Source organism: Perna viridis, chromosome 13, assembly GCF_037379345.1.
Source record: "Perna viridis isolate PV_CMFRI_1.1 ecotype Kerala chromosome 13, ASM3737934v1, whole genome shotgun sequence".
Taxonomy (NCBI): domain Eukaryota; kingdom Metazoa; phylum Mollusca; class Bivalvia; order Mytilida; family Mytilidae; genus Perna; species Perna viridis.
In genome coordinates this window covers 5,045,107-5,148,589 of record NC_142457.1, presented here as the reverse complement: position 1 = coordinate 5,148,589, position 103,483 = coordinate 5,045,107, and the positions used below count along the sequence as shown (strand labels likewise).

The following is a 103,483-nucleotide window of genomic DNA, read 5'->3' as shown; positions in this document are numbered from 1 at the left end:
CTTGGTTCCCTTAATTACTCTTACAGTAATGCATTGATCATTTTCATTCCCAAATCGACTCTCTGACAACATTACACAACTATTCGGGGTACATACTGAATCTCTTGTTAGTTCAATGAATCGTTGGTCTATCCGTCCCCCACAATTTTAATATCCAGATAAAAATAAATAAATAAATAAACAAATAAATAAATATAATAAAATATATATATAATTTCACAATATACCGGAGCAGTATTCTTATGGACCAAAAGATACAGATTAAGAATATTGTGTATTTAGCCTATGTTTTCATAAAGGTTTTGAATGCAAGGATATCTTAAATTACCTCTAGTTTTTATTACAGATAGCGTGTGACCATGTATACTGTATTAGGGGTGATACGCTTGTCACAGCAATCAGGTAGCAGTCTTTATAAAAAAAAGAACATACAGTAGGTGAATTTTGCATGAAAAAGAACCCATAAAACTAAAACAAGTGAATAGCAATATAACAATGCTGTATATGTTCCAATCGCCAATCAAACGCCGTGTTATTGGTGTTGCCATTAGTGGCAAAAGGTCCGGAGTTCGAAGAAAAATGAATTTTTTAATAAGGCCAGTCATTTTGTAATCTCAAAGTTTGATGTATCAAGTTGAAGGTGACCGAGAGTATAGAGAAAAAAAAAGATGATGATATGTTCTGGCAAATGTACATGCTACACAAACAGAAGTATTTGTCGTCCGAATTGGTCAGAGTAGTAGAATTTTTAAAAGTTAAATAATATTAAAACAAGGAAAGAAGTATAAGTTCGAAAGGGCTTCCTTGTATTCAAGCGGATACTCCCTATAACTAAATGTACAATTCATTACATATATAACTTTATTCTTAATGAATAAGTTACACCCAAAACAATATGTACACATATGGAAGACAAATGTAGCAATACAAACTTATCAAAATATACAGGAAAATATAAGCCACCTAATAAGTGGTTATGTTTGTAAGGAACATGACAAAGTAACAAATGGTATACACAGGTCCAAAATTCTAATATTTAACTTACAGTTAACGTGGATTTAGTTCAACGTGAAGTTCACACGAGTCTGACTATCAATTTGTGTGTTTTACCATGATTTGTAAAACTGTAAATTTCATGTAGAAACTTGATATAAACAGTTTATTTGTTGGATGCAGATGTTTTCCTAGGAAACTAAAGAATGTTTTATCTTGATCTCATTCCGAGTCAATTTCCAGCGTTAGAAAAGTTCATTACTGATTAAATGTGTGTTTGTTTAATAAAAATGAAATGTTTTAAAGGAAATTAAGCCCCACTTCGATAGATTTAAATAAGAAAACAATAACACTTTAAAGCAATAGGAAAGTTACTATATTTATTTTGCCAATTGCTAAAATGTTGTAAATTGTCATGAAGTCTCCTTATTTATTTAAACCGAACTGTCTATGTATTCGAGTATTGGAAGTTATACCATATTTTTGAGTCTTTTTCATAGAAATGAACGAAATGCTCCTCAACACGTTTTGCAAAATTAGAAGTTTACGAAGAACGTTCTCTTTTATCATTTTATGGTAATATTATTATAAAATAGCTTATTAAGTATTGTAAGAAATATATTTGAGAACTTAAGAATTGTTAACCATAAGTCCCACTCCCCAAAAGAATGACTATGAACTAAAAAAAATATAGTACATGTATAAACTTAAGGAGGTAAACCTTTTATTGGGACGCTTGTGTTCAGCATTTGACATCAATCTTATGTAAGCTTCAAAGTTACTCCGATTGATTTCATTCTGCTTCAAATAAAAGCTTGACAGGCTTTGGTGAAATTGAATATGATACAAACATACCACTGATTTCAAAAGTTATGTCCCTTACTCTAGGTCTATCCCCTTAAGATGTATAAACAACAGTTGAATGATTATTTAAGAATTGACCTTCAGTTCAAATGATTGCAACAAAATCGAACATAGATGTTAGCTGTAAATTGGTGTAATATATTAGGAGAACTTCTTACAATAGTAAAGGTTTATTTTGTTTAAGTACGAGTCGATGTAAAAATAAGATAAAATTGGGAAAATGATATTCATGTATAACAAAAGATAATGTATCTAATAATGTAAACTCACTCAGGAAAATCTCTTCCATATTTGAGACGACATCTTTTTGATCTCTGCATCACATCACTATATGATAGAAAATTGAGAGTATGATAGTTTTTTCCCCACTTAAGCATGTTACATTGTTAATTGTGAATTGCTAACGAATTATAAATTATTTATAAATTATGGTACGAAAAATCTGGATGTTTCCTTGATTCTAATGATGTAACATTACTCAGTACAAGTAGGATTGTTTCTGATTATGTTTCATCCACTGCCCGATTGTTACAGAGACTTGTATATACGTTCAATTCAGTGATTTTTGGTTTATGTTTCGCAAAGATTTTCAGCAAAGACATACTGCATACACCAACACAATAACAAACATAAATAATTAGTTACACTACACTGACAAAGGCACACTTGGTGCGTTCGTTCTAACGTTTTTTACAAGATTTTGTTCTATAGATTTGTTAAGGTCTGTACATTTATACATTACATTTTGTTCATCTAATAAAGACAGTTTTTTTTTCAAGTTATTAACAAATGTTCAATAAATCTCAAATGTTTATCTGTAAATCACGGTTGTATAATCACTTAAATATTCCAAAATGTTTGAGTTCTTGACAATTGTATCGTCTTTATCACCTAGTGTCATTTTGAACCCATCTGAATCAATAATCGGACGCAAAGACTTAATAACCATAAAGAAAGGTATAACTCTATATAGTAAAATATCACTTGGACATTTCGATGTTTTCGAATGCAAAATATTTGAATAATCTACAAATCTAGTCTAGAACATTAATGCATGAGGTTGACGACCAATTCCTTAATAAATACAGTATTCACTTATAAGGCTTTTTGACATATATATACGTACTGCCCTATATCCATGGCAAAAGCTATTTAGCGTAAGAGTAATCAAGGCAATCAAGATTGTAGCGATAATCAAAAGAATGTAATCCAGGGACAAAGACCAGACATGAACAACAGACATACACAACAAAGAACATAAAGTAACAAAAATCATACATACAAAGTAACAAAAGCAAATGAGCAACTCGGACTCCACTAAAAACTGGGAGCATGGACCAGGTGCATCGGTAGGGAGCAGGAAGTCAGTTGTTTTTAATACAATTAGACCTTTTTGTCCCTATTTAGTCACTACATGTAAGTTGTAAGTAACTGCATTCTACCTTATGTTCAGGCAGTTCGACTTTTCAAATCAACTTTCAGCTTTCGTAATTGTAAAAGTATTTTTAGGGGACGACAGGCCATCTGAACAGAAACTAGAAAGAAGTGTTTTAGATACTACTGGTGGTGAATAAATGGAACAAAAAGAATGTCTAGATTTCATTAGATGACTTTAAATCTGTGTAATAAAGACAAAGAGTGTCGGCAGAAATATCATAATGTTTAAAAAAGTTTAATTGTACACTATTTCGATTAACTGTCAGAATTTTACACTGGTTTGTTAAAATGTCTTAAGACAAATATACCGATTGTATAAATATTGAAAGTATTAGTATGCAGTACACGTGTTTCGTGTAGGAACCTCTCATCCTAAGCTTGATAATTCATAATGAATTGTATACAAGAAGCATTAAAAACGTATCGAAATAGAAAGCCAAATTTATAAACCCTGTGCAATACAAGGAATGAGGCCTCGGCATTGAAGGGGTTTTGATTTTGTGATACTGCGAATTATGGGTAAATAATCTATGATACAGTTAATGTCAGACCACATTGACTACTGTACTGGTGAATAACTTCCAGGCGACAAATTCACAAAAAAAGTCGTAAGTGTTAAATTGATCATAAGTAATGACGTAACAATGTTATTTTCTGTTATGGCGTCATTCATTACGATCAACTTTACACTTACTGACTTTTTGTGAAATTGATGCAAGGACCTTTGAACAACTAAGCATAAATATTATATAAATTAACATCTATATATAATGAATGATATGTGGTAGACACAAATGCTTTTTATAAAAAAAATAAACAACTAAAAGCTTAAAAAATGTCATCACAGAATTTTGTGAAGGCACTTTCTTTCAATCTAACCATTTAAGGCACATTTTGCTATCAATATGAATCGTTTGCAAGTTCCGTACACATATTCCAAGAATCGTTATCTAGAAATATATTTCCAGTCAACACCATATACTTTACTCCTGAAGTTAGTATTTGTTCACGGTATTTAATTACTAGAAATCATTAGCCATTCCATTTCTTTTACTTAGATTCTGCGCACTCAGCTATAAACAACGATATATTGTTTTATTCCGGATACACGTTTCACACTGCACCTCACAACACCAAATAAATTGACATTTACAATTATCCCTTACGGTCATCTTTTCTGTGTAATATCCCCTTTGACAACACAATAAATCACAACCATTAACTCCCATTGAGTCTGGGACGCATTCCCGTCCTTTGGTCCCTAACGAACCTACTTTTCTATTTCTTTTACAGAATCTAGGAGACTTCTCTGAATAAACCAAGTCCTCTTTTGCAGGAGGCTTTAATGAATCAAGGACAGTTTTTAACCTTTTTCCATCATTTGAACTTTGCACTTGTATCGCACCATCGAATTTTTCTTTTAATATTATTCCCACATACCGGAAGGTTGGCATTTTACGCCAACATGTCTTTAAAGCGCAGGATCCAGATAAACCATGACATTTGCATAAAGTTCTCATGTAATTTTTCACTGTCTGGAAAAAAAAGTCAAATAGATTTCAACAAGCAAAAAATTGCGACATGTCAACTACAAAAAAAAAAAAAAAAAAAAAAAGAAACAACCAAAGGGAAATAAAAACATGGTGTTGTGGATCCTATGAAAAAAGGAATATTTTATATGTGAACTGTCATACAATCTTTTCGTCGGTTTCAAACTTTCACGCCAAAATCGCACCTGAAATCTTTTGTGACACAAGTGTCATGTGACACAGCGGATGGTTTCTTCCTTCCGATTTAAAGACCACTCCATAATTTTGTTATCGGTTTTACAAACTATCACTCATACGATGCTTACTCTTTCTTAAATTTTCTATTATTGCGGAATCTTAGTTTTTCAATGTATATATAATTTTTTTCTATATCAAAATATATAAAAATGCTGATTATCGTTATTCTATATTACAAAACTGAAGACAGCATGCACTATAAAAGCAACCAATCGTGCATAAAGGTTGAAATAGTCATATAATTATGAGTCATTTGGTTTTCTGAAATTAGCTTCTTATCATATGTTTGTATTGAATGCCGACGCTTATTTAAGGAGGTAGACCTAGGGTAAGGGACAAAACTCTTAATCAGTGATATGTTTGTATCATATTCAATTTCACAAAACCTCTCAAGCTTTTGTTTGAACCAGAATAAATCAATCCATTAGATACATAAGATTGATGTAAATGGCTGAATACAAAACGTTCCAATGATGTTTAAGAGCTGTGTCCCTTACCCTAGGTATACCTCCTTAAAGAAGAAAACAAAAATTGTAGTTGTGTACAATTATTCATCAGTTATGACTTCATAGTTTAAGCAGCGTCGTGACGTGATGACTAACATTATACATACCATTCTACCGGCGTCATTATTATGAAGTTGTATCCGTGTGGTTAGGTCTCCTCGACGCTTTTTCTTCCGAGCATCCATGAACTCACGACTCTTTTTATAACCATAATCCACATTGTCTCCACATCCACCCCATTCCCACTCGCCGTCTGTAGAAATGTCTTGCACGTTATTTTCGCACGTGCATTGCAGAAGTTGTCCCATGCTGCACGCTTCTGTCACAGAATACACAACTCCCGCTGCAGTTATTGCGTAGACGAAGGACGATTCTCTTGTATCTATAGACAACAAGATTCATTCATAAATTGAAAAACAAGAAAAATAAATAAGTAAAGGATTGGCCCAGAATTTGTAGTAATCAGGAGTTGTAGTAACACATCTACATGAGATAAGCCTAAAGCAAATGGAAGTAGAGTAATTAAGGGAGCCAATGTTCTTGAGGAATTCAAAAGAATGTAATCTAGGGACAAAGTCCAAACATGGAAAACAAACATACCCAACAAATACATAACATTACAAAAATAATACATACAAAGTAACAAAAAGTAAATGAGCAACTCGGACTCCACTAAAAACTGGGAACATTGACAAGGTGCACTGGTATGGTAAGCGTCCTCTGCTTTTCTAGAAACATCCGTCGAGTTGTTCATAAAAAGTCAAGTCCGCTGTAGACGAACGGGGAAAGGAAAACTATGACACGCTGAACAAATCAATTTTCATGGTGCAGATGGATGTACCGTAACGATACCCACGAGTTTATGATGACGACCATAAAACTTCTGTAGTGATGAGTAGGAATTCGCATTACAGACAAGTCCATTTTATAAAGAATCAGAGAGGGCTTTAATGTATGACTCATAATAAATTAAAATGGGATTTGTACATGTACAAGAGTAGCTGTGTATACATGCTTTCTTATTATTAAAAAGGCAATTTCTCTGTCACATAAGAAATATAAAATGTAAGCAGCACGAGGTCTGCAACGTGTAATACTATTGTTACTATAATGTGTTCTTCAATGAAATGCTTTCCGCCTTATCTTATTTCATTTTCCTTGCATATAACTATAACGTTAACTTAAACAGTTAAATTTTATTTAAAATCTATGAATTCAAGCAGTATTTATACTTATTAAACGATATTGTTTTCTTTTAATTGTTTAATGATTTATTAGCATTTAGTTTATTAAATGGCCCGCTACTTTGATCATTATTTGACGTTAACACTTAATTCAAGTTAAAAAAACTTAGTTTGCATAATGTCCAGAGAATACTCCAAACCGATTTCGCAGCATTCTTACTATGAAATGTACACATTATCCATTTCTTTACACATTCCCGGAAATATTCGGGATGTATTCCCATACAGCAAACGTGTTATACTAACGTCGTTCAAAGAAGACTACGTTAGAATGTTCTTATAATCAGTTCTACTTGAGAACTCACTTAGGTTTTTGTAATCAGTAAAGTAAAAGATGCCCTACATCAAAGAATGTTAATTTGTTGATTTTGTGTATTACGATCACAGAATTAAGGAATCCTTGCAGTATCTTGCTTCAAGAGTTAATTTCAAGCATCTGTTACGAGAGATCGTAATAATTGTTAGTGCTCTGATTATATTTAGAAAACTCATATCACAACCCTTTGATGTGCAATTGTATACTCTTTGAAGTGTTTTTGCTCGGTCATCTGCCAAAGTAAAGAGCATCTCAAATCCTTTGATCTTCGAAATAAATTGGCTCATAAGAAAAAAATATCTTTTTCTCAAGTATTCCTCCAGATCCATAAACCTCAAAATCAAAAACAGTTTGTGATGATGCAAAAGTAGTTTGGAATATTTTGTTAGTTTCTTCTGAAAGTTCTTTGAATCAATTCGTATTTTGGATTAAGGAATTTAACTTTAATATGTTTCAGGTAAGGATTCTATTTTGATTTGTTATCATTTTAATGTTAATTTCAAAATAATACCCAAACTCCTTTTGCTCTCATTCAAAACATCTCTGGGCTATTCGTTATCTTAATCTTATCAAAAAGTCTTCAAAGCCATTGTCTTAGAATTAAGTGGAATGTAAACTACTTGATGCCATTTTTCCTGTATCTTATTTTATCTAGATCACTGGTATACTAAAGACTATCGACAAATTTACTAAATGTACCGCTTTATTCAAAATTTGACCCATAGTTTTACTATTGAATATTGTAAGAATCCGTTATGATGATGTTTCCCAGTTTTTAGTGGAGTCCGAGCTGCTCATTTGCCTTTGTTACTTTGTATATATGATTTTAGTTACTTTATGTTCTTTGTTGTGTATGTCTGTTTTCCATGTCTGGTCTTTGTCCCTGGATTACATTCTTTTGACTACCGCTATAACCTTGGTTCCCTTGATTACTCTTTTGCACAATTAATATACATACATGTAAAAGGAACCCTACAAACCTTAATAGTTTCGATTATTTCAGTTTCAATATCAAAACTACTGATAATATAAAATTGAAGTATATATTAAGTTGATTTTTGAGCTCTTAGGAAATGTTATACAAGGCAAAAAACGAGTTTTTAACATTTTGCAAAACACTTACAACTACAGTTTTCTCTTCCTCTCTACTTCTCTTCAGTTAGTTACAAAAAAGGGTTAAAGCCTTACATTGCTGAACCAAGAATAAATCAAGCTATACATTTGTGAGGTTCATTATGAGTATATGAACGGAAACGATAGTATATTATGGCATTACAGTGTTTAGTACTTTTACTAGTACATTGCACTCGTTACGGTAATATTTTGGAAGTGACCCTATTGTTTATACCACGAGTTCGTCCCCGGGTCGGTAATGTTTGTTTTACATTGACCTTGTACTGTTTCCGGTTGTCTGATTTTACAGGTGTCTTCTTGTTATACTTAAGATGCATTGTAGTATTTTTTTTTGTATTTAATAATGCTGGCGTCTCTTATCCTTCGATTTCTTAATAACAATATTTTACGTCATCGAAACATAATAAATTGATTGGCTAGACGACCACAAAAATACAAGTGCTTGATTGTTTGGATAAATTCCAAAAGAATTGTTTTATCATGGAATTACAAGATAAATTTTGTAATGTGACTTTTTACAATTAATAAATTAAAGGTGCACGTGTTGCATTTTATCGATGTACTTCTAGCATGACCGCAGAAAAACGTGTCTGTAAAATAGTTTGGAGATTGTATGACAATTGCTTTTACAATTGTGAAAATCTGACCACGTGCCAATATTCACCCTAAAGTTTTATTTTTAAAAGAATCTGGATTTTCTTTGCATAAGCTCTATATCGGAAGGAGATAGGTTATGTAATGATATGACTTTCACAAAAAGCAATGCCGAGGATGACCTTCTTTGACGAAAAAAAATCATGCTTATCATCATTCAATAGACTTATATGAAAAATTAGATAAGACAATCGTAAGAGGAAGTGAAAGCAACTACATTTACCCCCTCCCCTAATAAATGAAATTCCTAAAAACTTAAATGAATTTCCTTTCGCAAAATTAGTTATTTTGTTGACTAGTTATCGTAAAACTAGAACGAAATGATATCAATAATGATAAAATAGTAATCATAATTGAAAAAAGAAAAATGCAGATAAATGATTTTTTTTCAAAAAGATAAATACTGCATTTAATAAACTAACAAACCATTTAACATGAAATTATTATATCCGTAATTATAGTTAATATAGAAAATAGTCTTACCTCTTCTTATAACTCTATCTAGTGAACGTTTGGTAGTCGTGCAGTTCCACCGTCTATGTCTGAACTGAAATTGACATTCTGCTAATGCTATTTTGGCTCCATTAGCAACCTCCTCTACAATCTCTATCTCCTTCCGGCATATTTCTCGCTGTTTTCCCGCCAATCGTCTACTCTTTCTACAAATGCTATTCGGATCCATGACCAGAGGACTTCCGACTGCCCTAATAACGTGTTGGAACATGCAAGAAGAAACAATGAAAGTATATATGGAAAATCTCATGGAAAAATGTATCATATAATTACAAATGATAAAAACATCAGACAAGTCATAGTTATATTATGAAAAACTAAATAATATGCACAATATAAATATACTATATCTTTATGCCAATCATAATGTCAATCAGAATTATATATTTTGTCTAGAAACGCAAAATAAGTCTGTCTTTGATGTTGTTTCATGTTGAAAATATCAAAATAATTTGCGTGTGTAAACGTGCAAAACATTGCTAGAAAACCATTTGCATATTATAAATTAAGTTTGGTTACTGGGATCAGGAAAACATGTTAATAACTAAAACCGAAAATGGAAACGACTTTATGTCTATCAATTAGTTCTTAAATAGTTAGACATTGATTATATTACAGCGTAGATAGAATATATAGTGTGGAAGTAACGTTTAAAATTTGGCCTGTAGTATATATTTCAAGTCAAGTGTATAAACAACGCATAAAAAAAACGAATATAATTTTTGGAAAATATGGTTGATTTTTTTGTGGCTTAATCTCGGTTGTAACCATTAACACAAAAGTTTTTTGAATTTGTTTTAGACCAGAGAGGGTAGCTTGGCTTTCATCGCCTACACCAGGGGTACGAATAAGCGTTCAGTCTATATCATTATCGATTGAGTTTAATGAAAGCACGTAGCGAATTTGTACATTTTATGATTATCAACACCTGTAGATAATGAACCCTGTCTGTGTTACATTTACATGTGATTAAATATTTTGAACGATTTGTATTATTTTGCTAATGGTTAATAGTTAAAAAAGAACTCAAAAATTCATTCCATTAAATGTTTAATAAATAAGTTGTGGGGAAGAATTGTATTATTTTCATTTTTCAGTCTACTTATTTGTTTTTCGATTCAGTTTAGTTAAATGACTTTAAATGGGGTAATGATTTTGGATGTAGACAAGATAAGGAAGTTCTAAGTCCAATCGTTAATAAATCATCAGATTAAAGAACATATTTACAATAACCTGTACCTTCACTTCATGTCTATAATATATATTTTAATTTTTAATTTATCTATTAATATTTTTTATAAAATAAAGGATATATATTGCTGACATGTATGTATTTTTTAGGTTCCTAATTAATGAAATGTAGCATAATAACTCTTTCGCCATCCGAGTATAAAATGTTTATAAACATTAATGCATCGCTGATCTATAAAACTGAAGATATAAATCACTATTTTGTGTTGTAAATATTAATAAATATACTAACCCAATGAGATGCACAATTACTATTCAACCACCAGTCGCACTAGACATAATCAAGATTATAACAATTTAATAAAACAAAAAGATTATAAGTAAATCGTCCATAGATTCTGTCGCCCCAGCATAGTATTTAATTATAGTATTTTGCAGTATTAGAATTGGTTGCAACATATATTTGTTAATATCTAAATTCTAAGATTAGTTTCACTTGCATTCTGTTTTTACAGGATATTTTTTAACGAGCGAAATAAAACGAACAAATGAATAGCCATGCATTTTGTTCAAAGTTTTATGATTAAAATTTAAAAGTTTACTATTTTGTTGAATTGCTAAACACAGAAGAATTTAAGCTATTGTATTGTAAAACCGATTCAGTCGTAAATTAGGAAAAGGACATTAATTATAGAATCGCCAAAATAGAAAAAAATATTCAAAGAGATTTGTAGTTTCGAAATTCACTTGTAACATATTTAAGATGTGAACGTCTTTCATGATTTGTATATAAGAGTAAACCGAAATATAAACTAGTGATAACACGGCTTCTGTATGTACACTGAGATCAATGTAGATTATTGTTCCCGGGTTATAAGGCAGCATAGCTTATTTCATAGCTGATAAACTCTGCCAGTGTTAATGACCTAAGGATTGATTTACTGTAACGTCAAGTAGTGAAACTGCAGATTACAAAGATGCATGAACAGAAGGATGCATGAATTATTATCAAGTAAATTAAAGTAAAGTGAGGTGGTGATTGCAGAATACAGATATTTTTGTTCACAAATACAGGATTATATATAATTTTCTTTTTGCCAATTTTCAAAACTGAAAGAAAAAATGTGGTAATTAAATTTTATTAAAACCAAATAGCTAGAGGAAACAAAATATGAAGTAGACTAAGAGCTGTTATATGAATTAACTTTAATTTTTTGAAATGTATTGTACACTTTTATATTGGTATGCACGGATATACAGAAAGCTGTCAAATGTATATGCAACTCTTCGAATGATGGATTTGTCATTTTATTTGTAAATTTCTTTAACATCGACATTACAGAATACTAAGGGTGTTTGTTATCTATAATTTAATAAATTTTTACTTAATGTATTAATCAATATATTTACTTTGTAGAAAAATTTCACATTGGTTCATGTAAAAAAAGTTATATGCATCATGTTTACTTATTTTGTAATGATGAAAAATGAGTAACTGTTTTTCAATTAAAAAAAAATAAACAAACAAAGTACGTAAGACATTTCCAGTTTAACAAAATAAACATTCCTCCACAAAGAATAAATTTAAATTTAGCAAAAAAAACCCCAAAAAAACAAAACCAAACCAAGAACCAAAAACCAAAAAAAAAAACCCAAAAAAAAACCAAAAAAAAAAACAAAACAAAACAAACAAAAAAAAACAACAAAAAAAAAAAAAAAAAAAAAAAAAAAAAAAAAAATAAAATAAAATAAAAAAAAAAAGAAAAGAAAATCAAACAACTCGTCCTTCAAAATCTTATTTTTTGCAAATTGCACAGATTAATGTATTCATTATGGGTAAAACATAATAAGATATTGAATTGAAAACTACTCTTTAAAAATAAGCAACTTGTATTATAATATACGTTGTATAAAGGTTAACGAGATGAGAATTCTAGAAAATTGAAAAAAATCAAACTTAAGACTGACCCAAGCATGCGCGGATTGGTCAAGCTGTGAAGTATAAACGTTTTTCTCATTTCGTTTTAATATATAAATTTCATTTCGTACTTTTTTCATCTCAGGGATATTCCCTTCAATTTTATTTCTTTATCACTTCTCAGTTTAATCAACAAAAACAAGCAGACAAGGTAAACACGTTAAACTATACCACTATTGTGATAAAATTTGTAATTCTCGTTGATATGTTGTTTTCTTTAGAAAATAAGAGTTTTCATTGCATATAAAATGAGAAAATATTTTAAATGCAAAATATTTTTCCATATAACTTAATATTGTAGCTAATATAGTGACAATATTCTACATTTTATGGGGTTTAAATCAACTTTTAAAGATCCATTATAGTGGAGATTTCTGTAAAGCGATATTTAATTAGATTCTATCGGGATGGTTTAATACTACTGTTTGAAAGAATCATGCAAGGTTTTCTTTCAAAATCCTGTAGTCAAGCGAACTGATTGGTCGACTTTTTTTGTAGAGAAAAAGACTGGTGGATTAAATGGTACCTTAAGATATTTAAAGAAATAAACCATGCGTTTTTTTTTAACGTTACTAAATAAAAATTGAGAATTCTGAATATTACTAAATTCCACAAATTCTTGATAGCAATTCTCGCGACAGTCACTTGGACAGATTACCATGATTTCTCACTAAGCAATTCAAAAAATAAGATATATATACATAAAAAGCTCTGACAAATGCTGTACTAAATGCATCACAAATGATATTGGGTTCAATACACAATACATAAATTGCATTTCTATTGACAAAGAGCGAACATAATAACATACAATAAGGAGGTTCAACTGAATACACTCTTTCTATTTTTTTTTAACGAATATCCTTTAACAGAACAATATGTTTTCCAAACTATTCCATGCATGAATCTTAAGATAACTTGTTATCGACACATTTTGATTTTTTAAGATTTGTAGCCAGACGATCGTTTAAACTAATAAAATTTCTCTGAATGACGATGCATTTTCAAACCAAGTCTGATATATTTTCGTCTTAGTATTGACTTTATTGAACCTAGGGTCATGCTCTCAGTACTAGTGGACATCTATTAAAGTATAATTTAATGATGGAAAATGTTGTTATTGAAAAGTGAATCACGTTCAAACAAGTTGTAGGTTTATATTGGCGATAGCAATATGTGATATTCGTAAATGTATGTCTATATCATAAATCTGTTGTTTTTTCAATTTTTTATCGTGCATTTTTGATGCTATACGTTTGTCGGTAATGGCGTTTTGACTGACGATAAACTTTACTCTTACGGCTTGTTTTAGTGAAATCGAACACTGGTTGTGACAAGTCATTTCTTTAGCAATGAACTTCGGCTTGACCATGATACTCTTCTCATATGTTTCATGAATGCAATGAGAAAACAATACTGTGTAAACATTATGCTATTTTAACTAAATAGGTCTGAGGAAAACTTTCAAATATAAAACGGTATTACTATAAACAGATTACCGTATTAAACTTGCAACATGTGCAACTCAGCTACGACACATCGCCCTCAAAGAAGGTCGCACAAACTTTGTTAAAAAAATCCTTATTTACATGACGTTAACCATGCGACCTTTTAAAAAAGATATATCATATAATGTTTGTGATGTTATATATATACCACCCTTCATTTTAAGTAAAAAGTCCTTTCAATAAACAAAATCGGATGAGTCTCACTTTTCTCCTCTGATAAGTCGGTACAAATTAATGAGTAAATTGCCTTATTCTCATTAGAATTTTCACAGTTCAGAGATAACCAATTTACAAACACCTGTTTCGCGCGATACAGATTGAATAATGGTGTATTAACCTGTTATATGATACTTATTACAACTCATATCATTAGATAAAATAGTAACGGTAGCAAAAGTTTACATAGAAAATTATGCTTTGAAACTCTGTCAGAATATCAATCATGATTTTGGTCTTGTACATGAATTCTGATCATAGTACTGAAAAGTTATCAATATTTTGAGAAATACGTAATACGCATTTGAAAATGTCAATCATGATTTTCGTCTTGTACATGAATTCTGACCACATCACTGAAAAGTTATATTTTCAGAAAAAAAAACATAATGTGCTGGTTGTTAAATTTAGTTCTACCAAAACACTACCGTTTCATATGCTCTTTCATGGTGTTTTTTATTTTTAAATCTACGTTCGCTTTACAAAATTGGGTACTCAGAAATAAAAGCAAGTACTATCATTAAAAAAGATAGCTGACGCAGTAAAATTTTCTTCTTTTTATTTCTAAGTATCTACATTTCTTCTTAGAAAATAACACATGGCACGCAATTACAAATTTTCGACACATTTTTTTCGGAAGCCATTAAGTTTTCAGTATTTGGCCAATCGGGAAACAGAATTGCGATCAGGTGACTTGCGTTTCCATAGAAGAGCGTCCGTAGGATCAAAGGTTTAAAATCGAAACTAAACTATTTTTTCCTAATGTTGCTGTCAAACTTTCATATTCTGTATTTCAATATGAACTTTCAACCACTGTTCTGTAATATGGAAATTACAGTAAATACGTGGCAGATCTTTTGAACCTTTTGACTCCGAATGAAAAAATGATCTAGCTAGAATCCATCATTCACAAGACTTAAAAGTACAATAAAACGTCCTGTCGTCAGAATTGTGTTCCGAATTAAAATTATAAAAGAGAAATTATGGAACACATTACTCAAATGTAGACTTAAACTGGACTCGGAGAAAATTAATTTGTCAACAATCTGTCAAAAAAATTCAAATGGCAGTCAGAAAAGGAAAGAACTAAACAAAACACGGATATATAAAATTGTGGTAGAAATATACTTAAAAGACTAGGGTCTTTTCTAAAAAAAACAATAAATAAATAAATAAATAATAATAAAAGACAGTTACATTACAAGTTTATCTTTAACCTCTGTAACGACAAATTGTTTACTTTCTCTTTGTTTAGTCGATCTTAATCAATCCTATGGTGAGTTCTATCAAGTATTTCAACGATGTCACTTGAAGATGCACTTCACGAGGAAAGGTGCATTCAAATCAGACAGATATTTTTAGAACTGATAATTATTGAGTAATGTGCCAAGGCAATTTACACTTGTGAAGAATACTAGCCGCAAATAGGTTACAAGTAAATGAAGCTGAATCTTGTACCATCAAGCAAAAACGAAAAAAAAAAGAACAAAAAAAAAAAAAAAAAAAAACAACAACGAAGAACATAAAATATTAACATCAGCAAAGAAAACAGGAAAAAGAGAAAAAAAAAGAGAAAAAAAAAAGTTAAAATACGGCTGCCACTTACACTTGAAACGGAATTGTATATCTAGAAACAAACTATATACTGTCCCACTATTCATTTCTTAAAGATTATATCAGTATTCAACATTCTTTAAGTTTTACCTCCGTGTACAAAGGTGATTGAAAGACATAACTTGTCCGGTACTGGATTTGATTAACTTTCTAATTGCTACTTTTTTCTAGATTGACTACTTCGTGTGTCTGATTCATTATTGAATATAGGTCTTCCAATGTATTAGGTGCTGATGAATGATACTTCTTAAACCATGTGTACAGCATAACGAAATTTGGATATATTTATATGATATTTATCTTTGTTTTGAAACAATTTGAATTGTTAACTTAGATACAAAGACAGTACAGAAACAATTTAAATATCAATTTAAACTAAAGCATAGTGAATTTTACAATTTTGATAAATCATGTTATTCTTTTAACTACTTTTCTGTTTTTCCTAATATTTATACGTTCCTACACATATCGAGGTCTTTATGTGAATGTATTGGGTATGTTATGCGCGGCAGTATTTACTGTCATTCATGCAATATTACTATAATTTGTTAAACTCAGTAATGAATATTAAGGCGCGGTTTTATTAAATTCTTCAAAATGAGATTTCTATTTGATTGATAAAGTCATTTTAAACCACATCTTTGCGATCTATCGTAGAATATGTGATTGATAGAAGTATTCCATCTATAACTTCGTCTTTTTGATCAATTTAAAAAAAAAAACTTTCTTGGTTGCATTTTAGAGAGTCTATCTATTATAAAAATGGAAGGAACAGTTATTGCCATCGTAAAATAAGAAATAAGAAACCAAGTATTCTTTTAGTAATATAAATCATGTGATTGTTAAGGACATTATGTACCAAGTAAACAAGCAGGTCCTGATGTCTTCGACAATTCATTTAATGCATCTTGCGCAATTATTCACCATTTACTAAGTATCGTCAATGATATGGTGCAAGTCGACGGACTTCCACTTTTTTAACAAAGTACAAAGGATACTAATTAGACGAATAACTGTTCAAACACATTCCTTAATTTTCAAAACTTTGAAATCAAGCCCACCCTTTGTGTAACCAAATGTTATTTCATGAATGAGTTGAAAGAGATAGCACTTTGTGTAAGTGGCATTTTGTACCATGGAAGAATGATATAAATACTATAATTAAATATCGAAATTTTTCTCTGTTAGAAATTTCTTATGATGAATTTTGACATGTATGGTATAATGAAGGGTTAGGAAACGTTTTGATCTATTTTACATTGAAGTATGCTAATGTACAAAAATTCACATTTTCATAGTAATTATACATGTGCTATCAACAAAATGATATATGCGACACAATACGATACTTTGGTCTTTATTTTGTTTGTAGGTAGTGCGTGATGAAGTGAAAAATTCCATGCTGTATTCTAACAATATTAACTAGACTTGCAATTATTCATATTAGTTACCTGATCGTTTTAATTTCATTGCTTTACCCAAGAAGATTTCAATCCATGACAGTTTTGGAGTTTGGGCTTAATGTTCTCTAAATCTGATGATATGACAAATAAGATAATACATGTAAGTTGTTCTTATACCATTCAAAGATTCGGAAACGATTGCTTCAATTAAAGTCATTGACTTAACAACGTTAAAGGGAGGTCAACAATAAAAACTAACCCGGTAACTAAAATATGTTTTAAAAGGAGTATTTTTTGTTGTTTTGAAACCAGTGATTGTGAGATATAGTCATAGGCTTTTAAATGATGGCAACATAGTCGGACAAATATACACCCTTTCTCTTGGTTTTTATTACTTACTTAAAATATTTTCAGACAAAATATTGAATATAATTATTTTTTTCCCCAAATTGTCCCCAATGTAATATGCAAGACCCATTTTATGGATGTTCTTTCCATCTAGATCATGATTGTAAAGTGTAAGTACAGTACCTGTATTTGGGAAAACCTCCCTTTATATGGTATATGGGGGGTGAGTAATGTGGATAGAGCGATGGTGATATTGTATGAGAAGATGGGAATTTTGAGTGGGGAGGATTGGGTAATAGGTTTTAAAAGTATTTATTGTTATGACAAATGTATTAAAAATAACAGTTTAAATATTGAAGAATTGAAAAATATAAAACTTAATTTGATAATATAAATATTTGATAAAATATACAATGAGGATTCCAGGGGGAGGGGGCGGAGATTTTTCTAAGGGGGATGGGAAAGCACAATGGGGAATAAGAACTTTGATTCAAAGTGAACTTGTCTTAAAGTGAGACAGCCATTGTATTAATGCTTAACATATCATAAAAATATTGATACCACAACCTGTGTGCCTTTTCGCTTTTTTGTTCTGCCTTGTTTAAGGAGATATAGCTAAGTTAAGGGACACAACTCTTACAGATGATTTGAACGTTTGTATTCGGTATTTCACATTAATCTCATGTACGCATCAAAGTAACTTGGACTGTTTTAATTCTGTTTAAAATAAAAGCTTCATAGGTTTTGATGAAATTGAATATGATACAAGGATATCACTTATTTCAAGAGTTGTGTCACTTACCCTAGGTCTACCTCATTAAGCCAAAAAATTCTATTGTCATGATTATTTCATCCTTGTAGTCTAAGATTGTGTCACAGTAGATAACGCAAATGTTTGAACAGAAAGAATGATGTAAAAAGTCGTTTATGAGGACCTAAAAACAACATATTAATCTACATTTATTTGTTTAAGTTTTCAGAAGGACATGTTAACTTTCCACTGAAATCGTCGCACTTTTGCTTTAATAATGATATAAACACATGATCGTTAAAGTAAAATAAGTGAATTCTGCATTCTACTCTAAATTTGATAGTTAAGTCCAAATGTGACTATTGAAGTATAAAATGAATCTGTCGTCAAATAAGTTGATCACATTTAGTTGATTTATCCTTCCAAATGTCATGTATCGATTCAATCTACATGTTTGTTATGAGTTTGGGGGTGTATCTTTTTAAAAAATATTGTTATTGTCAATTATAATACTTATTATTTCGTGGGGAGGCAGAGTGTAAGTTAATCATTTCACTGATTTTTCGTGTTGTTTATTTGAGAAATGACGTCATTTTTTCGGGAATACCCAAAATGTCCTCACCTCCTCACCTCGAATATCATTTCTAAAAGTATCTGATTTTTTCTCTTTTTCCATTCTTTTAAAGACAAGGTTCTGAATTTAAAACTTTTAAATCTAATTAATTTGAATGCATCGGTGAAACATGGAAAGTGGCCCACCATTATTTATATTTCCATGGCTTTCAGTAAGAAGGATAATGCTATTATCTTAGGGATACTAGTAATTTTAATCTTGTGAAGTCAAGGACCAGCAACGATCTTAATAAAAAGCAACTTCTTTATCAAATGTAACAATTCGGATTGTAACAAGTATTATCTTATTCTTTTGGAAAAAAATGATTAACTCCGGTTATCTATAATGTTACGAATAAAAACATATACCAAAGGTTATAAGATGAAATAATTTATTTGTTATTTTTGCGTCAGAATGATTTCTCCACAAGCATTTAAATAGGAATTATAAATGAGTAAAACATTGACTTCGACTTCTGTTTGTTTTTGTACGTTTTTGGTTTTCTTCCAACAAGTGTTTTGTCTGTCTGTTCTTAAGTCAAATTATGATATTATTTTATGTTTAAAATATATAAAATCGTTTACAATGAAATATATCGCTTCGTTGTTTTTGTAGGTATGGTCTTGCTCTCTTATTTTTAATACTTTACTATTTTAGCTTAAGGGTGCATCTGGTCCATGCTACCATTTTAGTGGTGTATGAGTTGCTCATTTACTTTCGTTTTTTGCGTACTGTGTATTTTACCGGTACACCTGGTCCATGCTCCCAGTTTATAGTGGAGTCCGAGTTGCTCATTTACTTTTGTTACTTTGTATGTATGATTTTAGTTGCTTTATGTTCTTTGTTGTGTATGTCTGTTTTCCATGTCTGGTCTTTGTCCCTGGATTACATTCTTTTGATTACCGCTATAACCTTGGTTCCCTTGATTACTCTTAGTGATTTCATGTTCCTTTTGCGTATGTCAGTTTGCCTTGTATACTTTCTATTCCTTTATTACATTATGTTTATTTCCGTTGGAGTCTTGGTTCCCTTGCTTTTTGTTTCACTGAGGATGATTAGAATATAAAATATATTGTTATATTTGTACTTGTACATGACTATACACTTGCCAATGGTAATTTATATTTTTTAAAACTTGCTTAAACTTAATGTGTTGACGGACATGAAACAGCAAAACTTTTGCATCATTACTTATTGAAAGATAAAACATTGAAACATATGTTTTCTTTAGATTCTACCCCCCCCCCATAAAAATTTGAAGCTCTGTATGTTCTGCCAAAATTTCAAAACAGTGCAAATATAGTACACTATGAAATTACTTCTTATGATTTTTTTTTCCATTTACACAGAGATTTTGAACTTTATTTGATATGATAAAATCGTAGCCTGTAAAGCCATTCTGAGACATACACAAAATAATAAAATTCATTTAATATGAAATATTTCTGATTTTAAATTGATTTTATCGCTTTTTAAAATGCACTTTGATGAATTCTTTCATCTTCGCTGAACCATTGACGGTTAATGGCCACACTTTAAAATACAATTACAATTTTGCGACATCAACTTAGTGGTATATGTCTGGTGCAAAGTTGTTTGATGTTTAGTTAAAATAGAAAAAAAAAGTTTTAATATAAATATTTGGGGTGAATTCTTTGAAACCTTGATTATACTGTCTAGAAAAAAAAATGCGGTACCTTGGTGAAAATTGAAAATATTTATTTTTCCATTCATAATTTATAATACTTTTGTTATTTTCTTTATATATCATAAATGAATAAATCTAAATTCATAAATTTTCATTCTCTCACGTATCCATACCGTTTCCTATGCACTTTCATATATATATCTTTGTAAGTTTTGTGCATGTCCTAATTTTATAGTAGATATATATTGATAACTAGCATTTGTATTAAGTTCATTCAGTTTTAATCCATATTCCAAATCACGACGAATGAAATTTATTTTAAACAGTAATGTACATTTTATGAAACATAAGAAAGTATTTTAGTACACACTTATTATTTCTGAAAAAAAATAGATTTTTGAAAAACGTACATATGCATATTTTGTTTTCAAATATTCTGTTTAATTATCACCCGTTTAAGTTATTTGATTCCAATACAAAATGTGTTTACCTTTTTTCAACTTATATATCAAATAAGCCTTATTTCATTACAAAAGAGAAACCTTGCTGGCTTTTTAATCTTTTTTCTGGCACTATGTCTGACTATGGATAGAATGCAGAAAATTTCAAAGTGATCTTCCCTATTAAAAGTAAAAAAAAACGAAAGCATGCTTATATGGCATGTGGGAATTTATAGGGTATTATCCATAGACGTATGTTTGCACTTCAATTATGTTGTTCGACCCCATATGACATCGTTGTAACACGGGTAAGGATTTTCGTCGTAAAAACTACATAAATCCTCGAATCCCCTGTTGACATTCAGATAGGCATGGAATTTTATTCAACTACATTAAACTTGCCTTTATTTGACCTATTGTTATCAAATCTATATGATACTATAGTTACACTGGAGATGACGTTATGACATTTGCCGACCTTATAAGCATATAGAAACTTTTCCATATATTTTTTGTGAACATGAGATGTCTTTTACTTCTTGTCGATTGTAAAAATTACACTAGACATATCTTGTCTGTTCTCGTGTAAATACGTTTACTTCATACTACATCTAATCTTATATCAAATGAGTCTTGTGATTCGAATACCTTAATAAAATGACCACTAACAAATTATAAACTGAATATGTAAATCTATTAATGAATATTTAAATTAGATGTACTTACCACCATAAACCAATTATATTCTCTGGAAACAATAGAAAAAAGTACAACAGTACCAATATTTCTTGTACTCGCATCATAGGGTACCAGATTCCTTGTGAATCAGTTGTCCGTTGTTCTAAAAAGAGGTTAAAAATGTACCTTTTGTCGCACGTAATTCCGCTGCATTTCCGGCTGAAGATATGAATCAGTTCGATGTGATCTTTGAGTTCAACCCAATAATAACTAATATGCATAAAGGATTCGATCATATAGAAAAGAGAAGAACTTAAAAAAATCCCTTCACTATGCGCCTGACGTTACGATTTTAATTATGCTAGTCAAAACACTTGGATCCGGTGCCAAAATTTGTTCAAGGTACACAGAGATAAAAAATCTAGAAGCAGTTTCACCACTCAACTACATTTTTACATCCTTAAATTTTTTGAACACCTTTTGAATAATTGTGAATTGTTCTCATTCCGCCAGAGGACACCTGATGTACGTCATAATTGTATAATATCAAAAATAGCACCGTAAAATTACTGAATATAATTCCGAATTCATGCCTGAAATGACCACATCCTCAGTTATGTTGTCCTTGATCACACTCCATCCCATTTCACTAACCGTGTCCTAAACACCTAAAAACACAGGTAACTTTCTTTTATTAGTTGATAAAAACGATATTTTTTACTTCAAAAAGGATAAATATGTAAATAATCCAATATGTGAAAATTCAGACAACGATTAGGTACAAATTTAAAGATGTAACCAACCCATATTATGGAGACGTACAATTGTATATTTTCATTCATATGAGGCACAAAAATTTCGGTTAAAGCGATGGACCAAGAGGGACTTATGTGGTTAATCTGATTATCTTGTTACATCCAAAGATTCATAAGTGTGATATACTAAAAGTACAATCTTATATCCTTAAACAATAAATGAAAAGTATTCATACCCCTACGCATGTTTGCCCTGTTTTGATTAGCATATAATTAAATGTTTGTCCATATAAAACATGTATACTGTACTATTTAGATTAGTCACATAGAAAGTCTATCTGTACCAAATCTTCATGGACGTGTGTATATGACCAGCTACGGCACTACTACACACACGCGTTTTATGACCAAATATGGACATACTACTGTGAAGGAGGATGTTTATTGCTGTTCCGATTATTTTGTATTCCGAAGTTCAATCATATCCAAAAATCTGCTCGAATATATATGGTCATGTATTATAGAAAGTTCATTGTAATTAAGTACCATTCTGTGTAAAAACTAGGCAATGCGTGGTACATCATTTTTAAAGTTTGGCCTTTTTTGCCTCAAACATATTCAATACATCTAGGAAAAAAAACTGAAAAGTAATTTAAATTCATCCCAAAACATCTGTGACTTAGATATTTGTTGACTGCTTATGGCGGGAAAATCTCACAATTTTTCAATAGTTATTTCAACTAAATTTGACCTACCAATACCTTAAAAAGGCAAACGCGTTGACAGTAATTCCTGGATGTTATGAGTATATAAATATTTGGTTAATCCAATAAAATCATGGCGTTTTTTTTCATGTGCCACTTCTTATACACATTTTCTTGATTCTTGAACAGAGAAGTACTAAATTATTTGGACCAAATATACGGAAATATATTTCTATTTTTATGCCCTTTATTTGAATCTAATGTGTTAGGACACCAGGATCAAAACAATTATCAAAAAGAACACAAGGGACAAAGACCAAAACAAGAATTTAGACACACAGCAAAGAACATATAAAAGCTAAAATACCTAAAATTACACATACATAGAAACAAAAGTAAACGAACAACCCTGAACGACGTTGAATCAATAAAAAAAGTTGTGAGCATGGATCTGGTGCATCGGCAGAAAAAAGTATATCAAAGTATATCGCTGTAAAAATCATTACCAAATTCAAAACAGCAAAATGAAACACGAACATAACTACCGGTAGGAAGAAAAGGAGAGGAATGCTGTAGTCAAAGAGTAATCAAGGGAACCAAGGTTATAGCGGTAAGCAAAAGAATGTAATCCACGGACAAAGACAAGACATGGAAAACAGACATACACAACAAAGAACATACAGTAACTAAAATCATACATACAAAGTAACAAAAGCAAATGAGCAACTCGGACTCAAATAAAAACTGGGAACATGGACCAGGTGCACCGGTAGGGTAAGCGTCCTCGGCTTTTCTAGAAACACCCGCCGAGTTGCTCATAAAAGTCAAACTATGATTCGTATTGGAGTATTGAACAAGGATTACCGGACATGTTTATGGTCTCTGTTGTTAAAAATTAATTCCATTATTTGTGACTTACATATTTTTTTTTGCAGATTAGAGTTTTCATACATATATGAATATAAATAAAAAAGTACACAAAATATGAAGCTAGGTGCAAACATTATCAGTAATTTGAAAAGAGTTTTGACCACTTGAATATTTTTTGTGTTGTGATATTTGTATTAATGATGGAGAGCGTCATACATGTACTACATGTACTAAGGGTAACCAAGGGAACCAAAACCCTCGCGGAAATCAAAAGAATGTAATCAAGGGACAAAGACTAGACATGGAAAACAATTAAACACTAAATGACGTATTAAATGACACAAAACAGCAATATGTTATAGCATATTAGTACCAAAGCTGCTTTCATAGTAAATTATCATGGTAAATTGTCTGCCTTGAAGCATTGATAATCAGAAGGGTTAACATTACCATTTTGAAGGCAAAATTACCTCCAAGAGGCAGTCAATTTATCGATAATGCTCCCTACATAAGCAACTGTTGTGATAATGACCCAAGCATTGTGATATGATTATGTCCTCCTGGCATTATAATGCATAATAAGGCATAACACATGACCATATTTAACCAATAAGTCTAGCTTATTCTTCTCTGATTTGAAATAAATCATTTTAAATACCTCTTTACATCGTTGCATACTTTATCAATGTTGGTCCCGTTTTATTTATGATTATTGCATTATATTTTCTGCCCCTTCTCGTTGTAGCTTTAGTTAGTTCAACCATGATATGTTAACAGAAATTTCGTTTCTTTTTCTGTTTCTGCCTTGGACGTATTTTTCTGTCATAGGAAACAATGTAGTTTATTGAATACTCAATTTGTCGGTCTACATTTTTAAGAAAATTTTCACTTACGACTTGGAAATATGTTGCTTTGATTAAATTCTTATATTGCTTATCAAACATCTGTGATTGAAATTTATAGGTGTGTCTTATTTATTACATTGTGTTATTTTATCTACTTTCTTCTGATCTATGAAAATATGTGATATAAGCAGTATATTTTTGAATTCCATGATTCACCTTTGAACCTATATTTAATGTTTCAGAATTAAATGCATAATTGAGGGTATTATACACATTCATAATGGGTCAATTCTATCACTGGATTGACAACATGATGAGTTTGATTTTCATCGATTCAATGATTCATTGTCCGACCAAATATTTTCCTCCATAGTGTATCTATTCCGAAGGGAATCAAAAATCATTTTTTTCGACATTTTTTGTACGTCTTTACAGAGGACGAATCCTTATACTGGTAATCAATGCCAATTTAACTTTTGACCACTGAGAGCCAGATTTCTGTCTGACGGGAAGTTAAAATGAACCTGAGCATGTAACATGGTACCCTAAATAGAAAACAATAGTTTGTGTAGTGAAATCCCAGTAGACAACCAGTAAAACGGATTGAGGATCTTACTAGTTTCGTATCTTTAACAAAAACGAAAAGTTTATAGCTCTCACTTTAAAGTTTTATAAAGTTACGACAAAAAAAAACGTATAATGTAAAACGGTAGAAGGCCCAGTTATTCTAAAATGCCAACATATTCAACCACGTCCTCTTACAAGTTATACCTGCATCATATTACATCTTTCGTCGTTATGTACCTTAGGTTATGCATGTCCAAAAATTCAGGATTGTCATAAACTAATTTTCACTTATTCTATAATATGAAGCAGATGTAATCTGTAAGGGGGCAAAGTTTTAAGCCAAAAAAAGTCAATAAAATCAAGATCAGATGGTATCTGCTTCATATATACGTGAACGTAGTCCGATTGTTCTAAAATGTGAACATATTGGGTTGAGAGTCAAATGCGTTGCGAAAAAAGCAGTAAAAGTGCAAAATATATTGTAATAAATAAAATTTTCGTTTTTTTCAAAAGATTTAGATTTATTTATTTCATATTTGTAACTGTTGAAGTTTTCATTACAAGTTTATCAGGTTGCATTCCCCTTCATATTGATATAAAATAGGATATTTGTTTGATTTGTAATATTTCCATATCTATACTCCACTCCCATTTTCCATTGATAAATTCAATTGCATCCCTGCCCTGTTTCCCAAAATTTTTCGGCAGCTTCAATGTTTTGAATCAAATTGTAAGGTATCGGAATTAAGTCACCGAAAATTTGAATGAGGGAGTTACAAAGCGTTTTACTTCTATATCAAATAAAATTCCAGATTAGTATAGACCCATCACCCGATAATCTTGTAAAGTTTTTTTTTTTGAAGCTTACATATCAAACACGTGTGAATGTACGATGCAATATGCATGCCAAATAAATCCTACTGTTATTAAATCATTCTCTTTGGTAGTGCAATAATATAATGTTTTCACATTGCTTGGTTAATACTTGTTAAAGGCGAATAAAATTGGGATAAAACGAATTAAATAAGTATTTTGTCTTTGAACGCCTTTGAAATTAGAAGTTTGATATTTGTATGTTTGAAATTTATGTTTTGCAGTAATGAAAAACGCCAGACATTCAGTCACTCTGTGTTTTTGAAACGTCAAGAGGTTTAACTATTACCATGTAACTTGTTTGACTTCAAACAGATATGTGAGCGACGTTGGTGAGAATAGATAGTTTATGTGAAAGACGAACTAATACAGATAGCTTAACCAAGTAGTCGGAATGAAAATAAAGAGCAGGAATATCAAAGTGTCAAAGGAGCTGACACCAAAGAATAAAAAGGGGGGATAAAAATGATAATTGACAGAGAATTTCATCGCAGAAACAGGCATAATAACTTAACCGAAAGGCGAGGTCAAGGGCCCCGGTATTATACACACTCGATTTTAAGAATTACTGCTCTTGAATTGTATAAACTTCTCATGTTCACAATATATCACCCCCGTTCCAAATTGTCTTCATCCCTAATCCCTTTAGAGAAATCCCATTTCCTGTTGAACTATCTCTCCCACACACATGTCTATGCATTTGTATTTATTTATAGTATAAACTTTCGAGTATACTTTATTATCACTCGCATAGTTCAGTGCTTGTATTGTTAAAGGGTGACTATGTACTTGTTGAACTCAATTCATAAAGCCGCTACTTAAAACAATATAAAAAGTCACAATCATGTTGGTCTCGTTTTCGGTTTTCCGGTATTGCTCATCACAGACGAACGTCATTCATTAAATTCGAAGCACTAGAAATTTGGCTTCGATTATAACTTTGACATGTAAATTTATGTGTTTAATCATTAAGTTATTGCGATTTATAACCGCATGTTCGACAAGTAACAATTATAGTGCTGTATCTAGCATGCCTATTGCCATACCTGTTTCTGATGTTTGCCAAGTTTGAACTGTTTTAGACTATAAGATAAGGTTGTGCCCGTCTAGGATAAATTACAGTTAACATTAGCCGCTGTAGGTCTTCAAATGTACTATGGCAGGTGCTGATTAGCTTAGACGTAGCTTTTTGGGTCTAGAAATTTACTATATTCCGTTCTTTATCAATAGCACCAGCTATCATATTATTTCTATATATAGTTACATTTAAAGAGGCCTTGGCTTAACTTCTATTTGTTCTATAAATATTTTTTGAAGCAGATTTTTGATATTGGCGTTTTGCTTCAAATTAAAATATTTTTATTTAAATGTAAGTGGACTGTATCATTTGTTTGGTTGACAAGTAAAATGTTTCTCTGATGGGCTTCGCTATATAAATTATACATGTGATTTGCTCATTTTAACCGAATTAGCTTCTTGAAATACATGTTTAAAATATAATGAATGTGATGCGACAAAAAAGGAATTCATTCTAACACATTACTTAATTTGGAAAATACCGTTGAAATGCTATAGCAGTTTAACTGAGAATTATGAATTAAATGGGACGTGTTTTGGAATTGAAAATATGTATAATTTACCTACCACTGAGGAGCAGTCATTCCGTACTCAAATTGAAAGCAATGTCAATGTTGGAGTTATTACCTTACAACAAATCCTTATTCTACCATTCTAGGAAAATTATAAATGAATTAGGAATTCACTCACGTATTTATATGAAATATATTAAATACGAAGTTTTACGTGATGACTATTATTTACAACTATTAATTTTGCTGAATAAAGATATATGAAGGTTTGTTTTTAGTGAAGAATTTGATGTACATTTTCTAAAAAAATAAATATTTCTCTTTTGACTCTTTTCAGAATGTGACCATTTAATTGACGAAACTGTTACTAGCGTTGTGGATAAGAAGATACATAGAAAATACTGCATTGATCAAAATGGTTTGTTTAAGATCCAATAAAAGTGATAGAAATATTTCATATTTGTCTTTATCCATCATTTTAACGATTCTTCTTACACGCATATACTTATCTTAAGTATCATTGCCTATCAAACTAGCTATAAAGGTTGTGAAGAGATAAATACATATTGCTGGACAGCTAGTGAATCATTAAACTATCTTTGGATAACCACTGCCATTAAAATCGAATACTTTAACAATACTGGCATGTTTTTGCTGTTTTTGGACGTCAATTCACATTAGCTGTAAATAAAACTGTCAACAAACCTTCTATGTGATTTCCAAAATTGGAAAATTGAAAATTGGCTTTTTTTACTTAAATGGCAATATTGCAATAACTTATGAACGCAATGATTTAGGCATTTATTGTACTTGTCTTATTCGTTTTTTTTTTACAAAGGTCAAGGACAATCTAACAACATCAACAAAATATTTTTTTTTCTAACATTTTAACTTTATGTTTATTTGTCATCTAAATAGCAACATATAAAATACTGTGAAATCTTGAACTTAAAAGTTCCATTCCATTCTCTGTATATAAGTAACTAACAACGTATATGTAACTGAATCAACTTCACAGCCAAATGTTCCACACATGACAATCATATGGTTCTCAGTTCATATGACAATCATATGGTTCTCAGTTCATATGACAAACATATGGTGATCGATTCATATGTGAATCATATGGTAATTATACAAAAGTCATATGATAATTTACACATGATTGTCATATTATTCTCTTATGTAACTTTGCCTTAAAAACACATGCTAATGCTGCTATATTTATATGTAATCTGATTCACTGTAGATTCTAGCGGGAATCAAAAGAATGTAATCCAAGGAAAATTACTAAATTTCTTGGTGATATTCTCGTTAAATGTTGTTTTAAAAATAAAATTAAAAGGAATGGCAGAAATATATTTTCTCTCTACTCGAAATAATTTTGCGTTCTCCTCGTAACTGAGGTAATATACCGAAATCATATACATAGATGGCAAGTAAAAATAAATATTACGTAACCCCAAATACTGTTGTTGAATTATAAATACATGTTTCTCCACAATCCAATGACTTATTTTGTGAACGTAGCAAAGACAAAACAAAAGAGATGAATTAAGTTCCAAAAGTTGGCTTAAACATAGAAGTCTATTATCTGTTTGAGTTATGTTATCGTCTGTAGATAAAAAAATATTTTCGCTGTAGTCAGTGTTATAAAGATCGTTGTCCCCCGAAAGATCACTGTTTTTACTAATACTAAAACAGAACATAGACTTAAAATTCCGTTTAGTTAAAACATATTAACCATCTGTACTATCAGTAAATAACAGAACTGTTTGTTAATAGTCATTTGTTAAGAAGATTATTACAGTGCTCTATTTGTTTTGTTTGTATTTTAACTTAAATAGATAATAAAAAAATACATTAAATATACTGCAGAAAAAAAATGCACTTGTAATATGCACATACATTTGATCGTAATAAGTAATATATCTTATTCACTTCATTCATTTTTTAATTTTAAAACCTAACATGCTAATTTCAAAGTAATTTGAAAGAACGAATATTATGAATGAAACTCTGTCACATATCCGCAAATATATTAAAGTTATCTTTACTGGCGTGACGTGACCTAGTACAGGTCGGCCCGATACTGGTTGACGAATCAAGGATGACCAATTGATTTCCTTACTTTAAAAATGCTTTATCTAATGGACTTTTCAGTAAAGGGCAATTACGAGGAAATAATTCCTTTTTTGTATCGTTCTTAAAAAAGCTTATTTACATATCCGCGACGATGATCATAAAGATCTACAATAAATCTATGCAATCATAAATATCGTAGGATATAGTTATTGTATGTGAAGTACTTTTCATTTCCCCCATTCCACATCGCTCCATTTTCTATATTTCTTTTACTCTTTTCCCAATACCCCAGTACCATATGTTCTGTTTACCTCGTTTATCTCCTTGAATATTATGAATTGGCCTATCCCTATACGTAATTAACACAAATTACATATTTTACGAAATTAATCTCTTGTTTATATTATTTTATAAAATTTTTCATTTTTTTCTAATAAAATAAAATAACACAAGGGCTCTCATTTCAAATCCGATTCAACATTTCCGTCCATGCTGCCCGTTATCCCTTTCTGCTTTGCTTAATGTCCCATTGAACGGGAAGTTTACCACTTTAAGGACTAGATGAATATAATCAAATCAAATAAAAGGTAATGACATTCGGCTGTAATGATTCCAATTATAAATCCATTCGATATTTTCCTGTTCCGTTTGGAAGACGATTTATGTTGATAAAGCAATATTTTATTATTGGTTCGAAATGATTTTGTGCGTTTATTAATAGTTGTTTAAGGATATGTCCTGGTTTTACTTTAATTGTAATTACACCGACTGTATTTACAAACAAATCGAAAAAGAAATATTTAAAAAATAATATTTCGATGAAGAATGACACAAAAACGTATAAAGTGTGATTCTTATATTTATTAACTTTTTAAGAAATAAATTGTCATATGGCAAACCCCTGCCACTACCAGCCTTAACAATTACTATTAAATGTGATCATTTATTGTATCATCAAAACAACCCACCACACGTTTTAGGATTAGATACGAGAACAAGGTATGGACATGAAAACCGACATATAATTACATGCGACATATATACAACCAGCTTCTAACTTAAAGTATGGTTTTGATGCTCTTGTTTTGCTTTTTTAGGCATGTTTATCTGTTTTGAAATAATTAATCTCTTTTAAAGTCGTGTAAATTTAAAACAATTAATGCTTAACAAGCATCAATCAAACGCTGTACGGGCCATAATTCTTTGTTTGGTCACCCTTAACTCGATAGATCAAAGGGGTTCCGAATGACAGCGAGACTTCAAAACGTGGCGTTGCGTTATTTCAATAGTTACACAAATAGAGTCAACAATTCGATGTCAAATATGCGTTTATTTGACCGAGGAGAACAAATTAGGATCGTTGAGAAGACTTTATTTGATAATAAAGACACTTACACCAATTTTATCGCAGTTTGGTCCGTGCCCAAATACGAATTTCTTCAAGTTAACACGGATACAATAAAATATGTACAAACATTAGATATCATCAAGTTGTCGAAACTGAGTTTTCAAAATGATATCAGATTTGTTAATAGTATTTAGGTACTTTGAAATATTTGATAAAAAATTTAAAATCTATTTCACTTTAACAGAACCTCACAAAATTACAATCAATTATAAAACTGGAATACAAAATTAAAAACAAAATCAACATCAATTTAGGAGTTAAAACACTACATCATATACCAAAAATAAAATAATTATTATATTCATTTTCACACCAATATGTTTCACACCTTCATATATACCGTATTTCAAATATACTATATAATACGTTAAACACGGCTCATCAATTATCACCCTTAGTCGCCTCTCGGGCAGTATGTTTTTGGGGTGATATAGGTGCTTTATGTTTAAACGGTGTTTAATACAAATTTTGACATAATAAGTTTTTTTTTTATGAAAGCATAGTTCAACCTCAAAGAGCAATATGAAATCTTTTGCATTTTGCAAATATTGTATGAAATGTTTGTTATCATTATTGTTTATGTCATAAAAAGAGACCATGATTAGAAGAAGGAACATGATATTATTAATCAGAGGACAAAGATTAATCACCGAAAAAAAGGCAAATACCATAAAATTGTTTCGTTTCACGTTTTGCCAGCTAAACTTTAAACGCATCAGAACAAAATATTTTGCCAAAAGACAAACTGTTTCCCTTTACCATCGATATACATGCAATTTACTCGTTGATTGTTATGGTTTGACACTCTCCATCATTAAAACTGACTTTGTTTATAAATGTCATGGTGTACCATTTTAGAGTTTTTTCCTGATTTGAGATGGGGAACTCGGCGTTTGCTTCTTGATAAGCAAGGTATGCTTACCCCATTTGTGTCCCTGGTCCATATAAAGTATGCTGAGTAACATGTACGTTTCGTAAAGAATAAAAATATAAAAGAGGCTAAATCCTTTAATCTTACATACAGATATATTGATTCTATATTGTTCATTAACATACTTTCTTTTAGTAAATGGTTACTTTCAATATATCCACCGCAGCTCGAGATATAGGAGACTACAGAAACAGCCTGTTCTGCATCTTTTTTAGGCCTACATCTCGACCACAGTGGTCATCTAAGCAATAATACTTATGATAAAAGAGATGAATTTTATTTCAATATCATAATTTATTTTAACTTTGCAGCAATATATCTTCATCTCCTGCATATGGTTTTTATATTTCACAATTGTTTTGCTACTCTAGAGCAAGTACTAACTACTCTGATTTCCTTGAACGCCATAAATATCAGCAAAACAGATTTCAGAATCAGGGGTATACGTCCCAAAAGGTCTCTTACCAAATTCTTTTCAGATGCCAATCCTTGATTGAAAAATACTCAGTTTTTTGATAATAATGAGTAATGAAGATTTTTTTTATAATTTTGTAAAATATTCTTTGTGCTGATAGACCGCTGATTTACCGATTATGACATTATTGCATGCAAATGCTAATTCATCACCAGTGGTATATTTACTTTGCAATAGTAGAGGGGGGTTTAGCGCACTGTAAAACGTAAATTTAACCTACCATTTCGTTTGCAATGCCTCTTGCAAGTCAAGACCATTGCGGTATCCGCTGTTCCGGTGGAGTAATATCTGTTTGGCAGAATTATTTTGGACTTTAATTGATTATGGATCGGGTTAGTGTTCGGTAAGTTCGTTGTTACCCTTATTTGTTTGTACATATATTCTTTTAATTGATATTTGTGACGTTTACGCTACCGGTGCGCCTGGTCCATTTTCCCAGTTTATAGTGGAGTCCGAGTTGTTCATTTACTTTGTTACTTTGTATGTATTATTTTATTTACTTTATGTTCTTTGTTGTATTGTCTGTTTTTCATGTCTGGTCTTCGTCCCTGAATTACATTCTTCTGATTTCCGTAGACTATCGGTTCCGTTGATAACTCTTACTAATAGTTTTTGTATGTTGCCGTGGTCTGTACTTGTCAAGAATCATGCAAACTGTGATTCATGAATGGAATCATATTTTCATTGTTTTAATATGTTGTTTAGATTATTATAATAAACAGAAACTAACATCAGGTTTTTCATATAACCTTTGTTCATAGGCGTTAAAAATGTGCTGTATAATTCAAATTTAAGGAAGTTTACTCTGTAAATGGGACTTAAGTACAATAGAAACTGTTGGATTTTCAATGTGGGTTACCTCCTATGAGTAGACAGATTGGAATGAATAATTGTACATTTCATCATTTAGACCTATAAAGCAACTTAATAATAATATACATATTACAGAATTTGCATAATTCTTCCAAAGACTACTACTTAATATATTGTTCCTCGTTCATTTATTTATTCTTAGAGTTGCTTAAAAAGTAAAAACTTCAGGAATTTCTTAATAGGAAACAACAAAAAGTGAAATAAAAATTTAACAATGAATAAAGGCATATTCAATGTGCTTCATAAAGTAATCTGAAGCCAAAGATTTAGATTTCATTAAATTGTTGCCAAATGATGATTGGTACAAACTAAAAAAAATTTTGTATTCTTATCATGCGACAGTTTACGGTATTCGTAAATCAGACTTACGTGTTAGTAACAGCCATAAAAGACAGGCATCGTATTCCATACAAATTACATTAAACAAAAACGTCCCATTGAAGACAAATACGCGGACATCCAGTCACGTAAGATGTATAGATGAAAAGTACATATGGCAATGACTACTCAATTGGGATTGAAATAGAGCAAATGTGTACTAACAGTAGAGGTGCATTCAGTTTACGTAAGCTGTTCATATATGAATGGGAGTCTCCAGCTTGCTTAACCGACAAACGATATAAGTTATAGTTTAGAACCACAGGATACTGATAATAACTATTGCACGACAATCAACTTGCTTTGATGTAACAGCAGTAATTAGGTTAATAACCGGTTTACAACATTACAAATTATCTTCCAAGAATATGTATATATTCATTATCGCATCGAAGAGATGCTACGCCTTTAAGAAACATAAAATCAGTAACCCCCCTCTTTCTACACAGAAATATATTGTCATTTGATGCTGCTCATGGTAATCAAAAGTAAATGCTAGTGTTTGGTTCGATGCGGATGCTTAGATGTAAATTTTTACTTTCATTTTAAATTGTATGTAGATCTTTCTATGTACTAACATATTACAGTTGAATGTACTCAGAATGATTCTTGTCTGACTGTATTGAGAAACGACTGCAAGCAATCATTTTAGCGCATATGGTAAGTTATAACAGAATGAAAGTATTTATTAACAGTGTGAAAAACATTATTTATTGATGTAACCGAAAAGATCAATTTATAAATTGAAAAATATTGAAAATATAACAAGCCCTTTTGGCAAGTAAAAAATGGTTCGACTTTCAAATGAAACAGAATGGGTTTGTTACTACGGAAGAGACTAATGATATGCAGACAGATGCATGTCAACGAAATTGGCCTCACTAAAGAAAATTCTCCGAAACAAAATGTGTTTAACGACACACAGCAAAATGTGCCATTGACGAGAAAGAGTATTCAAGGGAACCAAAATTCCAGCGGAAATCAACAGAATGTAATCCAGGGACAAACACCAGACAGGGAAAACAGATACACACAACAAAGAAGTTTGATGGGAGTCATGATTAGCCTTTAAAGATTTCGAATGATTCCACATGAAATGCGCGAATGGCATATCTTAAATATTAAATTATGCGGATATCACTTTTTGTTCGGAAAGGGAGGGGTTACAAACAATTGCGTTGTGTATACAGCTGAAAACGTAGAAGTTCTGTAAAAAATCAAATGGTTAACACAATGTCTAATACATTATAACCGATTTCCACGTGTCATACGTTTTGAATGCGCTACATTTAGTTTCCACGGTTCGTGTAGTTAAAAAAACTTTTTGTTATGCTTTTCCAAAATTACCGATCTTAAATTTATTTCATTCCCATAAAGAAACTTAATCGGAATTACAAAATGATACATATCACTAAAGTGAACCACACTTTTTCCTTTTCATCATTGAATGCTGCCATAATATTGCTGCCTAAAAACGATTTGCAATGATAACAATAAAATATGCATTGGCAATAATAACTTTTTCATTATGTTATTTATGATAAATATAAAAGTCTGCAATAAAAGTTACAATATATTAGAAGATATTAAAATGGGTATTCCTCTAATTTGCCTTCAATGTTTGAAATGTCAGATAAATGTGTAATAATTCTCAGTTTGAAAATAAACATGTGTCTTGGCGTGAGAAACAATATACATGTATAAGCATTAATTTTTGAGAATTGTTGATCAATTTAGATCCTACAGAATTTTATACTAGCATAAATATGTGAAAATCATTCATAAGTATGTTTTCTTTAAAAGTTTTTTTTGCATGCTTTGTTATAGAATAAAAATATACAATGTATCCTAACGAATAGAAAATCAAAAACAAGGAATATATTTTTGCGGGAACAAAATATAGTTTTTGTGTGGAGGTTGCTCATTTGTTTCTATGTGAGGGTGGCTTTTGTTTTCGTGTTCTTTGTTGTGTGTGCCTATTTTCAAGTCGTTATCCTTAGTTTATGTTTTATTACCGTTCGAATGATTGTTTATCTGTTGTCCCCTTCAAAGGTCGATACTAGGGCCAGGTTAAAAGGGTAAAAACAAATGTCTCTACAACAAGAAATATATTTCTCCATTAAAACCAGAATAACTAAAGTATTCCAAAAATAGAAATTTGTCATTGCAGAAAACTCGATTCACAATGAATGGTTTTATACTGAATGAAAGTCTCCTGCAGAAACGGCAGACTGTATAATTTGGTTGAATAACAACCCAGTGGGATATCAGCAATAACAATTACGCGACATGAAACTATGCTTTGTGAAATTAACTAGAATTTATGCTAATTACTTTAAAGAGTTATTTATTGTATTCCCAGATGTGAGTAAAACTCATTTCTTTGATGAATGAATATACACAAATGAAATGTACCCTGTCGTTCTTTGCTTTTTTGCGTTATATTCTAAGACGCTAGAACTATTTAAATATCATTGTAATATGTAAGACTATATTCGTCGTAAACAAAACATTTCGGTTTCAGGATTCCTCATCATTCAATTCGTTTATATGCTCTTAGTAACCTGAAAGACTTCGTTTTGAAGACTTTATAATGTTTTGAATATCTGATAGTAATTAAATTTGAATTGTAATAGGACTCTCTTTTGGCAAAGCAAGTTATTTTGTAGGAAGTAGTTTGGTACTGCCACGTTATTACCGTCGTTTGGTATACAGTCCCCGATTTAGGTGTTAGTCACTGTAATAATCAGGCAGAGGGTAAAACATGGTATGAAAAAGAAAACCATCCTTTTGATGTGTAATTTGATTATTTGTACAGTCATAATCAAGGAAAATAGACAACATTTTCATATCATACTGGTGCATTGAGTTATAATTTCATTTAAATGCACTGAAAACGAACATTTCAAGGGCAGATAACTCTGTTAAAAAGTCATTTTTTTCGCTTGCAATTACATTATTCCAAACTAAATACAGTGGTGAATAAAGTTCAAGCTTAATTTGGAAATTGTTCTTTTCTCTTTTTTTCCAACTTGAAATTTGGTACAGTGGTAGAGTTACGCATGTTGAACCATATAATGCATTAAAATGGAAACGATGTATTGCCTGTTGCCATGGCGTCCTATTTTCTGACAAAGAATGTAAATATTTTAATCTGTTTTGGATGTTTTCATTGTCAAAATGATATGGCAAATCGAAATTTTGAGGTATCGAGACCATTATACCATTGTTGTTGCAATGGCGACCAATGTTCAAAACAAAACGATAAAAAAGCTCAGATGTTTTTGAATAAGGTTTTAAGGGTGCATATTATATGCTGAATCGGAATTTTGAAGTTTAGGCAAATTTAGCTAACAAACTTTAGAATTTCCGAAAATATGTCTTATATATAATCCCATATATTTGTCAAATTATAATGGTCAGCCGTCCTTCTCACAAAAAATAGTAAGTGTAGAATTTGTCTTCAGTTGTGATGAAATGACGGATCAAAGAATTGTGAGCGCTCAACGTACCACTAATTTTACCCTTACGAATTTTTGTGAAAAGGGCTGCAGATATAGAGTCTTGAACCTATAACTACTGCGGTATCGAGCGTGGTGATTACAACTTATATATCTAAATAAATATATATTTTTTCGAGTTCAATATTTATCAGGTTAATGCAGGTATTCGCGCATACATGGATGCAAAAGAGAGGCTGATTTCGAAATTTTCAGTTATCGATATATCTTACCTCGGTAAAGCCTTATTCCAACAATCTACATCCACTTGTTCATTAAACGTAGTTATTTAACAACTAGACATCAACGTAACATTAATAATTAATACTAGACAATTATCTGGAGCAAATGCAGTAAAAAAAATAATTAGAAACGTATGAATTCAGATATTAATGTATTTTAAATATCATTTGCCGATTTTCTAGAGAATTATTTAGCTTATATTAATAACAAGAAGTGGAACGTTCATTCTGTTAATGATCCTCTGAAATCGAATTGAGAGCCGCATCCTGCTGTTTTTGGCAATTTAATGTTGAAAACATAAATCGACCACCTTAGAAGCCATATGCTAAATCCCGAGAGATTCCGATCTGTCAGCAGGAAAATAAAACGCAGCATTAACTACGAATACTATTCGGAATTAATATTTTTATTTGTCTGTGGTAATCACGGCGTGTAAATGAAGATTCCGTTTGGCACAACCGTATGCGATCTAAAGAAAATTGATTTGTACCAACAATTGCTTTACCGAGTAGAAAAAAAACATAAATCATAAAAAATGTTTGCACCATTAACTGAATTTTGTATCTAGATGTTATTTGACATTGATATAGGTTATTGCAAAATTTGGATAGACAAAGTCGTAATACAATTTTGAAATGTCTTTTTATTGTTCAATATTGGAACCGAGATTTATTAATCAAATAATGAACATTTGACCTTAAAATCCTTTTATTTTGCTACCACGAACTTTATATAAATTACAAAAAAAAATATTTTTTCAAACAAGGTAATCCATGCACATGAAATAACTTGGACACACCAGAGGACAACAGTTAGTTACCATAGATGCTTCGGAACTGTAAAGAGTTTTCCATAATTCACAACCGATACTTATATATTTATATCGTGTTCTACACATTCAACATGCATATTCACATATTGCAACAGTACTGTTGTTCCTGGGGTACCAATTTTGGTAGTTTTCGTGTGTAGGCCAAATCAGAAAGTTATTTATTATTAAAATCACTATTTCCAGTTTTAAAATATGTGTTTCACTTGCCATATCCAACCTTTTATTTATTTCATTTTTCAATAAGCACTGTTAAAGTCAAATGTTTATCAAATATTCATCTTGTAGACTTAAGGAGGTAGACCTAGGGTAAGGGACATAACTCAATGAATCAGTGATATGTTTGTATTATATTCAATTTCACCAAAGGCTCTCAAGCATTCGTTTGAAGCAGAATAAAATGAATCCAAGTTAATTAGATGCTTACATAAGATTGATGTAAAATGCTGCATACAATTGTACGTATGATTTTAAAGAGTTCTGTCTCTTACCCAAGGTCTACCTCCTTAATTAAAACAAAAATAGTTAAATATAGAAAAACAAACGTACCAACCCACATTTCTTTCAACGGTTTCAAAGGAAACACACATGTCTTTTTGTTTGTTTTGTTTTGTACTTCTTTTATTTTGTTTAGGGGGTCTTGACAATGCATTTAATCAATAATGGTCATTTTTATTTGTAGTATTTTTATTGCAATATCTGATTCTTTTACAATTACTCCTATTTTACATGTATGCAATGATATTTAATATTTTAACAACAGTACTGGGAAATGTGTGACCTGGTTGGTTGTATTATTATATCTGTTTAACAATAGCACATGTAATTATTTTTTATTGTCGACTTTAAAAACAATATAGATGTGAAATATAAAATTCCGCTCTCACCCACTAAAATTAAATCTATTTTGAACAGCCTACAGTCTTCCTACGTAATTTCGAAATAGCAACATAACAGGGAAACAACCAACCTCGTGTTTGACATCAACAGTTCATTCATGAACAGAAATCTACACAACGTTTATCAAGAAAGCAATAAAGTATTTCGTACCCATTTGTCTTATGTGGTGATTTCAACAGCCGTATCTCAGTGGAAGCAATACAATAAGTAGACTAAGAGGCTTACATAATCCGCAAACAAATATAAGAAGTTGTGAATCATTTCTTGATTCGAGAAAGTATTGTTAAATAGGCTTCCGTTTTCTATGACAAAATAATTTATAGTCAAATTCCTAGCTGTAAATTCAAACTACGATAATTTGTATGTCAACCTGATAATGCTAAATTAAGTTACTATTAGACCCATTTATGTACCCTTAACAACGGGTAAGATCTAAAATATGTCTGATGATCCCTTAATAATACCGAGATATCGTAGTGTGGGCTATCATTATCGTTTTAATAACTGGCCGTCTGCTATTAGTCATGTTAATATCTTCATTTAACGCTATCTAAAGTGACCTATTGTGACTTATTGGACTATCAATATTGAGTTTAACAGAGGGCAAAAGAGGTCGTTTAAATTCAATTTTAAATAGACGAAAGGGGTATCTAGGACACAGTTAACAGGTGGTTGGTGTGATTATAGTAAAAGAGTTGGGTTAACATTAGATTGATAAAAATACTAGTAAATGAATTATATCAGACTATTTAGTTATAAGACTTTCCATGTAATATTCTGTGCTGAATGTATGTTATGTATTATTAAATATTAAACCATTAAAACGTATTTTTACAGGGAGCAATACAAAAGAAAGTAGAATAAAATTTTGTCGAATTACCAACAATCTAAAGTGGCAGTTAAACGGTTTGAATACGCTTATCCTTATTTTTGTAAACTTTTTAATGTAGGGACTTATTATCAATAATTATTCTAGGAAGACAAACTATAAATTCTTCTTAACTATTTCCCGTCAGTGTGAACCAGATGTTAGATGGAAATTAATCCACTAAATTAAACTGTATTGAAATTAAATTGGTGACACCAAGGCGAAAAAAATATCGCTTCGATGTAAATATCCTCGAAACTAGTTTTACAAATCTACTTTGATTCAAAAACTTTATCGATATCATCTTCGAGATTCAATGTGTATGTATTGATGACATAACATTATATTTTCATGACTTAAAACATTTGTGTTTTCAATTCATGACGGTAGGTCCAAATTCAACAAATTAGTCACAGCTTGGCCTTATATAGGGGCTGTTATCTGTTGAATATTCAACACAAAATATCACGATAACAAAAGCAAAATATATTGTGATTAAGAAAATTTAATCAATTAACTCATTTGTTAACCTTCGATTGGTAGGGAAGTGAATAAAAGAAGTTAAAGTTTATTCACGGAGACACAAATAAATGGATCACAATCATTGAATTGAATTTGACAGTAAATATTAGATATTTTTTTAATAAAATTACAAACTTAAATATAGCATACGTGCCTCTGGTTAAGAGTCGTCGTTTGATTGCTGTATGATGTGAATACCACCTTTGAGGCCAAGTAAACTAAAATGATAGATTCTCATCCAATCTTCACAAAAAAATGGATGGGTGGGAGGATGTTATTTCTTATCTTTTATTACTTACCAAATATTTGCTAGCCCAATTTCAGCTATTTGAGTATAAATTTGTTCATAATTCATAGTAACATCATTTTGAGAGAAGAAACATCGTTTTAGTGAGCAAGAAATGAAAAAGTTGTGTGTTATATTATCCAGGTCTAGAAACTGTCGCCAAAAGAGTCCTGATTTGGAAATTCACGCCCATTTCTTTTGTTATTTGTATACTTTTTTAAGGGACGGAATGAAATGAGAACCTACTAATTAATTCTACTTGGCCTTATCTGCAGATATCTTTCTGAGTTGTTCTTCACTTTACCTAACAAACATGTTCAAAATGTTCTTGTTTATAAACAGCTTAAACTTAACACAGTATGCGGGGTTTCGTCTTGACTGATATATTTGTAATTTTATCAATTTTACAAATCAATTTAGAACATTTTCTTTGATCTAAAATGCAGCAATTTTTCTGTCAAACTGGGTGTGAAGAAATATTAACCTTGTGAGAAAACCATATCGTTTACAAACTTCATTAAAGAAAATGGTAATATTCTGATTTCTGTATGTAACTCTTCACCTTGATGGAGGAAATAAAGTCATTCTTTCATTCATTCATTCATTCATTCATTCATGCATGTTTTTTTTTCATTCACTCATACATCATTGAGAGTATAGTTACCTAATGCAACTTTAGCCACTAATTCCTGATATAAAGAAGCTACAGAGAACATCTATGAAACATTACATAACAACCATCGGCCAAGAGTATATGGGAACTATCATATATATATATATTACGTACATGGGTTTCAGATGAAACTTGTAACAGAACGGAAATTCTTCAAAATACAAAAATATGACAAGTAATACGAAAAACGTAAAGAGGCAGATCTCTATTGTTCTAATACGGTATTGTTTACATCTCAAATAAAACTTGCACGAACGAAAAGTTTACCTTTTTTTTAACTTTAAAAACCAATTAGGATAAGAATATAGTCATTTTAGACCCCCACCCCTTAAAAAATCAGAATGTTACTCTGATTTTTGAAAATGTGTCTTTTTCATAAATATTGGGATTCGAAAATCTTGCAAAAGACATAAAGTCAAAGTCATATTGGTCTTTTTAGTTTGAAATAGTCTAAAATGCTAATTCCGCAATGCATTTTTACTTATTATAATTAAGTTCATAAGAACGTTAACAAAACATTTATCACCGACGTCTGTACAACTCTTATTTATCGTCTAATGCTTTTATGATGAATTTAAATTAGATGCCTGTATTACAAACAGTATGATGTATTGAAAGTTGAAAGAAAATCTTCACAGAAGATTGTGTGTTGTCAAGTACACATAAGATTGTTTAACTCAAATACTTGCAAATACCAGCGTGTTATCTTTTTTTCATTGACTCAATTCTAGCATACTTTCTTTCAGGACAACACTTAAGTACACAAATTGACGCAATAAACATGTTACGTGACCACCCAACTTCTCAGCTCGCCCGCTTACTCACTTACAAGAACGTTGTACCAAAGAGTGGAGTAATTAGGCCATGGATTTAACATCTCGTATTAAAAGCGTTGACCTTATTCATTACGATAGATCACGTAATTGATTTTTTCTAGATGTGTAGTCACCGACAATCTTTGTAGATATTTTATATTGATAGGATTCCCAAACAAATGGTGACGAACCTAAAATGACCGACCTTCTTTTAGCATGCTTTTTAGTACGTCGAGTAATTGTTTTGACGGGTACATCAAAAGTTTTTGCTCTTTTATAGTTTGAGCATAAGCAAATACAATGGTATTTAATACGTTGTAACGAACAACTGAATAAAATAAGATATTTAATTTACACAACAAGAGGTTATCACTTGAAAAAATGTCAGACATTAAAGATATCGATTACCCATGATGCTTTGAAGCGTGTCACATGATATATTTGTCTCATTCTGAAGTAAAGTTTTAAGTTAAGTTATGGTTCTTGACAGTTACTTCTGTACTAAATCAATGTCACGAAGAACTCTGTTTCTGTTCTACTAAGACCAGTATTGAGAACTTATATTCATGATTTTCAATTACGCTTAGCAATCTATGAAACATTCATTACGATCGTGTTTTCGCTCAATTGTCAGTTCGTCCATCCGACCCCATTTCTCATATATAACTCTTCTCAAATCGTTCAATGAAGTTTGATGAAACTTTCTTAAATTCTTTCTTAAATTATAGTATTATAAAAAAAAAAAATTAAAAATGGTTTCGTAGGGGTGTCATAGCCTTCCTTATTAACATTGTCTAGGGATTCATCTACTTGTAAAAAGTACGTGTATAAACTCACTTAAATTGAAAAAAAAAAGATTGTAACGTCTGATAATGGCATCAGGTTGTTATAAATAGTGAGATTCACATATCCTCCGAAAAGCATTTTTATAATTATTAAATTTCAAAGCTTGTACCGACTTAAATAGTTATATGTAAATCTATATCCCAATTGTCACTCGAATGACAATTTACATTAGGTGAAATGGAAACTAATATGAATAATTGTGATGTCAAAATAACCTTTATGATGTCACAATTATCACGTGTTTTGAATATCTCAAAGGAAAATAATAAATAAGTACCCCCTAATATTTAAGTAAGATACCCGATATTTGTAAATGACACACAATTATGTAAAATGCAGACATAAATGATACACTTTAATAACTGGCGCAGGCATATAAAACTTGTCATTATACACACCATGCAAATTACCTCACATATAATCTCAAAATTGGCAATTTAAATATATTCATCTTGCAAAATACTCCGTAGAGAATGTTCAAGATAAAACGCATTAAAAACTTTGCAAAGCTTTGAATGCGTCGGAATATTTTATTTTCACAATGAATTTAATACAAACTATAATCTTGAAGACTAAAATAACTTTTCAGTGTTTACTTTTTTCACTTATTCCATATAATTTAGTGATTTCAAACTAGAAGCATTATCTTCGAAACAGAGTAAAAAAACAAAACAAAAACATTACAAAACAAACAAACAAACAAACAAACAAAAATAACGAAAAAAAAAAAAAAAAAAAGAGAAAGACTTGCACAACAAGATGTACAGCACTATGATACTAAACGCATTTTTGTTTATACCACGGTTAGCAAATTATTATATTGTTGTGTTATTATGTAGAAAATAACATTTGATACTTGATCGACTTCTCTTGCCTTTTAGCATACTTGTCAATATCTTACGTTTTTTTTAAATTCAGAAAATGTATATTGCTTTGTCATATACAGTGTACGTTCTCAAACATATCAAATAAAATTTACATGATATTGCTATGATATATTTTAAAAAAAGCTCCCAGTCCGCTAGGAACACGTGTAATTATCGATTTATGTCAACAAAAAAGATAAGTTCCGAAGTTAAATGATCGACTCAGTGTCAAAGCAGATTAAATAATGTATTAATCTCGTGCCACCGTCCCCCCAAAATATGAAAAAAAAAAACAATGAAATTAAAATTGTACTTCAGATGCATGTAATACATCAAATATCACCTGGTACTTCTGTCAGTTGGTGCATGTTACCAACGCATTGAAAATAAATAAAAAATAATAATAATTCAGAATACCCCAAACCACCATGAATGAATTATATATGATACAATAGCGTATACTCGATAAAACGGGGGAAATTATGTAAATTAGATAAATACACTTATATTTATTTGGTAAAGGTGTTTTCTTAATTTTTGTAATGCTTTAAATGTCAGTTTCGGAGAATACGCATGAACTGATTAGTATTTTTTTTTAAATGTGAAAGGTGGCATATGATTATATTGTAGAGCCATGAAGAATATTTTCGTCAAAAAAAAGGCTTTATTTTTGTTTGTAAACAATTGCTTGCAGTTTAGATGACAATGAATTTTATAATAATAAATATTTTTAACTGAAAAAATATTGTTAAAGTTTGTATAGCTGCTTCTAATGTCCTTGTACTTTACATTACACAGGCTAATATAACTCTCTAGACATCCAGTATATGTAAATGTACAGAAAGAAGTCGTGACCTGTCAGTAATTTCAAAATTCGGAATTTTTAAAGATTTACATGTGATAAAATGAGCATAAGCAAACTTTTTTACAAAATTTTGTAAAATATGCATTTTCGAAAACACGCACACACACATATATTTAAAAGATACTAAATGGGTATTTTAAAATCCAATACAAATACAGTCATCGTACTTAAATCGCAAAATGGGTATAATTGCGTTATCTACAGATACTCAATTACAAGTAGGGAAGCATTTACACTTATCAAGTAATTGAACATATTCTCAAACACCTGGACAAGGATTTTTATCTATTTGGTAATAGCTTTGTTTCAGAAATATTTCGATTATGTCAGTTATGAATAATTTCTTTGTAATGCGTCTTTACTTATGACAAATTATTCAATAGAGTAAAAGGTCATAACCATTTATAATTCTCGGTGGACGCTCTTTACATAAACGTGTATATATACTCAACAAATATCATTGATTATCAAATTTTCAAAGAAGGGAACTATGACAAAAACAGGATTAGTAATGATGACAAACAATAATTAGTATGACCGAATTCATAAAAAAATTTATAGGACAATCATGCATTGTTCTTAGATCAAACAGTTTTAGGTATGAAATAAATGCACTTTTCTCGTACACCTTTTAGATTAATTCTTAAACCTAAATTCTTGTATTTTCTTGAACTCAGATAATAAAAAATTGGAACAAAAAGAGTTTTGGTCACCACTCCTCAAGACTGACAGGATAGAAAACAACCATTATACATAGTTGTCTACATTTGTATTAATTGCTGAATTTGTAATCATACACAATTTTATTCACAATAAAAATTTAATACATTCATTTAGAAAACAAAATATCTATTTAACTCATTCAAATGCAATCATATGAAGACCCATTCATATTTGATGAAAACATATATTTACTTCAGCATAAAATCACAAAAACAATCTTATGATATACTCTGTTCAATGCTTCATATCCACGCCAGAAAATAGAATAAAATAAGTCTAAAGTCACAAGTCATAATTCGTTCAATATTTCATTATTATGAAGGAGGACTGGACTGTTTTATACACGTGCAAGTTTTAGATAGAAAATACTTAAGTCATACATACTTATATTAATACTATTAAATATAACGCAATCATTTATCTGCGTTAGTCAACAAATTTATTCTGAATAATCATATACATTTGTCAAAAATACTATCAATTTAAATTTGAAAGTGTAACAATTGAATATTTGGGTGGATCATTATTATGACACTAAATTATATATTTGGAACAAAAGTTGTTAAAACACAATTTTTATGTGCATATTCAATATAAATAACGGTCGCCGTAAGCTGAAATGTGTGACAAGTGTGTTATCGCTGGATACATCTAGAGTATTTGCTTTCATATTGGCGTGCAACTTTTGTTTCAGTCAATTTCATAGTATATATCATAACGTTTTATCTGAGAGTCATATATAACTTTGATAAAATAGAAACATGTGTTTGGAAATCAGTTTAAAATTGTTGATATTTGATATATAATTGTTTAATTGTTTTCTCGAAATAATTTAAATTTGTATGGGAAAGCCCAAAGTTACTGTCTAGTGAATCGAAAGACAACAATAAATATAGAAGAATATTTACTCAAAAATGTACTCTTTACAACTTAACTTATGCTGTATATATTGATCAGTAAAAAGCATTACAAACGAATTTGAAATAGTGAAAATATTTAATTAACAATGAAGCAATTGGGCTCATTTTAGTTCTACTGTAGTTAATAAGTCGAAGTCAGTAAATTAATTTCCTATCAATTGAAGCTTACATGCATATTACTATAAGAAAAATACATGACTTTAACACGTGGAATTAAAATAAACTAACAATTATTATCATGTCAATATACCTTACCTTAAAGAATGTCTCCCGCTTGATTTTTTTTCCGTCAAAATGTTACATATCCATTAATTGAAGTTTTTGCATAAACGCCCTTCTTAAACTGAGGAATTTAATCCAATTAAATTTTTAAATGAAACAATGTATAGTCACTGTAATGCACCACAGCCTTTTGATGTAAAATGTACGTTGATTTAAAAAGACGATCTTGTTTTTCTTTTGATGTTGGTATTTAGTGGTATCTTGAGATGGCCATGATATCGTTAGATTAGATACCTCATTTGTAACTTTAGGACTTCTTTATCAAAGAAACAGAAACGATTCAAATTTTTAAAGACTTTTACAAACTTCTGTCATTTAATAGAAGTCCTGCGATCAATTATGATGATCTTTGCATAACAGTCAAATAATTGATACACAAAGTATTTGTCGAATGAAATACTCACTTTAAAATACATTGACTTCGTCCTACTCAAATGATTATTCAGGGGGAGGACGCCCTTCATTTCGTTGGTAGGTGATATGGCGTGAGGCTGGGGATAAGTCACATTTCTTTCCTAGGAAATATGTGATAAGCAGGAATCAGATTTTGTATGATAAGATCAATGTTTATTCCAAAATAAATTATTTGGAAGCGTCTGTCGTGTTTCTTGAACTTGTCCAATGTTGACACACTTTCCTTATACAGACTACATAAAGCAAAACAATTAGGTTAAAGATGATTTTTTTTAAATAATGTCCCTGCTTTTACTAATTATAGGACGTATTCGGAATTGTACATGTGTTGGTTATCTAGTTTAGTATCGTAAAAAATGTAAACCCAGAGAAAAAAATGTTTTGAACTCTGCATTGATATATTTCATGTCCTTTTCTCTGTTCGGGCATTAAAAAGCCACGTAACGCAATATCGTGTGCACTCGTATCAAAACAAGGGTATATTTTTACGTCGCAGTCAAGTTCTAATTTGACAAGGTTACGTCATATTGACAGTTGCGGGAAACAGAGGGTGTTATTTCTGACTATTAAATTTTCTATAATTTAATGTAACGTTTGCACAGTAATTAGGTAAGAGTAATCAAGGGAGCCAAGGTTATAGCGGTAATCAAAAGAATGTATTCCAGGGACAAAGACCAGACATGGAAAACAGCCATACACAACAAAGAACATAAAGTAACAAAAGTAAATGAGCAACTCGGACTCATGGGCCAAGTGCACCGGTAGGGTAAGCGTCCTCTGCTTTTCTAGAAAACCTGCCGAGTTGCTCATAAAAAGTCAAGTCTGGGGTAGACAAACGAGGAAAGGAAAACCATGACCCGTTGAATAAATCAGTTTTTTTGGTGCTGATGGATACACCATAACGATCCACGAGTTCATGATGACGACCATTAAATTTCTGTAGTGATGACTTCAATCTTGTAGCAACATAACCCTGTTCCAGAAACCTATTTGTTAGAGTTCTAGCGCGATACAAAAAGTCTGCGTAGTTTCGGCAAGCTCTGGCATAACGTATGAGTTGTGATATGAACACTCCATACGTAGGAGCCGAAGGGATGTTGCCACAGATGAAAGGAAAGTTGACAATTCTGAATGAAAAGTCATCACGTTTGTCGTAAAGTTTGGTCAATAGTTTTCCTTTACCATCTATTTCTAAATGTAGGACAAGATATGAGGCTGACTTCACAGTGTCTGTAGTATCCTTTATCTCTTTTGGGTAGATGCGATGTATCAAATCCCCGAAATTAGGATTGTTTAAAGATAATACGTCATCTATAAAGTCTCATAAGAGTGAAGGAATAGGTCAGCAAGTACACATGTTCCCTCTAAGAATTCTTGTCACTTATAAGACCAAAACAAATGTCGTAATATTCATTCATAAATTCAAAATACCATTTGTTTATGGACAAGGTATCAATATATGAATAAATCCTTTGTACATAAAAGCCAATGAGTTGGTTTGTAAATTTATCTTTCCAATAGCATTATGTCAGCTCTAAAAGAACAGAATTCCCTTATTTCATGCAGCATCTAAGTATGGAATTTTTATATCATAACTGATACGTTCAGAGTTTGCCGTAACTATGACTTTTTGTACCGCGTAACAGACTATTTGAAACGGGCTAGACTTCTTACACGTAGATGTCTTGAACAGGGTTAAATTGCTACACGTCGGAAGTCATCACTACAGAAACTTTATGGTCGTCATCATGAACTGATGGATCGTTGCGGTGTATCTTTCTGCACCATGAGAACCGGTTTGTTCAGCGTGTCAAAGTTTTCCGTTCGTTTTTCGCCTACCCCACATTTGACTTTTCATGAGCAGCTCATTCGGTGCACCTGATCCATGCTATCAGATTTTGGTGGAGTCCTAGTTGCTCATTTACTTTTGTTGCTTTGTACATATTATTTTGGTTAATTTATGTTCTTTGTTTTGTGTTTGTATTTGGTCTTTGTCAATGGATTACATTTGTTTTAATTTCCGCTGGAATCTTGCTTGCCTGGATTACTCTTTACACATTGCAGCTCATGTAAATTTCATTCATTTCACTCATGTTGTCATTCCTTCATGACGTTTTATTACCGTACTTTTGTCATTGTTTTACTCTAAACGGTGCAGCTTCGTATGAGAATCGCGAATAAAAATAAAATACAGACATAAACTAAAAAGAGCAACATTCATAATGAAACCCGAAATTCGAAAACAAAGCAGGCAACTCCCACAAAAAAAGAGTTTGAACCGAATGATGAAAAAAAAATTAACACAAATATCAAAACATAAAGTAGCATCCGAGTACCCCCCCCTCCCCCCCCCCCAAAAAAAAAAAAAATACACAGCAGGAGACATATGGATCAGTCGATCCAGTAAAATGTGTTTTTGTTCTAAAAGTGACCACCAATTTACCATATCGGTGAATTGGAGTATCATTTGCGCTAGATTCGTTTTTTTCACGATGCAAACTCTTAAGTCCTGTTTCAATGGCATGATTTTGTTCAAGAGTTTTTGAAATGTATATGTCATATGCTTATATATGATTATGGTTTTACTTTGGGATCCAAAAAATAGAAGCTGTATTATAGTAAAGATCTTTAATGGAGAATAGCTGTGACGCTCAAACGTCCTTAGGGTTAGCTATAGGAAGTTGTATTACAGACCGTAAGAATGGTAAAACTTCTCACGCATACAAAATTCCATTCCTTATTTACAATAGAACATTGCCACATAGTGACATGATGCCTCACCGTATTTGTAAGACTTGAGGCGACAGAATTAAAAAAAAAAAGTGAAATTCGTTTTTTTACCGGAACTTTACAAACAACGTCAAATAATTGCCTTAAAAATCTTCTATCTTGACGATATGTAAGTACTGATGCTAACTCACCTGATTATGGATCTATCATTTCCATATTTTTTTAAACTTTGATACATATTAAGTACCAGTCCATATAAATTCAAGCACTGCCAATGGTAAAGTGATTCATGTCCTGTTTATATTTTTTTTATTTCAAAAGCGCAACAACCAAATGAAAAACTAAGACTGGTTATGTGATCAGTAATTGTTTCTTAACAAGAAATAAAACTAAATGTGGTGCCCTTTTTATATTTGCTTGATTATTGATACATGTTCAAAAGGGGCAACCTATTGCCGGGGAGTGTTTACCAAACGTCAAAGCTTTAATAATATTTACAACAGTTTTACTGGCATAAGGACAAGGGGTTGATTTGTCAGCAATCTATAGGTTTTGAACAACGTCTCATAGTTTTCCTTTCCTCTTTCGTCTACCCTGGACTTGACGTTTTATCAGAAACTCGACGGTTGTTTCTAGAAAAGCAGAGGACGCTTACCCTATAGCTGCACCTGATTCATGCTCACAGTTTTTATTAAGAGTCCGAGTTGCTCATTCATTTTTGTTACTTTTTATGTATTGTTTTGGTTATTTTACGTTCTTTGTTGTATGTCTGTTTTCCATGCTTGTTCTTTGTCCCTGGGTTACATTCTTTTGATTTCCGCGAGAATCTTCGTTCTTTTGATTACTCTCTGTACAAAAGAATGGTATGACCATATTATTTTTTTTTATGTAAAATCAAGCGCAAATGATATCTAGGTGTCATGCTTATCCATTGTGGAAAACATTTCATTCTAGTTAATTCCATGATGACGTATAGTAATGCTGCTTTCACAGTTTGTAAAGTGGTCACTGCTTTAGAATAATTGTATGGATAATTGTTTTCAAATGTTCAAGTAATGCTGAATATTTACAAAGTTTATTGTTTTACCTTTGTATCATATCTTTTTGTTCTATTGAATCATAAGTTATCTATTAATACATTCTTTAAAAAAAATTACAAACATGTTTATTTTTCGGTAGGACCTGTTTTTGGCTATCTATAAAATTATAATACATGTACAACCTATACATTTTCCCGAACATAGAACCAAAAACTTTTCTAAGCATACCTGGTCTCTTAGACTACATATTTTACCAAATATTTTATATGTATGAACTTGTTTAAAACAGACAGACCGTCAAAATATAACAATATTAGCAAACCCATGCGTTTTGACGTTTTATATCATCACGTAATAGAGTTCATATTCAGCGTTTAACACGTGTTCATATTTGCTAAGTGGTCATATCATGTCCTAGTGTATTGCGTATTGGCAGATCTTGTACATATCGACATGAAATGTCGTTGACTAGGTAGGCTTAGGGAAAGGGACATAACTCTTGAAATCATTGATATGCTTGTATCACATTAAATTTCACCAAAACCTTTCAAGCTTTCCTTTGAAACAGAATGAAATCAGTCCAAGTTTGATGCTTAGATGATATTGATGTAAAATGCTGAATACAAATGTTCCAATGATTTGTACGAGTTGTGTCCCTTACCCCAGGTCTACCTCCTTCAGTACGAGTTTCTAGGAAAGCGAATATTAACCTGAACATAAAGTCATTATTTGAATTTCTGGTTATGGTCTTAACTGCTGTTTTGTTTTGTATTATGTAAGCTTTGTTGTCTGTGTCTGATAATTTATTGTGCACTTGCATTCCTTTGGAACTTTTATTGATTTTACTGGTTAAGAAATCAACTATAAATTCATACAATAATTGCCGGGATTAAATATATGTAAACAGAAATAATATCAAGTATTTAAAGCACGTGAGGACATGTTCATGATACAAAGTCGTGTAAATGTTTATACATAATCATTTTCATATATATGTCAAGTACACAATAACAATGTGTGCAAATTAAGTTTTTGCTCTGTAAAAAGCATGTTTGGAAAGAAGCATATACAAAGAACGACCACTCTTTGTTTGAAAAGTATAACAATACATAATTTAAAGAACAAAACCAAGTTTCTAAAACTTAAGTTTTGAAAGTTACTGTATAAACAAAAAGAAATAGTGAAACATCATGACAAGTTAATACATACAAATGATTATGAATAATAAATTCATGTAAAATTCATTTATTGATTGGCACATTAACAAGACAATAACACTGTTTTTGTTTTTTTTTTCAATTCAGACCCTCCTATGCTAACATTATTTTTTTTCAAATTTTTGGTCGTTTCCTTCGCGGCACTCGAACTCGTACCGCTGTGACACATCTATGGCAACACCGCCTGCACCAAGTCCAGCGCCCTAGACCACTCGCCCAGCTGGGCTATATATTCCATGTAACATGTTAGCTTGCTGTGTGATATGTGGTTTTGCTGTATACATACTTTTTATTCAAAGGAAAATATAGCTCTGTGATATTTTTCCAAGTACATGCGTACTGCATATGTATAAAAACTACTAAAAATTACTGGTGTAACCAATGTCCTTTTGAGTGACAAATAAACCTGTCTTGTCTTGTCTTTACTGAAGACAGATTTCTGGTTTTAAAATGTCTGTCACTGAGTAATTAAGGGAACCAAGATTCTAGCGGAAATCCAAAGAATATAATCCAGGGACATAGAAAACAGATACACACAAAAAGGGCATAAAATAACCAAAATAATACATAAAAGGATCAAAAGTAAATGAACAACTCGGACTACACTAAAACTGAGAAAATGGGCCAGGTGCACCAGTAGGTTCCAGAATAACGAACTGATATATCTAATATCAGGAACTACAATGTATGGTGCGAGTTTTTTTACGGATGCCAACTGGTTTTCTAAGCAGTGTTTGTGTCTTGAAAAACTCTTTTATCCGGAAGTCTCTTCTCTTTGATTTGATAGTGACGCACTATGGATTACAATCCCAACCTAAAAGTAATATCTGTTTCAGAATTGAGGTTTAACCTTGTCACAATTGCGAAGTTTCTTTGATGACTCATCTTCGAACTATGTAATAAATTCGTTTTCAATAAGAAATTTATAAACTGTTGATTGATTTCGAAAATTGACAAAATCAAGTTTGTAACTGATAAAATCTATTAACATGTGAAATTCGCTCACTAAATATGATTTATGTGCTAAATTAAGGTAATAAATTCCTCATCTAAATCACCGTGCTACGCGGTGACTACCCATTTTCTATGGGGGGTTTTCGCGCTTAATTTAACCATTTTAGCATTTTCATTTCATTTTGATGATACCCATTTGGTTATATAAAATAGGCTAACATAAATTATAATATTCCTTCAGATTGGTCCTTTTCATTGGTTTTAAACATTCTTATATTGTTAAAGAATGCAATAAAGAGTTAATAGAAAGCGGAACATTAGAAGAAAATTAAAAAGCCATGTTGTAAAAAAAATAATGTTTTACATTTGTGGAAATACAAAATTAATTTATTTTAATGCGTTTTTAAATATGTGTTTGTGATATTTTCCCAGTAATAATCAGACAACTAATGAATAGTTAACATAAATGGTTAAATAAATACAACATCCCTACATTCCTTATTGTGTTTCCCCGATGACGTCATCACCTAGCTTGGCGAAGAAAGACAACTCTATACACTTTAAGGTACAGTGTAGTTTCAAAAGATGGCGTTTTTGTAATCCAGATATCAGGACAAAGAATGATAATTATAATAATACAATTAAAATTTGAATTATTTTATCAAAATAGATCAAATTCAGGAAATCTTTCATAATCGTGATTATTTGCACATACAAATCGTACGATAGTGCTGTAACAACTGTATGTTATTTTTTTATTCAACATTCATGTGTTAATTATGATATGATTACATATGTGGCACTTCTATCATAGACACAAAACGTACCGTAACATTTTTTTGAGTATTATGTATGATGATGCAAAAACATAAACAATAGGGGGAGTTCATTAAACGTAACCAACCAAATCAAAACAATTTACACATTACATTTAAAATAGGACGTCCATAACAGTTTAGGATTTACTGATGATTTTAAGTGTCAGTCCCTGTAAATATCAGGTAGTAGATGAAACATGATATATAAAAATAAACACTTTTTGATAGTGTTATTTGACTATTTGCAGCAATAGAATCAAAGGAAACAGACAAGATTTTCCATATCATGCTGCACCATTGAGTTATGATTTCATTGAAATGCACTGAAAATGAACATTTCAAGAGCAGATAACTCTGTCAAAAACAAAATTTTACTAAGATTCTATTGAAAATTTTCTGAGCAAAGCCAGTGATGCAGAGATCAAATACTGTTCTTTTCATGTAGAGAAAGCACCCTCGCGTGATATTATGTTGTCAGATCGGTGGGGTTTTGACTTGCATGTTTCTGATTTTTCTTATTTTGCCTGATTCTTACAAATCCTGACAGTTGAATTATATCGTTATCGAAAGTAGTATTGTGTCTCAGACATTCAATTTAGTCGAACATATATAGTTTAATTAGAAACTTTAACAAATTCTGCAAAGATTATTTAATACAGTATTACAAATACTACAGCTACATGTATTTTGTGTTATACTATCGAGTTAAAGATGAATCATGCAGTAAGACTTTAAGCCTCGAAATACATAATTATGTGCATATCTACATGAACGTTCTGTCTTCGTTGTAAAGAAATTGACCGTCACAATTCAAACAGATAGTTCAGCTCCATGTTTTGGTTTTTAAACAATGTTTACATTTAGGCTTTGATTGAAGAGATGTATGGATGTCCCGCCTATATTATCATCCTAACTATGTAATAAACATATTAAGTCTATATTTACTTTGAGTTTATGATCTCGTTGCGTTACTTGTGGACCTTGCAGTAAGTAAAATATTAGGAAGTTTTTAGTTTCGATTAGCTCTTCACGGTTAGATAAGCTGATTTTCATTTAAAGTAAATTCAAATTCAAGCTGTCTTGTTTTTAATTAAAAACGACAAACAAAACAATATCAAACAAGAAAATCTTTGAGCGATATTCACTAACTCCTACTCCCCCATTTGATAAACATGCACCTTTGACCTCCATATTGATGCGGATAGAAATTTACCATAGGCGGGGCGTAATGGGAACTTTGCAAGCATGGGGATAATATATAACCGACTGCATGATTTGTAAACAAATTTCAGACATAAAAAAACAAAAACAAAACAAACAAACTAAAACAACCAAGCCAAAATACCAAACCTTTGACATGATTGCATGTGCTGCCGAACACATGATAATTTCCCAATCCACTTTCATTGTCAGTCTAACGGTTGATCTTTCTTCCCTCTGCAATTTCCAAAACTACCTCATTTTTTTGTTGATAGGGGTTTTGTTGGTTTGAGAAATCTTAAAATATTTCATCTTAAAAAATTTCTTTCGACTTGAATTTTTCGCGTTTTTTCGACGGAAAAGAATAATGTTAACAATAAGCTATACCACTTCTATATGGATACCAAATATATAGATACAAAACTAAATTCCACTCCCTTTTTGTCAAAACACACAAATAAAAGCATACCAACAGAAAAACGAACAAAATTAAACAAAAATAAAGGAAATTAAAAGTAAATAATTACCCGTTACTGCTAAAGTTTACTCCTCAAAAAAACGTTTCTTTAAATAGTTAATTCATGACTTGCAAACAGGCAAAATAATGTTTGGATTCAATACATGTACACCGGACAGACCCAAGTAAAGAAAATTTCATAAATTACATTGTATAAACAATGCAAACTGAATTGTACAAACCCACATAACAATATATTATGGTAAATCCATTACGCAGGATTTTTTAAAATCTAAACAAAATATCTGTAGAAGTGATTTGTGAAAAGAGTATAAAGAAATGAAAACTATAAAAAAAAAATAACAGCGAACTGAAAAAAAAAAGATGTTTTTGGGGTTTAACGTCCGAGCAGCAATATTTCAGCTATATTCAGACAATGAACATGAAATTGATGATAAATTGAAGATGAAATGATGATAAAATGAAGAAGGGATGGGACACAAGGATAATGGGGTCGACAAATTTTGATTGCCACTGGAAATAGGGAGAGGTGGGTATGGTCGGGCAATTAAGCTTCCTGTGGCGGAGCCCTATGGTTCCTACTCCGGGAGAATACCAAAGTAAGGTTCTTTAACGTGCGAGGAACGTGGCATCTTTCCAAACACGGTGCACCACTATGGTTTGCCGTCAGGATTTCCGTATTATAGCCTGACAACCCCAGCATGAAACATGCCAGGGGTACCCCATATTCATTGTTAATGTTAATTTACATGTGTGACATCTGGAATCAAAAAATAGTCTGCATATGAATAGTACACAGATTTATAGTGTAATTGTGTTATATCTAAACTAGCCATAACAAACAGAAGCAACCTATACTAATGTATTATGTAAACTATCTATATGTAAAGACAATACATAACCAACCGCGATAGTGTATGAAGGTAAATAAAAAAAATGGATAACAAATTTCTAAAAAAGACAAAGAAAAAAAAAGAAAAAAACGAAAGAAAAGAAAAGAAAAAACAATGTACCACAGAATTTTGGTGTGCCCAGTACTACCCTATAATCAACAATAAATTTGATACATTTATTTCCAACCAAATTATTGTAATGAAATTAAAAAAAATAGATAAACAAAGTACACGAATCTGGAAAACTGATTGAATTATTCATTTTTGGTTAATTTTTCTTCACGTTTTTCTTTCTTTCAAATCAAAACATAAGCACAAAAAAATGATGATGAATTTGAGGGTAACAGAGAAATTAGAGAAAAAAATTTATGATACCAAATGAAAAATAAACCTGAAATTAAAAAAAAAACAAAAACAAAAACAAAAAAACGCATCTTAATTTGCTGACATGAACAAGGTTTTTTTTGTTTTATTCTCACTTTTCTGCATTCACCTTCAAGTTGCTTTGTCTGACATACATGTGTATCACTTTTATTTACATAAAAATTGGATGAATATCTTCGGTAGCCTATATCATTTCATCAAACTGGTTCCTTCTTTAATTTTTTTTAATCGGTATTTATGTTTTTGAACTCAGTATGGTTTTTTTTCAGATTTCATTAACTTTAGTTGAAGACTGACCTAATCGTAATTGTGTGTTCCCCATTTAGAAGGTTCTTTGGATTTTCGATTTAAAATTACTAACGTGTTTGTCATACGGTTCTTCTTTTGGATTGGAAATGTTACATATTGTTTCGCTTTTCAGATCTTCTTTTTGATCGGAAATGTTTGACATACTTCGGTGATATGATGCTTCTTTTCGATCGGAAATGTTTGACATTTTTTTCGCTATACGGATATTTTTTTAATCGGAAATGTCTGACATATATCGGCCTTGATCGGACATGTCTGATTTTTTTAAGTTTTCGAACGCGCAAATCTAACATATTTCGCTCACTAGACGTACTCTCTGGATTTTATTTTCTGATTTCAGTTTCACATATTTCTGTCAAATCTCTTTCATCTTCCGGTGGGTTCTTAGTTTGATCAGAAATTTCAATATCTACAAAGCAATTTGCATGAGATTCGTCTTTTCTTAAGTCTTGTTTTAAACATATTTTACCGCTGTCACAAATCTCGTCATTATCTGAAAAAAAAAAAATTTAAAATCAGACTCAGGTTCTTGTTGAAAATGTGTTGCATTTTTTTGCCTCTACATTAACTTCATATTTATCATTGCTTTCTAAATATGCACATTCTAACTGCTGTTCGCTAACAACATTAAGCGCCTCTATCTCCACACATTAAGCGCCTCTATCTCCACACATTAAGCGTCTCTATCTCCACTACACAGTTTTATCCAGTACATCAATGACTTTTCTAGCGTCGTCCTTAATATTTAGACTAATAAAGGAAGAACACTGTTTTATATCGGTTGTAACAATTAAATCAATATTGCGCTTCGATCAAAACCTGGACTTCAGAAGCTTCCTAGAAGTTACCTCTAAGAGTCTCATGTCGTTGTGGATGCTTTTCAGTTTATTTGTATATTCTAAAATGGTTGTTTAATGAGTACTGATTTCCGTTTCAATTGCCTTATCAAATTCGACCGACCGAGTTGTTTTAATTTCGTTTATTCTGATTTCACGATTTGCCCAAAAGTCCTCGAGCAACAGGGCGCATTGTGATCGGAGCAAAATAATTCAAGTTCTTTATTCTTATGCTCCGTACAAAAGTTTTTAAATTATTTTAACAATGATTCCTTCTGAGAAAACGTGGCCCGTGCAGGTCCGGGTGTTAAAAGAATAGGCCTGCAGCAGCGCTAAGCTTGTCGTAAAAGGAGACTAAATAGTGCTCAGAACCCTAGCCGGGGCTAGGGCGCTTTGCCCACAGAGCAACTGGGATGTGTGCCCCAGGTGGTTGAATTGGGTACCCAAAGCGTGTTACATGCAGGGGTTGTCAGGCTATAATACGGAAATCCAGACGGCAAACCATAGTGGTGCACCGTGTTGGGAAAGAACCCTACTTTGGTATTTTCCCGGAGTAGGAACCATAGGGCTCCGCCACAGGAGGCGAAATTGCTCGACCATACCCATCTCCCCCTATTTCCAGTGGCAATCAAAATTTGTCGACCCCATTGTCCTTGTGTCCCATCCATTTTTCATTTCATCATCATTTCATCTTCATTTTATCATCAATTTCATGTTCATTGTCTGAATATAGCTGAAATATTGCTGCTCGGACGTTAAACCCCAACAAACAAACAACAAAATGACAAAACGTATGAAGGCAGGGTAAATATTTAGGAACTGTGTATTGTTCGAGACATATAGGACATAATGTAATATCAGACTCACTTTCTGAAGCTGTTGCCATAGTTGAATGGATATAAGACTTAAATAAGAAAACGATTCTATTCCTGCTTTGCTTTTTGTTATCTTGTAAACAATCAATATATTGTATGTGTATACAACAAAGCAAATCCGGATGAAACTCCGTAGGTATAAATAACCTTAATAAATATAACGAGAATGGATATGGTTAATACATCGCATGTACAGCGAAATAGTTTTAGCAGTATCAAAGTAAACTCAAAGTGAAAACGCTAGAATTTACAAGGAATTAAATCTTGAATAATATAATATTGTTTTCTTAACTTCATCTTTTGTACCTCAAGATGAATGTTTGGTATAGCGTACATATAGACAAGTTAACGAGGATCGGTCTAAAGATGAGTAATCATTGATATGTATGTCTATAAAATCACATTTTCACATATTCGTATGTTTTGCATATGTAACCAAATAACCAAACAAGGGGACTAACGATTAAAGCACAACAAGGATTAAAATAAGTACTGAATTGGCTTAATGGTACATTGTGCAATGTTAATTTATCATTGATGTGATCAAAACGCATGAATTAGGATCCCACATTATAAGGGGATGTGCTTAATTACATTTTTGTATCTTATATAGTAAATTTGTTAAGATGATGGGGTCATATATGGATATATATTACACATTTACATGCATAAATATATGCGGTAGCGGATCCAGAGGGCGCACAGGAGGTTGCCACCCCTTTTTATTGGAAATTTGTTCAATTTCTTCTGTAAAATTGACAAAAAAATGGTGAATAATGTCCTAGTACCTCCCTTGCTGGCACCCCCATTTCAAAATGTCTGGATCCTGCCCTCTCTATGGATTTTGTTTGTTTGTTGGGGTTTAACACCCGAGCAGCAATATTTCAGCTATATTCAGGCAATGAACATGAAGTGGATGATAATATGAACATGAAATGAAAAATGGGATGGGACACAAGGATAATGGGGTCGACAAATTTTGATTGCCACTGGAAATAGGGAGAGGTGGGTAGGGTCGGGCAATTTAGCCTCCTGTGGCGGAGTCCTATGGTTCCTACTCCGAGAGAATACCACAGTAGGTTTTTTTAACGTGCGAGGAACGTGGCATCATTCCCAACACGGTGCACCACTATGGTTTTCCGTCAGGTTTTCCGTATTATAGACTGACAACCCCTGCATGTAACACATAAGGTGTACCCCATTCCACCACCTGGGGCACACAAGCCAGTTGCTCTGTGGGCAGAGCGCCCTAGCCCCCAGCTAAGATTCTGAACACTATTTAGTCGCCTTTTACGCCAAGATTAGCCTTTGTATGTGAGTAATGGACATTGAGCCTCTTGTTATAAATCATCATATAATTCATTCTTCGTGTAAGTGATGATATCATGACATTTATCGATACAGTTCTATGTCAGTTTGTAAATCTGATTTTATTTACACTTTAAGTTCATCTTTTATTAAAGGATCAATATTTTAATTACCCAATGTTTGAATACATGAACAGGTAGGATCTGATCGTTTCAGAAAGGATATCTGCATGAAACTGAAATCCCACTCCTCTTTTAAGCCTGACCATTGGTCAAGTACATGTAAAACATGTACCTGACAGAATCGCACAAAACTAAGATTTTAAGCTTCCTGTCTCTTAAAAGATACTGTTTTAAGGAAGTAGACCTCATGTAAGGGACACAACTCTTACAATCATTGGAACGTTTGTATTCAGCATTTTACATCAATGTCATGTAAGCATCAACGTAACTTGGACTGATTTCAATCTGATTCAAATGAAAGCTTGATAGGCTTTCATGGGTTGAAAAGTTTTTTTTGAAGACCGAAGCCCTGGATTTTTTCAACTTTTGTACCCTAAGCCCCAACAATGTTTTGTCAAGTTCCAATCGTAGGATATAATAAATGCAATATTGTTATCTGATATTCCTATGTATATTTCTATGTTTGCAGGGAAAAAGACACAAAACTATGGTTTTATAAGTATTATTCAACCAATTTGAATAATAAAAAATTTACATAACAACTTGTTGAACTTTTTAATGAGTGACTTGGTCATTTCTAGTCTTTTAGCAAATTGACGTCCATTCGAACGGGTTGTTCCACTTGTCTCCTTGGCCCTGATAACCTGTGACCTTCAACATGTTTTGTACCCCCAGTAGTCATCCAATGTTTAACAATATCACCTGGGTTGAACTTTTGAAGTTTATGTCCTTCCTGCATAATCAATAACTGATTGTTGAAAGATGTTTGATTTAGAGTGCTTCTTTACTATGACCTCATGAAATTCATGCGGCTAAACCCCCTTTCACATACACTGGTAGAGGGTGTAATTGTCATCATAAACACAATAAGTTTCACTGAACATGCTGAGTATTGTTGCCCCTGTACAGCTTGTTTCTTTTTCATGTCCATCATTAATTGATAAACATCCATTATAGGATTAGTCCTTAAACTTGCAATTTGAAGTTTCAGCCCAGTCCATTCCCCGAGTATGGACTCCTTTTCATTATCAGTGAAATGTTGTGAAATGGAGGCATGGTTTAGAAGATTAGAAAGATCATCCACTCCAAAAGTTCTTTTCTCGATAAAGGCCACTTTTGAAAGTTGAACACTTGGAAGAGGGATGGATGAGCTTGAGGCAGACGATCAAACCTTTTCTTCATATATTTAATAGCCAGATCTAGAAAGTCATGAATGTCCTTGTCATTAGTGAATTCAATACTTGGACAACTACCTGACAGACTGAGGTATCCAAACTTCTTTTCATTTTTCTGGTATAGTTCAATAAGTTTTTTTCATGAATTTTCCGGGTTTCTGTTTCAAGGCATTTAATTAAGGAAGTATAAGTGTTTTAGGAATTTGATGGATTAGAGCTCCTTCAGGTAACCTTTACCCTTATTGGCATCATCAGCCATTTTTCCATTAACTGCATTATGTTTGAGATGACCTGCAACCGGTTTCAAATTTTATTCCAAGGCACTGACAGCCCTACTTTTAGAGGACATCCACCTTACTTGTTTAATCTGACATGTGTGGAAAATGAACATCAAGTACATCAGCAATGGCTTTGACTTCGTGTTTACGTCTTAGTGATTAGTGGTAGAAAGCAAATATGCCCTTGATTGTTCTTCCCATTTGCTCAAGATACTTGTATGTTTTAGTAGCGTCATGCTACATCTGGAATCACCTGTCTAATTTTAGCTATAACTTCCCCTTTTAGGTCTAAATTCACAGAAGCACCGTCAAAATTGGCACACACTAAGCTTGGGAAGGTCTCATTTTTTGGCTTTAACTTTTCAAAATTCAGACCAATCTTTTCCAGAGCATTTTGAAGGGCATCCAAAATTGCCTGGGCATAAGCTATATAAAGACTTTCAATGGATATCATTTTGGTAACTGGAGTAGAACCTTCAACATATTGAATGTAAACAATTTTCTGTTCGGTAACTGAGATGTCAGTGCTCCCATCTGAAACGATGCTCATAAAATTAACGTTTTTCATGTCATGGACCTGTTTGTCAACTAAAGTTTGAGTCATTGCAGCAGCAAACTTTTACAACCATTAATGTTCAAATAATTTTCACCAAGGTCAGGTCCATTTTCAACTTGAATTTCACATATCAACTCATAGTCTGAGAACGGTTTTCCAGCTTTGACAACACAATAAGCAGTATTAAACAAATTTTCTAGACGTTTCCTCTAATTTTCATCTAATTTTAAGAGAGACTTGGCTATCGGGGTGTCTGGCAACAGGCTGAGAAGGACCAGCAGATAATGTGGGGTCATTTATATGTAGTTCCTTAAACCAATGCTTAACACACAACCTATGCTCAACACGTTTGTCGTGAATCTTGAGTGGATCTATGCATTGGGACCTTACTCCTAGTAAGAGCATCCTTTCTATCAGACAAATTGGGGAATTTTCTACAATATTTGCAGTACATTTCCTCAACATTTTTGTCAAAAACAACCCAGTGAAATTCGTCTACCCATGAGTTTATAAATGTTTTTTTTTTTGTTTGTCCCTCTTGTATTTCAGATCTGTATTCTTTATATGAGCGTATGACTCGGAGACAATCGATTCCGTCTCCCGTTCTGATACCACGTCATCAGCTATCCGTTTTTCCGTTTTGTAATCGTGCAATTGCAGTTGAGCAACGACATTTTGGTGAAAAGTTTGTCAACAAAATTTGATCTTTATCATTCCAGCGCTTGATTAATAATATTTGTAATATGTCAAATTGCGTCTGATCAAGCGCAGGTGTGATTCAGACCTGAGAATACTAATCAATAGATCGATTATTCCAATTCTAAAAATAACTTGATAAGTATTTATAGGTCACGGAAAAGATAGAGAAACATGGTCCAAATAATGACAACAAAATCTTTCAAAAAAAGTTCTTCTTTTTAGATTTGCCATGCCCGACGGACTTTTTTCATTGAAAAACGGCAAGCCCGAGGTTCATTTTTTTTAGTCCCGGGCGTCGGGCTTTAGGTATTTTCAACCCCTGGCTTTGGTGAAATTGAAGATGAAACAAACATATCACTGATTGCAAGAGTTATGTCCTTAACACTAGGTCTACGTCATTAAGCTAGCTTATCATGTACAAAAGTGTGTACCTACATGTAATTGTTTGTTTGTATGTTTTTTCCTTCTCCTTGGTATATATTCTAATGATTAATAATACGGTGGTTACACTTCCTTTTCACGAGTACATTTGTTTATATATACTTGACATAAAAGGCACAAACAGGTAAAAAAAATTCCGAAGGTCTACCATGATAGATTTTCGGAATTATCTAAAAAAACATGATGAATAACTTAGAACAAATTGTAACCCAATCTCCTTTTTCTGGAGAACATATCGTTTTTGTAGAGTTGAGTTGAGGTTAAGAGGCATTGGATGAACAATTAACGTTGTAGAAATCTGGTACTAATAGGGTCCTTGTGGTAGTCTGACGGGTAGAATTAACATCAATTTGTTTGCAAATTATCAAAACCCAATAGATTAGGTATTTTAAATATTTATATAGTAGTTCTTTTTCAGATACGTGTAAACAGAGAAAGACTTTCATCTTTTTTGCTGGATTTAATTATTTTGAATAACTTTTAGAATCTTTTGGTTCTTATCATGTTTACTTTTGCAAATGAAATTGATAATGCGTCGGCTCTCGAAAGATTTTTTTACAACTTCAAGTGACTTCAAGAGTCAAAATGAATGGTGGTTTTTAAAACAACAAGTACACGATCACTCCCATCTTATTTTGGTTCAATGCTCCAAATTGGACCGATGTGTTCGTCGAAGATTTTTATAGAAATAACGACCCTTTAACCGTGTTGCAGTACGCGTTAAACTTAGGCCTGATATAATTGAGCAATTTTACTCTTGGCACTGTCTATGGTATTCTTCTAAGAGTAGCAGTTTACATAATCAAAATATTCGAACATTGTCATTTCAAGTTGACTCTTGTTATGTATAAAGTTCTTGAAAAAAAAAACATATGCAGTAATGTTATATAAAGTACATGTATCCGAACCTAAAATAGTGATACCCAAACCAATATACCTTAATATTCTGCATTTTCATGACTAATACGGCTTTTGAAAGTTATTTTGCCTAGGACAGCGCGTGTTTAAGTCAAATAATACATGCACCAAAGAACTCAAAACATATACCCGTAGCAAGCTACTGACGTGTCAAGTGATTGATTCGGTGATAAAAACAACATGTGTCAATATTACTGACACCATGATGTGAACTCCGAGACTGTATCATCAGAAAGAATACGCTAGTACTATAATTGAGTACTTGTACAAAAGTATAATGCTGATCTCGGAGTTTCGAACTGATGAAATGGGTCCGAATATTCTGGTTCCGTGGAAGAGTGCAAACTGACCATAAATTGCCATTCACCTACTGTCAGTCATCATCATGTATCAGCAAAAAAAAAAGAATAAAAAAGACACCCGGATTCTCGAATATAGTAATATCAACAGCTACATGTAGTGATGTTAACTATTAGAAGATTGTTAGATATACCAGACACAGTTCAATGTGTGTATTTTAGATTCCTAAATATTTAACGAACAAACAAACCGATAAGTGTCCAAATATTGTCCGAGTCAGAATCAAGGTGAATGGGTCTGAAATAGTTCTTTTATTGACAAATAAACCGAGCTACCATATACAGTAAAGTACATTTTGTACATGTATACCTTGTGTACGTGATTCATCTTCATACCGAGAATGGTGCAACATGTATATCTACGTCAAGTATAGAGACACCGGGTTTCCGGGCTATGTGTTATCTCGTCTTGTGTGGGTTGTCTTAACTTGAGAACGCCCATTTACAGAAGAATAAGAATGTTCTGCAATATATGTGACTTGGTACAAATGTACAAAAACAAACAAATATAAAAACAAAAAACAAAACAAAAACAAAACAAAACAAACAAACAAACAAAAACAAAAAAACAAAACAAACAAACAAAAAACAACAAAAAAACAAAAAACAAAAACAAAAAACAAAAAACAAAAACAAAAAAATTAAAACTAAAACTAACGAAACAAAACAGGGTCAGGTTTTCCATAAAGTTTCTAATCTATCGTTGATTTGATTGAACTAAACCTGATCTAAGAATTTTTTAACCGAGATGTTCATTTAAGAAAATGAAAACCGGGAGTGGGCGATCAAAATACATGTACACTTCAGATTGATTTAAAATCTAAGATAAATTTACACTTTAAAGATTGTGAAGCATTACTGCACAAGGAGGAAGTATTCGATTGGTTTTAGGATAGAGTGAAGCTAATATTTGAATATTCGTTTTGTAGATTCAATTTTGTTTCCTACATGTATCTTTATATATGTTTCGTATGAACATCAATTCCTCACCCGTACAATATAGTTATTACATGTATTTATCATGATCCTGAAAATTAATGTTCTAATACCCCACACTCAATGATGTAATCATGTTATAGTTTTCTGCAACACCGAACTCATCCTGGATATTAATTATAGAGTAATTGTTGGGCATTAATTGTTTTATTTTAGAAACAAATATACACGTACATTGTATATGAACACTCATAATAAGATAAGATGTATAAGGAATGGGATTTGTATAACATAAACGGACGTCATGAAAATTTTGTTAAGTGCCAAGGGCGGGTTCAAGGGCGTAATGGCGAACGCCTCCACCCTTTACAAAAAAAGAAAAAACAAAACAAAACAAAACAAAACAAAAAACAGAAAAAAAAACTATCGTACATGTAATATGTTAATATTGTATTGAATATGACAGTTTATCATATTCATTCATTGAACATGTCATAATCTGGTGTCCTTTAATTCGGATTCTCGTAATTCCGCCTCCCTTTTATAAAATCTCGGACTCGCCCATGAGCATTGTACGTTTTTGTCTCTAAAAAGTTCTTTTATTGTTTTCAAAAAGAAGGCGATATATTCCAGAAAGATTAACACTCGCCATCCACTTATGTCTTTCAAGTCTTCTTTTGTTACATTTTATAAGTAACATGTCTAATGCAGACAATTTAAGGTTGACTTTTGGTTCAAAGCATCCGAAAAAAACGTTTAAGCATACATGAAAACAACTTAGTAGAGCATTACACATAGTATCTCCATCAATGCTTTTTGACGTTTCGCAAGTTATTGGTATAAGCTCTAAAAGCGGCTCTTCATCAATTCCGAAAAAAAATCGCGTATTTTCTTTCTCTTTCCTACGATCTAAAATGCTTACGTACATGAACGTATGCATGTACTAAATGAACATCTTATATGTATACATACCAGTTCGTGTTACTTTTATATTTTGATTTGCTTAGCACTACATGTACATGTATGCTTGTATAAACCTTCACACAAGTAATATCAATGACATCAAACGCACCTCATGTTTCGCCCGAATAATGAGTAAAATGCATATTAAATATTGTCAAATCAAATATTGTAGATTAAATGGGCCTTGAAAATTAATTTCAAAAAGTATGAAATCAAATGAAATTTCTACGTAATGAACAAGACTTGTCATATTAATATAATATTTTAGTCGACGCGTCACCATTGTAAAAAGAAAGGCGCCAATTCTTACGTCGTCGGTCGATGTAACTTTGATAACGAAGTTCTGTCGGTGTTAACATGTACTTACTTTATATCGATGACAAGAAATTACTCGGCGGTTTAAACAGAGCACAGTACGTAAAAGATGGGGAAGAAAAAAAATATGTCAAATAAAAGTAAAACACTGCTTGCTCTTATTTCTTACACCATATTATAACTGACAAAAAAAGGGCAGTAATAAAAACAATGGCAACAAAGTTACATCAACAACGGCACAACAAAGAAGGAAAACAAAACAAAAACACAAAATTGTCTAATTCTCCTTACTTTGTACAATGTATCAACACTTCCCAATAGGAAGTGAGGAATTAAAATCATTATTGCCACAGGTCTGATGTAAGTACGCGCAAGAATAAATGAATATACAATTAAATAAAATAAAGTGAACAAGGCAAAATGTATATACTAGACAGTATTCGTGAAATGTGGAAATTATACATGTTGATGTACAAGTACAAAATGTATCATTGGTTTAAATAGGTAAGTTCAACTCTTATTTACGTAAATGAATTTAGTCTAACATCAAATATACAATATTTATAATTCTGTTTTTTACACAGATATGCAAGAAATATCACTCATCCCTTACGACCGATATAATCTCTCAATGACACTTTCTCCCGAATCAGATAATGTATCTGGAAGAATTTTTGGTTAATAGGTGGAATCTGAATAAGCCTGAAGAAATAAAACTCAGATATGTATCATATAATAGGTTTTACTGCAAATATTATCGCTTTATGGCGGGATTTAAATACGAACAAATTATTAACGTATTTTTTTTGTATTTGGATGTTCGTAGAATATTGGAGAATGAATAGACAAACCTTTTCCTCTTTCAATACACTATTACTATTTTTGCAGATATTTACGCTCGAAACTACATGTAATTAATTTGACATGTATACATAACTGTACATTTTGATATTTTACATACTGATTTTATCAGTACATATTTTTTCATATTTTTCATATGCAGCGACTGAGCCTGACTGTATTTACTTGAGTGTTATAAAATGTAATATTGACAACAAAAATCAAAGAAAGCAAACGGCGAGAAGAAGAAGGAAACCCAAAACAAAGCAAGAAACAACAACAAAGATAAAACAAAACAAAACAAAAACAAAGCAAATATAATTAATAAGAAAAGAACAATAAGAAAAAACAAAAACAAGAACAAAAAAAAACCCAACAAAACACAACAAAGAAACCAAATTTAAAACAAATCAAAAACAAAACTAAACAGAAAACAATGAGTTAAACAATAAAAAATACCTGAATATTAATTAATACATCAATCACGTTTCCGTGTTTTTTTTTCAAACACAAATTGATAACAGAAAATCATCAGTTTATCATTGTAATAGGTTTCTAAATGTTGTTAGTGTCAAAATGCCGATTAAATTGACAATTGAGATTTCGGTTCGCACCATTTTTTCTGTATTTTTCAATCAATCTTGAGTATAATTATCCATGACGGATAGTTCCATTTCCCACCCCTTTCTTTCACCTGTCGTGGTACGTTACAATGGAGTGGGAGGTGATTAAATTACTGGACCTTAGTCAGATTATCGGTGGTTTAACTAAATACCATAACACTCGTCAAGTGTCTACATACCCTACAACGTACTGATCTTTCATTAAACACACTATATTAGAACGATAAACTCCGGAGATTTAGTCGGAATATTTGGACAGATTCCGGGTAACAAAATAAATACAATCCGATCAAATGAGGATAAAATCTGTCAATGTTACTGTGATAAGATGAGATAGCGAAATAGTTTCAATGTTTTATGCCAACAAGAGACCAAATTGTATTAACGATTAGTGTGAACTGGACGTCATCGCAGTTTTAAATATGTAAGTATGAAATAAATTTGTTAGTTCAACTAATTCTTTAGGGTACACGTATAATAAGATTGTTTTTGATCTTTTTACATGTATGAAGCAATTAAAGCGGGAACTTCGGAAGAGAAGGAATGTAATTCATTTTAATACCATTTACCACAATTTAGTAAGAGAGAATAATAAAAAAACAAGAAGTTCTAAGTATTTGTTTTTCATGTTTTTTTCTCACTCCTCATTTTTTTTTAAATTAAAAACTTAAATACATACAACTAATAATGTTTATAATTTTTACTTCGGGCTTAAGGCACGATAATTCAATCTTGGATAATTGGAGTTATGGTACATTAAACATTTTTATGAATTTTATTTTTTCGTTTAAAAATATATCCCCAATTTCATTTTATGTATGATAATAAAAAATATTGATAAATCTTTCTTTACATGAACTATTTTGAATATTTCTAATACTGATCTGCCGGATGAAGGTCGGAAATATTACCATTATTTATACGGTCATTGGAATTTAAATGAAATTATCAATAACCTTTTGTGAACACGGAGAAAGCACATTTTGAGCTTTTATACTCAACGTAGGGATAAATTTCAATTTTCTAAAATCATCAGTAATTCAATAGCCTTGCCTCCAAATGTAGTAAATGTTATAAACGTAAGAAGAACACGCAACATTGTAGAAATTTAATATACATAAAAATGATGACAAGATACTATACGCTGAAAGAGAACGACTTTTTTTCATCTTTTACTTGGGATCAGTAGGTACATGTACATGAAATACAAGGTAAAATATACTTTCTGTCCAAAATTGTTAACAGTAACATATTCACGCACCCAAGCCTTTAAAGTTAGCTGAATACGCGCTAAACAAACACTTTTGCCACACTCTGTAATGATTGTCTATCAGCTGAAAATTGGTCGGCAAAATTTGTAAATATATTCGTCAATCTTATTCACATAATTAATTTGAACATCTAAACTTTCCAGTGTCCCGGTGTCTGTTTAGAACAATTAAACCCTGTTTCTTATTCCACTTGCCTTATCATCCCATGAATTCTTCTATCCCATTTCCTCACCCGTGTCTCTTACCAACATATCATTTTTCTATGTACTCCTACCACCTGCCATTCACCTACCCCGTTCCTATAACAAACTCCTACCCCATTCCACTTTCCTTTCCCATTACAATTTCATACTTCTATCCCATCTTATGCTCCTGTCATATTCCACAATTCCCTTATCCATTCCATTCTCTTATCCTTTCCAATCTTATACTGCAACATGTAACTTTTCCATTCTCGCCATCAATTCCATTCCGTTTCCTTTCTTATGATATTCTCTTACATGTATTCCATTCCATTCTCCTTAAAAATTCCTGTCCTACATTCTACCCCCCCCCACGTTTTTTCAATTTATTTTATCCTACATCTACCTTGTTCTCGTGAGACCTTGCTCTACAAACCAATAAAACCTGAAGGTTTACCCCAACAGCCACTCTAGTACCTGAAACATAAAAATCAGTTAATGGGAAAGTCTTATTCCTATCTCTCTGATTCACATTGATGTAGGCAGGTTCAATAAGAATTTAGTTGATCATGAAATATTATTTTAATTAAGCGCGATAATTAGCCGAGCATGTTGTGATTAACATTCATCAGAAAGATACAAGTTGGCATCGTAAATAACATCAAATTGATAATTTTTATCAAGAAGAAAAATTGTTTGAACTCTTCCTACGCTGTAAAAATCCGTCCTGAACTTTAAAAACGTGTAACGAGACTCTCTGAAAAGAAATTTTAGGTCGAACAATTCAAACATTTTAGACTGCATTTTATTCCATACATGTATCATACGTTATATAAATACAATATTCAACCTTTTTCCGTGTTGTAAATAAATTGGTGCATATTCACATAAATTGAGAGGAAATATATTTTTTTCAGATGTACAGACACTAAACATAAAAGGATCTATAAGTATAAAATCATGGAAAGCCACGATATGTACATTGTGACTTCTAGTGAAACGATGTGTCAAAAGTGTTCTGACGAAAGAAACAGATTTCATAGTGAACAGAATGCCAAATATCAAAGAACAATTTTCAGGAAATTTTATTCAAGTTTTTCGCAGACAATCTACGTCATCATGTTCATGGTCCTGTTTTGTTTATCACATGTCAGGTGAGTTTATCTCCTTTCTTTTCAAGAGTAACCTCCCTTACAAGCGGTTTCCGGTTATGTCCAATTATCCTTCAAAAGTTTGATTTCCTTTTAATTAATTAAAAACGGTCATTCTTTTGTTTTCTGATGCTGTTTTATGGATTTACATGAATCATTATGTTCGTAAACTTGTAAATGTAGTACATGCAACTCCCTAAGGGAGCAATAATCTTAGTTTTAGGGGTAGTTGGTTCAAAGAAACGCATATGCAAATTAAAAAAAAGACATTAATCACTTTAATGCATATACAACAACTATGATTTAGCAGAAAGACAGATATTAGTATACAACACGAAACAATCTTTGTCATTGGAGCCCCCCTTTTCAAGAGTATTAAATCCCATTACGGTTAGAAATAACAAGCAAAATTTTATGAGCATTCATACAGATGATCGCCAAGAAGTGTTTAGAAATTATACAAATTTGCTTCTGAATGACTCTTAAATGACCAGAAGAAGACTGCTTCTTAAATGCTTGAATACACATGCAGAGTATTTACATTATTTTCGGAAAGCAAATATGCCCTTAAAACTTTGAAATCGATCGTCTTTTTCGCTGGTCAAGAAACATATTAGATGATTGATCAAATATTTGTACGTGGAAAAAGCTGTTTATATGTATTCATGAAGTCAATAAAAAGGAGTAAAAAATCATACTTATTGTAGGAAGAAAATAAGTAGACAGTGATAACAATGTAGATACATGTATATTTGTACATGTATGTTATATTCCAGTGTCGTAAAGTTTTACAAAATTTGGCTGTCCTTGGAGTTATTTTAGCTAAGAGTTGTCAATGTAGGGGAGGGATAAGTTAACTTGTATGAAGCACCCAGCAAGGACGGGTCCAGAAATTATACGGGAGGCTCAAATTAAGATTTTTTAAAATTCTTTTTTAAAGGAAGGGTCAAGGCTGTCATAAGCCAATTTTACTCACATTTTGCAAAAAATCAGGAAATTTTCCCCAAGAAAAGGTCCAACTCCCAGACTCCAGTACATATTTCACTGTGCTAGGTCTTTGGTAATGGGAAACATTATGTATTAAGAATGGTTCTCGGTTCATTCACTTTCAAATTGACATACTAAAATACATATATACACATATACATGTACTAGAACGTAACTTTCTTTTACTTAAGAAATAAAATAAAAATATCAAATACATATACTACATGTACAGTGTTAGGATCGATTGAGTCAATAAAATTTGAAACGTTCAAATAAACAAAAACTATCCATATGTACGTGTATGTTTCAATGAATATTTATTCAAACCTAACTGTTTTAGTAACACATACTTTTACCAAATGTGATAGACAGCTGAGGTACGTTTGTATAACATCGTGAAATATTCTTGTTTCACGATGACTGTGCAATACATGTCCTTTTTAAGTACAATTATTATATTATTACAATGTAGTCAACTTTAGTACAATGTAAGTTAAGTACAATATTTCGTTTAAATCTAATATGCATAAAAGGAGTCGTTTTGTTGGCATCAATAGCAAACGTTTATTAATTTATTACCGAGCACAATATTTTGTTATTTAATTGGAAATGTCGATCAGAAGTTACATTTAATTCAATCAAAATTTTCTTCATTTCTTTCTATTTTTCTTCTTAGTCAATTTTACTGCATGATTTTTAGTTATAATTCGTGTGCGTACATACCATTGTACGGAAGCAACAAGTCAAATGATCAGAACACGAACTAGTAAATCCGACCAATCACATGTACCGGCAGTACCGTGGGACTACTCGTATCTTGTTATTTCAAATTACTGACATTACTCGTTATGTTGATGTGTTGCAAAATGGTTACTGCTATGTTTCTGACTTTGTTTCATAAATTGTCGATAACTATTTCAAGTTCCGTCCTAATCTTTTATTTGTCAATTTTGTATTAGGACTAATTGTCTTTTCTGATTTTTTTTCACTATGATTTCTGGACTAAATATCCTATTTTTATATGACCGTATTAATTCTTTCCTCACTTGACCCCATGAAAATCCACGTGGAAGATGAGATTTCAATTCTTACACGTTTATATATGAAAGAAACAAAACTGTTCGATCATTGATTAACAAAAATACAGAACCAAAAAAGTAATAATAACAAAAATGAAACCAGATTAAATATATCATAAATAAAAATCTGCCTGATTTTTAATGAGAACAGTAAATATGATTGATGTGATCGCCACCTGCTTCGGTGTATTTACTCTACAGAAGTAGGAGTTAGTTTCATTCCTTTGTTTCGCATTTGCCCTTCTTTCATCTTATTTGTTTTCGGATTATTTTTTCTCTCACGAAACGTTTCTCAGTCTAGTTTTATTTGGTTTCAGTGTTTCTACTTTTGAATGTCAATTAAGTTCTATTTATCAACTTGTTATTAGGTAACATGAAATATTTATTTTTTCAAATTTCTTTTGAGCTGTTCACATAAATAACCCGGATGTCGATATCAATACCATACTCTCCCTTTTCTGTCAATTAAAACGTAGTAGATATAAAACACTGAAGTAGGCACCCAACGCTGGTGAACAATTGAATGAGTTCATAATTAGAAGCATGTTAAAAAATGAAGTATTTTTATACTCGAAGCCTCAGTATTTGGATCCTTTTATATTTGTACATTGAAAGGTTACGTAAATTGTAACAGGGTAACCAAGCTTAAAACACAATACTGTAGGCAGGTTCGAAGAGCAACGTAATGAGACATCTTTACAAATTAAGGTAATCTTAGTTTTTTTATTGCTTTATCAATCTATTGTTTGTTTTATTGATTTAAAAAAGTATTAACAACAACCTGAAACTGTTCTTAATAGAATAACTATTAGTGAAACTAACGGAAGTGACTCTATAACATTTACTACACTTCGTGAACCAGTGTCATTTGTTTTATTTTACGGGGTTGGTGTTGGTGGTAGTTGCGGACATAGACGATTTTGTTCTCAACTCTGTGGGGTACAGATTTGTTAAAAAATAAGGATGACTTTCCATAAATATAACTGAATATATTTTCCAAGATATTAGGTGGTGTTCAGGGTTCGTAAAGTGGGTCCATTCGTATGTGTGCTTGTTAATTTCTCAAGTTGAGACAACAATTAAAAGTAAAATGAGGTATTATGACAATATAGAAAAAACGGATGGAAGTTGTATCTTTCCATCCTATTGCTCAACTAGAAAAAAAATGTTCAGAAAAGAAAGAGTAATTTGATACACATGACTACAATATTACCAATTATCATATATTTTTAACAAACGTTACAAGTGTTAATGAATTATGCCTTGCACTTAAACACCGAGATGACGCCAGCATTTATCTGTCAGAGTGTTGTCTAACAGATTTCTCGGTCCAGTCGCTCCCTAATTGTCCGGATATAATTTTGTCAATGAACATGGACAGTTTTTTCATTGTTTCCACTAAATGCCCTCGAAGGTGATCGTAGCTGTGTGTGGTCATCGATTGAGTATGGAAAGGACAAAAAAAAAATGTTTTGTTTGTATAACAGATCGGTGTCTCATGGACATTTTCTTCATATCCCTGAAGTGCTATTAATTCAATGGTAGGAAAATATATTTGTTTTACTTGAATATACTTTGCTTTTATAACTGAATATGTAACCGAAATTAAACGGTCAATAAGCAAAACAGATAAATGGGGCACAGGTGGGCGTAATGAATATGTGCATACATGTACACGTAAATTAAGCAAGAAACACTAACTTAAAATGTTAACGATTCTAAATTTTGATCATACATGTTCATTAACTGGTAAAACGTTAATATAATACATGTTGTAGATAACAATTAAACACAGCCTACCGCAAGTTTCTTGCCAAATCATTTATTTATCTGATTATATGATGATGATGTTACCAAAATCGTTTAAGGTAATTCATACATTTCACACCTACACTCCCACGGGAACCAAAAACCACAATAAAATTACGCACCGAAAACCACATAACAAGGAAGGCCATAATGCCAAACAGTTTATGTGCTACGGTTGGTAATTGCGTTGTATGGGCACAGGACCTTTATGTCCCAGTATTACACGGTCCAGATAGCACGAAACAATCAAACAACGTTTTGTAAAACTTGTAAATCGCCCGTGTTTAATTTAATCAAAACATTGAATTCAATAGGTGTTTACTATAGATGAAATGGATTCGTGGGTGATCCCACTCCTGAAGAAAGATTCAAGTGATTAGAATAGGTTTGTCTTGTACCCGTACACTGGTATCACAAGGCATCACTCCAATTGTTCACCCTGACAAAACTATATCACCATGGAAACTAACTTTCAGTGTGTCTCTACCAAGATGAAGCATGTGTGATTTATATTAAATTACGAGAAAAGCTAGGTACAAGAACATATATCTTTTCAATGTATTTGACTCCAAGCGAGTTGTAATGGCTTTCTTCTTAAAAAAATACAAAATGTATATCATGGTGCCTCCAAACGACAAAACCCATTACCGAAATTGTTCATTGCATTATGAATAAAAAAATGAATAAATTAAAAAAAATAATAAAAAAAACCATTGGCAATGTATATCTGACAGCATTGTTAAAAGAAAGGTTAAAGAAATGGAGATCTAAGACATGGAGGAGCATATAATCTAAACAAAAGTAATTGTCCAGGATTAAAATAAGGATTTTTGTTCTGTAAATAGATTGGTGTTATATACAATTGTACAAAGGCGTAAAAGTCAGGACTGATTTAGGCAGGGGATGACGATTGCATTAGTTGAAACAATAGAAAAAACAGAGAACCCTATGTTAGTTACACATTTGTTTAGTACATATTTAACTAATCCTTTCAATTTTGTACTCTTACTCTTCCCTTTGAAGTGTATTGTCTGATGGAATAATTGGTCTTCAGTTGACTGATACATTGGAAAAGAGGGTCTTTCAGTGGAAGTGAAGATACAGCAGGGTTTCATATGTTTGAAAAAAGCAAACACAATCTACATTAAATATAACGTTTATGTTCCAATCGTGGCGATGGGTCAATCTTGAGGCGTTGGGTGCCTACTTCAGTGTTTTATATCTATAACCTTGGTTCCCTTGATCACTCTTTGAACCTTCGACTTTTCTTTTTTGGGGGCAGCTCTGAATTCATATAAGGTACATGTAGGTATGGATTACGCTTCTTCTTTAAACACAAACAGCACAGTACCATTCAACCCTAAGTTTTATATCTGTCTTTTCGTGTTGCATGTGTATTTTATGATTTCTTATTTCTTTCCAGGGGTATGAGTAACGACATTTTACGACTAAATTTGCCACCAGAAGAACCGGTGATAGACCCAAATACTGTCTGTAAAAATTATCCGGACTTATCACCACAACAGTATAATTTATGTTCAAAATACCCGGATGTTACTGCGTCCGCAATTCAGGGAATACAAGTAGGAGTGCACGAGTGTCAGTTCCAACTGCGACACCATCGGTGGAACTGCTCCAGTCTGGAAAAAAAGAATAAAAATCCACACGCTAGTCCACTTTTAGGCAGAGGTAATAATATGAAGGAAACTTAGAGCAGGTGATGAACATGCAGTCCTTTTCACAAAAAATCTATGTATAAAATTAATCGTAACTTATGACGTCATAAAAAAATCAAAGAATTGTGACATCATAACTTACGCCAAATTTTACATCTACGATTTTTTGTGAAATCGACCACTAATTTTCACACCATATTTCAGTGCACTGTCTATAATAGCATAACCCAGGACCCCTTGGATGCACATGTAGTTACATTCTAGACACGAGAGCTCATGAATTCCATATGTAACAGTTTCCATATATTGTCGAAAAAAGTAAAAAAGATAAATAAAAAAAATGATAAAAATAAACATAAATAAAATAATAAATTATTCTTTCCACACGACCTGGAAGATCATACAATTCTATTGTCTATACATGTACATGTGCAGCGCCCTGAGAGAGTTGCGAATGTTGTAAAGATTTGCATATTATTTGTATTTTATAGTGTCAAATTCTAACATGACTGTCGCCCTGAACTTTGTGTACTGATTTAACTTCATGCAAACATGATAATATTTTTCCATTAGAGAGTCATAAAAATGTGTTCGCTCAAATAATTACATAAAGACGTATTTTCAGAAAGTTGTTAAAATTATTTCCCATGTAAATGGTGTAATATACCACAACTATCAATTTCTAAAATTTATTAATAATTCTCTCGTCATGCCGAAAGTAATTGAACTCTATGATGTGTAGAACTATTGCACTGCTTTAAAAAAAGAAGCCTCAGAATTTAAATTTTACCATGTTGCCCGTCCATTACCTGTGAGAGCGTTAAAGTAAAATCGTAAAATATTTGTTGTTGTTTTTTTTTTTTTTTTGTTTTCTTTTTGATTCTTCATCAAAATAACACATTGCAAATGAGAAAAATCCATTGATGGAAATATTTGAATTTACAATATGAAAATGACCATAATAGGATGGTCACATGGGAGCTTATAACTTATAATAAGCTGCCATGGGGGTTAATTGAATTTTTGAACTTGCACATGTTTATGTACATGTAGAAAGATATTTCATATGTAGTTTCAGCATAAATGTAAATTGTAAATACTGTACGATTATCTTTGTAGTTTTGATGGAAACTAACAACTCTGACATAACTCAGCATAGCCAGTTTGTTTTTCATTCATTTTTTCTCTTCTTTTCTTCTTTTAAGGATGTTCACTGCTTTGTTTAAAAATAACAAGGGTTGCAAGGGTTGTAAACTTTCATGCTAAAAATACAATTAGAAAAAAAGATGGGTCGTTGACTCGTTTTCAAGATACGTGTATAGGCATTCGAAATTCGAAATTTTGGCCAGGAAAGGATTTCTTAAGATTTTCCGTTTAATCTTAGTAGGATTTATATATCAATGTTATAACAAAGATTACTTTTCATAAAATCTCCTCAAATAACATATTAAGCGTCGGACATCTTTAACAAACGACCTTAAAGTATACATGTATGATTTTGAAATTAGGTTTTAATCTGTTTTTTTTAAACAAATACTACAGGTAGGTAATTTGATTGGTATAAATATGCTAGCTATATTCATATTTTGCATCTGTTTAGTGAAGCCAATCTTTTTTAGTTCAGGTTAAATCAGGACTTTATAGACGTCGTTCCAAAGCGCTCTATCATGCATTAGATTCGGTAAAGAACCAAAGATACTTTACCAAATAGAGCTGGGGATGTCTAATTTACATATTTTTCCATTTAATTAGGTACGAATAAAACTAATGACGACATTAACGGTTTTGGTTGAAATGGACACCTCGGCCTTAATTCATTTTTTTATAATTCAGTTTTAAAAGTTTTCAACTATTACAAATATATTGGGGAACTCGAGGGAAAGGTGATGGAGTAAAAAGAAAATTTAATTTGTACACCAAATATCCGGAAAGTAAATTTTCCTTTCAAGAATTTAAAATGTCTGAAATTCCATAAACATGCCACTATTTATTTTCGACCTATTGTAACTAATAATGACAAACAGTAAAAATATTTGCTTAACAAGTAAATAGACAGTTGTAAATGGGTCTATTTGTGCCTTGATAAACCCCTTGTTAACCGATTAGGGCTTTAATAGAGTTTCAGCTTTGACAAAAACTTCAGAGTATCGCTTTAACATGAAAGATGGTTAAATATATGTTTACATTCAGTGTAATTTCGATACCTGTCGAGTTCTTTTGATCTTTTGCCGTGACAGGTAACAAAACGTAAAATCAATTAAAACTTGGACCGCAAGAATGTCATCTTTGAAATTTGAATCACTTTGTCAGTGAATGGCGAAGTATTGGATCTGACGTTTAAGTCGTGTTATAGTATTTATTTAAATATACACAATTCAATTTTCTTTTATTGCCTTTTTATACAATTTACCTTCTTACCCACGTCTTTCGTTTGTGCCCGTTTTTTTGATACAGTTTGTATTTCTAATTAACAGTTTCCTGATGTTTAAATAAATTCTGCGTAATTGAGATCTGTGGTTGTTTAAATAGGTCCCGTTGGCGTTACATCTCTGTATGGTATTTATATTTATAATTTTGTAATTGACTATTTGTGGTTTAACATTGATTACTTAAATTCAAGTGAATCAGAAATTGATACTATTTAGTCACAAATGATGTGACAAAAAAAACGCCCACTTTTTTACATTTTTGGGAAAATACGCACAAAATAGTCTTACTTAGGAACTAAAATACACTTAATGACTTGAGGACTTCATTGGCAAATCAATTAAAATGTATTTAATTAAAAAAAAAAGAAAATTGTCATACATAAATTCAGAGCAAACAATCCTTAAGATATACAACCGAATCTTCATAGGAGAAGAATATGGACAGCAAACTACAATACACTCTACTGACAGAACTTCGGTTTGAGGGGTGAGGAGGGGGTGGGGATATGGGACGTTCGACGGTTTGATGTCCCGACATTTGTTTAAGAAAACAAACATGCCAATCTTGCATACATTGATATTGCAAATTGTGATAATTATGCTGTACACGTGTTTCAAGGTTTTACATCTCATCAAAAGCGTTAAAGCCTAATGCATAGATGGGTCGAGATTCAAGAATAAATTGTATACAAGACCTACTTAAAACCAAATATATCGATTAAGGAAATTGATGTAAATGTTGTGCATATTTTGGGCGCGAGTGAACCAACAATGGTCTTCTGGTCAGAAATTCTTTGAATCCGCGGCAGCTTGCCCCCTTGATAAATTGCAGTGCTTAAAACACGAATGGAAAGTCACCAAAATGATACAGATGAAAACTTAGGATATTCTCCATTCGACATGCACCACGTATGATAGATTCATTTCCACCAAGTATTACATGTATCTGTAATACATCTGGACGACCTGCTAGTCTTGATAATTTCTGTAAGGATTAAGGTATAATCTAATGTATTATTAATAATTTACTTCACTAGGCTCAAATAAACAAAACAGAATCAGTGTATGAGAAATGGGTCGCCACCTGTCTTTCTACCAAAACAATCTAAGACAATTTACGATCCAATCTGCGATAACAATCGCCGTTACTGCGGGACTGTAGATTGAATTACTTCCGTTTGTGGTCGTCATTTTCCCATCACCGTTATCAATATTGTCTCAAATTCTAATAAATCTTTGATCTACAGAGCAGAAAGTTACAAAATTATCTCTGGTTTGTTTGAAAGAAATTTGGAGTTATCATTTTGACAAATCGTTGAATTTAAACTTGACGTTTGTAACCGAAGACGACCGCTTATTCAAACAATCTTACACGGTTAGTTAGCAACGGACTTAGGTCTTAGATGCGCTTTTCACGTAGTAGTTTTTTTCTCAATGGAATTAAGCTTGTGTAATTATTCAAACGCAGACGTTGAGTTAAATCAATTACCACATACAAATGTTGTGCCCTTTCTGTATTCTGTAACCGATATCATAAATTTAATTATCATGTCCTATTCAATGTCAGGGGAGTTAATTAAGCATGGATTTAGCATTTCACCCGGCAGTGCATTGGTGACTCAATATTATGAGTAAATTGATACATGTACTCATTGTTTTGTCAGGTTTGTCACAAAGGGAAAAATCAGATATCTTCAAGTTTCAATTTATTCGTATACACAATATAAGGGATATGGACTTTGACCTGAGCTAATATATGTTTAAGTCGCTAATATAGTGATCTGTGACGTGTTAACCACCATAACATCATAGTTTTAGCTTCATAAAAGACCGTACGTTATTGTTGCGTTATGATCGATAGTATACAAAAGAAATGGATGTACACGTATAAAGTGCAGTCGAAAAAATCGAGTAATATAACAATTTTTTTTTGTGCATTGGGTAACAGTAACAGTACTTAAAAAAAAGATAGCGAAAATCATTATCTGTTTAAGTCGCTTATATTATAAGCGCCTTCTTGCACTCGTAATTTAAGTACTTTACATTCCAATATGATTTGCATAATTATATTATTACTATTCCACATTAAGCTGTTGATCGGTGCCGTGTTTACCGTCATAGCTTCATAATTCTAGCTTCAAACGAGATCACAATGTACCTCTAAAATATCATACACGTGTGTTCCACATGTGTGTTTTTGCTTAAATATGTATGAGAACGGGCAGTTTAACATTAAAAGATGAAATGATTGGTTAGTATTGAATATGTGGAACGAAAACAAGGCCCGCATTTCCTGGTAACCTATTGTTTTGATTGAAAAAAAAACTTTCGGGTCATCACGGTTACGAGAGAGTAATCATATCAAGGGAACCAAGATCCTAGCGGAAATCACCCGATTTTAGAGCATATCGCATTTGTGACATTTCGGATATTGAAAGCAAGCCAAAGTCAGTGGCATAGAATATGTGACGATTATCGACTTAAAAGACTTCAGTCTTTGATTTTTATTCCCAGTCTCTTCTCATTGAAATAAAATACACCTTTTTTTCCCTGTGTTTTTGGTAGGGCTACCAGAAATTGTATTTCATACACTGTATGACTACTATAGTCCTGGATCTCGTGTTCTAAAGTTAATTATTGTGTTTTATACCCAAACTACATGCATAATACTGTCATGTTCTCCAAAGATTGATTGTATATCCGTTAATGGCTGCAAAAGTAAGCCAGCGTTGTAACTATAACAAGGTAACTATAAATATATATATATAGTTTTATTACAATACCCTCTACTGAAGATGAATAACAAACGGTCTTTGGTTATTAAAAAAGTATACATTAGATTTTATTTTTGGTTCCGCCATAATTGACAAAAGATGACGAGTTTTGCTGATTTTCTGATAATCATTATTGTGTTATATCGCTATACCCTTTATTTCATACCATATTAGCAGCAATGTTTGCATGCGTATAATTCGGTTCCAATAGCTTTAGGCTAGCACTTCAATTTCCTTCGTTTATATCGGGTTTTAGGGGGAGTTGATTTAGCTTTCAAATAATGGGCTTGATCTACATGTTCATAAATGTACATGTATTAGTTTTACATCATTTTAAATGTTGTTAGTGTAAACTCATAGGTCTGTATAATTTTGCATGGCAGAAAAGATTGCTTCGTGTAATACGTATGATCTGTCGTAAGAGATTCTAGATTACGAATATTTTGAATCTGATGGTAATTAACATTTTTGGTAATAACATTGTTTCTACAATATAGCGAAAAGTCTTCTAACATAAGATAACTTAAAATTTAAAGTTTTGTAAAATCAGACAAAACGGGAAAATTTTGCAACATGTACAAGTTTATATGTTAGAAATCCACTGATCTGACCATTCGAATCATTTCACTCAAAAAGTCATTTTTTCATTTAAAATAACCCTCACTTTCATTTCTGCTTTCCTGGATATGCTTAGAAAAAATTCACTACAAAGTGTTTGAGTTAGATTGCATCTGTCCACTAAATTTGACAGACTTCATTTGAAGTGCTTTTAAAGGAATAATAACTCATTTTATCCAACTGATATGAAAATCGTGTCGTTATTTATTGTCCCCGTGCAGGTCCGGGTGTTAAAAGAATAGGCCTGCAGCAGCGCTAAGCTTGTCGTAAAAGGCGACTAAATAGTGCTCAGAACCCTAGCCGGGGGCTAGGGCGCTCTGCCCACAGAGCAACTGGGATGTGTGCCCCAGGTGGTGGAATTGGGTACCCCTGGCGTGTTACATGCTGGGGTTGTCAGGCTATAATACGGAAAACCTGACCGCAAACCATAGTGGTGCACCGTGTTGGGAAAGATGCCACGTTCCTCGCACGTTAAAGAACCCTACCGTGGTATTCTCCCGGAGTAGGAACCATAAGGCTCCGCCACAGAAGGATAAATGGCCCGACCCTACCCACCTCTCCCTATTTCCAGTGGCAATCAAAATTTTTCGACCCCATTGTCCTTGTGTCCCATCCCTTTTTCATTTCATCATTTCATGTTCATTTTATCATCAATTTCATGTTCATCGTTTGAATATAGCTGAAATATTGCTGCTCGGGCGTTAAACCCCAACACACAAACAAACAAACGTTATTTATTGATTCTGGTCGGATTACTACAGAGATATTAAACTCTTTACTTTACTTTAGGTTATAGAGAAACAGCCTTCGCCTACGCAATATCAGCGGCTGGCGTTACACACCAGGTAGCCGTAGCATGTAGCCTTGGTAAACTGAAGTCATGTGGCTGTGACATCAGCCAGCAGGGACGAATGAGGAATAAATGGGAGTGGGGCGGATGTAGTCATAATGTAGCCTTCGGTGAAGAATTTTCTCGGAAGTTCCTAGACTCTAAAGAGAAGAGAGCGAAAGATATTCATGCCAAAATAAACTTACATAACAACAGAGCCGGAAGACTAGTAAGTATAAGATCAATTTGCTAGTTGGTATGATTTACATGCATGTACATCCCGTCATATTTTGTCAGGATTTTTAAATTCGTTTATGCTGTAGTACACCTTTTACTCCTTGTAATCTAAACACAAGAAACAAAATGCATTTTTTCTGAATTCAAATTTATTGCTCAGTCTCAAGCTTTGACAACCATTTTGTTTATACTGCTGAATACATTTTTTGTATACTGTAAAAATTTTATTTGTAAATTACAAGAAACGCTGATAATACATACAGCCATACAGGCACGAAATTAGTGGAGTTACACTTGGCAAAATATAGAAGGTACATGAGCCAAATGTTATATTTGTATTGGTTAGAAACACTAGTACGTGAGGCAATTTACAGAGTTTTTTTTTAGGCAGTCATTCGGAATGTTCGCCGTAAATGTAAATGTCATGGCATGTCCGGAAGTTGTGAAATGCAGACATGTTGGAAATCAACACCAGACTTCCGGGAAGTTGGAGTGAGGTTAAGAAAAAAGTACGAATCCGCGAGAAAGGTAAAGGTAAAAATACTTTTATATATTCATTTATTTGCTGTCTAGATGTGTAGCTTCTTTGTAATGCTTTGCAAGATTCGTAGAACACTCTGAACTGTTTATTTATAACTCACATACTCATAAAAACGTATTTAGAATAACCTTCCGATCGAAACCGGCAAAAAATGCAGATCATTATATATGTTCAAAGCGCGTTTAAATGTTTCGAACGAGCGCCGACGGCCAATATATTATAATATTGGAAGCAGTATATACAGGTCAGGTATTGCACACCAGGTTGCGAATGAACAGTAGTTCACTCAACGAACACCTCTTCAGGCGTAACATCGTGGGTAGCCCAAACAGTGTTTACGGAGAAATTGAATCAAACAGCCATTTCTTACTTGAATGTAATATTTATTCTGATTTACGACCTACCACTATTCACACTTTGAATTTTCAGTTTGACATTGATATTCTCCTAAATGGGTCTGATGCTCTATCATCAGATCAAAATACTGAGCTTTTTCTGAAGGTGCAATCCTATATTATTAAGAGTAAACGGTTAGTAAACGCTTAAAAATATAAATCGTATACATGATACATCTTTTGAGTGTATTTTATCTATTTGATTTTATTAATTTTTTCTTCTTCTCTTTAATGAATTTTCTGTTTCTTTATAATTTTTTTCTGTCATTAATATTTCCCCAATAAGTTAACCCTTTCCAACTTCATTACACCTACAGTACATGTATTCGCAAAAAATTCCAGAGCATGCTTCTTAATGTATTGCGATATATTTTGTACTATATTTGGAGACGGATTAACATAAGTCATATGGCTTGTTTCCGAATCATTGTGTCTATTTACTACATTGTCATATCATGTATTGATGTATTCTTTGAAATAAAATATGTTTAAATTAAAAAAAGTACTTTTGTGGTGTTTTCTGTACAGTTTCAAGTCATTTAGGTAAGCAAAAGAGCTGGAAGTAATGAAGAGAAAAAAATACGTGAAGTAGTTATAAAGTCGATCTGTAAAACAATGATATTATAATTGATATGAGGCAGGTATATCCTGTACCAATGTAAAAGGACCACGTTGAATATAATGATACATGATATTTTCTTAATGCCTTATACAGTAATACATCAACTAGGATATTTTTGTTTCTTCAAAACTTAAGAAAACCTTACTTCAAGTCGCGAGCTATAATAATAATCATGTATGGTTGTTAAAGATACGAATTTAAAAAAGATTGCTTTATATTATCCTCGGCATAGCAAGTTAGCTTCCCAGGCTCTCAGTGTTTCTAGGTCAAAAGTTTTAATTCGCATTGGTTGCTTTTATGAGGACTGGAACGAGTTGATTTATCATGTGCTAAATAAACCAATTAAATAATTTTCAGGTAAATATTTTAAACAAAGCAAAGACAAGATTCAGAAGAATACGTCGACGAACAAAGAAGTCGGACTTAATGTTCTACGAAGTGTCTCCAAATTACTGTGACCCAAACCCGTTGGTAGATTCACCTGGAACATCCGGGCGTTTTTGTAACAAAACAAGCAAAGGAAATGACAATTGCGAGACCCTCTGCTGTGGCCGTGGGTATAACACTCTGAGGGTGAGGCGTACCGAAAGATGTGATTGTAAATTTCATTGGTGTTGCTATGTTGTTTGCCAGACATGTACTTATAATGAATGGGTGACAGTTTGTAAATAAGCGAAGGAATGAATAATATCAGGTTCCGGCAATCGCCACGTGCTTCACTAATGTGTATTGCTCTTAGCGGGCACCTTCGTTACAACACAAAAATGCGCATGTGCATGTACACCGTATATACATGTACTACATGTATATGCATGCTTGGAGAAGAACAGGTTGATTACGAAATAAGAAAGATATATTTCAATTATCAACACAAGCGTCTGCCAGTGCTAAGACGGGAAGCGTGGCAAAAAAATCGACGAAGTTGATATTTTACTGTGATGTGATATTTTATACTTTCTTTTACATTCCATGTGTTCCCTGGAGGGAATTGATTGAATAATTTGTATTTTAAAATATTTTATGAATTGTAAAAGTTTTGATATTTTGTAAATATTGTCATAATTATTTGTACATAAAATGAGGAAATGGATGGTTTTGCATTTTGGTCCTGACCTGATTGATCGACGTTAGGTGTCCCTTACCAACATGGACAACAATGTACATCCTTTTACACATGACTTGGCGCTCTTGGATCAGCATGACAGGTGCCTTGCAAGGACTGATTCCCCGGAGCACCTCTGTTCATCATTTTAGACGGGTTCGTGCTGTTTATTTCTGTGGGTACAATAAACTACTTATCTTTGTGTTTTGTGTTTCATTGTTTTTTGTAATGTTTCTAGTGTTATTCCAGTATTTCCTCATGTTAACACCATAAACATTACTTTGTATTCTTACTTAACATTAATTTTTTATTGATTGATACACAGGCAAAATTATTTCACATGATTTTCACCTGAATTGAGCAAATAAACTAAGTGACAGAGTTCACGTGAAATTCGGGTGAATGGAGCCTTCACGTGAAATTCACACGAAAAGTTTACATGAAATTCGTGTTAGTGAATTTCACATGAAACTCATGTTAATTTCATGTGAATTTCACTTGAAATTCACGTGAAGCTCGATTAACATGAATTTCACGTGAAAAAAATTTGCCTGTGTAAATACAAGGATAAGACATCGACCGGTGTACCTTGTCCAGAATTATGATTTATTTTACTTCCACATGCAGTTTTATATTTGTTTTATATCTGTTGCTTGGTGCATGTAGTTACATGAAGTCATAAATCTAGTTTTTTTTCACAGATGTATATGTATTTGCTATTTATTATCATAACACTGTAGTTGTACATGAACATTCTGAAACTTTTATATACAAACTGTATCTAAAATTGGAAGAATGGCCTATTTTAAATGGAAAATTAAGATACTGTATCCAAAGTAAAATTCAGAATGTTAAAAGTGAAAACAAATTCAAGATTTAAAATGAAAAATTAAGTTACAATGTACGAGGTATAATTCATAATATTGAATGTGAAAGCAAATTCAAGATCAACCAAAAAAAGGATAAAGAGCGAGAAAACAGATACACTTTAAAACAAACAAATAACACACATGTACAGCAAAATAAACCAGAACCCCACAGAAAACTATAGGTGAATGTAATAGGTGCATTACTGCAAAATCTATTGCTAGAATACGGTAAATGATTGATTGATTATTGGGGTTTATGGCCCGAGCAGCAATATTTCAGCTATATTCAGGCGACGAACATGAAATGACGATGATGAAATGAAAAAAGGGATGGGACACAAGGATAGCAGGGTCGACAAATTTTGATAGCCAAAAGAAAAAAAGGGAGGGATGGGTAGGTGCGGGCAATTAATTTAGTCTCCTGTGGCGGAGCATAAAGGTTCCTACTCCTATCGAATACCACAGAAGGGTTTTTAACGAACGTGCGAGGAACGTGGCATCGTTCCCAAGACGGTGCACCACTGTGGTTTGCGATCAGGCTTTCTGTATTACATTAATAGCCTGATAACCCCAGCATGTAACACGCCATGGGTACCCCATTCCACCACCTTGGATACACAACCCAGTTGCTCTGTGGACAGAGCTAGCCCTCGGCTAGGTTTCAGAACACTATTTAGTTGCTTTTTACGATAAGCTTAGCGCTGCTTCAGGCCTATTCGTTTGACAACCGGACCTGCACGGGGTATAACACGGTAAAAGTTGTCGGAGAAGCTACATGAAGTTGTCGGAGAAGCTAGATAGCTAAATGTAAGAATTATGACGTAACAACGATAAAACCCATTTTCTCCATAGCAAGTTTTTAATCAATCTACATGTTCAATGTACAATAATGAAAGTGCGTTACAATGATACAATAATAAAACATGTACATTACATCTTCATTACTAGGTTAGTTAATTTTCGCATTAATTGTATATGATTATCAAGTTGAAGATCAACCGTTGATTTTGTCTATTCTGGATTATTTTCTACCATTCTCACATTTTTCACATCATGAAACATTGTAAAATTAAATGATATCGCTCAAGTGCGAAAGTGTAATCAAGAGAACCAAAATTCTAGTGGAAATCAAAAGAATGCAATACAGGGAATGGAAAAAGACAGACACACTCAACAAAAACTTTTTGAAAAACATGAAATTACAAAAACAACACGTTACCATTATGTTTCCATGGATTTTAATTACTTTTGTTGTTGGGGCCTTTTAGAGTTTACTTGAAGATGTGTTTACACTTACTGAAGACCTTTTGATGATCTCTGGGTATACGATAGTCCATTTGTTGCATTTCGCCATACAGTATCTGTTTCTTTTTCTACAGATGAAAGAAAAGTTGACAATACGGAAAGAAAGCTCATCGCGTTTGTCCTATAGTTTGGTCAATAGATTTCCTTTTCAATTGATCTCTAAGTGTAGGTCAAGATATGAGGCTGACTTCTCAGTATCTGAACCGCAAGTTTTTGGGGGTAGATGCAGTGTACAAAATCCCCATAACTTGGATTGTTTAGCGATAATACTTCATCTATATAGTGGAAATTGAAATCAAAGGATCTGAAAAAATAATGTTCTGTTTTGTTTTTTTTATCAGATCAACTTTAAGTCAGCCATAAGAGTGCAGGAATAAGTCAACGAGTAGAAGAGCTCAATTTGTTCCCATTGGAATGCCTCATTGTGACTCCGCCTCTACAGAGGAGGGGGGAGGGAGGGGGGGGAGCTACACTATTTTTAACTGCTCTTTCCTGGGTTAACTTACTCGAAATGGGACCGATGGTGTTGATAGAGAAGGACATGAATACCCTTTTGATGTTAGTTTTTTTAGTGGTGGTTTATATTGCTAGTGCTTTATAAGGTAGTTTTTGTGTGATGGCTTGTTTTTCTCATCTTCAGTTTCTACATGCAATTTTATTTTACTCTATAAACGTCCTCTGCTTATAATTTACTTGAAATACCCACCGAGTTGCTCATATGTAATGCTCTAAAGGTTAAACTGAAAAAAATGGAGGTTAAATGCATGGACAATAAAAATGAGATATACATGTAGATAACGTAGACAATATAAAAGTACATAATGTAATCAAAATAGCAATGTGAATCTATGGTGGGAAACATAATTCAGTAGCGGTACGACTTTAATAAATGAATAATATTGGTAGTCTGGGTTTTACCGCTAATATTCCAAACTAGTAGTCTTTCTGGTGAATTTTGGTGAATTCTGGTGAATGAAGGTAAGAGAAAAATGAAAATTAAGAAATGACTAAGTACATTCTAAGACACAACCAGACCCTGTCTGTGGTAAAGTGATTCATGGTGTAGAAAAACACATGGATTAGACGATTGTTTTGCTATATTTGTATGTGACAATAGTCCTTTTCAGTATTTAGATCTGTACTTTAAGGAAAATTACACTATAACTTCCCCCTAAAATCAACCAAATCAAACCAAATCATGAATGATACATGTAACTCTTTCAAAGTAATAATTTCATGTACAATCTATATTTTATCTGAAAAGCGCAACACCTTAATGAAAAACTTAGTCTTGTTATGCTATCCATAATGGTTTCTGAACAAGAAATAAAACTGAGTTCGGTGGGTTTTTGAAATGCATGAATCACCTCCTGTCTGATTTTTATAAAGATTGCTACTTAATAATTTCAAGACATAATGCGCCGACTTACTTGTTTATATTTTTTTGGCTATCGCCTCTTCATTGTGCGATTCTTTGTTGCCAAATGCTATACCTCAGGGACATGTACCCAGGATATATGCATGCCAATCCCACTATACTTGGCACTCTTCTTTCATTAACTAATCGATTCTTTATAACCTTAATCAAATATAATTCATCGGTATAAACAGTGCCAATAATATTGTAGTTTAATACCAGTAAGTTATAATTTGAAATATGAATCATGATACGTCTGAAATTATTGAGCTACAATATATTTCTTATATTGGATGCCTCACATAAACAATTTCCCAAGTTACATGTACAAAGATCTTTTGTGTTCTCGACAGAAAGTAGCTGGACAAGTTTGAATAAATGCAGATGATTTAGACCAACATGACCTTTTCATATATGTTCTACAAAAAATGCACGTACATGTAACTATTTATTACGTGAACATTGCAAAATGAAACTAGAATGGGAAATTCTTAAAGAACCAAAAAGTAATGTAGTATGACGAGTCCAATACTCCATATTATAAAATATTTTTCCCGTTTCTAGTGAAAGAGTAATTAAGGGAACCAAGATTATAGCGGTAATAAAAAAAAAAGAATGTAATCCAGGGACAAAGACCAGACATGGAAAACAGACATACACAACAAAGAACATAAAGTAACTAAAATCATACATACAAAGTAACAAAAGCAAATGAGAAACTCGGACTCCACTAAAAAATGGGAGAATGGACCAGGTGCACCGATAGGGTAAGCGTCATCTGCTTTTCTAGAAACACCCACCGAGTTGCTCATAAAAAGTCAAGTCCGGGGTAGACGAAAGAGGAAAGGAAAACTATGACACGTTGATCAAATCAGTTTCATGGCGCAGATGGATACACCGTAACGATCCACGAGTTCATGATAACGATTGTAAAACTTTTGTAGTGATGACTTCAATCTTGTAGCAACATAACCCTGCACCCAAAGCCTATTTGTTAGAAGTGAAAGTGTAACCAATCGAAAATAGTATTTACAATCTCTGGCACAATACAAAATGCATGAACGATGATTTCATATAAACATTTCTGAAATTATGGCATATTTTTGTTCATGTGTGGGACAGCAAGCCTATAGCTAGCATCTGGTTCTTGATTGTCAGCTGATATATATACTAATAGGTCATATTATAGATAAAAATTGTAACCGGCAGTACGTACTATCATCATCACAAGAAATAAAATTAATTGACAAAGAAAGACAACTCTAGAATGCTTAGTAAAAGACATGGACAATATACACGTACAATATAAATATTTTAAAGGGTGGTTTGTTAGTAACTGCTCTTCGTAAACACGAAATAATCAAAATAGTAATCTTACTTAAATTTTATGGATCAATGACCTGTTCTACAATACAAAACAAAACTCTTTCTTCACCTGAAGTATTTGATATCTGATTACTTGTGTCGTGATTGCAAATGCGACAGTCATCCACCAAAACCTAAGCAAGGAACAATTCAACTTCTACAAGTCACAACACGGTCTTCAATAATGGGCAAAACACATACATAAAGTAATCATGGATGACGATAACTTGCTCTTCGTAAATTTTAAACACATCATTCATACTGTCTTCTGTTTTTGATTTACCATAACAAGGACTCGTTCAGAAATTCAACTTCCATCCTCACAAACGACGTTGCTCTGTTGCAGCGTACTCGTAAAATTGGTCTTGACCAATCAGGATAGTCAGGAACAAAGTTTATCCCATAATGCAATATACATGAAATAGTTTCAGGATTTGTCCTTTTTCTTTAGTTTTTTTCATAAACCCTTCTGGAACCCCCTATTTCAAAATATCTTTGGTCTATAACTATTGTTATGTATGACATAGTTTTCATTTTAAACTCCAACTTTTAAATTAGTTGACAGGCATATAAGGTTGTGGCGAGCAAAGGTACTCATACTGGTTAGTACACTACATGTAAATGTATGAAAGCAGAGTGTACCCTTATCAATAAGTACATGTACATGAAGACGCCAACAGTATGCTTTTAGCGTTTCTTAACCCAGCGGTCCTTTTCACAAAAAAATTTAAGTGTATAATTAGTCGTAAGTTATGATGTCATAATGAGTTAAGTATTGTGACGTCACAACTTAGACTAATTTTACTCTTACGATTTTTTTGTGAAAAGGACTGCTGGTCGTTAAGGATAAACTATGTAACATGTACCTACAGCAGTGCATCAAAACAGTGACGTCAATTTTACCCTACAAAAGAACATTTAGTGGGCATAAATCTAGAAACTCAAAATACTCTACATTAAAAGTATCTGGGAATATGTTTAGACATGCATAATGTTATGTTGCTCCGCTTACTTTTTTTGCCATGTGTACATAGTAGCCTCTCACATGTTTTTGTTGTTGTTATTTTTATTTTCTGTTTTTTGTTCGTTTTGTTTTGGAGGGGGCATTTCTAATAACAATTTCCTATTTATTTGTTGGACTAACATAGTATTATAGACATATATGTGTGACATCAACGAGTTGAATTGAGACATGACAAGTCGTGTTCTTCAAAAGCATTTCTTTTGACGAAAAAAGTGAAATACGAAGATCTGACGTGACTCGTACTGACACGTATATACATGTAAGAATGAGATCTGGGACCAGTTATAAGATAAGGGTCTTTTTCTTGTTTAATTGCTCAGCATATTAGGCATGACATATCATAAAACTTACTTTCCCGGTTTAGAGTTTTTTTCCCTTTAGTTTGTAGCACTTAAAATATGATACAAATTTTAAATATAATTTGAAGTTAAATTTTCTTTCCTTTCGTTTTCCAAAATGCCAAGCATGTCGTATAGCGTGCTAAAGCTTCAGACATAAACATGTATTGTGGTCCTTTAGTAAAGTATTTAGATCGTCTCCCAATAGGGTCTGTAAGTCTCGTTCTAGTTTCATTTTCCTTACCGGAATTTCTGGTGTAAACCGTATTGAAATCCGAAGACCAGTCTGCATTTTATTGTTTACTTCCTGGATCTCGAAACGTTGTATTACAATGCAGTTTTCTATTTTACGCTTTTCTTAACTCTATTGTCATGTCGAAATAGATATTTGTCATTTTTATCAGTATTTTCACACGAAAAAAAAATGTTTTGGTTTTATAAACTGAATCTAACGCTCTAAAAAATGACAAATCTCTAAGCATTGGAATGGTATACTAGGAGCCATTCCCGTGAAACCATGGAGTCACATGACGAGACTTACAAACCCTATTATCATGTCTGTACCAACTTATAAATCGACGGCTGGGACTGGGATCGTTTGTCCATCTTTGAAACGGTGTTTGGTTTAAGGCTTACTAAAGGATTACCAATTCCCCAACAATGGAAATTTCTATGTATCGTGCTCTTTCCTTATGAAAATAGTAAAGTGAATTAAACTAATGGTATGTACAATGTGTGTCTCTACTCCGAAATCGACGACATGGACCAATATCAAGCCGTCAATATTGGGATTGGTATGGGATAGTTGGCTCACTCTAGATTGGTATGGGATAGTTGGCTCACTCTAGATGTACTGTACATGTTTCAATTCCAAGACTTATTAGGAATGTCATTGTTTTCCTCTTTCGTGAGGAAATATGAAACAGCCCCGGGTATCAATTGTGAAATCGACTGCTAGTACTAAAGCCCATTAGCCAATCTAGGTACTATGATAGGGGTTTAAGCTTACTAAAGAAATATCAACTCAAACCACCTCGGAAATTTCCGCTGTGAATTCATAATACACAAGGAATTTTCTTATTTTCCTCTTTCAGTAAGATAATATTAAAAACGGCAATTTCCTTGCAATTATGCACTGAACTTGAAATCGACGACTGGGACCATTGTTCCATTTTAAGTCTGGGTATATACATGTAAAAGATCTACCAAAGATGGACCAAACAGACAAGAAAATTCCAACATACTGCTACATTACGTCCCTGCTATAATGGAAATTCTTCAAATTCTATCGTGTAAGATGTCTAGTAATGTTGTCGTCAGTATGATAGATAACACATTTTAACCTGCCGTATTTTTTATTGTAAGATACCAGTGGATTACATCACGTCTACAATTGCCGTTAGGTAAGCAACAACAGCTAAACTAACACATATAAGCCATACTACAGTTGCGATCATTTTTAACCTCTCTTCGATTCTGTCAGGATTATCTGTCATGTAACAGTTCTGAACTGTCAGATATTGTTCTGACCGACGACTTACCTTGTCAGGTTTTGTCAGGGCTTAGGACAAGCTCTATCAAAATCTGTCATGAGTCGTGACACTTTCCTCTCAGGAACTGTTCTAGGTAGAACTGAGACGTCAATAGAAGAATTCCTGACAGATGATGACAGATTTTGACAGTCACTAGCTAGAGAATCCTTCTCTGACTGAATTACATACAGTACATGTACGCAATTCAGAAAAAAAAGAGGCGTAGTACCCGAATCCGGATTCGTAGTACGCAAAGAACTGTGCCATGTTTTAACTTGTTTTTTTTTTAAAATTTTTGACTTATATGTTCGGCTTGCAGTACCACCAAACAATCATGGGTACAGCCCTAGGTAGCCTTACCTACCGTACCAGGTACTAAGCACCTAACTTTAAAGAATTTTGATTGAAATTTATGAGTCGCAGTCACAAGTATGACAGACTACTTATATTGAAAATTTTAAACACTTTATACAAAAATCAAGACCTTAATGATATTTAAACGTGTTTACACTCATACATTTTGCAAGAATACCACGTTTTTGAAGAATTTTAACTGAAATATATGTTTTGCAATTTTATAATATTATACAATAATTTAAGACCCTTATGGAGATTAAAACTGATCGCGATCATACATTTTGGACAAATATGTCAATTTTAAGCATTCTGATTGAAATATATGTGTCACAGTTACAAGTATGATACTTACATTGATTTTTATTTACATTTTATACAATAGTTTTAGACGGTTATGGAAAATAAAACTGATCGCAATCATATTTTATGCAAGACTATGACATTTTAAAGAAGTTTTATGTATGACAGTCACCCACATGATAGTTATATTGATCATTACTTTTAGACCATTTATATGGAAATTAATACTTCTCGAAGTCATGCATTTTGCAGAAATGTGTTAATTATTAGACATTTGACTGAAATACAAAATGTACAGGTGTCATATTCATTAATATGAAACTAAAATTTATAATTTCTAGATTGATTTAAGACCATTAGGTAAATTGGATGTGCTCACACTCATATTTTTTGCTTAAAAATGGTATTTTAGAGAATTTTGACCAAAATATATAAGTACATGTAGCAGCCACCCAGTTGATGATAAAAATGTCAATTTTATCATTTTATAGACTAATTTGAGACCCTCATGTAATTCAAAAGTACTTTCACTCAAAAATTATTTCATAAATCTTGAACTTTGTGAAAATTACCAAACATCTGAAAGTTATCGGTTACCGTTATTTTACTTAGAACAGAATCATAAACCCGTAATTAAATAAATAAAATTTAATTTCAGATTTATGTCAGAATGCACAAAATTATACATGTACATGTAAACAATGATAATTTTTGAAAAATGAGTGACTGGGCCATGATCATGAGCGCCGAATGTTGGAAAATAAACCACTATCGAATGATAGTTAGATGATGATCACGATGAGCTCTACAAAACATGTATATTATTAGAAAATTTTATCACTCAATGAAAAGTTTTGTAACATTTATCTGAGGTCGAATTTTGTGATAACTGTTTCATGTATTGGTCGGAATTTGCAACACTTAATTTGTGCTCTTGTAAGAGTTACTTCCTGTTTGATAAATAATAAATAATGTCGTACAATTTGTTGCGATGTTGTCCACAAATTCTTAGGTGTCTAACAACCATTAGTTACATAACATGGTGTTGGGTAGTTACTGAAACGTCCACAAATTGATCTACAAACAATTCAGCCCCAGTAGTCAACTGGAATGCGGGAAAACTCGCCGAGGCGTGGAAGAAATTTGAACAGTACGTAAAACTGATTCTGTCCAGCTCCTTGAACAATACGGAAGAGATAATTAAGATAAATTACCTCCTACTCTGGGTAGGGGAGACCGGTGGAGACATTTACAATACGTGGGATTTGTCAGAAGATGACAAGAAGAGTTTAGAAGCTCATTTAAAAAAAAAATTCGAAGGTGATATTGAATCCAAAAAGACGACCATAAAAATTCTGTAGTGATGACTTCAATCTTGTACAAAATAGCCCTGTTCCAGAAGCCTATTTGTTAGAGTTCTAGCGCAATACAAAAAGTCTGCGAAGTTTCGGCAAGCTCTGGTATAACGTTCGAGTTGTGATATGAACACTCCATACGCAGGGGCTGAAGGGATGTTGCCACAGATGAAAGGAAAGTTGACAATCCTGAATGAAAAGTCTTCACGTTTGTCGTAAAGTTTGGTCAATAGTTTTCCTTTAGCATCGATTTCTAAGTGCAGGTCAAGTTATGAGACTGATTTCACAGTGTCTGTAGTATCCTTTATCATAAGTTCTTTGGGGTAGATGCGATGTATCAAATCCCCGAAAGTAGGATTGTTTAAAGATAATACGTCATCTATATAGCAGAAACTGAGATTAAAAGATCTAGCCAAACGATATTCTTTCTCTCGGATCAGATCAGCTATAAAGTCAGCAAGTGTTGTGGTAGGACTGCAGACCCTCTTTGACAGTTGTGAGTATAGAAGTTAAAAGTTTTGAAAGAGGTTTGGTGGTACATTTTGCAGATCCAGCTACATGTATGAAACGTTGTTTGTAGGATTTTAGTGGAGTTAGGAATCCAGTACATAGACGGTAAATCACAATCATCGTCCTTGGCAGAGAGACCAAAAGAGGATAGCACAGATTTATGGTTTTCCACAATCTCTTCTTTGGAGAGTGTGGTAGCAGTATAGATCTTATCACTGCTATTATTTTCTATGTCTACCTCTGATAATAAACATTGGATGTGAAACGGTTTGCAGACAAAAACAATATTGTTTTGGGCTTTGTTTGCTGGTACGACAACATAATTTCATGTATAGTAGACAATGTTTTTGCTACATCGGGGTCTTTGAAAACTGATGTAGCCTTGGCACTCATTGACCTACTTAAAACAGTTTGTCACTGGAATAAAACTCATTGCTAAAGACTGTGCTTATAAGGAGCCAAACGAGATGTTGCGTGACAGAATCATATTCGGTACGAATTCCCAGAAAGTCAATGGACGACTCATAAATGAAGGCAACATATTGACACTCGAAAAAGCCATACAAAATAGCTCAAACAAGCGAGTATTCTCAAGAGCAGTTCAAAAGGATGAATAACACGCCGACAACGACAGCAGAAGTACATGCCGTGAAACCAAAGAACTCTACGCGTTCGGATTCACCGACAAGCCATGGAAGCAATATGCATGCCGCCAGTAAACAACAGACAAGGAACCAGTCCGTTAATAAGAAGAAATCGTGCGGTAAATGTGTTTTGGATCATTCAACGAAAGGCAAGTGTCCGAAGGTCAAAGGCCGTAAATGAAGTAGAAACAGTACCGTATCAATAAGGACGTGATTGCAAAGATGACTTCTACATTGACAGCATACAGTCACAGCTCCATGATGACCAGGCTTTTTCTGAATTAAATGTTGGTTTAAATAACAAAGTTGTAAAATTTAAATTAGATAAAGGTTCACAAGCTAGTGTATTGCCTTATCACACATATTGTAAACTTAACAATTGTGGTCCATTGTTAAAACCTGAACGCACACTCTCAGCGTACAACTGCAATGTACTACCATCACTTGGCATCTGCCACACAGACAACAACCACATCTACATGTAAGGCTAGTACAGGCACACCCAAACCTAGTTCTGTGACGTCAAAGAGTCCAATGACCAATCAAAGTCTGTTAAATGAGAATCCTGACCTATTTCAGCGTATTGGTCTTTTCCCAGGTAAAGCCAGTATACAGGTAGACCCTTCTGTCCCTCCAGTTGTTCATCCTCCGCGACGCGTCCCAGTTTCTCTTCACGACAAGTTAAAGGATGAATTACAGGGCAAGGAGGACTCCGATGTAATCGCTAAAGTTAACGAGCCGACTCCATTGGTGAAGTCACTCGTCATAGTAGAAAAAGACAGGCGGTAACGACCCCGCTCTAGATATCGGCCCATTCGTGTGTCGGAAAATTCGTCCTACCTCACTACATTCAAAACATCGTTCGGTCGGTATCGTTTCTTGAGGCTCCCCTTAGGCCTTAAATGCTCTCGAGACATTTTTCAATCTAAGATTGATGAGTGTTTTGAAGGCATGGAGGGAGTTGTCGCGATAGTATTCGGATCGTCACGCGCTGAACACGATAAAAACTTGAGAGAAGTACTACATGTCTACGGTTCAATGATGACAAGTTGAATGTTGGTTTACAGGAAGTGTCCCAATTTGGTCACTTGTTGGCGTCACAAGGTTTGAAACCAGGTCAACGATGGTTTCGGCGATACGCGAGATGCCCGAGCCAAAAAAGTAAGGCCGAGTTACAGACTGTCTTAGGTATATTAAAATATTAGTTTCATATTAGTGACTGCGACACCTACATGTACATTTCAGTCCAAATTCAAAAAATTGGCATATTTCTGCCATATGTACAAGTATGAGCACCTTTAATTTCTATAAGGGTCTAAAAAAACTGACTACATAGCTATTTTTTTTCAAAATAACTATAATGTTGGTGATTGCGGCACATGTACATGTATATTTCAGCCGCAATTCTCTAAAAATGTCATATTCTTGCAAAAATTATGAAAGCGAGCACCTCTAAATTCCATAACAGTCTACAATTTTGTATAAAATGTAAAACATGTAAATATAAGTATCATCCTGGTAACTGCTACACATATGTTTCAGTCATAATAAAAAATGAGAAAAGAAATTTTAATAGCCAGTTCTGCTAGACAGAACCCTCAAACGAGATTGCTCTAGAAATGTCTAGAGCAGTTTCCGTTATAAAACTGTTATTCTGAACATCATCACCAATCTGTTTGCATATTTGAATATGTAATGATTTATGATTAAAAAGCCGCACTTAGGTAACTTTGTAAGCTTTCTAACACCACTCAAGCAATTACATAAAACAAACAAGAAGAGAATTTATCTAAGCGTGAACGAGAATTTGATAAAAAAAAAATGCTAAGCTCGTCACGTAGACCTTGTGAAATTGTACACATATAGATGTACCATTATGATATATAAATACATGAATATATGCCGTATAAGAATATACAAAAAAGTTTTCCTTAGTCAAAATTAGAAATAAAAGAATACAAAACACACATTATATGATAAAAATATGGTCTTCAATTGGTGTAAATACATCTTTTATGATAAAAATATGGTCTTCAATGGTGTAAATATACCGTTTGTGATAAAAAAATATGGTCTTCAATGGGTGTAAATACACCTTTTACCACGAAAAATAGAGAATAAGATTGGAGGTGGTGAAACATAACAAATGCAGCAATGTAAAACAGAAATAAACCATATTAAATATAGTAGTATTCAGAGATCAACTAAAGGTCACCAACAAATGTAAACGCACCCTTAGATTAGCTATGACAAGCCTCGGAGTAATAAATTCATGGTAACAGAAAGAAATCATATTAAAAAGTAATACAACAACTGAAAGACACTTTAATGGCGAACATCTACTGACTGTTGACAAGTACATGGAGGTTACTGCGGTGTTTAATTTGTTATTGTATACATTATATACTATAAGTCTTTTAACAAAATAAAATTAAGGAAAAACTATGAACACTGAATAAACACACTATATATTCACAAAATAAAACATTCTATCCCCTCCTTTAAATACACCATATAGACAAAATATGATATCCACTTACAATATGCTAGCCTGTCCAGAACATATCAAAACAAGACGGTATGATCGGAACTACATGTCCAGTATTAGAACATAGAAAAATATGGTCACTAAAATTCCAGCAGATTGGGATTTAAGAAGCACTAACAAATGTATATCTTTTAGTGTAATAAAAAAGACGTAGTTCATACGCTGGGATGTACAAAAATATAATCAGAAGTCGATATCATAAGTTTTATGGTTTATAGGTTTATATAACAGAAGAAGGAAAGAGTTACAAACAGATCCATTTGTCCCGATGTTTATGTTGTACGTAATGAATTTGATATATATTTTTTTTATTCCTATCAATCAATATTGCTTGGCATAAACATATGTCAAATCCTAGCCGAAAGTTAAGAGTCAGTAGGAAGTGCCAGGAGCGACATAAAAGCATACTAATAACCCATCAGAATTAAAGTTTCTTCAGAGTAACTAACTGTTTTATCGTAAAGAAATAGGTGAGTAAAATTAATTTACTTAATTTAAATTAATTGACATGACAATAAAATAATTCATCGCATCATAAATCATCTAACTGTCATAATGCTTGAATAATCCATTAACCAAAACTTGAAATACATAATAAAAAAGAAAGTTTCTAGGACCTTTGAGTTATATCAGCAGACCCCGGTTGAAAATAAAGGGTTATATCAAAACTACCAAACTGATAGCCGCAGGTAACAGTAAAAGGAAGAAGATTTATACAACGATCAGCAATATTTAGGCATATAAAGCTTCAAACCTGGCACTAATTTGGTGTAGGCCGTTCCGGTGGTGAATTTAACAAGATCTTGTAGCGCGATAAACTATCTATTGAAAAATATTGACGAGTCGAAATAAACCTTAAATACTTAACTTTCATTTGGTAATGACAGAGATATTTCTATGTTAAAAATATGAGTACATATGTAAGAATTTTTACGATGGACCTACAGTGTTCTGTATGTTAAGGTTTTTCAATTTAGGAATGAATTTAAATAGCACTCAAGATAATATGTATGCAAAGTGTGGTTCATGGTTGGAAAGCCTAAATATTATAATTTTTTAATATTTTGTTTTAAATATAATTGTAAACAGAAAGTAAGTGGCTTTTATATAACCCTTATTCTTAAGAGACAAAAATATATTTAGAATGTACTGTGGAATTCAAAAATAAGGGGAACTAACTCTTTAAATGACACTAAAATACAATAGAAACTGTTGGATTTTAAATGTGAACAATTTCCTGAGAGCAGACAGATTGGAATGGATACATTTCATCATATAGACCTATAAAGCAACCTAATTACAAAAATAAAATGTGTAGCCTTTTTAGAAGTGTATCAGATAATACAGAATTTGCATGATTCTTACAAAGACTAATAATTAACTACATTAACCTATATTGACCTGTCTGTTCCACTTTAGTATTTTAAACACCTGTTCTGAATTTTATTTTGATTTCAGTAATGTTTCCTCTCAACCAAGTAGGTGGTCTTGGTGCAGGTTAGTACAATTTATTGAAGTAGTAATGTTAAGATAGAAAAAGGAATTGAATGAAAATTGTAAAGGTACACGACCTTAATAATTCTTATTTCAGATCATATTACATTCCATGTATTTTGCAAAATATGATTAATTATGCTTTTAAGTTATTTTTTTTTTGATATCATGCATTGACAATGGCACATGTTTCTATGTAACCGGAAACAAAATCTATAAAAAATGTTTTACGGCGGGTGTTTCTGGAGGGGCGGAGGACGCTTGCCCTGCCGGTGCACTTGGTCCATGCACCCAGTTTTTAGTGGAGTCCGAGTTGCTCATTTGCTTTTGTTACTTTGTATGTATAATTTTAGTTATTTTATGTTCTTTGTGTATGTCTGTTTTCCATGTCTGGTCTTTGTCCCTGGATTACATTCTTTTGATTACCGCTATAACCTTGGTTCCCTTCATTACTCTTACATGTATTGCATTTTAAAACTGGTTTGTAATCCACATGACCCAACGTAACTACATAAGAATGATACATGTTTTTCCTTCGATGGAATATCTTTAATTTTCAGATGCATTTATTTTGATACCCTTTATAGCAGTTATATTTCTATTAGTGCAAGCTGCACTGCTGAACAATGGAAATGTTGCCGGACAGACCGTACAGACCGTAGCATCATCACCATCTGTGTAAGTGTCTTAATTTGTTATATATTTGTCCAAGAAATAAAATAAATAGACGCAAATGCTGGTGTTTTGTTATAATTTGTATTTGCAAAATTTCATCTAATACACTATCAAACCATAAAAAAGTAATATGAATAGGGTAGTACATATCGACAATTTTTCTACGATATTCAGCGAAACTGAAATTCGACTATTCAATATCTACACAGTATCGTAATTTATTTTCAAATACAAGCTCATATAATTTAACTTTCTTGTCAATTATAAGAGAGTCATCATTTTAAGAAATTCTCTGGTCGTTACAATGACATATGTAAAACAATGCAAAGTGCCCTTATCGAATATGATTAGATCCTTCAAAACTCAACTCTTTATTAGATTGATTCAATGATATTGAAATTCAAATCATTTTTAGTCTTTTTTTCTAGCTAGCAAGTTTTCTTCAATTTGAATTATTTGATGCTCTAGGAATTCTATTACGAAATTATGTTGCCTTTATTTAAAGTTGACTGGCCAAAAATGTTACTAGAAAATAATTATTGATTAAAGAATCTTACGATCATTTTTTTTGTACCATTGAGTATATCTTTTACCACGAAAATAACTGTATAGGTAAGGCTCGGTTCTTATGTCAATTAACAGCAATTCTCTTCCATGTCACGACTTACCAATATAAATACATGTATATCGTTTTTTTAAATTATCTACACCCTCCTATTGCTCTAAATGTCTTTATTTTTGTAGGGTTTGCTCTTACATAAAACGTGATGTTCCCGATGTTGTTTTGTCTTATCAAAGGCTTGGCTTTGTATCATTCATTCAGTATTATCGAGTTGTGTTATGTTTGTATTCATCCATTGTTTTCAGGACATTGTATAATTTCATTTGTTTCTACATTAATAGGGCATCAAGCACAAACAGTACAAGCGGATAACGCAGCGAAGTTGATAAAAAAAGCATTCCGAAATGTGCATTGATAT

At 32.3% G+C, this 103,483-nt stretch overlaps 2 protein-coding genes and 2 long non-coding RNA genes across 8 annotated transcripts; 2 read left to right on the top strand and 2 right to left on the bottom strand.

Moving 5' to 3' along the window:
- Positions 1–847: 847 nt before the first annotated feature.
- LOC148599341 (protein Wnt-6-like) lies at positions 848–47,632 on the bottom strand. Of its 3 annotated transcripts, none has more exons than XM_088557310.1 (5): positions 47,301–47,632; positions 21,885–22,504; positions 9,419–9,639; positions 5,695–5,969; positions 848–4,829 (listed from the first exon to the last, which is right to left on the bottom strand). In XM_088557310.1, the coding sequence occupies exons 2-5, from the start codon at positions 22,130–22,132 to the stop codon at positions 4,368–4,370; spliced, it is 1,206 nt and encodes a 401-aa protein (XP_088413436.1). In that variant the 5' UTR covers positions 22,133–22,504; positions 47,301–47,632; the 3' UTR covers positions 848–4,367. The 3 variants fall into 3 exon arrangements, with proteins under 3 accessions (XP_088413436.1, XP_088413437.1, XP_088413438.1); XM_088557311.1 differs by lacking the exon at positions 47,301–47,632 and adding an exon at positions 37,923–37,979; XM_088557312.1 differs by lacking the exon at positions 47,301–47,632 and adding an exon at positions 34,181–34,292.
- Positions 7,376–44,413, top strand: LOC148599342 (uncharacterized). Its single transcript, XR_015917682.1, has 3 exons — positions 7,376–7,604; positions 28,377–28,457; positions 42,757–44,413. It is a non-coding gene; the product is annotated as an uncharacterized LOC148599342 (long non-coding RNA).
- Positions 47,633–56,705: 9,073 nt separating the features above from the next.
- LOC148599340 (uncharacterized) lies at positions 56,706–59,556 on the bottom strand. Its single transcript, XR_015918204.1, has 2 exons — positions 59,468–59,556; positions 56,706–58,257 (listed from the first exon to the last, which is right to left on the bottom strand). It is a non-coding gene; the product is annotated as an uncharacterized LOC148599340 (long non-coding RNA).
- A 9,638-nt stretch (positions 59,557–69,194) lies between these two features.
- Positions 69,195–86,972, top strand: LOC148599339 (protein Wnt-10a-like). Of its 3 annotated transcripts, none has more exons than XM_088557911.1 (6): positions 69,195–69,492; positions 71,439–71,675; positions 76,971–77,236; positions 83,834–84,102; positions 84,498–84,638; positions 86,026–86,972. In XM_088557911.1, exons 2-6 carry the CDS (start codon positions 71,482–71,484, stop codon positions 86,338–86,340), a joined length of 1,185 nt encoding a protein of 394 aa, XP_088414037.1. In that variant the 5' UTR covers positions 69,195–69,492; positions 71,439–71,481; the 3' UTR covers positions 86,341–86,972. The 3 variants fall into 3 exon arrangements, with proteins under 3 accessions (XP_088414037.1, XP_088414036.1, XP_088414038.1); XM_088557910.1 differs by having other exon boundaries at positions 84,498–84,644; XM_088557912.1 differs by lacking the exons at positions 69,195–69,492; positions 71,439–71,675 and adding an exon at positions 74,219–74,446 and having other exon boundaries at positions 84,498–84,644.
- Positions 86,973–103,483: the final 16,511 nt, after the last annotated feature.

What these genes read in the sequence shown, in the direction of transcription:
- LOC148599341 (XM_088557310.1), bottom strand. Translation starts at nt 22,132, where the DNA reads ATGATCGAATCCTTTATGCATATTAGTTATTATTGGGTTGAACTCAAA. An exon ending in AATATAATTGGTTTATGGTG is followed by an intron (nt 9,640 to 21,884) that starts GTAAGTACATCT and finishes ACACGTTATTAG; the next exon opens with GGCAGTCGGAAGTCCTCTGG. An exon ending in AGATAGAGTTATAAGAAGAG is followed by an intron (nt 5,970 to 9,418) that starts GTAAGACTATTT and finishes TGTTGTCTATAG; the next exon opens with ATACAAGAGAATCGTCCTTC.
- LOC148599339 (XM_088557910.1), top strand. Translation starts at nt 71,482, where the DNA reads ATGGAAAGCCACGATATGTACATTGTGACTTCTAGTGAAACGATGTGT. An exon ending in TTTTGTTTATCACATGTCAG is followed by an intron (nt 71,676 to 76,970) that starts GTGAGTTTATCT and finishes ATTTCTTTCCAG; the next exon opens with GGGTATGAGTAACGACATTT. An exon ending in TAGTCCACTTTTAGGCAGAG is followed by an intron (nt 77,237 to 83,833) that starts GTAATAATATGA and finishes ACTTTACTTTAG; the next exon opens with GTTATAGAGAAACAGCCTTC.